Below are 144,179 nucleotides of genomic sequence, written 5' to 3'. Positions count from 1 at the left end.
GCCCGTCCTGTTCACACAGGCCGACCAACGCCCCTCCTCGTGCACGGCGGGTCTTCTCTCATTTGGAGCTTCGGACAAGGAAGAGGAAGACGACAAAGACAGCCTGTCTATTGCCGCGTCGGATTCTGAATGGGCTGCTTCCGCCCCGTCTACTCATTATAGCACGAGGTCTGGAGTCGACGGCGAGCTTATCTGCGTGCTCACGATGGCCGTGCAAGACCTCGGGCTCGATTGGTCCTCGCCCGACCAACCGATGCGCAGCAGGCTGCACGAGTGGTTTCTCAAAGGGCGTCGACAGGCCCCTGCACAGCGGCCCGCGCCCTTTTTCCCGGAGGTGCACGACGAGATGACTAAATCCAGGAAAGCACCTCACTCCGCCCGGATCTGTATTTCTTTTTCTTCAGCGCTCTCCAGTGTTGACGGCGCGAATGAAAAAGGCTACGTAGCCCCCCCTCCCCTCGAGGAGGCTGTGGCCGCCCATCTGTGTCCTCCCACTTCATCGAGCTGGAGAACTAAGGTGACACACCCGCTGAAGCCCTGTCGAGCTACATCGGCGCTCACCGGCCGCGCTTATGCCGCCACGGGCCAGGTCGCTTCGTCGCTGCACTCCATGGCGGTCTTATAAGTTTTCCAAGCAAAACTTCTCCGCCCACTGGACGAGACTGGTCCCGAACCCGAGGCGCTTAGGGACCTGCGCAGCGCTACCGATTTAGCACTCATGGCTACCAAATCGACGGCCGAGCGATGGCTAACCTCACGGTACTTGAGCGACACCAATGGCTTGTACTGACTGAGATGAAGGACTCGGATAAGGCGGCCTTCCTCGACGCCCCCATCACTTCTTGGCCCTGTGGTGAAAAATTTCACGGAGCACTATTCGCAAGCTCAGCAGGCGTCTCAGGCTATGCGCCATTTTCTCCCGAAACGCTCCAGCTCAACCTCGGGCGGCGGGAGAACTCACTGTAAGCAGCCTGCCATCCCACGCTGCAAGCATGAAAAATGTAGATATAGTGCCCACCGTAGAGTCTGCACATCTACACACAAGCGCTCCACCCACTCTCATAAACTTTCCAGCTCTCGCTGCGAGTGTTGTAAATGTAGTTCCAGTGCCCACTACAAAGTCTGCATAGCTACACATGAGTACTTGTCCCAAATCACTAGCCCGTGCTGTGCATACAGCAGAGGTTCATGTGCCAGTTACAAGCCCCGCACATACCCACATAATCGCTGCCAACGAGGCAAGCTATCAGCTTTTACAGCGACGGGCTCTGAGTGTTGCATGAGTGAGGCGCGCGCCTACGGCTACGCGCTCTCACTGATAAGTGCTGTCAATACGCTGTCACAGCGTTGCCCGTCAGGTTTGATAGAGAACATGAATGTGGATTCGGTGCCATCGTCGCCACACGCACCTCTGCATATGATATCAGCCCGGGGCCAGATTTCTCACACACATGCCACAAAGGGAGCGCGCTCCGCAACAGACAGGGTCCCCTAAGCAGTGGGCAGAGCGAGCTTCCCCTTCATGCGAACTCCCACCCAACGCTCATGCAACCCCTGTTTCTGCATGGCGGGCTATCCCAGGCATATCACAGTGGGTACTGAGGACAGTAGAACAAGGCTATTCGCTCCAGTTCGCCTGCAGACCGCCGCGCTTTCGAACCAAGGTCGAGACAACAGTGAGAGAGGGCGTGGCCCACATTCTCCGCACAGAAGTGTTGAAACTGTTAGAAAAGGGAGCGATCCAGCCGGTTCACAGCTCGCAGAGCGAGTCAGGCTTTTACAGCCGTTACTTTCTCGTCCCCAAGAAGGGCGGCGATCTCAGACCAATTCTGGATCTCAGAAAACTGAATGAGTCACTCATGAGACGGCCATTCAGAATGCTGACGACCAGGCAGATTCTTGTGCAAATTCGCCCGGGAGACTGGTTTTTCTCAGTGGATCTGAAAGATGCTTATTTTCACATCCAGATAGCGCCCCGTCACAGGCCATTCCTGAGATTTGCCTTCGAGGGGCAGGCTTACCAGTACACAGTACTTCCATTCGGCCTGTCTCTGGCTCCTCGTACATTTACGAAGTGTATGGACGCGACGCTTACCCCTTTGAGACAACGGGGCGTGCGCATGTTGAACTACCTAGACGATTGGCTAGTCATAGCGCAATCGGAGGGGTTATTATTAACTCACAGATCCTGGCTTCTCAGTCACCTGGACTCTTTGGGCCTCAGGATCAATGCTGCCAAGAGCGAACTATCGCCCAGACAGAGGATTTCCTTCCTGGGCATAACATTGGATTCTTTGTAGATGAGAGTGCGCCTCTCTCTATACAACGTCTGGCCACCTCTTTCAACGTGGGTGCATTGACACCACTCAAAAGGTTTCAGAGGATGCTGGGCATGATGGCCTCTGCATCCCCGGTCCTGCAGCTGGGCTTGCTGCGCATGCGCCCACTGCAACACTGGCTAAAAGACCGCGTTCCAGCTCATGCATGGTGATCTGGCCATTTACGAATCAGAGCGAGTCTCAGCTGTGTCAGAGCTTTGGCTCTCTGGAAGACGGCCGAATGGTTTCGGTCCGGCGTGAGTCTGGGTGTCGTGTCAGTCAGACAGACCATCTCGACAGATGCCTCCAACCTAGGCTGGGGGGCTCTCCTCGAGGGCAGGCCAGCATCCAGTCTTTGGTCAGACTCGGAAAAGGGCCTTCACATAAATTGTTTGGAGATGAAGGTAGTCGCTCTAGCGCTGGAAGCCTTTCTCCCATACCTACGGAACCATCACGTGCTGGTCCGTACGGACAACAGAGCCGTGGTGTCGTACCTGAATCGCCAGGGCGGGGTCAGGTCCAGAGACCTGAACGCACTGGCGGAGAGCATCATCCTCTGGGCTCAGAGCAACCTGCGCTCGCTCAGGGCAGCTCATGTACCAGGCATCCTGAACCAGGGCGCAGACATAATGTCCAGAGACAAAGTACTCCCAGGGGAGTGGTCTCTCCACCCGCAGATGGTTAAGCAGTTGTGGAGCGTCTTTGGCAGGGCAGAGGTCGACCTATTCGCCTCAGAAGACAACGCTCAGTGCCCAGTGTACTTCATGAAGAGCAAGGATGCGTTCGCCCACGTTTGGCCAAAACGCCCGCTCTATGCTTTTCCGGCGGTGTCAATGATACCGCAGGCCATCGAGCGAATCAGGAAACACCAGAGAATGGTGCTGTTCATAGCCCTGCTCTGGTAAAATCAGTCGTGGTTTCCCGAGCTGATTCAGATGGCGGCCTCAGCCCCCCGGCCGATTCTGCTGAGGAGGGATCTCCTCTCTCAGGCGAACGGCACGATCTGGCACCCTTGTCCCGATTTATGGGCCCTGCACGCATGGCCGCTGAACAGATATCAGGGGACCTTTCCAGCAGGGTGTTGAGGACTTTAAATGAGGCCAGAGCGCCGTCGACCAGGTGGCTATATGCTCAGAAATGGGCTACATTTTCTAGCTGGTGCACAGCACGAGAGCTGGACCCGCAGTTATGCGAGGTACCATTGGTGCTCGCCTTCCTACAAGAGCTGCTGGAAGCGGGACGCACTCCGTCCATGCTCAAAGTGTATACGGCAGCCATATCGGTTTTCATGTTACGGTAGCCGGTAAATCGCTGGGAAGGAATGACATGGTTGTCCGATTTCTAAGGGGCGCTAGGAGGTTGAACCCCCCACGGCCCCCCTCTGTCCCCAGCTGGGACCTGTAATTGGTGCTAGAGGCCCTTAAAGGCCCCCCATTTGAGCCACTTCAGTCTACGGACTTAAAGTCGCTTTCGCTTAAGACTGCTTTGCTTATGGCAATCGCGTCAGTCAAACGTGTGGGGGATCTGCTAGCATTATCTACTAATGCTTCTTGCCTTGAGTTCGGGCCTAATGACTCCAGGGTTGTCCTCAGACCGAGGCATGGCTATGTGCCAAAAGTGCTCTCCACTCCGTTCAGAGCGCAGATTATCTCCTTAACGGCCCTCCCTGCGCCGGACGGAGAAAGCGATGTGAGTCTGCTCTGCCCCGTCAGGGCACTCAGAACTTATCTGGAACGTTCCACTTCGTTCAGAAGATCGGAACAGCTTTTTGTGTGCTTTGGCGGCCACTCTAAAGGGCTAGTCGTTTCTAAGCATAGTTTGTCGCGTTGGATAGTGGACGCTATCACGCTGGCTTATGAATCAAAGGGCGCTCAGTGCCCTTTGGGGATTAGAGCGCACTCCACGAGAGGCATGGCCTCTTCCTGGGCATGTTCTAGTGGAGTCCCCCTGGAAGATATTTGTGCGGCGGCAGGCTGGGCCTCCCCATCCACATTTATGAAATTTTACAATCTGGAAGTTCCTGCTTTGCAAGCTAAGGTCCTTTCCGTTTAAAGTGCAAGCACTAACATATTCATAGATCCAACCCAGTTGATCTGCCATACTGGCCTATATTGCCCCACATAAAGCCCATCAGTGACTGGCTATTAATATATGTACATCTATATATCAGATATATATCATATGTGTACACAAATGGGCTTATTCTCCTATCGTGTCCCGAGCTTACTGTGGACTGTACAGGAGCGAAGAGAGCACGCACAGCGTTTTGCAGGGGTTATCCCATAGCGTATAGCTACGCAATAGGAGAGACCTAATTGAAAGGGAACTACTCGGTTACTCACGTAACCTCAGTTCCCTGAAATGAGGGAACGAGTATTGAGTATTTCGAAGCGCCCTGACTGGGCTCGCGCTCACTGCAGCTATGCAGCTGCACTACGTTTTAAAAGTTAGCTTTCTAATTCTCGAGAAAGGGATTTTTCCCATAGCGTATAGCTACGCAATACTCGTTCCCTCATTTCAGAGAACTGAGGTTACGTGAGTAACCGAGTAGTTTTCTTTAACTGTCTCTCAAAAGCAGATTTAAAATTGTTTTTTAACAGCAGTTTGGCAGCATCACATTGCTCAACATTTGCGTCAACATTTGCAAATATTTTAGCTCAACATAAACCAAGTGAAGTATGTCTCCATGAGAAATAACAGTATGTTGTGGGCAGGCAGGCAGAGAGTGCTGAAAAAGAGAAATTAACCAGCTGACACGATGACTCATCACGTTCAATGTAGCACAACTAGTTGTTTTGATTGACAGCTGTAGATACAGTGGCTAGTGTATCTCCATCTGACCAGATTAAAATTAAAGAATAGTTAAGTAACAAAATACCATATATAAGCTGCATTGCAATGAATTGGAATGACTTTGGCTGTGTGCCTATTTCTCATCACTTATTTTTACATGCAGAAGGTCGTGAATGATGAGTCTTTTGTTTGGAGAGCGTGACACGTCACTGGCTTTGCTAGAGCTGTGTGGACAGTGAAGATACACTCAATTCATGCTTAGGGCCTATTGTTTTCCTCATAACAGAAGGATTGTCTGATATTTGTGTTTTGTTTTAGCTGGATGGGGGAATTATGAGGGAATAACATGGAAAATCCTTGTGTGGGTGCATGTGTGCATGAGAGAGATATTATTGCTAATCTTTCCTTCCTACATACAGAGGAAAATATTATTGCTCTTTTATAGTTTTGGAGACTTTTTCCATAATAAAATCATAAAAACTATTACAATTATAAAATTATATATATATATATATATATATATATATATATAGTAAACACTTGTAATTATGGATATAACATAGGCTATAAGTTTACACTGTTAGAATTTGATGAGAAATATTTGAGAGATGAGAAAACTTTGATTGCAGATTATGGCATCTGAGCAGACATTATTGTGATTACAGGGGTCATTTACTCAGGAGAAACATCTGAGAAGCAGGAGACTTAAAAGTCTCATTTCCATTTGATCTCATTTCTCACTAGGAGGAATTGAAGATATATTTCCGTAGGATTTTTTCTTATGAGAAAAACTTTTGTTTTTGCACTTATTTTCTCCTAATTGGCTCAAACAAGTAAGTATAGAAAATTTCACATAAGCACACATACCATATGGTTATTCTAATGCAAGTAAAATGATCATGACGTGTAGGCTATAAACACATCCACACACACTTGAGAAAATGTGTGTACTCGGTAAACACAGCAGCAGAGAGCCGTTTATGCATGACGGAAAGTCTCTTCTCATGCTTGCTAATCAAACAGTCCAGATGTGTTGAAATATTTGCGGTCCTTTCAGGACCATAATTAAATAACAATTACAACTGCCTAACAGCTTTTTCCACCCTGTCTGCGCGTTCGTGCGCGAGCCTGAAGGGACAGAGCTCGAGTCATGGAGCAGTGTGTGTTTTCACATGCAATAATGAAGAACACATCAAACTGGAGCGCGAGAGAGAGAGAGAGAGTAGCTACCAACTGCAAATGATCCGTGTGAATTATTTGTTCTCTTCAAAGATGTTCCATCAGTCATGCGTGCTCGTCCGGATCTTACTGACGGAAAGGTGAACCCCAGCTAACACATTTATGTTCTAAAAAAGTAGTGGGAACAGTGATTTTTAATGTTTAACGTTAAAATGTCCGGTTATCTTGTCGTGGTAAGAAAAGATAATGTTAATATTTTCCTAACGTTATTTTTTCACAATATAGGCTATAACATTCTCTGAACGTTTATTTGTATTCCAAGAAGTTAAACATTAACAACCGTCAAGTAGCCTACAATTAATAACATCATAAGGATGTTCTGGAAATGTTGTTCTAAGAGCATTTCTCGCAACATCATAATTGCATAGCTATCAAATATTACTAAGAACACACTATAGAGAAAATGTTATTTAAAGAACATTTTATCTTAACATTTACATAACCTTTACAAAACATTAGTGGAAGTTGTGGGAACATCCCCTGTTAGCCGGTGTCCACAAGCATTCAGAAGAGAATGTTTCTCGTTGTTTTCACTCCTTTGTCATTCTCAATCATTTTGGTGTGTCGTGCGACTCTTGCCTCTCACCATGATAAACAGAAATGATCGAAATAATCCTTAATGCCTGTTAATTACCACTAATCACCACTGTGACATCACTCTCTCTATCTCTCTCTCTCTCTCTCTCTCTCTCTCTCTCTCTCACACACACACACACATCATTAATGCTAATGTTCCCTACACAAATAGTTCAAAGAAAAGACGGCATATAATGTACACCTCATCATCATATTCACATCATCCACCACAAAAAAAAGCCCTTTTATTTTTATTCTTTATTTTATTCTTTATTAACTTCCAGTCGATTGACTGACAGAACCAATTAACTGGTGATTTGACCACAGCTGTTATTATCAAGAGATTTGAGAAGTTAATTGGCAACTTCAAGTGAGGGCCTCAGCAGGAAGTGAAGCCCTTCCAGTAGAAGTTTTTGCATCCCGCTTTACGCTCCCGAGCGGGAATGTGGTTCGAGCTCTCTGCCGAACGTTCTAGCTCCACACGTAGGCCCTCGTTTTCGTCCACCGTTGAAATATCATTCTCACGCATCTCCATTTCAGGCATGGAGAGCAGGGAAAGGAGTTCTTCGATGTCTTTCTTGGTCCAGTCCTGGGAAAACATATGATGGGATCAACATTTAAGTTCATTCAACATTTAAGCCCCCCCCCCCCTCCCCCTCCCCCTCCTCCCCTCACTTTCCCTTTTGTTTGGATAATAAACACTGTCTAGTAAAGCTAATGGTGTGCATTCATTTAGATTAACGTATGAGAAAATGCAGAAAAGCCATTTTGTATTTATAGGGGAATGTGCTTTTTGATTAGAGCTAATTGTATTCCATTAACTCAAAGTTCCTGTATAGTAAAAGATAATGCATTTACTTGGCAAGATGTAAATGAGAAAAACAGAGGGTCATTTAGAAATGTGTGTGTGAGTGAAGGAAAAGGAGAGAGAGACTGGAAGTAATGATGTCTTCCTATAGAATTAGAAGGGGTAAAAGTAATTTCCAATTTAAACATCTATTAAAAGTAGAATGAACTAGAACATTAAACAAACTAAACATTTCAACAATCTGAAACTGAAAAATTGAACTATGCAACTGTCATTATTTAGCCTACTGTTTTAAATATATACATATATATATATATCATGTATTTCTTCTGCAGAACAAAGCATATTTTGAAAAAGACCTTAGTGTTTTTTTTGTTTTTTTTTGTCCATAAAAAGTCAGTGGGGTCCAATGTTGTTTTGATCTCCATTGACTTGCATTGTATGGACAAAAACAGCTTAAATATTCTTCTTCTTTAGTGTTCCGCAGAAGAAAGCCAGTCGGTACAGGTTTGGAATGACATGAGAGTGAGTAAACAACAATTTTGGGGGGTAAACTATCCATTTATGTGTATTTAGAAAAAAGAGAGTCTAAATTGATATTGGAATGTAACGCAAGTTAAATATTTGAGTGTGGGATGGCAGCATTGAACATGCAGATAATGTAAAAATATAACTAATTTGAACAGATGGTAAAAATATGCGTTCCCAGCTAACAAAAAGATGTCCTAGGAACATTTTGCTAATGTTCCCAGTAAGTTCTCAGAACGTAAAAAACATCACTTTTTTATTTATTTATTTTTTTGGTTATTTGAACAAGATTATTTGATCATTTTGCAAGTATTATGGAACGTAACATTTGAAAGTTCTCTGCACCATCTGAAAAAAGTAACAAGTAGTATAATTTAAAAAAAAAAAAAAAACAGACTAATGTCCAAATGAAATGTCTCAGAAAAACATTCCATGAATAATGTATAAATAATATTTTTGTTCTGTTTTGATAATGTTACTAAAGACCAGATAACTTAGAATGAACATTCCGGAAGATTTGGAGAGAAATTTGGCAGAAAGTTCTGATAACATTCCCTGTTAGCTGGGCCACTCGATGTCAATGCGCTTTCGAGACTCACCTGTGTAGCCTGTCCAATCGCTTTTGCTCTCTGCAGAAGTCTGCGATGGCGGAAGTCCAGGTCCTGTTCTAGATGGGAGTTCGCACTGCGACCACACAGCACAAGAGACAGACCCAACAGGGCCAAATAACACTGCAACTCACACAGTCTCATCTCAAACCTCTGTTTTCCGCTCACGGAGTGTCTCTTCAGAGCTGTGGTTCTGGTTCTGGACCCTCGGAAATCCCAAGCGCTCTTTTTAAACTCTCCCTCCGCTCGTATTATTGACTGACAGCTGCCCAGGTTGCTGGGTGATGGCGGATTGTGAAGTCATAAAGCATTAAAATTCTTCTGGTCCCACACTAATGGGAGACACTCTCATTAAGATAAGGCAAATGAACGAATTGCGACTTGACAATGGGAGCTACAATAAAAGCATTAGAGACTTGATTTGGGTTTGTTCAGCTAATCTAAAACAAATACAACAGAGAAATGCCTGGGTTTGCGTCTCCCTCGCTCTGAAGCGCACGCCACGGCAGAAGTGAAGGATAAAAGGTTTATTAACTTAATTGATTCTGAGTGAATAGTTTAATGTGACTTTTCTTGAAGTGTTAACACAAGACGTAAGTGCGTTTGTGCTGTTGACGACATATTCCATTCCCTTTGAAAAGATGAATGAATTGAATCGTTTGTGAATTCTGAATTTGAGATTCAAAGCATTGATGAAAGATAAAGTGACAGGTGTGATATATAAATCAAAGCCCAAACGTAATACGTATTTACAGTAGAAGACACAAAGACAACCGTTGCTTTTGCTTATATGAAGCCATTTTGTGTTATATGAAGCCAATGTTCTTTTCTCTTTCAGATTGCCTTCAGAAATGTGAATTTATTTGGATTTCTGACCATTTTACGTTCAACATTACGTGCTTTTGAGTGTGAGGTGGCGTTCCAGTATTGCTTTACTGTAAGTGATTTCCTTAAGAGATCACCACCTACAACAAAAACGAGTGCATTTTGATAACAAACGTTTATAGAGACTTTTCAAAGCCACATTCAAAATCATATAGTGAAATGTAACAAAAACATTTGCATTAGGCATTCAAAAAGAGATTCTGCCCTGACATCTTGTGGTCAGCCTTAAGTAGTCATGACTTACTTAAAAGACAAACAAATCTCAAAACCAGGTTACGAACGATAGATAGATAGATAGATAGATAGATAGATAGATAGATAGATAGATAGATAGATAGATAGATAGATAGATAGATAGATAGACAGATAGACAGATAGACAGACAGATAGACAGACAGACAGACAGACAGACAGACAGACAGACAGACAGACAGACAGACAGACATCTTCATCCAAAAGATTATTTATTCAATTAGTGCAATGTTACTACACATCCAAACACAATAATCATTATTTATGGATTGAATAAAGGGGACAAAAAAGTGTCATAGGCCAATTAAAACTTGGAACTGAGATTGTTATCCTATACATTTTCTACAGAAATATTCAATATATACACATTGTTTTGGACCAAAAACCATTACAGCATTTTTAATTATACAGTTCGCAAGCTATTAAACACTGCAGTCAAAAAAAAAAAAGAGACCATTAACTTCAAAACTAAATGTGTGCAATCATGTTTTTAGTTGCAATTATGAAACTGCAAAACACAGTGTTTGTGATTTATATGGACACACAAATCACACGTTCGGCCAATTCAACTTTCTATCATTCAGTACAGAAAAATACAAGAAATATACACCGACTGAGTGCGACAGACCTGCAACAAAGCAGATTATACAATGAAAGCAGTTTTCATATTTTCTGTATATTAAGACACTCATAGTTATTCAAAGGATTTGGGGTTACACTTTATTTTAAGGTGTCATTGTTACAGTGTAATTATATTTTTAAGTACTGAGTAATATTAATTAACTACATGTACTTACTATAGGGATAGGGTAGGATTAGGATTTGGTTGAGGGTTAGTTGCATGTAATTATGCATAATTTGTTACTATGGTAAGTACATGTAACATATGTAACAAGGACACTGTAAAATAAAGTGTTACCGGATTTGGCATTGATAAGCTTTTACATGTAATAATTCATTACAATTTCTGTTTAAATTGAATATGAGTCATCAGGAAATCGCCTTAATGCAATGCTATGATGAGCGTCCCGTGAATTCACATACTGAAATGACTAGTACACACTTTTTCTCTCAACGTTTCTCAACGTTTCTTTTCCTAATAGCACCATTAACTCTGAGTCATTCAGAGTTAAATATGAACAAGCTTAAATATGTTTTGCAAAACTTCAGTACAAAAAAGTTATTTCAAATAAGCTTTGCACAAACAATTAAGAGAAATTCAAAGAAACAGACTTTGGGTTTTTTTCTTGAATAAAGTTCCAAAAGCAAAGTATATATAGCAACGTATTTATATACTAAAGCATTCAGAAAATCATAGTCAAATTATAAGCATGCCTTGCTTACACTGAAAATTGCACACAATGCTTCAGATACTTCAGACCAAATTTTAATTCAGGATATTTAGGCAATTCCTTAAAGGATGTATATTATAAAATAAATTGGAAGCTTGGAAGACTGACAATTATTTACTACGCATTATTGTTTATTAAATTAGTAACACATTAAGATATGTGTTTATAGTGTTAGTCAGGAAGACATTAATGTGTAATAGTTAACTATTAAAATGTAGGTATTTAAACTTTAATTACTAAACTATTTCTCAGTAGCATTGCTAAAGTGTAGATTACCTATTCTGTTTCTATTCATTTTAAATACTGAATTAAATTTACAGTTTATGCTCAATATGAGCAACCTGAGCTCAAACTATTTTGAGGGGGGGGGGGGGGGGGGTTCATGACAAAAGTCATTCATAATTAACTACAATTGAAAAATAGTTACACTTTAGAGCATGAAAGCTGTAATGAGAAGTAGCTGAACTGAAGTCACCCAAAATCCTGATTTGCCCTCTCAGTTATAAGTACATTTGAGAGAAAACCACATTTATAAGTGCTGGACAGGACACAGAGGACAGAACGCTGAAGAATCCTTAGCTGGTACCCACTGGGCTGGTACCTTGGATTTAGGAAAGAGCAAATCCAATACAATGAACTTCCATTGTTTTGTTTGTTTTTTGTTCCTAAAAAAGTTAGAATCACCTAAAGATTGGAATACACTACACAACTTTCTGAACAGATTTTAAAACATTAGGCATGATGATACACTTGACGACTCTGTAAATGGTTACAGAGAAAAACTGGACTTCATTCTCTAAACGGCTGAGGATCATGCACTACCAGACTTCCAAGTCATTCGAACAGAACAAACTCGCACAGAAACACACGCCTCGTTGCTAGAAGACGCATGACAGTTTAAACAACTGTTGTAGCAAGAAAAAACTTTGGATGCAGCCTTGGGTGGGTAGACACGAGTTAGAAGCGATTCTTGTTTTATGTGTGCTGATGAGTCACATATTGAGGCTAATTTGTTACGCATGTTCTGTTAATTCACTTATTGTATTTGTATTGCAACACTGGTAGATAGAGGACAGCTTTGGTTTCAGCAGCGACGACCCGTCATACAATAAGATATGCGTTCTAAAATCGGCTCGTGTTTTGATAGCCTCCGTCTAAATGGAATCATATTCTGAAACTAAAAAGTCTGTGCCTATCATACACTATGCAAATTTGTCAACTCCAATCTGCAGACTGGCGCAGACTTTCGGCAACTATTGTCGACTCATCTAAACTGCAAATCGGGGAACAAATCTGAGCAAAAGTCGTGCAGTGTATTCCAGCCTTAAAAGTTTAGATTGGGTGAAATGTGTTTAAAAATGACCAGTTGCTCCACCCGTAACTGTATCATTCCACTCGTTGACTGGTTCACAAGGAACATAATGACAAGTCACTCATAACCAGTTGTTTCCAGCTGAGTAGTGATATGATACACCACCTGTCAAAAATGATTGATGTGTTTTTAATTAATGATGATTGATGGGTTGACATTTTGACCTTATCTTGCTAATTTAACTAAAGTTGAAAAACATTCTGTTCTTTAAAAGTATATAAATGAAATGGTTGTAAAATAAAATATATAATATAAATATCTTACTGAACAAATGAATAAATAAAATCATCTTACATTTTTAGAGAGTTGAAGTAGCTCCTAACATACAACGTATGAATGGGATCACAAAAATGCAATGAGTTAAATATAAAATTTCAGAGTGTTTCCAGAAGTGTTTCCCACACCAGGTCGACTGGTGAAACATTGTGTAAGTTTGTTAGTGCTTAATTTATTTCAAAGTATTAAAATGTTGTTTAAATTAAAGTTCCTAACATATAGATGTCTGTATCCAGCCGTGAATATGTCTTTGTATAAAATAACACGTGGTCTTCAGATACAAAGCATCTCGCGCTAGGATCAATCGCAACACACTGCAATAAAATTACTATTGCACTAATAGGTGTATCCTGAAAAACACTTTGTTTAAAATACTCAATGGTGACCTATGAACGACAATGGGCTGTATTGTGTTCTTATAGCCTGCGGACGAGATGAGCCTCTGTGCATCATGTCACAGCATATGTAATGTTAGTCTGCTGACGCCTTTCAATTTTTATGATGGGGGCTTTCCATAGCCATAATGATTTTTGTACTGTAACTGCATATTCTATCCCGTACACCTAAACACGACCATCACAGAAAACTACATTTGTACATTTTCAAAACTTAAATAAATAAATAAATAATTTAATATAATTTCTAAGCTGTTTTGCGCGCGCACACACACCCCTTACCTACTGAATATGGTGTTAACACCATAAACACCATATTCAGTAGGTAAGGGGGGTGTAGGTGCGAAACATCCAAGTACGTGACGCCTTCAATAGTCATAAAGCACCCACACTTGGTGAGATTATTCAGAAAAAGGATTCTTCTTCTTGCAAACCATGCAATGTATTTTGCTGGTAAATCGGTGCAGGTTTGACACACTTTACTTTGTTTTATACCGTATATTGCGAGGATCACTGATAGAAAGATGTCTTCATTCTTTGTTTTGCGGTATTTTTAAAAACATAGCTACTGTAGATCTACATAGATGTTTTACACAATAAAATATTTCAGAGAACCTTGTGCGGCATTCTATATCCACATAAAGGGTTAAAATATAAAATATACATTTAAGCGCTATTTAAAAAATAGGATGGTATCAATATAATGTAAATGTCTCACGTGAAGATGATGGTTTAAACCATAATTTGATCAAATCAAGCCAATTCATGTGAATACTGTCGTATATGAACAAAGAGAAGACGAGAAGACCTAGAGTTCACTAACATTACAGCTAACTGTAGGAAACAGATATCCAGGGGAAAGTGTAAAGAAAACACCATACAAAACATTACAATCACACCCGGCAATACGATAAGTGTTACGCTAGTGATGTTAAAAATGAAACCATGGTAAACAGTTTCAAAATAGTGTGTTTTAGAAGAAATGCAAAAAAAATCAAAGATGCATAAAAAGCAAAGGTGTCCAAAATGTTACGTGCTAATATTTGGTCTTGTTTCAGAGTCGGTATGCTCCGGTGAAAACTTTGTGACTTGTGTGAACTTTGATGAGGCCGAGAACAATAGCACTGTTAAACATTCGGTTCAATAACAATGTTCAATATAAACAAGAATCCTGGTCTAATGCGACTGAGCTTGTTTCACATATAACTGTTGATTGTTAGATATAATAGTTAGATCATTTATCTAACAATTGAAATTTACGATATGTTAAAACATTTCGGCATTATGCTGATGAGGCCAAAAACTGCTTACCACATGTTTTCATAAAAAGAAGAACAATTATTAAGACATAAAACACAACGTCTGTTTTCTGGATCGGGCCTAAAACTCGGGTGTCAAAGTATTGGTGGGGCCAGAATAAAAAATGAATCACCCGTTTGCCCACGCTCTGAGACTATATAGTTTTTGCAAACTGTACAAAAACAAAAAGAAACAATATGTAAATGGTGTAATCGACTAGTATATAAAATGTCAATTACAAACATTCAAAACTGATCACTATAGTTGTTGTAGTTTTGATTTCTGTTTTAGTGTTTTCAGTGTTTCTGTTATCGTTTTCCCCTGTCTTCTGTTGATTTTGGTTTAGTCCTGTTTTTCCCGGTCTGTTTAGTTCATCATCAGTAGTTCAGTTCTGTCACCTGTGTTTAGTTAATTAGTCTTTGTTCATCATCACCGTCACCTGTCATCACTCGTTATCATCTGTGTATTTAAGTTCCTGTCTTTCACCTTTCAGTTGTCGGTCAATGCTTACGTTAGGTTTGTTTAAATGTGAAGGTAATCTTTGTCTGAGCACACGCTCCCTTTTTGTTTGTATCTGCTTTAATTGTGAATTAAAACCTTGGATTCATCTCCTTCGTGTTCATCTCCTTCTTCATCAATCCTGAAACCTAACAGATTGACCGACCCAAAAAGAAGAAAGAGGATGGGGAGAATGATTGCGGGGTTCTTCTGCCCCAGAGCTCGTAAGTTGGTGTCGAACAGTGCGGATCTGGCTTTGAAGATGTTCGATCCAACCTTCATATCGGTCAGAAAAGCCTTTGAACACGCCAGTCCAGCCGAGTCTGCACTTCACGCCATGTCACCGCCTGCACTTCACGCCAGTCCAACCGAGCCTGCACTTCACGCCAGTCCAGCCGAGCCCGCACTTCACGTCAAATCTGCTGAGACCAAAGCAGTATGCGCCGTGCCCGCCGCCGAGGTCCGCCTGGCTTGGATCTCCCTTCTCCGCTGCTTCCGTCCAGCTCAAAGCCCTCTTCACAGCTGGTCCCATCCAGCTCAGAGCCCTCCTCGCCGCTGGTCCCATCCAGCTCAGAGCCCTCCTCGCCGCTGGTCCCATCCAGCTCAGAGCCCTCCTCGCCGCTGGTCCCATCCAGCTCAGAGCCCTCTTCGCCGCTGGTTCCGCCCAGCTCAGAGCTCTCTTCGCCGCTGGTTCCACCCAGCTCACAGCCCTCTTCGCCGCTGGTCCCGTCCAGCTCAGAACCTTCTTCACCGCTGGTCCCGTCCAGCACAGAGCCTTCACCGCTGGTCCCGTCCAGCACAGAGCCTTCACCGCTGGTCCCGTCCAGCACAGAGCCCTCTTCATCGCTGGATCTGCCCAGCACCGAGCCCTCATCGCTGGATCTGCCCAGCACCGAGCCCTCATCGCTGGATCTGCCCAGCACCGAGCCCTCATCGCTGGATCTGCCCAGCACCGAGCCCTCATCGCTGGATCTGCCCAGCACAGAGCCCTCATCGCTGCCCAGCCCAGTATTCTCCAAGTGGCTGTTCCCACCCAACCTCCCTCTCCCACCTCCTCTGTTTGAGTCATCCTGTTCTCCTGCCCTACCTCTGCTGAGCCCTGTCGACCCTGCTGCCCATCCACAGCTACCCGCCAGTGTTGCTGTTGAGCCGCCTCCGGGACTCCAGGCCTCAGCATCGCCCTGGTCAGTGGATCCCCTGTCCTTGCCTCAGTCCCCTGAACCTCTGACTCCACCTGGGTCCTCCGACCCTGCAGCTTCTCTTTGGCTCATTGTGCCCTCACCTCCGCCGGGTCTTGTCAACCCTATAGCTCCACCAGGCTCACTCCTCCTTCCTTCCTTGCATTGGTCAGCCGTCACCCTGGTTCCACCTCGGGATTCCGTGCTGTCGTCTGCGCCTCTGCCCTGCATCCCTTCTGCTCCACCGGGCTCCGTCTTCCCTCCTGCTCCTCAGTCGTCCTCCCTCGCACTGGTTACGCCACGGGCTTCCAGAGCCCCTTCTCCGCCTCGGTCCCGTGAGCCTGCAGATCCGCCTTGGCCCTCCAGACCTGTGGTGTCGCCTCGGCTCTGGGTCCCTCTGGCTCAGTTGGGGATACCTGGAACTCCGGCTATGGCTTCTCCGCCGTGGTCACCTGAGGGGTCTTCTCCACCATGGCCGCCTGAAGGGTCCACACCGCCATGGCCGCCCGAGGGGTCCGCACCGCCATGGTCGCCCGAGGGGTCGTCTCCGCCGTGGCCACACCCACAGTCTGCTCCGCCCTGGAGGCTTCCTGCCTTGTCTCCCCGTCAGCCTCCAGGGCGCCCACCCTCCCACCCCTTTTGTCTTTCTACGGCGCGAGGACGCGCCTACCGGGAGGGGGGAGTAATGTTGTAGTTTTGATTTCTGTTTTAGTGTTTTCAGTGTTTCTGTTATCGTTTTCCCCTGTCTTCTGTTGATTTTGGTTTAGTCCTGTTTTTCCCGGTCTGTTTAGTTCATCAGTAGTTCAGTTCTGTCACCTGTGTTTAGTTAATTAGTCTTTGTTCATCATCACAGTCACCTGTCATCACTCGTTATCATCTGTGTATTTAAGTTCCTGTCTTTCACCTTTCAGTTGTCGGTCAATGCTTACGTTAGGTTTGTTTAAATGTGAAGGTAATCTTTGTCTGAGCACACGCTCCCTTTTTGTTTGTATCTGCTTTAATTGTAAGGACACGTGTGATTCCTTTATAAAGATTATGTTTTAAAGTTAGTCCATAGGCTTTACAAGAGTGTGGAACTTTGCATCACTATGGTGTGGCAAAATATGTTGGCATGTAAAAATACACCCAAAGATTTAAGCACAACTATTTACACGCATACTAAGTAGGAGAATATCTAACTGTATATTGTAGATTGTGAACATTCCATTATATGTTTATTTGGGGTTAGAGAACATCCTTATCTCATACATCTCTTTACTTTTGTGCTGGATGTTGAAGTGTTAGTTAACCCTTGTGCACTGTTTGATTTCTGTGTACACTCTTTATGGAGCGGGTCAAATTGACCCTAATTGGATTCAATACAATTCCTCAAAAATCACACTATGAAAAACAACAAAGATTCAGGTACAAACTGTAAACTTTTAATATCAACATTTGTCAAATATTCCAAAAAAATATATATCTGAAGATATGATTTAATGAAAATGTTTTTTAACAATTTTTTAAAACTGTTTTGTTTTGACAAAATTTGAAAATAAACAGTATACTGACTTGTTTTGCATATACTTTTTTTTTTTTTTTTTTTTTTTTTTTTTGCTTAGAACATCATAACTGAACAATTAAATGTAGCTGTATAATGAAAATATTTACTTTTCATAAGTTGGCAGTTTTGTAAACTCATTTCATAAAGTCAAGAAGTTACTTCTGACATGATGAGCACACAGCAAGTGTGTGCTTTCTGCATATGAATTTCTTGCACTTCACACACATGGTGCTGGTTTTTTTTTGGCTCTGTGAAGCTGCCTTTGAAAATCCTACATAAAAGGTTTGGTTAAAAGCTAGGTATTTCAGATATCTTGAATATATAAATGAGAGCTTATTTTACTATCTGTGTCTGTCAAATATTTTCATTTGTAATTTGCAATTAATTCTGAACACCATGATTTAGCTTTTTCCAAGTGTGTTTGGTTAGGGTTAGAGCACTTTTAGATACACTTACACTTTAGTTGTTGATGCCCTGACATACATAAAATAAATGTTTTTATTTTGTGTCTGTACAGTTGCTTTTGAATAGCTGCCTATGATGGTCAAATTGACCTGCGAACATCACAAACGTAAAAGTAATTTTGTTTGTATATGTAAAAAAAAAAACACCAGCATGTTGAAACTTTGCATGCATGTTCATGATGATAAATGAGAAAAAGTCACAAAATATCAAGAAAAAAAACAAAGGTTAACCAGTGTTTTCGCCAATTGACCTAAGCCGTTGACCCCTGAAGTTATGACTTCTGAAGGCCTCTCATGTGTAGATTCGGTTTAAAAATGGTATTTTGTCATTTAAACATCTGAAATTAAAGGTACAGTAGTTTTTTTTTATGTATTTTATTAGCTAAAATCATTGTCTTTATTCATAAAATATGTCCTCATTGGTGTAAAATGACCTCTGCCAATGATCTGACTTATCCTCGTAAGCAAAGAATTTCTTATCTTTATTTACATAAAACGGGTAAGAACGGGTAAGTCCATGGAGGCTTCCATGTCGTTCCGCCATCTTGAAAAACTATAATGGCAGAGAGGGACAAAAAGCACTAGCTACCTCAACGCGTTTCATCAACGCGTGTTCGTTCAGAGCCGGCTGACTGAAACCAGCTGAGGTGGACAATGAGATCAGTGAGGCGCTTGTCACTGCCCCAGCAAATTTGAAAGGCTGCACTGCATGGTACAATATAATGCAGGATCATAGTTATGCAGAGCCACAGGAGAAGGAATCCTCGTAGCCAAAAAGCAAAAATTTAATTTAAAAGGAACCGTGACCAGCGAATTCAAAACGAGGGTAAATATCGGGATAGCTTTTCCAAGGTGGAAAGAGCTAATGAATGAGAAAGACTTTGAAAAAGACGCCGAAGTTGCCTGCTTTCTTCTCGACAGGTAAATCAAAGTTACGGTCTAAATTACAAGCTTTTTTTTTTTTTTCATTGCTTGGTTGTGTAAATCATTAAATAGGCAGCATGACAGTAGAACATGCAGGGGCGTAATTTGTGGGGGGGGTTGGGGGGGAGATAACCCCCCCAATATTTATACCATGATCACATGAAAAATATGCAGACCCAAACTTCAACCCGACCAATGTTAAAACCAAATCTACGCCCTTGAGAACATGTATAGTTAAACTTGATGAAGTGCTATTGGAAGACATGTTGTCATAGCTTCTTGGCACATAACGGCTACCGTAGTTGCAACGCGCATTTGAAAAAGCAAGGCGCTAGAGAGCACTATTCATTTAAATGCAAAATACAATTTCACCGCTAGATGGGAGAAATTCCTACACAGCGTACCTTTAAAGACTAACTTGTAGGGTCTTTAACAAAAAAGCCTCCAAAATCGAGGAGGTCAAAGGGCATGCTTCCTGCTATAGTATCATCAGCTCTCCCCAAAGTCTATTCATGTGGTCACCAGACAGACAGCCTGTCGCATCAACAAATGCTAACATTTTAACCTTCTACATATATTTTGAGTAGATAACCAGTAATATATTCTCAGTAAAGGGTTTCACCCTGTGTGTTTCCACACTGATTAAGGATAGTTCGGGAGATACAAGAAAAGTAAAAATGATCTTATACGTCTTATAAGTGCAATAGATCATAGCTACCGTAGAAAAAGTAAGATCATGCTTTGAATTAAGACGAGTAAAATTAAATATTCGCTCAAGACAAACTTTACTTGTGCCGCGCCATGGACCACCAGCATCTCTGAAAAATGTGTGGTGATTTTCTAAAAGATACAACTTAATCTAAATAAGAGCAATGTAGAGTCCTCTGATTTCTTAAAACAACAACAACAACAACAAAACATTGTGACTGTCATGATTCCTGTCTTGTGTTCCACTTGTTTTGTGTGTACTTTTGTCATTTCCTGTCTTGTGCTAAGTCTTGTAGTCCTATGTAGTTTTTCATGTTGATTAGTTTCCCCAGGTGTATCTTGTTTCCTCATTTCCTAGTTAAGCTTGTTTGCCCCTGTGTATTTATAGCCCTTGTGTTTCACTTGTTACTTTGTCAGTTGTTGTACATGTATGGTTGCTTCTAGTTCGGTCATTCTCGTGGTTTTGTTTCTTTATCCCTGGAGTTCTTTATAATTTGTTCTATGTGTTCATTAAAACCCTGCAGATAGATCCTCGCCTTCGCCTGCTTTCTCCAGCACGTTACAGTGACAAACTTTGACAACATGTTTCATGTTGTATGGACAAAAATACTGTTTGAAATATTTTTGTATAAATAAGATCTAAGATGCCTAAGCATACTTTTTGCTTTAATTTTTTTTTTTTTTTTTTTTTTTTTTTTAATCTAAAGTTTTTGAACAGACACTGTTTAATAAAAATGATACCTTAGGTTAAATTTAAGCAAAATCATTTACATCATAAGTCTTCTAAGAAGACAAATAGAAGATATGATTTTAATAAAACTTTAAAGATTTGATTTAAACAGTCTTTTAATTTTAAAATATCTCATTTAAACTTTTAAGGTTCTGCTTTTAAATTAATTTGGTATAAACTCTGGATGGATAATAATTTAAAAATAGAGATTAAATCATTTTTTAGAACCGTGTGTGTGTGCGCGCGCAAAATAGCTTAGAAATTATATTAAATTATTTATTTATTTATTTAATTTTTGAAAATGTACAAATGTAGTTTTCTGCGATGGTCGTGTTTAGGTGTACGGGATAGAATATGCAGTTACAGTACAAAAATCATTATGGCTATGGAAAGCCCCCATCATAAAAATTGAAACCCCGCATGGACAAAAAAATGCTGATTGAATCTTTTCATATAAATGAGATTTAAGACGACTAAGTGCAGTTTTTCAACAATCTAAAGCTTTTGAACAGACATTGTTTATACTTTAGGTCACCGTTAAACAAAATGATTACAGTAATCTTCTAAAAGATAAATAGAAGATGCGTATGTATTCAAATTTTAAAGATTTAATTTAAACAAACTTTCATTTTAAAAGATCATATTTAAACTTTTTTTACGATTATGCTTTGAAATAAATTTAGTACGAACAAAACTTTGGCTCTGGAAAGGCGTTAGCAGACTAACATTACATATGCTGTGACATGATGCACAGAGGCTCATCTGGTCCACAGGCTATAAGAACACAATACAGCCCATTGTACAAGGTCGTTCATAGGTCACCATTGAGTATTTTAAACATAGGGTGTTTTTCAGGATACACACATTAGTGCAATAGTAATTTTATTGCAGTGTGTTGCGATTGATCCTAGTGCGAGATGCTTTGTATCTGAGGACCACGTGTTATTTTATACAAAGACATATTCACGGCTGGATACAGACATCTATATGTTAGGAACTTTAATTTAAACAACATTTTAATACTTTGAAATAAATTAAGCACTAACAAACTTACACAATGTTTCACCAGTCGACCTGGTGTGGGAAACACTTCTGGAAACACTCTGAAATTTTATATTTAACTCATTGCATTTTTGTGATCCCATTCATACGTTGTATGTTAGGAGCTACTTCAACTCTCTAAAAATGTAAGATGATTTTATTTATTCATTTGTTCAGTAAGATATTTATATTATATATTTTATTTTACAAGCATTTCATTTATATACTTTTAAAGAACAGAATGTTTTTCAACTTTAGTTAAAGGTGGTATCAGTGATTTCAGGCCCAAAAATATTTTATCACATTCATCTAATCTTTCCTAACGATCCGCTAGCTGCCCGCCACCAATCACCGACAGGGGGAGGGTGTTGTGAGGTTTTGAGCCAGCTTTTTCTTCAGCTCTGACTTCGCGTGCAGCCGTGCACGAGCACAAAACCTCACAACACCCTCCCCCTGTCGGTGATTGGTTGGAACACTATTTGTTTTGGTTTTGAGTGTTTGGCTAAACAATTTGTTTTTGTGTGCAGATCTCAGAGCCTAGGCTGCCTACAGAGACGCGTTTTTTTGACGGCATGCTTATGGGGCGGGCAGCTAGCGGATTGTTAGGAAAGATTAGATGAATGTGATAAAAATATTTTTGGGCCTGAAATCACTGATACCACCTTTAAATTAGCAAGATATTTATTTTATATTATATTTTATACATTTATTTTATAAAAAATTCATTTATACACTTTTAAAGAACAGAATGTATTTCAACTTTAGTTAAATTAGCAAGATATTTATTTTATTTTATATTATATATTATAACCATTTCATTTATATTATTTTAAAGAACAGAATGTTTTTCAACTTTAGTTAGTGTGATTTATCAAAGGCTGATATATCAAGGTCAAAATGTCAACCCATCAATCATCATTAATTAAAAACACATCAATCATTTTGACAGGTGGTGTATCATATCACTACTCAGCTGAAACACTTGAGGGCTGACTTCACGGATCCTACCTACGTTACACAAGTCATGGAAAACTGACATGTGGAAGTTTATAGTTCAAGTCTCATACCAAGGTCACCTCTGACCTTAAGGCTACTGCTTCATACAGACCCGACAGCGGCTGATGATATCTCTCTCTCTTGCTATCTGTTGGACAGGCGTACTGAAGAACAAGAAACAGGGTAAAGGTTCATTGATTAAAACTATGCTTTAAATTTCAGAATCGCCCATTTAATCTAAAGCGGATTCAATAAAAATCCTTAACCTTCTAAATTTGTGTACCTGAACATTCTGCTAGGGTCAAGTGATGCAAGCCAGTAGCTGTATGAATCAGGATAGAAGTTACAGGTGCCACGGCCATGACACTCTATGAATGGAATCTTCCGGAATTCTTCCAGACAGGATCCAGGTGAGACCAGGGGTTGTCCGGTACCTTCAGCACCTGCCCCCGTTTGCTAGGATGGATGGATGGATGGATGGATAGATAGATGGATAGATAATAAACATGAACTAAATCTTTGATTTTGATCTCATGATGTCCTTACTGCCATACTTGGTAAAAATTGTCAGCCTCTTACCATTGCAAAGGAGTAACCTTGCCATATTGGAAGCCATCCTGTTGGACAATTTGGGATATTAATGGTCTGGCTGTGAATTGCTATTACATTAGCTGGTGCCTCACACACAGCACACCTTTAAGGAGGAGAGAGAGAGAGAGACAGTTTAACTCCTCTGTTTTTATTAATATTATTATCGTATTATCTATCCACGAATGTCTTATAGTTTAACACAAACTGACTCAGCCGTTAAGAACAACAGGTATAATAATGCAAGTACTACTGAGGAAACACAGGCTGTGTGTTTACCTGCTGATATACTGTGTCAATAGATTTCCAAAAATCAACTCCTCATTTGCAGGCGTGTCTGTAGACAGCCAATAGGAATAATCATTTCGAGAGGCGTAGAGACAAGTGTCGTTATGATTACAGACCAGGAAAGGCATGGTGGAGAACCTTGGCAAACAGCTTCCCAGAGTTCCTACAAACACACAAGCAACCAGATTGTGAAAATCTGATTTTCTGTGCTCAGATTTGTTGTGTGTGTAAATGTGTCCATTTGCATTATGTGTATTCGTTTGAGAGTTGTCGTATGAATGTTCTGTCTGTGTTTCATGCCTAAGTCTTGTCCATGGCCGACGTTATTGCCGTTGATGAAGAGAAGTGAATATCCAGAGTACAGAAGTTTTGACCCAAAAGGACAGACTGGTACTTCTATTGTCTGGCTATGCCTGGTAAAAAGAAATCCGTCTTTTTTCCCATTTCTTAGTTTTCGCCCAGGTGGACCCCGTGAGCCCTTGGCACCCACTTCGCCTGGCAAACCATAAGGACCTTGGAAGGCAAACAAGGTTGTTGTTGTTTTTTTACATGATGGCATTTGGCTTTTTTACTGGGAATTTTGGACAGATGTCACCTAAAACAAGTTTTTAATGAATACTTTCATTCAGCAAGAATGCATTAAACTGATCGAAAGTAACAGTAAAGACATTTATAATGTAACAAAAAAAATTCTATCACATATAAATGCTGTTCTTTTAAACCTTCTTTTCATCAAAGAATCCTGATCATAAAATGATGCATGACAATATTACCCTAGTGAAAAATAAATATACCAAAATACATTTGAAATACATTTATTTTATGCGAAGTATACTACAAATACATTTGCATATTTATGTACTTATAAATACCCTGCAATTGTACTGTTACAATTATTTAAACTGACATACTAAACTGATATACTTAAGTCTGTTAAATTGGAACAACTAATTTTGTACTTAATGCACTTTAGTTATCCAGGAATAGTTCTGAGGTTTCAACTAAAGATGTCTATTAGATTGTGCTAAAATTGAACTATTGCAAGTACACTTGAGGTACACTTTAAATATCTTGCATTTAAAGACTTATATTATACAATGATCATACTATCCTTAGTAATAGTGATATTAAAACACATTTTAGGCTTAATATTAAGAAATGTGCATTGTGCAATAAAGAAGTACTCCAAATAAAGTTTTATTATAATATTTATATCAATAATTGTCAAGCGATATGTCAGTAAATACAATGTATGTTAATGGATTTGTAGTATACTTAGTGTGAAATAAATGTATTTAAATACATTTTGATATAGATTTTCCACAAAAATATTAAGCAGCACATCCGTTTTCAACTTTTGTAATAATAAGAAATGTATCTTGAGCATCAAATCAGCAAATCAGAATGATTTCTGAAGGATCAAGTGACACTGAAGTAACTGGAGTAATGATGCTGAAAATTCAGCTTTGATCACATTAATTAATTGTATTTGAAAATGTACTTAAACAGAAAACAGTTATTTGTAATAGCAATAATATTTAATCATAATACTAAATAAATAAATTCAGCCTTGATGAGCATGAGAGACTTCTTTCAAAAACATTAAAAACCTTTCCAACCAAAATTTTTTTTTTATGGTAGTGTACAATTAGCTTTAGTTCAAATAGTAAAGTCCAAACTTCTAGGCGTACTATCTCTAAGACTTACCTTGTTGTCCTGGTGGGCCAGTGTCTCCCTTCGGTCCAGGGCTCCCCTGTGGTCCAACACCTCCGTCTGCACCTGTATATCCCTTCTGACCTTGCGCTCCTAAAATGTGGGGAATTATGCAAATACAAGATGTATCCATTAAACATCAGAGAAAAATAGATAATGATTTGAGTTTGTGGTGTTGTACCTTCTGGACCTCGTGATCCTTTAGGTCCAAGTTCTCCTGGTTCTCCTTTCTCCCCGACTTTTCCAGGCAAACCAGGGTCACCGCAGCTACAGATGGCTTCACCCACAGCATCATAACCTTTTGGCCCTAAATAATCATTACACAAAAAGAGGGGAAACATTTTCAGATTTGCTCGTAAAATAATAAATATATATATATGACACAACAAACTGCAATGGCTTCTTTTTTAATATGTTAGTATACCAGTATATAAAATATACCTTTAATTCCAGGAGGTCCTTTACAACCTTTTAATCCAGGACGCCCAATTGGACCACAATGTCCTTTTAGGCCTATAATGCAAGTATAGAAAAACTTTAAATAAAATGAATATTTATCTACCAGTCATTCTATTTAACTAATTGAAGATTTATTTTCATTTCATTAAATTCCAATTTAATTAAGATTTCTTACCAACCGCTCCAACACAACCCAATGGCCCCATATTTCCTTTCAGACCCTTGAAACCAGGATATCCATCTCTCCCCTGAAAACATTACAGTTTATCTCAGGTCTGGATCTAACAAACAAACTCCACAATTTATTCAACAACACATTCTATGTGAATCAGATTCACATCAGTGCTTTAAAGGCCCACTGCCTTGGAACACGCAGCTTTGTACAGTATGTTGCGCTGACGTAATTTCCACTGAAACAGGAAGCTAAGGCAGGACATATTGAATGACTCCTCCCCCTTTTCAAAAAGCCAATAGCGTTTACCTCACAGACTACAAGTCATTCTTGACAGCACCATGGAAGCGAATCTGAGCGCTGATGATTCGTTAGATTCTAGAGAGCATTTGATTAGATAGAAGATGTGATGAGAAGCTTAAGTCTGCGGTGGTGTCATAAAAATCTGTGATTCATTTAAGCGGAAGTGAGAGACTGTAAGTTTTGAATGCTTATATCTCCTAAATGAGAATTTTGTCATTGTTTTGGAACAAACCAGCTCATTCATAACCTTAAGGCTAACATATTCATACTAAGAGCTAAAAAACGTTGAGAAAAAATTCTCAACGAGAAAACAAAGAAAAAAACATTTTGGTTTTAGGGGGCCTTTAAATAAATCTCAAACTAAAAGTCAAACTATTAAAAATCATTATTAGTGGTAATTGAAATAAATCTGAAATAAAATAAAATATAAATATTAGATGAAGAACTTGAACTTAAAATTGCCTTGGCAACTAACTGAAACAAATAATGAAAATATAAAAATAAAATCCAATTCAAAATATTAGCAAAATAGTAATATAGTAATAGTATAGTAATAGTAATTTACAGATTCACATTTTCAAATCTAAATAATAACTATAAATGCTTTTGAAAATGGCGGTTCTTCAGCTAACAGTAATTATTATGGAATATTTCTTCCTGGTTCTGCAGACTTAAATCTAAAAATCTAAATATAAACAACTTCATAAAAGCCAACAGTATATCTGTAACGATAACCAGCTGGAGTGCCCTCGAGAGCCACCAGAGGGCACTCCACACCTGACTCTCATGTTCACTCACAGACTACATCTCCCATCATTCTCTGCCTGGACTCATCAGCACTCATTATCACATTCACCTGTATCTCATCTTCTTGTTTAGTTCACCCCATATAAGCCTGGTTCACCCCATCACTCACTGCGAAGTTTTGTATGTTGTTGCACTGCATTCCTGAGCGTTTTCCCTGGTTTCTTGTCTCTTGGTTTTTGGATTTCTTGCCTGTTCTGTGGATTACTCTTTTGCCTCTGACCCCTGCCTGTTTTGTTTGTTTGTTTGTTTTGTTTTGTTTGTTTGGATGGCCTACCTGTGTTTTGACCTTTTGCCTGTTTATTGGATTACGTGTCTGGATTGCCCCTTCATTAAAGCTGCATTTGGATCTCTACCTTCGTGTCTCCGAGCAGTCCGTAACAGAAAACTTCGCCGCACCAAGATCCAGCAGCGATCGTCATCATGAATCCAGCAGTCAAGATTATGCGTCTCCGTCAAGGAGAGCAACCCGTTGAGAATTACATTGTTGACTTTTTGGAGCTTGCCCACCTGACTTCTATGGATGAGATATGCCTGATGATATTTTTTCGTGGAGGGCTATCCGAGCCGCTCAGTTCCTTTATGCCACTGCATCACCCTAGCTGGACTCTGAAACATTATACTGACTTGGCCCTGCAACTGAGCGGCTCACATTTTTCAGTGAGTTTGGCGTCTGCCGAGTCTGAGCCAGAGCTTCACGTCACGTCAGCCGAGCCTGCACTTCACGCCAGTCCAGCCGAGCCTGCACTTCACGCCAGTCCAGCCGAGCCCGCACTTCACGCCAGATCTGCCGAAGCCAAGGCAGTATGCGTCATGCCCGCCGCCCCTGAGACTGAGAGCGACATGCCCACCAAGCTAGAGCCTTCACCGCTGGTCCCGTCCAGTTCAGAGCCCTCTTCATTGCTGGTCCTGTCCAGCTCAGAGCCCTCTTCGCCGCTGGTCCTGTCCAGCTCAGAGCCCTCTTCATCGCTGGTCCCGTTCACGTCACTTCTGCCGATCCAGAGACTGAGCTTCACGTCACTTCTGCCGATCCAGAGACTGAGCTTCACGTCACGTCCACCCGTCAAGAGTCTCGTCCCGCCGAGACTGAATCTGTTCCTGAGCCTGAATCTGATCCTGATACTGAGCCTGAATCTGTTCCTCTTCCTCTTCCTCTTTCTGCGCCTGTGTCTTCGGACAAGATGGCCGACTCCACGCCTGTGTCTTCGGACAAGATGGCCGACTCCACGCCTGTGTCTTCGGACAAGATGGCCGACTCCACGCCTGTGTCTTCGGACAAGATGGCCGACTCCACGCCTGAGTCTTCGGACAAGATGGCCGACTCCACGCCTGTGTCTTCGGACAAGATGGCCGAAACCATGCCTGTGTCTTCGGACAAGATGGCCACCGCCGAGCCAGTGTCTCAGGACAAGATGGTCTCCGCCGAGCCAGTGTCTCAGGACAAGATGGTCGCCGCCGAGCCAGTGTCTCAGGACAAGATGGTCTCCGCCAAGCCAGTGTCTTCGGACAAGATGGTCGCCGCTGAGCCGGTGTCTGTTCCTGTCCCTGAGCCGGTGTCTGTTCCTGTCCCTGAGCCGGTGTCTGTTCCTGTCCCTGAGCCGGTGTCTGTTCCTGTCCCTGAGCTGGTGTCTGTTCCTGTCCTTGAGCCGGTGTCTGTGTCTGTTCCTGTCCCTGTGTCTGTTCCTGTTCCTGAGCCGGTGTTTGTTCCTGTGCCATGGTCGCCTCCCTGGCCGCCTGAAGGGTCGTCGCCTCCCTGGCCGCCTGAAGGGTCGTCTCCGCCCTGGTCGCCTGCACAGCCTGCTCCGCCCTGGTCGCCTGCACAGCCTGCTCCGCCCTGGTCGCCTGCACAGCCTGCTCCGCCCTGGTCGCCTGCACAGCCTGCTCCGCCCTGGTCGCCTGCACTGCCTGCTCCGTCCTGGCCTCCCGTATTACCGCAGTCTCAAGGTCCTCTTCCGCTCCACGGACCTGGCCCTCCATCCCGCCCCCGGATCCGCCTCCGGGCCACCTCCCACCTGGACAGTTTTGGAGCGTCTGGAAGCCGCTCTTTGGGGAGGGGCTATGTAACGATAACCAGCTGGAGTGCCCTTGAGAGCCACCAGAGGGCACTCCACACCTGACTCTCATGTTCACTCACAGACTACATCTCCCATCATTCTCTGCCTGGACTCATCAGCACTCATTATCACATTCACCTGTATCTCATCTTCTTGTTTAGTTCACCCCATATAAGCCTGGTTCACCCCATCACTCACTGCGAAGTTTTGTATGTTGTTGCACTGCATTCCTGAGCGTTTTCCCTGGTTTCTTGTCTCTTGGTTTTTGGATTTCTTGCCTGTTCTGTGGATTACTCTTGCCTCTGACCCCTGCCTGTTTTGTTTGTTTGTTTGTTTGTTTGTTTTGTTTTGTTTGTTTGGACGGCCTACCTGTGTTTTGACCTTTTGCCTGTTTATTGGATTACGTGTCTGGATTGCCCCTTCATTAAAGCTGCATTTGGATCTCTACCTTCGTGTCTCCGAGCAGTCCGTAACAATATCAATAAATTGATAGAGATCTAGTTGACCACTTACTGGTTCACCAAGAACACCTCGATCACCAGCACAACCGGGTGGCCCCACAAGTCCCTGGGGCCCGTCGCAGCCTTTATCTCCCTTTAGGCCTGGACCGGGGTCACCAGGAGGACCACATGGTCCTCTGAGACCTGTATTTAAAAATACACAAAAACAACAGAAGACATGTGATCAGTAATTAATAGCAGGTTAAGAGTAAACAATAGCAGGCTGCTAAGCACTATAGATGTTGCGAGAACCATAAATATGACATTTTTCATGAAGAATCTACATTTAGTCTATTTATTTACATGCATTGTCAGGACACATTTCCAATTAGATTAATATCAAACCTAAAGAGTGCACACACAAAAACTCACTACAACGATACCAGGGTTTTGCTGGTGGTAGCCAGTGTCTTGAGTGGTTTTTAGTGTGTTATTGTGGTATCTAGGGCCTTTAGGTGGTTGCTATGTCATTGCTTTGGACCTACAAAATAACCCACCCCAAGTCTCTATGTTTTTCTCTATGTTTCTTTATCATCCACAAAGTAAAAATCAGGGTAAGTCTCCACCAGGGAAGTCTGACCACTTAGCAATAGCTAAGCAATAGCACACCTCTCTCTGACACACTTGATAATTTGAGGTATCTTTCATGTCCGTAAGCAAAGCAAGTATAATGGGGTAAAGGATTTAAAAGAGATGTTAACCCTTGGTACTATCAATAGTAAGAAAGCACATTACTCATTATAAAGAACAACTAATCACCTGGTGGGCCAGGTAATCCATTAGGTCCTCGCTCCCCTTTTGGACCACTAATACAGACACCAGGTGGACCTAGGCACCCTTGTCGCCCCATATCTCCTGGTTTTCCCGGAGGACCAGTAACTCCAGTTGGACCGCAGGGACCTGGTGGCCCAGATGGCCCTGAGGGTCCAGAACAGCCTTTAGTACCTGAAATTAAACATACACATAAAGTGTTAGCATGGATAAGTGATTAATATCTGCATGTTAGAAGGGTAGGCTTTCTAATCGTGGACTTACCTTTCTCACCCTTGAAGCCAGGTGGGCCAGGATCCCCATTCTTAGTACCTAAAAGAACAAAATCAAGAATAATTAATTAGAATATTCCTTCATTTGAACGTGTGTGTTTGTATGTGACATCTTACTCCCTCTATCTCCTTTATCTCCAGCAGATCCTGGAATGCCATCTCTGCCTATATCTCCTCGCAATCCTGAAGACCCAGGATCTCCAGCTGAACCAGGAACACCTTAATAAACATAGAGATATATGACTGGAAAAAAACAACAAACCAGTAGTGTGATTTCATCATGTTTTACAGAATATGTATTCTTGGTGTTATATGTACTGTAAGTTACAATGCAATTAACAGAAGGGGATAATATAATGCTAGAATTGGATCGTACCCGGTGGACCCGAGGGCCCTTCACATCCAGGTGGACCTGGAAGCCCATCTAAACCCTCATCACCAGTAGCTCCTGGAGGTCCTAACAATGTGACATTGGATAACAGGATAATACTTCATGTGTCTTTGAGAAAGTTATGGGATGAATATATATAAATATATTGGAAATTATGTAATCAAAAATATTTCAATGAGTATTGAATTAAAAGGATTCAATTGTACTGTATAAATGAATACCTGGATCTCCTGGTACTCCAGTTTCGCCTCTTTCCCCAGGAACCCCTGAGGAACCTGGGAGACCATTTGTCCCACATATACCCTTGTCACCCTTTTCCCCTCTATCCCCTGGAGAGCCTGGCTCACCCTTACAGAATAAGAAAAAGAAAGCAAGGGAGTGGGTACTGGGTTAGGGTCCTGCCTTAAAAGGCAAATGCCACTTTTTTCAACAATGAGAAATGAACTATGGAAATTGATACCTTCTCACCAGGTAGTCCTGGAAGCCCTGGCCCAGAGGGGCTGGGTTCACCTTTGATCCCCTTTGGTCCATTTGGCCCTCGGACACCAGGAGTCCCAGTCCCCCCACGAACACCAGGTAAACCTTTGAGGCCTTTCACTCCTGTGGGACAAACACACACACATTTGCATATGTGAAATGGCTTATGGAAAATACATCTGAAGCATCATGGTGTTGAAACAAGGGTTAGATTAATGAACTTCATGAACTTGCCTGGAAACCCCCTAACTCCTGGATCCCCAAAGTTTCCATCAAGACCCCGATTTCCTGGAAGCCCATTCTGGCCAGGGTCACCAGGAGGGCCTGGCAAAAAAGAAGGTTTGTACATATGGACTATGTTCTAATGTGGACAGCAAGGTTTTGGATTTAAGCATCTATACCTGGTGGACCAGGAAATCCTGGAACTCCATTCTTCCCACATTGTCCATAGTTGCCTGGGAATCCTAATTCCCCTTTGGAGCCAGGTAGACCAAGAAGACCTAAAACACATGGAGGATGTTTAATATAATGTCTGAGAAGTGTTGCAGTTCCATCAACAGGGTTGAGCTTACAGAAAACGAATCGAGGAACAGACAAACTGAATGTATATACATAAAGGCTTGCATATTTAACAGAAGTGGAAACCAGATGTTGAAAGGGTCACCTGGTAGGCCAGGGTCACCGGGATTCCCTGGACACATAATATTTGATGGCAGTCCCTTTGGACCACAGGTCCCAGGGTCTCCTGGTTCCCCGGGTTTTCCTGTGTCACCAGGCACTCCATTCCTACCCATTAAACCTGATGACAGACCATAACCATCATTATAATATGACTAATGTTACCATTATAAAAGAAAAAAAGCACCTTGAACAAAAAATCTTTGCTAGATTTGTATGTGTGTATGTTTGAACCTTTAGGTCCTGGGAGCCCTGGTGGTCCAGGATTTCCATCTACTCCAGGTGGACCAAACATTCCAGGAATCCCCTGACCTCCCTGTGTACCTGAAACAAAACAAAGCACTTAGAAAAAGCTTAAATTGGTTGATGTGTTTTGGAAAATAGTATCTGGTCATTAATTGTTTGACCAGTCTCCATGTTCCAAAAACTTGGAGGTTGAGTACCTGGGAAGCCTGAAGAACCATCCCGACCGTGGAAACCTTTTGGTCCCCGGATACCAACCAAACCAGCCTGTCCAATTTCCCCAGGTATCCCAAACACACCTTGTATACCAGGTAAACCCATTCCAGGTAATCCAATTTCACCTTTTGGCCCCTTCAGCCCTTGCCGCCCTAAAGACAATATATGTCACAGTGGACACCATTGTGGGGATTTGTACAAACTGGTATCTTGATAGTGACCTTTGTCATCAATTCATTCACTTTAATATCTAGTTATACATTTTAATATCTACAAATATTGGATTTTCTTACCAGTGGGTCCATCTAGTCCTCTGATGCCTGAGGGCCCTTCGTCACCTTTAGCTCCTGGCATACAACATCCTGGAACACCAGCTTCTCCTGGCAAACCATCCAGACCCAGTGCACCTGTGTGAACAGTGAGCAGGTGAGAGATGGACTGATATACTGAATACTGTAGATGGACAGAGATTTTGTGTGCATGTATAGCTGTGTATATTGCATATTCCTTAGGGAAGAATTGTGCTTGTGTAATTAAATGCATTGGCATGGAATCCACCAACCACGATCTCCTGGTGGTCCATCCCTTCCTCTTTGACCTTGACTTCCTGATAATCCAGGAGGGCCAGAGATTCCTGGTAGCCCAAGACACCCTTCATCTCCTGGCAGGCCTTGCCGACCCTTGGGCCCTGGGGAGCCGAATGTTATTTCACCCTGTGGATGAAATTTAAATTTGGATGGAATTTAAATTTATTCTGATTTAAAGAAAAAAACACAACTGTACTCATGTCGTCTCAATTAAATTAGTTTTTGCTAATTTTACTTCAGAATGATGAAAACTTCATGACAAACACTTTGATGTAAAGTTCTGTCCTCATTTTATCACCCTCATGTTCTAAACGTGTCATTTTGAGGACTGTTTTTTACTTTTCAGTACAACAAAAACATACAGTGACCACTGTCAAGCTTTAAAATGACAAAAACACACTATAAAACATGATTAAACTGGTCCATACAAATGGACACTATATAACAAGTCTCTGACCTTCGTGCCTGGCATTCCTGGTGGTCCTGGAGGGCCAGGACGGCCTACACTTCCATAACCAGGTTGACCTGGCTTCCCTTTCACACCCTTATCACCTGCAACAATGAGAAGAAATTGAGATGAGTGAGAGAGAGGAGTGGCACCATTAGAAGTCACCCATCCACAACATTAAACAGCCAAGGGAAAATTGGATGCAAAACCATAATTTTTGGTCTAATTTGAAACTAATGAATGCTGTTTATAGATTTATCAGAAACAAACTTTGTTGGTTATGTTGACTTATTTTATTTCTTTAAGTTTCTTCCCACCTTTGGGACCAGTAAGTCCAGGAACTCCTGGTATTGACAGTCCTTTCTCCCCTTTTAAACCACACAATCCCGGAGATCCCTGAACCCCAGCACAACCATCATTACCTAAAACATACATTAATTCATGGTTATCCATTCTACATCCTGTTCTCAGTCTACTTGTCCATCTGCCAAGTCTTTTATCCCCTCTGCTTACCTGGAGGTCCTGGTAGACCAGGTGGACCAGGCAGTCCAGGCTCACCTGGGTCTCCAGGTGTTGTTTGTACTGGTCCTGGAGATCCTTTCTCACCTGTGGGATGCAATGCAACTGTAATATTTCTCCTTCATGAGTTTTACTACTGTTTGAAGGCCTGTGTCTGCTCTGCATTTGTATTCCAACAAAGGAATGTGCTTTAAAGACCCCCTGTGGTGAAAATCAAGTTTTTAAATGTTTTTTTATATGCAGTGTGTTTAATATGCTTTAAGACAAACCATGTGCAAATTCATCATTGCTGACTATTTTCTCCTTAAAACTACAGTTTACCAAAAACAATTTCAAAAACGCAGAACCTCTGAAGCTTGGTGTGAGTGTGAGCTTTTCTACTCAACACCCTCTACATAGTTCATGGGGTTAAACTATTCAGTAACATCCCATATTTTATCATACATTGCATCAGTTCATACCTGGTTCTCCAGGATTTCCTTGCCGGCCCACTACTCCCAAACATCCTTTCTCTCCAGGTGCCCCTGGTTGCCCGACACCCATTGACCCTTGGCTGCCCATTGGACCTGTGCAGCCACGGTTCCCACAAATCCCTGGATCTCCTTGGTTGCCCTTAGGCCCTGGAGGACTCTGGAAAAAGTCAGTTTCAAGTTCTGTCAACATCCAAACTTGTGGCTTTAAAATTGGTTACACAAATTTAGACCAACATTATAGCAGTTATCTCAAAGTTTATGATTACAACAAGTTCCAAGTACTAACTGGGTTTCCTTTTGCTCCTGGTGGTCCTTTGAAGCCTGGGGTGCCCGGCATACCATCTTGCCCCTTTATCCCCAATGGTCCAACTTCACCACAGTTTCCTTTCTCTCCTTTCACCCCAATCTCAGATATCACCCCTAGATCTCCTTTGGGTCCTGGAGGTCCTGGAAATCCTGGAGGACCTAAGAAACCCTGTGAAAACATTTTAATTCACATCATAGACAATTGTTCTTGAGAATATGAAACCTTTGTTTGCAATACCAACTGCATAATGGGAGTGGACAAATGATAGTTTTTGCTGTGTAATGAGGATGATGATTGGGTTTAGTGGCAGTATGCAGCTAAACTGACCGGAGAACCCGGTGCACCCTCTGGACCTTTGATGCCTTGGCATCCTTTAATGCCTTGAACTCCTCCAAGACCTGCACAAAGAAATTGAATTTGAGGTCTGTTACTGAAACCAAATCAAATCAATTAAATATAAAAGTGCTTTAAAGCAGAGATGCACCAATATGGATGCACCATAGGAGGTTTCCTCATAGGCTGTTATAGATGTTGTAAAGATGTTACATAATGACTTCACCTGGATTTCCAGGTTCGCCTGAAACTCCACATGGTCCTGGAGGTCCAGGGTCAGCAGCAGAAGCAGCACACAGTCTGCAAAGTTCTCCTTGCTCTCCTGTATTAAAATAATGGAAAACAGCATTAGGTGATTAGCATGTTTACTGGTTGTACTTTATGCATTCATGTAACATACACTTTATTTAAAGGAATGTTTTAGGTCCAACTATATGGGCAACATTTGTGGCATGCTGCCGTTTACCTTAGAAAATAATTATTATGGGGAAAGTGATTAATCTAAGTTGTTTTCAGTAGTAATGAGATAAATTTAACCATTGAACCTGACATATTTATTTTAACATACACCATGAAAAGAGTGAATCTCACCTGGTTTTCCAGGATCTCCATGCAGACCCTCAGGGCCTGTTAGGCCTTTGACACCCTTGAGCCCTTTTGGTCCCAAGCGACCTTTGACTTCTGGGGATGCAGGAGAGGAGCACACAAACAGTGTCATGTCAAACAGTCATGCACAACAGTCAAGCTTGGTAAATCAAATAAACTGAAGATGGCAGTCTTTGACAAAAGACAGTTACGTGGAGTTCCTGGAGGTCCAGGGTCACCGGGGGGTCCTTGTTCCCCTGGTTGGCCATCACGTCCTTTGGGTCCTCTGATGTCAGGTGCAGGTTCTCCTTTTCCCCCTTTCACACCTCTAAACCCTTGGGGACCTGGTTTTCCATTAGGTCCTGGTATGCCAGTCCCTGACATATTTGAGCAAAGAGAAAGTTAGCGTTTGTATATGTGTATATTTGTGTGCGTGTAAAAAAGAGACTACTACTATCAATTACCTGGAGGACCAGGAGGTCCAGGAAAACCATTGAAACCTTTAAAAAAGATACCAGAGATAACAACATTTGGTTATATACTTTGGCTTAATAAAATAAGAATAATTATTGCTAATTATTACATACAATGTCATTCGAAAGTTCAGAGTTGATTTCGGTTTATTTTTGTTTTAAAACATGAATCATTTTATGCTCAAGGCTGCATTCATTTCTTAAAAAATACAATAAAACAGCAATATTGTACCAGTTTTCTATTTTAATATAATTTAAAATGTATTTTATTCCTGTGATGTCAAAGCTGAGTTTTCAGCATCATTACTCCAGTCTTCGGTGTCACATGATCCTTCAGAAATCATTCTAATATGCTGATTTGCTGCTCAAGCTAAATTTATTATTATTATCAATGTTGGAAACCACTTTTGACCAATGAAAGAAAACCAGTTCATGGCATATTTAACTGGTTTTGTTGGTTATCTTTGAATGAAAGTAGTTTTAATTAATTTGATTACTAACCTTCACTACCTTGTAGACCAGGAGGTCCTGGTGGCCCAGGAATACCTTTTTGACCTTTGATCTGCATATCAATTCTAACAAGCTAAAATACAAATTTAAATAACACTTCATCAATAAGTTACAAAAATATTAATTCCTTTTTAAATGTAAAGAGACAGATATTATTATTACTTCATCATCAGCTAATGAAGTAGAATAAAGAGTTTCACTGCCACAGGCAATATGACGTGATTAAAGTGAGATCTGGAGATTGCCATAAGTGAAAGTTTCACTACCTCTCCAGGGTCACCAGGGGCACCGGGGTCACCCTTCAGACCCTGAAGACACACACACACACAAAAAACAGATTAATGAATTAAAGTATAAAGAATTTAAAGAAAGATTGAGATTCCATTTAAAAAGTCCACTCATTAGAGGGCACTGTTCAACTGCACTTTTTTTGTAATTTTGGCATGCCAACCAAAGTAAGACCGAACCCTACATGGTATGTAGCACATGACTGCACAACAGACAGACAGATAGATACCATTTCCCCTGCTATCCCAGTAGCTCCTTGATATCCCACATCTCCAGGCACTCCCTAGGAAGAAAAAACAAAACTCTTGGTCATAATAAATATCTATTAATCGACATAAGGTACTGTAACAATGCAACAATAATAAAACAATGCATTGACATTTACTTTTGATACTCAAGTATTTTTAAAATCAAGTACTTCTGTACTTTTACTTAAGTAAAAATCGGTCTTTACAACTTTTACTTGTAATGGAGTATTGACCAGTAGTATCTGTACTTTCACTCAAGTAAGGAAGTTGTATACTTTATCCACCTCTGGCAACTAGCAACATGCAGTGACAAAGTCGCTGGTAGTGTGAACATATATCCGTATCTATATTCTCTATCCTGGCTTCTCGAACAAGAAAAAATGAGGGCGGGACTTGATTTTGTCCATCTGGAATTGAATTGTGCTTTGCTATTGCTGTGATCTCATGTGAGAGACAGGTTGTCGCTGGAAGAAGGAGGGGATGTTATTTTGATTAAAGAATATGATTATTAATTTAAAAAAGAAATTATGTGCATGGATAAAACATTTATAATAAAAGCTGCAATACTCCATAAAAAAATTAAAGAATAAAAAAAAGAATAAGAAGAATTGTCATGGTGACTTTAACGGATAACATCTGTCTATACAAAAGCAAATAGAACCCGTTATAATCACTGTCACTGTTTACACTGGATACAGTATACAGATACCCATTCAATTTCTGACATATTCCAAGCACTTCACACGACAACAGGACAAAGAGTAAAAAGAATGTTAGCTTCGACACGTCCATTTACTGACAAACCTTTAAAGGAGCTTGTCCTTTAAAAACTGATCATTTGAGACAGAGGGTCAGAATGAAGGTTGAAAATTATAATTTTCCTGCATATTAGTTTTTCTAGTATGCAAAAAAACCTCAAATTCCTAAACCTCAAAACCTAAAATTGAACCTCAAGGAACATATTAAGATAACAAAAAATCCATGTCATGGCCCCTTTAAAAACCAAAAACTGCCTGAATTTTTTCTGATGGGCCACTGAAAAATATGTTATGCTTACCTTAGAGCCTAACTCTCCTTGCAGCCCCTCCTTTCCAGGTTTCCCCTAAAAAAATCAATACATAATTACAAATTGTTATATATATATATATATATATATATATATAAGGATTATTGCTGTGTGACATTTTAAATATATCTATTTTAAATCTTGTTTGATGCCAAACATTTGAACTTGATGAGAACAAGTTTAAGGACAAATTGGGAGAGAATGAGTCTCCATTGTCTCTCTCTCTCTCTCTCTCTCTCTCTCTCTCTCTCTCTCTCTCTCTCTCTCTCTCTCTCTCTCTCTCTCTCTCTCTCTCTTTATTTAGTTATTTACCGGACCCCCAGGCTCTCCCCTTTCCCCTTTCTGCCCCTTAGGACCAGGACGACCACGACGACCCTGCAGAATACAGAAGTTGGGCTTTATGAAGTAACTTAAAGCAGTCCCAATGAAATAAACGATTTAAACAGCAGAAGAAAAAACACAATTGATTACTCACAATTGACCCAGGGCATCCAGTGTCTCCAAAATCCCCACTGTCACCCTGAAACCAAAAAGAGAGTGATTTTTCACAAAACTCAAATCACTCATTTGTATTAGAGTGTAAAACTGGATTTTGAAATACATAAATAAATAAAACTCCAATGAATTACTTTTATGGGAAATGTTACCTTAGGCTCCTTTGGTCCTCTCACAAATAACTTTACACCTTTTTGTCCTGGTACACCAGGTGGTCCTCTCTCCCCCTACAAAAGAGCCCCGCAATGAATTTTAGAGTTTATATAATCAGTTTATAGAGAGCATTATTCAATTTAAATCAGATTATTCATCTGGCTTACCCTACACATTCATATACTGTAAGTGTCAGACATGTTTTGTAAGAATAAGCAAAAGCTCAAAAGTAAAGATGAAAATACTGACCTTTTGACCCATGGGTCCAGGTATTCCCATGGTTCGACCCTCTTGACCCTATATTTATCACAAAAATGTTACACATACAAACATACATACTAAAGGCCGAAGTATGCTTCGATCATCCACGTTGCCGACGACATTCATCATCAGGAGGGTTCGTGGACGTTCGCACACACGGTCTGTGCGGACTGTGCGCATACAACAGAGCATGTGCAAGTAAATTGAGTGCTTGAAAACAAAGTCCACTAGACATTGTGCACGCGCTCACGGCCAAAGAAGTATACTTCGAAAGGCTTGCACCGATGTCTATGGCTTGCACACTCAACTGTGTGCAAGCAGAGCAGAATGAGGAAAATTAAGTATACCAGGTTCTTGACATTGCCCTGACATTTTATCATGAGCTAAACAGAACTAACCTTCTCTCCTTGTAATCCAGGAATGCCTTCTATTCCCTAAAAATAATTACAGAGTTAAATCAATACAGGAATAATGTAATCATGATATTAATCATAATGAGAGGATATAAAAGCACTGAACAACTTACTGGTGGACCTCTAGGCCCCTCTGGTCCCACTGGTCCTGGTAATCCTGGCAATCCTAGTGGACCCTGTAGATCAACAACCAATCAGAATCTCAGTCAAAACACTGACACAACAATATGGAATTACATTAAAGATACATAAAGTAATAAACAAAGTGCTTGCCCAAATGTTCAATCTGAATTTTTCACTAATAATGAATTTTCTTACTTTATCTCCATCTCTGCCTCGATTACCACACCTGCCTCTCACTTGTTCGGAGGGTGGGAAGAAATAGCTATCTCCCTAAAAATAATTTAAGGTCATCATAATATTATAATATACGTGTGAGCATTTTATATTAAATGAGCAATTAAGCTAGCAAACAATTCTTAAAGGACTGAAGTTAATCGAATGCAACACACCTTAGGTCCTTGGATTCCTGGTCTTCCCTAAATACAACAACAAATTTGTGCTTTAAATTAGCAGCCTTAATCAGAGTAAGGCTCAAATGAGACTTACACATTGCAAAAAGTACCAAAGAAAAACAAGAGCATTTACTTTTTTCATTTCCCACAGCACCCACATTTTAATCTTTAAGGAATGAAAATATAAACATAGAAAACGTCTATATAGCATGTAAGTAATCATTCCATGGCATTTTATGAGAGGTTCATACCGACATCTGTCTTTCTGTGTGCCACTTAGGTGGAGGTTTCAGAATTTTCTAATACATTGTGAATTATATGTTGTGCATTGAATGTTATGATTAAAACATAAATAGAACACGAAAATGTACACATATATTGATTACATCTTCTTGTTTTCATGTTGATTACACTTTGTAGTTCTGTTCGGTGTAGCTTAGCATTTTCTGTTAAGGTACTTTTATTATGAAATTACCATTTTTCCTGTTCCTGTTTCCTGCATATTCAAATGTATTTCATATAAAATAAATATATACAAATAAATATATTATTTGGTTTACTTTTCCTGCTATAATAATAATAATAATATAAAAATTATTATTTTATTTTGGTAAAAATAGTAATAGAGCCTTTTTGACACCTGCTGCTCTTTTAGTTTTAGCCACATTGTATAGTTATTTATTAGGTCTTACGCTGCCTCCGAAATCATTTACTTTCCTAATATACTGTAACATCTGTCAGCTGCGGTACCCTTAAGTACCACCAGATGGCAGCCTCACTTTCACCATGAACTCTGTTATTCCCGAATTTCATTTCCCAGAACTCTCTGCTCATTATTAGTTTAATCTGTTTCAGATGTCTTGTTTTCTTAGTTCATTACCCTGTCTATTTAAATGCCTTTTCCCCTGCATTCATTATAAAGTCTTGTTTGTTTGTTTTGGTTCATGTGCTCTGTCAGCATTGTCTTTATGTTTATTGCATCCTGAGTCTTGGATTCCTCGTTCCTGTTTGCCCTTCATGGATTGTATGTGTGTTCGGACTGATTACATGTGCTGTGTTTGAGCCTCTGCCTGGTATGGACTATGACCTTCAATTATGATTGTCAATGAACTTCTTTTTGATTCTCACTCTCTTTGCTGAATGCTGTCACTCCACCAACACCAAATCATAACAATATGAACAGTACGCCAAAAGATTAGTATGTCAGAATCATAGACTGTAAAAAAAGATGGACGACGCCCCTTCGCTCTCTTCCATTGATGAGAACTGAAGCCGCCAGAGTCCCGATATGGCGCTGACATATTGGAACTTGAGTCTGCGCAGCGATCTCGGGACCAGACCTGCGCAGTAGTGAGCAGGAAGTAAAGCCGCGAAATCAACGCTCCGCCCTCACTTTCGCAGAGAGAGTGGATTCTGCACACTTTTTAAAAAATTGATTGCAGTACGACAAGAGGCTTGTTAAAATAAAGTAAATACAATCTCCTCAGTCCTCCTAAGATCCCGAAAAAAATGTCCGTTGGTGCTTCAGTGACTACTTCGCTCAGAGAACCTGTCAATCACAGCTGTCAATCATGACGTTACACCACCGCATCACGTAACTAACTAAAAACCAACTTATTTTTGAAACAGACACTTGAACTTACATCAGCGTGATAAAAATAACAGCAAATGAAAGAAACCACCTTTGGAAAAAAGATATTTTAAGTGTAATTTAATTGTTTAGTTGGTCTCACGTCCCGTTGAATAACACGGGGAGGCGGGGCTTATGACCTATACTAGGACCAGTCACCAGGGGGCGATCGAGACGTTTTGGCTTCACTTTTCAGGGCTTGTGCGGCACGCTTGGTCAGAATCATCAATGGAAGCGAGCGAAGGGGTGTCGTCCATCTTTTTTTTCAGAATCAAGGGGCAACATTCTAATCTGAAAAATGAAGCCTACCCGGAAGTGCGAAAAACTGCAATACATTGAAAATCCGCTAGAGGGAGGTCCCAAAAGGGAGCAAATCTCCATAGACCCCATGTTAAAATGTCAGTTTTCACAGCATAAGTTCATGTTTTTACAGGTTGGTACAATGGACTTTTATTGTATTTTTCGATAGGTTCCGAGTGCCTGACAACTGTGAGGGGGGTGAATTTTTTTCTAACTCGTTAGTTTAGATCATATTTAGATATAAAGGGTGTTTCTCAAAACCAAGAATGCAAAGAACGGACTTGTGTTCTTGGGGAGAACGCTCTTGCTAGTTGTTCTTGGAAGAATGAACTCACAAGGTGACGAGCACACAGAACGCTGCTGACAGTTAGAGACGATGTGTTCTTGCTGGTATTGCGCAATAATACCCCCGCACAGACGCCGTCTGCAGTACCCAAACATAACGAGAATTATTGACGTTATTATTGGCCGTTATTCTTATGGAGATTCTCACTTCCGAAAACGTTTGAGCACATTTTCGATTCGCCATAAATTTTCGTAAAAATGCCAATATTTATATCTACACAGTTGATTTCTCGCATCAAATGTTCTCAGAAGTGAATTTAGTGATGAAATAGCGTACGAAATTGTAGAAAAACGACTTGTATTGACCTGCCTCTCCTTCCTCGAATGCCGAAATGAATGCTGGGATATTTCTGCCGTCAAGTTCACACAAGTAAAATGGGCGTGTCAAGAACACTTCCGGGATTTTTAACCGTTCTTGCCAAAATGCAAACTTGTGTATTGGGACAGTACTTGGGTAGCGACTGATGACGTTTCACAAGTCCACAAGAACACAAGTACAGACAAGAACGCATATTGAGAAACGGCCAAAATGTATGACAAATAAGGGCGTGGTTAACTTTGATTGACAGCTTGATTGACAGCTGATAATGAGCATAGGCTGCGCCAAGGAGAATGACAACATAAGAAGCGCCATTTTTTAATTTACAGTTGAAATATAATACTACTGTTTCTGTATCATGAAATGTAGTTTTAATAGTTTTTCAGGCGAGAATGTAGTTTAAAACTCAAATCTGTGGTTTATTTATAAAGATTTATGAAAATTTGATCCAGGTTGTGAGATCCAGGCAATCACCGGGCGCTCGGCGCTCATGTACCCCGCCTGTAACAGCCTGTCCTCGGCTAGTCGTTCTGACGTTTGCCGCTGACTCTGGCGTCTCTGTAGTGGTTAAACATGAGATATAATTCGTCTTGTGTATATCTAACGGGCGATCTTTGGTCTCGTGAATCTATAATTTGTTCCCTGGCCAATCGTTTTGGCTGAGGGCTAAGTGAAGTTTCATAACTTTATAAGCTATTTAACTTTACCGTTGTGTGGTTAGACTAGAGCGCTGACTTTGTATGTTTGACTGAATTGTTTGCTTTATTTGTATAGCTTCTTGTACCTTTTACTTATTATACTTTTATAATGGCTAATATTGATAAAACTGAAATTTAACAAAAAGAGACTGGGTTGAGTTTTGTCATTTTAAATTTTAATACAACGAAGATGGTCTGTAATGGTGTTTACTGCAACATCTGTTGTTTAGTACAAATGCACATATTGCCTGGACCATATTAAAATGTTTAATATTTTTATATTATATAAATCGAAAAGAGGCAGGGTTGTGTTTTATATTTCGTTTTGTTATAAATAGGCTAATGTTATATGCAGTGAATATAATCAATACGCGTTGCCTGAACCACATTTGTGTGGCTATAATGTTTAAGATTTCTTTAAATTAAAACGAAAAGAGGCAGTGTGGTGTTTTATAACATATTTCGTTTTATTGTTGCCTAAAATATACACACAGAGATAACCGGAGTAGCAGAGCGAGCTGAGTGACGCGCGCTGTTCCATTTGCAGAATAACCGGACTCGCGTCCTCGGGAGTCATTCTCCTGAGTCGGACTTGGCAATTAAGTCCGAACTTTGCGTACTTGCTATCGAGAAACGCCTAATGTCGGCGCTTGGCTTCTTGTGACAAACACGCCGAGAAGCAAGAACAAGATCTGCTGTATGTCATCCATTGTTGTTTATGTTGCTTTCTTCACGCGAAAATGACATCTTCCAGTCTCACACAAAGCCCGCCCTTTTACCCATATATGGATTGGCCAGAAGGTGGGCGGGGTTAGGATTTCCCGAGATTTTCCAAGATGGCGCCGCCCATACCCCCCATAAATGGCTTCAAACCAAGCGGCACCCTCCCCATCTCTCTCTTGAAACCAACACGGAAGTGAGTTAAACTGTAATTCATTGACTGGCCGCTTGAGGCTGGCTGCACAAGTGAGTCAAATCTGTATCTCCCCCATGTTAAAATTACCAACTTTACAGCAGAAAAAAACATGTTTACAGCCTGGTTCTCTATGTGGCTTTGGTCTATACAGCTAATTTTGCCCTTCATAACAACTGTGAGGGGGGTGAATTTTTTTATAACTCATCCGTTTAGTTGATTAATATTTAAAGTTCTGCATAATTAAGGGTGTGTCCACTTTTGAGTGACAGGTGGATTCCCGCTGATGTCAATGCTAGCCGTTTGTCTGCTGTTAGCCGCGTCACTACTACTCACTTCACCTCAGCAAATTTTAGCTGCTGAACTTGTCATCTCTGCAGTGTTTGTGCTTTTTTCGGGATTATTTCATACAATTTAATACACCCATTACTTCGCCCACGGCTTTGGATTCCGTCGTTGTCAACAACCAGCGCTGTATTTCAGTTGTTTTCCTCTGTGAACATGCACTAATGGATGTCTGACAATTTCGTTGGTTTTTGGAGTTTTCAGATTTAAAAACGTCTATAAAGGCTCGTTCGTTCTGCTCTCACGGAACAGACTGATTATAATATGCTTATGTACAGTCAGATGAAATCCTGCAGGCGTCGGCGCTTTCTCCGTCCATGCAATAAATGTACATCCTTGAATGAGCGCGGATTTCTAGCGCATTTACTTGAACTTCATAGGTAATGTATCTATGGTTTAACCCATTTGAGAGGCGGCCAAAATCAGAATTTAAAATGGACTGAATAAGCTCTCTACGAACTTGACGAGCGATGCCGCGCTGACGGACCATAGACTATAAAAAAAAGAGTGACTGACATGTAACTGTTATGCACATAAATCACTGTCACACACACTCTCTCAGAGTAATAGTTACTGCATAATACATTTTCAACTAGCAGAATAGTACAGAATCACGATACACAGTCTCACTTGTAGCCATGTCTTTTAATAATATTTCGAAGGGCAAAAACAGGAACTTTTAATTGGCTTTACATCATCAACTGTCACTTTAGCGCGAGGCCCTGTGCAGTCGCAGACTTGGTACTTTCAGTAGCATATAGCATTACCTCCCAAGCCTGAGCTAACTCGATCACGCCGAGCGGTGAGCCGCGAGCGTGCCAGGCTCCTCCAGCTCCACCAACGCCCCGCCCATTTTCTGTTATCCGAGAGTGACGCAAGGTGACGCGAGGCCAAGATGGCGACGGCCGACTCCGCCCACTTTAGGCTTCAAAAATGCTCTTCAGAAACCTACGGGTGACGTCACGGACACTACGTCCATATTTTTTTACAGTCTATGCTTCAAACCCGTTCTTCAGAAAGTCTATGGGTGACGTCACAGACGCTTTATCCATATTTTTTACAGTCTATGGTCAGAATACATAGTATTTGAAAAACAGTAAAAAGTCCCCAGATGATCTGCCATTTCTGCTTAGATTCTGAAGTGTGCATTCAAAGAAGTATCATAGCGAAGTAAGTTCAATTCCAATTCAAATGTACCTACTCAGACAGTATGCGATTTGGGATGTGATTTTAACTTTTATGTGTTTTGTATCCTCATTCCCACCTCAAAGAAATTGTGTTTTTTATTTCCCAAAATAAAGCACTGCAACTGGGTTCACTTTGCTATCTCAGCCAACCGTTACATTAATATTATCTGATATTATACTCATTTTCAGAACTCACCTGCCATCCAGGACGTCTCATCTGGCCTATTGAGCCTGGGAAACCAGGCTCACCCTGGAAGAAAATTTTTTTTTTGACAGTGACCTTTAGTACGGTGTCAGTTGGTGGGCTTTAGTGTAGTTAAAGGAATAACAATTTATTCACAAATACTGATCCATTCTTCTGGATTACCTTTGTTCCATTGCATCCTGGGAGACCAGGAGGCCCCCTCGGCCCCTCTTTCCCAGGGAGCCCCTAAAAGAGGATAACATGATATTCTCTGTAAATGTTAGCAAAGCAGCAATGATGGCGTCATAAAAAAGTAACTTTTATGACATAGCATCTGGTTTCCTCTTTTAAGCATTTTGGCCAGAAATGGATATATACACTCTAATGCAAGTTATTAAGCAATGAGCGCTCAAAACTATTCTCAAAACTTACCGGTAGTCCCGGTGGGCCAAAGAATCCTGGCGTCCCTGAAGTTCCCTTATTGAGAGAATGAGAACGAGAGAGATTGGCTAGTGTTCAATTATACTGCAAGTGTCACCGGAAATATATTTACACACTCACACACTCCGTACCCTAGAACCTTTATGTCCGCGCATGCCCGTACTTCCCATGTTTCCCTGTGTGATAAAAAAAAATATATATACATTTTATCAACATTAATCAGTGCTCTAATACAGAATCTATACAACAATCAATGTGTTTGTGTTGTTGAATGTCAAAAAGATACTCTCAATCTCAGTATAAGAATATGGCAACATGTTATAATGAAAAGTAAAGCATATTTTAGTTATATAGCAAATTTCACAATGGACTTACACAAAAATATTGCAGTAATAATGTCTCAAATTCTATAAGGTCATCATTTAACAGTTATGCCTTAATATGTTTGTCTGTAGGTGAATGGCAAAGAACGAAAAACTCTATAAGCAGCGGAGAGGAAATAGAGGGGAAATTCTATATTGTTCCTCTAAAAGCTTGTGTAAGATTTAGAACATTATATTTTATACATTTGATATATTTTGAAACTGTGTGCTTGTAAAGCAGCCGTATGTTACATACAATTGGACCAGGAAGTCCAGGAGGGCCTTCCTTTCCTTGATGCCCCTGAACTCCCATTACACCATCCGAACCAGGATCCCCCATCTGACCCTGAGAGGAAGACAGATAAAGCAGCGGTAGCTCATTGAGAGATTGAGATTTTGACAAATTATTTTATATGTATAAAAACATGTGATTTAAAAAAAAAAAAAAAGTAAGTAACTGTCAGTGAGGGGTAAGCAGATCATACAAAAATGTACAAATGAGATCATATGAATTTATAAGAATTAGCCACTAATTCTGCAAAACAAAATATAGTAGATACAAATTGGCCTGAGAGTGTGTTGGTTTATCAGCTACTTTAAACTAAAGTATTTGTAACTTTGATGCTTGTGTTGCATGATTGAGTAACATGTTTGTTTAAAACACAGTAAAGGCAGGAATACACTACACATTGTTTGCTGAGATTTTTGCCCCGTTTTGGTCAAGAGTCGACAACACTATAGCTGCCAAAAGTCAAAGCCGCTCTGCAGATTCTGGGCAGTCAGAGTTGACAGAAATATGATGTGCAGGGACTTTATTTTTTAAATGTTTTAGCTTCAGCCTATGATTCTATCAAGTCTGAGGATATCAAGCATGCTTGATACTTTTATCCGATTTTCAGAACACATATTGTTTTCATTTGTCATGCGTAATGGGGCACGTTTCTATGTGAGTTTGTCGTTTTCAGAACATCTCAGACCCATCTCAGTGTGTGATCTTCAGTCGTTCACTCTATGATGCCCAGTTTTCTCTGTAACTACAAAAAACAGCAAGTGTATGATGCCTATATAAAGAGTTCCTGACATGAGAAATCAAATTTGCCTTGATATTTTGAAATATAAGAGGTACCATTATTAAAACACCCTGGGACTGCAAGTTTTATAGCTTAAAAGTAATTTTAAGCTCATTTGGATGTCACAGACACAGGCAAAGTTATTTGCATATGCCTGCCTCCAGAGCAAGACATCGATGAACATCATCCCGAACATCATCCCATACATCATCGCACCACAGGCCCCGCCCACTGGCTTTCAGTCGCTTAACAGCTGACATTTGCCTACACTGGATGTGAGCATCGCGTAAAAAGCAAGTAACCCATTATAATCACTGATGTAAACTGGATACAGCATACAGATGCGTGTCCAATTTCTGACGTACTCCACACGCTTGATTCTGTCGACAAGAGGACAAGTGAAAGAGTGTTCGCTTTGATGCGTCCAGTTTAAACAGCTCATTTGCGTCTCTGTACAGACTTCAGAAGGATCGCAGCATCAGGAACAAGTGGATGGTTTATTGTAATGGTGTACCGCATCGCATCGGAAGATTATATGTTTGTTCGGAGCCTTTTGTTTTGTTATCGAGGCAAAGTGCAATGGAGAGTTCTCATAACTTTTGTTGAAGGATAAAGCAGTCAGCTGTATTGGATCTTACAGCAGCTGCATCATAAACCGCAACTAAATGTGTCATATAAATCCGTAATTTACTGTAAATGACGCATTTATATGACAAATGCTTTCAAAACATTTACTCATATGCAATAGCTAATGGGCGTTGATACTGTTTCCTATGCAGTGACTTTAGCCAGTCATAACAGTGGCCGTTTACTGACAGGCCTTAAAGGAGCTGCCCCTTAAAAACTGACCATTTCAGACAGATGGTCAGAATGAAAGTCGAAAATAATCGCTTTTTTCGCATATATATTTGTTTGTTTTTTTGTGGGAAAAAAAATGAATCCCTGTCATGACCCCTTTCAAATCTGTTGAATTTTCTGTGGAAGACACAAGGGTTTATTATCAAATTGTCAAACATGCCAGTAAACATGTCATCAGAGAAGAGATATCGAGGGGAGGGGAAATTAATTTGATAAAATTTTACTAGGGCATGTGATTTAAAAAAAAAAAAAAATTATAATAATTAATGAAATATTATATTACAAAAATATTAGAATTGTCGATTTTGATTTAAAGGTGAGTGTTTCACATATTCAGATATATTTGTTCTTAGTTTTGTTTTCATGGACTTCTAGTTTGTATTCGGTAGTTCCTATGTTCCTTTGTTTCAGTTTCCCACTTTTTATCATGGACATTACTTTATCATCACATGTGTTAATCATTAAAGGCACACTATGCAGTTTCCGTTTTTCTCAAACAGCGACCTCTAGAGTCGCTGAGGAGTAATTTAACGTTACTGTCGTAAATACCACTCACGCAGAGCCGTCTCTGCACTCTTCCGACCGCGCTTTCTTCATTTTCTTCGTCGACTCTGCCATGATTCACGTCTGAAATGCGTGCTAGTGTCCTTCATAGAGTCTGCTTCATATGTTGTTGATGTATGTGACGTCGTGCCGTAATGCAAGTCGTGATTCTCGCGAGATTTGATGGGGCATCCCCCCCGTTTTGCTATCGGGATGATTCGCCCTACTACGAGTTTGTTTACCATCGAAATGATTTCGAAGCTGTTATATTAAGGTACAAATCTTGCATAGTGTGCCTTTAATTCCCTAATTTGCCCTGTATTTAAGTTGCTCGGTCTAACTCTTCAGTTGTCGGTTGTTGTTTGTGTTTGTGATGCTTGTGTTACTGCCTTCCTGTTTAATAAACCTCGTTGTTATTTTTATATCCAGTCGTCAGTCTTCTTCAGCCTACATGACAGTGACTTAAAAATAGGTGCATGATGCCCTTCGCCTACACAAATGGGACGGAACAGCGAGAACTTCATCAAAGCTCAACTGGGTGAATTTGCAGGATGAACTTTTTGAAGCAGATTTTCAAGATTATTTGCAAATATTCATCAACAATGCAGAGATCAGAAAAAAAGAGGAACTTCTGCAAAGAAGCTCAATGGCCATAGCTTTTATAGAAATGAACATACCATGACAGGTATGCCAAACTCATGTGAATAGAGAGAAGTGGAACACAGACTCTTACACAGAGGTGGACACATACAGAGGAGCAGATGCGTGACTTATAATGCTGATAAGTGTTCTGTAGCTTTGGGCATCAATAGTGTAGCACAGCTGATCTGATACGGACACCTGGGTGGCAAGTCACCTCGAAATAGTCATGAGGCCACCCACCACCACCAGACATATTTTTCTTCTTTCTCTTTTGAACCTGGGGACCCAATCTTCAGAATTCCCAATGTCATGACAAACAATGATTGATCTTTGTGTTATGCAACAAGGAAATAGACAAAAGTGTAGATGCTACAGTCAAGATACAGAAATGGTGGAAGTTGTTTAATTTAAATCTAAACTGAAGTCCTGGATCAGGAAATGTTGCATGCTAGATTCAATCTCAATTTTCCTGAATGTGCACCATGTCTCAATGTGCCATGTAAAGTGTAGGGATCAAACAAAAGTTGCGACAGTCTTTTCTTCCTACTGTGACATATCTGAGCAAAACAGCTTCTTGTAGGATGGAACGCATTGGATGGTTGTGGTTTGATATTGCTGTGATCTCATGTGAGAGACAGATTGTCCTGTCCTGGCGCCAAAAACACGTCGTCAGAGAAGAGATGTCCTTACAGGAGGGCACATGAATTAAAAAAAAAAAAATTTGATGTGCACGGAAAGGTCATTTATAATATATGAAATATTCCATAAAAACAGGGGTCCTCCACTTTATAGTAGGTGTCTTTAACTACTATGTTCTAACATTTAAATTAATAATTTGATACAATGCACTTATTGTATACATACTTGATTTTACATTGTACTTATGTACTTTAAAAATATACCTGCATGTAATTACAAATGTAATTAAATCTATAATTACAATTTTGAGCCTTCCATTACACCTTAACCCAACCCTAAACCTAACCATACCACCAAACCTGTGCCTAACCTTACCCGGACTGTATCCCAAATGTTTTGCAATACAATATGAAAACAATGAGTACGTTGTACTTGTTTTTTATATAAGCACATGGTAGTTAAAGGCACCTAATCTAAAGTGTATAAAGTGTGACAAAAACGAGAATAGTCAATTTTGATTTCATGGTAACTTTAACTGTGTTTAGGACATCCTAGGACATTACTATATTAACGTAGCCTGGGTTTCCCCATGCTGCCTTGAGCGCAGCGCGATTTTATTCACGCTGCTAGGCAGTCTGGATACCATGGACCAGATTTTTCCCTCAGCTAGGGAACCAATCACAGAACGGGGAGGGAGCAGCAAGACGATGACGACATCTATGCGACACACTGAAGCAGTTTGTTTATATCTATGGATCCAACATGACAGACGTAAAAATATATGCATATTTTTAGGAACACATCTACAAAAATATGCCTGTATTTCAAGTTGATAAAATAATTTAAAATCCACATCAGTTTATTATTTACCACGCCCTCCCAGGATCTATAGAGCTGGTAAGTCCCGCCCCTTCCGTAAAACCCCACTGGACCTCTAGGTTGAAAAATCGTCAATGCAAGTGAATGGGAGAAAATAATTATTTTCTGGTCCCGTTTTAATTGTGCCATGAATGTGAACATATGTTGTCTGCGAATTTTTTATATAATCTTTCATGTTACGAGTTTGACAGTATATGGTATGATTCTTCGGCTAGCAGTTGTGGAAAAGACATAACGAGAAAGACTACATGTCGCCTATGTGACGTCACCCCATAAAGTTGACTTACCCGTGGTTTTCGCCAACCTCAACGATTTTGTCCTCTCCCTGAAAGAAGGCAGTGAAGTGCACCAAAGACACAGCCATGTTTAGCGGGATCCGTGAGCTAGTGTCCGTGTGCGAATGGTGGTGACGTTTCAAACGCGTCGAAAGCAGTGAAGAGTTGTAGTCCACAAAGTGCTCTCACACAAAGTCTATCCGTATCAAACTTCTACCCGCTAAATTGTAGCATTCTTCACACGAAAGATTATATAAAAAATTCACAGACAACATATGTTCACATTCATGGCAAAATTCAAACGGGACCAGAAAATAATTATTTTCTCCCATTCACTTGCATTGGCGATTTTTCAACCTAGAGGTCCAGCGGGGTTAGCGGAGGGTGCGGGACTTACCAGCTCTATAAACGGCTCTGGGCATTCGTAAACCACGCCTCAAATACGAGAAAATGAACATGCAGTTCCCAGAACACGTCTCAAAGAGAAAGTGGTCTGACGTTAGCCAGGCTAATATTAACGCCCAGCTCTAATCTGCTAAATGCAACTATAAGGCATGAAGATATTAAGATATAATAAACATTAATATGATTATCTGTAAAAATAAATAAATAAATAAAATAAAATAAAATCATGTGTATTGTAAAAAGTGCTTTACAAATAAATTTGACATGATTCCACTATTAAAGGGATAGTTCACCCAAAAATGAAAATTCCATCATCATTTACTCATCCTCAAGTTGTTCCAAACCTGTATGAGTTTCTTTCTTGAACACAAAATAAGATATTTTGAAGAATGTTGGTAAAAGACAGTTGATTGTAGCCATTGACTTCCATAGTATTTTTTCCTAATTTGAAAGTCAGTGTGCCGTCAACTGTCTAGCTATAAACAATCTTCAAAATGTTTTATTTTGTGTTCAACAGAAGAAAGAAACTCCTTCAGGTTTGGAACAACTTAAGGGTGATAAATGACAAAATTTTCATTTTTGGGTGAACTATCCCTTTAAGTGGCAAATATGGAAGCTTCAGCACCAGTAAGGAGAGGAGTACATAAGAAACCAGAAGGGGGCAGCATTTACATTCAGTATAAATATGAACATCCTTGGATGTTAAACTTGATGAACTCCAGATAATTTCTCACTAGCTCTGCTGATGTTTTGAACACTATAAGAATAATGGTGATCACTAAGCAGTGTTTTGTGACATAATATTATCATTTTCATCTGTTGTGTGGATATGACTGTATGTGGTTCTGTTACCTTTTGTCCTTTAATTCCTTGACAGTCACATCCTGATTTCCCATTGCAAACACACCCCTGAGAGGAAAACACAAGCAAAACAACACTATGACTGCATGAAAACATTTACAATAACAATAAGGTGGGACTCTCATTCTTGCTCACTGAAAAGAATAGAAGGCCACCAAAAGGTATTGGAAAAAAACAACAACAGAATTTAGTCTAAATCTAGTGGTTTTGTAGCATCTTAATATTAGGATTTCTGAGTTAATTGACTGAAGGCACGGATGTACCCAAAAAGACATCCATCATTTAAATGGAATCACATAATCAAGAAATGCATAAAATCCATGCCTTAAAGGAATGCCGGGAGTTTAACCAGCTCTCTGCATGAACTTGCATTGTTACAGATGAACTCCAAAATCAAAGGCATGACAGCAACAAGCATGGGTTCATTGCCTCACATCTTACCATTTAAGATCATAGACTCATACATTATCTCTTTGAAAGGAAGGTGAATGAAAGCATAATAGCTTCATTTGACAACAACAGAAGTTGATAAATGGGTGTTTCTTAATTGAGCAATATCATATCCCATGAAATGATTTTTATTTGTTTATTTTTTCTTTCAGCAAAATTTCCTTGGAAAAGTTTTACTGTGCCATCATCATTTAATTTTTAAAAACTTTGTTTAGACTTTCAATCTAAAATGATGATAATCCTTTGTAAAAATTTGAATTAGAACATTTTATGATAATTTACATACTGTACATATGTACATACTTATTGCTTGAAAATAATTTTACGACATGGACTAGTTATGGCATAATTTCCCAAACAACCAACAATTTTGCCCCTTGCAAAAAGCTCTATGTAACGAGGTTCAGATATTGTATTGTAAGGAAGGAAGAAGACAGGGGCCGGCGTGACTGAAACACTCACTTTATTACAAACTCAAAATAAACAAAATAAACAAAAGAGGCGCACGTAGCGCATTCACCGTGCCGCGCACAGCAATAACAACGAGAAACAAATAACAATCACAACTTCATTCAAACACAGCGTACAGGTGAGGTTCCAGTCCAACTCTCTCTCCCATCTCCTCCCGCATGCTGGCTTATATCCGGTCTCTCCACGCCAATCACTGCAATCAGACACAGGTGTTCATCATTTTGCACTTGACCTACTTACTCACCGATCGGCCCCGTCCTTTCTCTCCTGCTACAGACTTCGCAAAACCACGCCCCCCTCGCCACATACCCCCACCGCCCGACTCAGGCCGGGGAGCCATCCGGCCTGCAGCCTCCCCCCCCCCTCCTGGAGAGGAAGTCAGCCACAGCCATCTGTACACCCGGCCTGTGGATCACCTGGAACTTAAACGGCTGTAAAGCGAGATACCAACGAGTGATCCGCGCGTTGGTATCCTTCATGCGGTGGAGCCACTGCAGGGGAGCGTGGTCCGAACAGAGGGTGAACTCCCGTCCCAGGAGGTAATAGCGGAGGGTGAGAACGGCCCATCTGATGGCCAAACACTCCTTCTCAATGGTGCTGTACACCGTCTCTCTCTTAGAGAGCTTTCGACTGATGTACAGCACCGGCCGCTCCTCACCCTCCACCTCCTGGGACAGGACCGCGCCCATCCCCCTGTCCGACGCGTCGGTCTGTAGGATGAAAGGGAGAAAAAAGTCAGGGGCATGTAAGAGCGGTCCACCACATAAAGCAGCCTTTATTTGGGTAAAAGCCCGCTGACACTGCTCCGTCCATTGAACCGTATCTGGTACCTCCTTTTTAGTTAGATCAGTCAGCGGGCTGGCGAGGTCCGAATAATTAGGCACAAACCTTCTGTAATAACCCGCCAGCCCCAGGAACTGTCTAACCTCCTTTTTGGTCTTGGGTCTTGGACAAGTCGCAACCGCTGCCGTCTTATCAATTTGGGGACACACTTGTCCATGACCCAAGTGGAAGCCCAGATACCTTCCTTCCACCCGCCCAATTGCACACTTCTTCGGGTTGGCCGTGAGCCCCGCCCGTCTCAACGTTTTCAGGACAGCCCGCACCTGCTGCATATGACGCTGCCAGTCACCACTATAGATGATGATATCATCCAAGTAGGCAGCGGCATATGCAGCGTGCGGTCGGAGAATCCTGTCCATCAAACGCTGAAACGTTGCCGGAGCCCCGAACAACCCGAAAGGAAGAGTGACAAATTGGTGTAATCCGAACGGCGTGGTGAAAGCTGTTTTTTCTTTGGATAAGGGAGATAAGGGGATCTGCCAATATCCCTTGGTTAAGTCCAATGTCGAATAAAAACGAGCAGTACCCAGCCGATCAAGCAATTCGTCAACCCTTGGCATTGGATAAGCGTCGAATTTCGACACAGCATTCACCTTCCTGTAATCTACACAGAACCGGATCGAGCCGTCCGTTTTAGGAACTAAAACTATCGGGCTCGCCCAGTCACTGTTAGATTCTTCTATTACTCCCAACTCTAGCATCGCCTCTAATTCGTTTTGCACAACTTTCTTTTTGTGCTCTGGCAGTCGATACGGCCGGCTGCGAACCACCACGCCCGGCTCTGTCTCAACGTGGTGTTGAATGAGGTCCGTCCGACCAGGCAGGGGCGAGAACACATCAGCAAAATCTGCTTGTAAATTATGCACATCAGTGAGTTGGGATGGTGAGAGGTGGTCTCCCCCAGCGGCCAGGGCGAGAGATTTCGTTTTGACATTCGCCTCTGGACCGAGATCCTCCTCTCCACTCACTACCATCGCCAGCATCACTGATTCCACCTCAGACCATTTTTTAAGCAGGTTGAGGTGGTAAATTTGATGTGCCCCGCCCCTATCTGTTCGTATTACCTCATAGTCAAGATCTCCAATTCGCCGTGTAACCTCAAAAGGTCCTTGCCACTTTGCGAGTAATTTTGAGCTAGAGGTAGGAAGTAATACAAGCACTTTCTCTCCCGGTGTAAATTGACGCAGTCTAGCCCCCCTGTTGTACAGCCGACTTTGCTTGTCCTGAGCCTGTAACAAATTCTCCCTTGACAGCCGCCCCAAAGTGTGGAGTTTTGTTCTCAGGTCCAGGACATACTGAATTTCATTTTTACTAGCTGAAGGTCCGTCCTCCCAAGTTTCCCTAAGGACGTCTAACACCCCGCGGGGCTGACGCCCATAGAGAAGCTCGAAGGGGGAAAACCCCGTGGAGGCTTGAGGGACCTCCCGTACAGCGAACAAGAGGGGTTCTAACCACCGATCCCAATTTTTGGCGTCTTCTTGTACAAACTTTCGAATCATGGATTTCAAAGTGCGGTTAAATCGTTCGACCAGCCCGTCTGTTTGTGGGTGATAGACACTGGTCCGGATCGATTTAATGCCCAATAATTCGTAAAGTTCGCGTATCGTTCGTGACATAAACGCCGTGCCTTGATCGGTGAGAATCTCTTTCGGGATTCCCACCCGGGAGATTAGTTGAAACAGAGCGCTCGCCACGCTATTTGCGGAAATATTGCGAAGCGGGACTGCTTCAGGATATCACGTTGCGTAGTCCACCAGGACTAAAGCAAAGCGATGTCCCCGTGCTGACCGTTCTAATGGCCCGATGAGGTCCATACCAATTCGTTCGAAGGGGACCTGCATCAACGGAATAGGGCACAATGGTGCTTTTGGGTTGGCCGGTGGATTCACCAGCTGACATTCACGACAAGACGCACACCACTGGCGTACATTCTCGTGAATGCCCGGCCAAAAGAATCGGGCCATGAGACGGTTAGTGTCGTTGTTCGTCCTAAATGCCCGGCCATTGGATTAGAATGAGCCGCCTGGAAAAGCATTTCCCGACGGCTTTTGGGTACCAACAACTGAGTTGTATCCTGCTTTGATTGGGCATCCTGGGTTACCCGATACAACTTATCTTTTATAATTGTAAAATACGGATAGGTGAGCGGTTGGTCGGGGTGGAGAAGCTGGCCGTCGATAGAGCGAACCTGATCAAAGGCATGTTTCAGCGTGTCATCCTGGGACTGTTCCAGGGGAAAATCATCGCGCTCTGTGAGAATGGTTCTCTCCAGTGCGCTCTGTTCCCCTGAACCAGTACCCAGAGGTTCCGGATCAGCTTCTCCCAACTGAGCAGTCGCCACCTTCCTTTTATCTTTTTCTACCCAAGAAGTATCCGCACATAAATGACCCAATAATTCATTAAACGCTGGCCAATCCGTCCCCAAAATCAGCGGATGCCGGAGGTGCGGGTTAATCGCCACCTCCACACTATGCTTTTGTCCCCTAAATTGAATATCCACAGGCATTAACGGATAATTCACCACTTCCCCGTGCACACACCGTACCTTAACCATGCGGCCATTATCTAATGCCTTAGGTTGAATCAGGCTTTGGTGTATAGAGGTTTGGTTACAGCCTGAATCCACCAGAGCCTGAAAAGTACCCCCCTTTATACTCACGGGTATTTGGTACAGGCCAGCTTGATCGGGGGCAGCTTGCGGCGCATCTGGGACCCGGATCAGCGTCCCCACCTCCATCACCGGACACCGATCGATAAAATGACTCGGGTCCCCGCAGCGCCAACAAGCCGGCCCGGGCCTCCCCGCCGCTCCAGTGGCAGGAAGCGGGTCAAGGGATTGGCGTGGAGAGAGAGGTAGCGCAGCCTGGGGAGAGAATCCCCCCCTCGATGGGCCCCCTCCCCGGGGAAGAGGCCTGGGGGCAGATACCGGCTCCGCCGCACCCCCTGTCCTCCACCTTGGAGCCGGCCTCGGCAGCAGATTCGCCCGGTACCTGGGAAGGGGAGAGGGCTTAGGGGGGGGGGGGGGGTTAGAGAGAGAGAGAGAAGCAGATGGCAGGGGTTCGCCGACCCCCGGGCATGCCACCATTTGGTCCTCCGCCAGCTGGATGGCCTGGTTCAGCGACGTCGGGCGGTGGCACTGGACCCACTGCGCGGTCTTTGTTGGTAACCGCGCCACGAACTGCTCCAGCACCACACGATCGATGACTTCCTCGACGTCGCTTCCGTCGGCCATCAGCCACTTGCGGCACGAGTCCCGGAGCTGTTGGGCCATGATGAAGGGTCGGCCAGACTCCTCGAGGTTCAACGTCCTGAACCTCTGGCGGTGTTGTTCCGGAGTCCGGCCAACCCGCTGGATAATGGCCCGCTTTAAATCCTGATAGACCAGGAGATTCTGGACTGGCAGTTGGTGTGCGGCCACCTGCGCCTCTCCGGACAGCAGGGGTATCAGCCGCATTGGCCAGTCCGTCGAGGGCCATCCCCGGTCCTCAGCCGACCTCTCAAACAATTCCAGAAATGCCTCCGGATCATCCTCGGGGCCCATCTTGTTGAGAGGTATCGGCGAGGACGAGTCTTTGTACGATGGGGGGACGGCCCTAACCTCCCGGTCTATCCAGCTCCGGAACAGCTCGCGGTCTGCATGCTGGCCTCGGAGGAGCGCCTCGAACCGTTTGTCCTGCTCCTCCTTTATGGCCAGCAGATGTTGATGATGTTCCTGGTGAAGACCCGCGAGCGATTGAATGATGTCCGCAAATGGCGTACCTGGCGGAGTCTGCATGGCGGCGGCGAAATTCTTCCTTCCCGGGTTTTCGGCACCAGTGTAACGAGGTTCAGATATTGTATTGTAAGGAAGGAAGAAGACAGGGGCCGGCGTGACTGAAACACTCACTTTATTACAAACTCAAAATAAACAAAATAAACAAAAGAGGTGCACGTAGCGCATTCACCGTGCCGCGCACAGCAATAACAACGAGAAACAAATAACAATCACAACTTCATTCAAACACAGCGTACAGGTGAGGTTCCAGTCCAACTCTCTCTCCCATCTCCTCCCGCATGCTGGCTTATATCCGGTCTCTCCACGCCAATCACTGCAATCAGACACAGGTGTTCATCATTTTGCACTTGACCTACTTACTCACCGATCGGCCCCCTCCTTTCTCTCCTGCTACAGACTTCGCAAAACCACGCCCCCCTCGCCACACTCTACAATAGCTTTATATGGAGCAAATGAGCTGTTCCGCTGGGTCCTAAAGTCAATTCTTGAGTTTTTCTCTTTAGTATGCAGATATACGTGTACACATTATAAAATAATTATTTGGTAAAGTTTTAGAATTTTATTTTTAATTTTGAGCATTTTTAGGTTTTTCTATGTATACTCAAGCATTCCTCGCATTGCATTCATTCCTAAGGGGGTTCATTTGATACTCAAGGGAAGGATTTGTTACTTTCTGTATTACAACCACATAAACTCCTCGAAAGTCAACTGTTTGTGTTTGTGTGTATATTTGTGGTTCAAGTGCGACAAAAGTCCTTAGGTCTTAAACCACTCCGATGAACAATTTTTTTTTAAATGACTTTCGTGTGGAGGGAATGAAAGTGTGTATTTTGAATACATCCAGTGCATGAAGTCTTAACAAGACAAAAGAGTTGTATTTTATTTCAATGTTAAAAATGTACTTTCCACCACATAATGCTATTAAGCACAATACATCTTTTGAAAGATGTTAATGACTCTCAGAATGACAAGAAGTGCCCATGCATAGTTTATAAAAATGCCAAAACATCTGATTGTAGATTTGATCTCAAAGTTCAGACACACATGTGGACCTGTCTGTCTCACGTACCCTTGAACTCACTAAGACACAACATGTCTCCTGATGATCTCAGATCAGCAAAACCATTGTTCCTGGGACAGCCTGTTCTCACTGTAACCGAATCTGTCTGGCATTGTGTGCATTGTCTATGTGTGGTTCTGGAGAATGGGAAAGTCTGTATACGGACACACCACGATCAGAAGGGTTGTGATAGACAATCTGTACACACGGGTTGTTTGGGTTTTACCGTGCATGTAACACTATCAGAAAATAGAGAGACATACACCCACGCACACATTAATGCTCTCACGTGCCTGAAGGAGAAAACGCTGTAAACTGGGATGTGAGGCTTCTATGGATCAGTCCAGGAATGTTTAACAATTTGGAATCCATTTAAGTTCATTTGTACACGTGATGTGCAGTTATATGTGATTTATATGTATTTGGTGTGTATGGGTTCAAGCATAGGCCCGTATGAACCCCTGGGAACGGTTGTGCACGTGTGCATCTTATCAGTCGAGAATGGATCTAGTCACTGGGCTGTGGAACACCTGAACCAGATGCCATAGCACAGATACCATCAGAACAGACTAGAATCAGATACAGACCTGCATTTTCCTGCAGAAAGAGAGCGAGATGAAGACTGGAAGAAGAGGAAGACTCTTCCCCCCGGTTCCACAGACAAGGCTTAAGCTAGTCTATGTCCATACTAAAATGCATGTTTGAGCTGTTTTAACTGAAAGCCACTTGCACTGACGTATCTTCAAACATGTCAGTGCCATTGCTATACACCGGTGATGTGTCTCTCTAAGGCACAACTGAACTAAGGCCTAATCCTGGCTTAACCTAAGCCCTGTCTGTGAAACCGGGCCTTTATCTCTTTGTGTTTCTCATCTTAGGAAAAGTGCCATTACTAACAATGACATTTTCAAAGCAGTTTCTGTAATTTGGGTTGCTATCAGTCATTATTCATTTTTTCTGTGAGAGAAAGTGTGTAATAATAGGCAACTAACAAAGGCCCTGTTTACACCTGCTGGTATTAGGATGAGTTTTGGTCGTTCGGATAACAAGTGGACAAGGGAGACACTTTCCCGTTTACACCTGGTATTTTAATCCATTTCTTTTGTCCACTTTCAACCACTACTGTATTGATTTCTTTCATGGGATGGTGTAAATATGGGCCTTTCTATCTAATGGACAAAATAACCTCAAGATATTTATATGAAGGTGACCAGAGACGTCTGACAAAGTTTAAATCCCATCTGACTAGAGCGCTTCCCATAATGTTTATGTAGTATGCAGAGAGTAGACGGCCTTTTGTGGCTGTTCCAACGCTTTCGACCACACGAGTCTATATTAGAGTGATTTCTGAAGGATCATGTGACACTGAAGACTGGAGTAATGATGCTGAAAATACAGCTTGTCATCACAGGAATTAATTACATTTTTATATATATTACAACAGAAAACCGTTCTTTTAAATGACAATAATATTTCACAATGTAACTGTTTTTATTGTATTTTTAATCAAACAAACGCAGCCTTGGTGAGCATAAGAGATTTCTACATGGTACGTCAAAGATTACCATGGTACCATGTCTGAAAAACATTGTACTTTTTTGTAAGTGAAATCTAAACGTAAACTAAACCTAAATTATGAACTACTATCAATTTTAACAAAGTTTGTTGCATCTCTGGATCGAAAAAATCTAAAGCTCTGCTGACAGTGCAAATAAGATATGACACAACACAGACTTCAACACACACAGAGGAACGTGCAAAGAAATATGCGGCCTACTGAGACATCTAAAGATGATTGAGACGACCCTGAGTCCTGATGCACTAGTGCTAGGGGCTTCAAGATGCTTCAAAAGGCTCTGCAGAATGAGTTAATTTGTGTGTGCTCACATATGCACTGCCTCTATGCAGGTGTGCCCAGGTTCAGTCACGTTCTGACAGGTAAACACAGAGCACACACACACCACCATTGTACAAAACACGTCTTGCATTAAAAAGACATCCATCAGTCATTTGTAAAAACATTTTATGCGGCGAAAAGGAAGGCCAAAATGATTTCATATAAATGAGAATCGAGACTGGACAAGACTAAGAGGGAAAAAAGAGAACAATGGCAAAGTGATGAGATGAGATGACGTGAAAGGATGAGATGAAAAGTGATGAGACAAGAATAGACTAAATGAGAAAGGAGGAGAAAACAAGAACATAAATGATGAAAATATGAATTTGTTGGATGAGAACAGATAAAAAGTGTTTTGAAAAAGGAAGGATGGAATGAACATTAGACTGAAAAAAGTGTGCAATGTGAGCACAGCAAAGCATTGGTGTTGGTTTTAAATAATTGAACCATTCCCAGACTTAAGAGCATTGAAGCGAAGAATAAGGTCCTAGTCTCTGTGAGACGGAGAGTTGTGTGTTAGTATGGTTAGTATGCATTAGCCTGGTAATACCAAACTCTGCTACTTCGCTTTGCTTCGTAGACAGAGTCTGGCATGGCATAATTGAAAAGCGTTTTCTTTACCGCCTGGGGGCGCTAGTCTGAAGTTTAAAATCATTGGTTACCCGTAAGCCAATCACATAACGTTTGGGGCCGGTTTCACAAAGATAGACTTTGACTATGGCTTAGATATAGTAGATAGTCAGACTTCAGATAGACATCTAAATCAGACCGTTGCACAAAGCACTTAAGACTCTGACTATCTTAAGTAGGACTACACTGCAATGCATTCTGGGTAAAATAAGACACTTTTCAAAACAAAAAACATGGCGGATCGAGTAAGCGCATTCAACCGCTCAGAGCAGTTTACCCCAGCGGAAAATATGTGTTTGTTGGAGGAGTATAAATGACGCAGTATGTTTTTATGTTTCCACTGTTAGATCGCGCCCGTGCCTCTCTCTCTCTGACACACACACACACACACACACACACACACACATTCCAGAATTGCAATCTTGACATCGCAGCCTGTTATTATGCAGCGTTCACACTTCTTCTTCTTTCGTGTGTCGTCATCAAATGTCCAGCTCAGTAGAACTCAGCCACGTTCTCATCTCAGGTCCCACGTCGAAGAGGCCGGCCTCCGAGGGTGGTTTATACAGTGGACAGGTGGTGATTGTGTGCTCAGCGGTCTGCTCTGGCTCCCCACACTCACACACTGCTCTGTCCTCCAGGCCCCACTTCCTCATCGATGCTTTGTAACGTCCAACCCCAGTTCGCAGGTGGTTTAGCAGAGTCCATTGCCGGCGTGGCAGATCCTCTCCTTCAAGACCGCCTCCAGGGTCATAGATGTAACGGTGGATTCGTGAGGGCCCTGCTGACTCCCACTCCTGCTTCCAGGCTGCCGCGAGCCATGCCTCTGTAGACAGGTCCTCAGGGATGGACCTGAGCAGGTCTTGTGCCGCCTTGTTGTACGGGTGGCGGGACTTCAGTCTATGAGGAGGCAGTGCTGTTGTGGTGGTATTGTGCAGGATATGCCAGTTGTATCTTTGGGCTTTCCTTGCAAGAGCGAGGGTAGCAGCCTCTCGTCGGAGGCCGGCCGGGGCAATTCCCGCTAGTGTTGGCAGATGGTAGACAGGGGTAGATTTCAGGCAGCCAGTTATAGTCCGAAGGGCGGTGTTTATGGCAGTGTCGACTTTCCTGGCGTGTGGGCTTCTGCACCAGGCTGGGGTACAGTATTCAGCTGTGGAGAAGACGAGAGCTACTGTTGATATTCGAAGCACCTTGGCAGTTGCACCCCAGCTAGTACCAGCGAGACGTCGAATTATTGCGACCCTTGATGACACTTTGGCCGTCACTTCTTCAAGGTGTTGTTTGAATGTTAGAGATCTATCCAGGCGTACGCCAAGGTACCGTGGGGCTTGCTGGAACTCAAGGCGCTTGTTATTAACGAATATGTCCAGTTCCCGTCTGGCCTCACTGTTGTTCAGGTGATAAGCTGCTGCAACTGTCTTGCCGATGCTGAGCTGTAAACGCCACTCACGCAGGTAGGCTGCCAAGGTGTCCATGTCCTGGTTTAGGCTGGCCTGTATCTGCTCCCATGTTTGTCGTCTCATCATAATGGCCAGGTCGTCAGCGTAACCATATTTCCGGGATGTTGTTTCCGGTAAGTCGTGGATGTAGATATTGAATAACATCAGTGCGAGGACAGAACCCTGCGGGACACCATTCCTCAGCCTTCTAAGCCTGCTGCATTGACCGTCACTGGTCTTTAAGGTGAAGCTGCGGTTCATCACCATCTCAATGATGAAGTTGCGTTCACACCAAACGCGTCTATCGCGTCTAATTAGACGCTTGAACATTTTAAATCCATTCGCGCGTCCAAGGCAAATAGGACGCGCGTATAAAGCGAGCGTTTGAAGCGAAATAGACGGGCATTCAGAGCTATGACTCTACTATGACTCTACTACCCCCTGTTTGAGCAGTCACGGTGTATTGCATTTCACGCATCGCCCGTGACGCTTGCGTATGAAAGGGAGCGCGTCGATCGTTGCTCGCGTTGACTATGTAACGGCCCTAACAGTAACAAGGACATTTTACTTGGGAATGTAGTAACAAGAAGAAATGTTTAAATTATGAGCCATTTTCCCTTTTCTTTTGGCAGTTTGTAATGTAACTGATTGTTACTGCTGGTTGCCAAGGTAACATAGAGTCTTAGACCTAAGTTAGCCTGGGGGTAAGGTGTCTAATTTTTTTGGTCTAAATTAAGTCAGTCTTTATTTTTGTGAAACAGTCTAACTTGCATTAGACTAGTCTATGAGCAAATTTTAGACTTGTCTAACACTATAGACCGGTCTAAAATAGCTTTGTGAAACCGGCCCCTGGTTATGGCGTGTGCTATGTGCATGCTCAGCCGCATCTAACTTCCACTGTAAACACATGTATGATGCGAAAACAAAACCATCGAGCGAAATACCGGAGTGAACATGGCTGTGAACGACTTTTGCAGATTATGTGAAGTAAATCTACGCATCCACGGTACAATCAGTGTCTACGTCACGGCTCTCAGCCCGCCCTCTGTTCGTTGATTGGCCGGCTGTTTTCAGGCCGGAGGAAAACGGAGAGCTATTACGCTGTCTCAGACTGAGTACAGAAGCGAAATGAAATTGAGCGGAAGTAAGAAGTCTGACGTAGTCAGGCTAAATATGCATATGATCTGGCACCAATATGATACATGTCAGAAAAAATTAAGCTAATGTTTGTCTGCTCGTGAAGAGCCTGTAGTCATCATTCAAATGTCTTCTCGTATCAACAGAAAATTTGTTAAATTCACAGGCAGACTGTCAGTAAACACTAATGTGTATTAACATGCCCTTGGAAGCTGACTGGCAGTCATTCAAAAACAGTAACACTCAACACACCACAATGGAAACCCATCAGGAAATGCTGTCAGAATACATAACAGATGTAAAGAGAAGTACAAATCATTGAATATCTCTTAGCACACACTCATTCTACAGGATTTCCCTGATAAATTCATTAAATATACCAACGTTTTTTATTTTATTTTTAAGAAATTGCTCATTTTATTCTGCAAGGATGTGTTCAACTGACCAGAAGTAGGACATTTATAATGTTACAAAATATTACTATTTTAAATAAATGCTGTTCTTCTAAACTTTCTATTCATCAAATAATCCTGAAAAACAAAAGCATCATGGTTTCCACAAAAAAATATTAAGCAGCAAGGCATGATAAGTCATTTTTCTTGATCATCCTATTAAGGTGCGATCACATTTACAGCAGCTCTGCAGAATTTCACAAACAAAATCTACTCTGCATGATCGGGAAAAGTTCCCCATGAAGATTTATTCGCTGTTCTGAAAGACCTTGAAAAGAAACAGAAGCTTGGTTGGAAATTGACTTCTGTGTGAGCGGTGCCTCATCTCTAGCAATGGACAATGGACTTTTTTTGGATGCAAAATTTTGCTGATGTGAAAATTCAGCTTTGCCATCAGCATAAGAGCATAAGAGAATCCTTTCAAAAACATTAAAAAATCACACCGAAACCAAACTTTTGAATGGTTGTGTAGGCCTATATCTGGTTGACATGTATCAATATGATTGCTAGGTGGTTGTTAGGTGATTTCTTCCTCTCTAAAACGGTCTTCTGTGTTATTCAGGTATGGCTAAATACAGCTAAATCCTGCTTCAAGTCTATAGAATGTCATCCATTTTATTCTCCATCTCCACCAGCTAAAATTGTTTGTAAAAGTGAAAGACTCAAATTCCTGATCAACAGCATCTTCCCAACATCCATCGAACATACACATCACTAGTTTTCTGACTTCCTGCAGCTTGGAATGGCTGAGCTCAGTCAGGCCTTCTGATTGGTCAAACACGCAGAAAAATAAACGTGGCGGGGTCCGTCCTGCATCTGTAAATCCCCCGGTGGGCCACGATGGGTCCTACAGGCTTTATGTGAATAGAGGGACTCTGAATCAACAGGCAGGCTGGACAATGAGCTGAATCCAGGGACTAAAAACACACAGGTCACAGTCGGGATATGGGATTAAGTTCTAGCAGTGGAGAGGAGAGAAGAGAGAAGCTTCTTATATTTCCCTCTGCTCTTCTTTCTCTCCTCCATGATATCTTCTTCACCCTCAGGGCTGATGCTGAGGTTATTGACTTCATAACATTCCTGGCATTTCCAGGTTTATTCCCGCATTTCCACCCAGCCACAAAAAAAACATCTCGGACTTTCTCCGTATTACTTTGAACACAAACATGTTGCTCTCTGTAGCTCGCTGGAATCATGTTTTGACAAACTCTCTCCTGCGAGACAACGTAATTGACACAACATGGAAATCCCGAAGCATGTGGCCTAAATCTCTAGCAGCACAAACAGTACAAATAACAGACTTAATCAAAACCACAGACTTTTTTTTAATAAATGAATATAATGGAATGCAAAGTTTACTCTTCAAATGTTCCGTTCAGTAGTGTTGATAAGTGTTTGCGTGTACGTCAGAGAGACAGGCGTGAGAGAGACAGAGAGAGAGAGAGAGAGAGAGAGAGAGAGAGAGAGAGAGAGAGAGAGAGAGAGAGAGAGAGAGAGAGAGAGAGACAAGACAGAGCCTGCATAAACAGATGTCTGTCTCTGATACGACAGAGAGATGGGTTACAGAGAATCATACTGACCCCACACTCTCAATACACAAAAACACCGAAAAATCTGCATATCTAACTGCATATGACACATGCTCTAGGACAGGGGTTTTGTAAACTGGGGTCCGGGGGCTGCAAGGGGGTGCTAGGGGGTCTGTGGAAAAGTCTAAAGAAAAACAGTGTAAAAATGAATAAAATAAATAAATAAAAAGAATCAAATAAAACATTGATTAAATAAAATAAATGGATTAAAATAAATTAAATAAATAATACATCAACAGTTAAGCACAGTAATAGACTGTAGTGAGATGTGAACACAATTTTATGCATATTTATAATATAATTTTTTTTTTAAGTCTTAATTTAGTCTTTATACATGAAAATATATAGGCTAGCTGCCTTTTAAATTTTAGTACTGGGGGCCCTCGCACTAAGATGATCATATTTGGGGGTCCATGGCATCTAAAAGATTTAAACCCACTGCACTAGGACCAGAAGAGAAATGTTCAAACTGAAAGAAAGAAAGAAAGAAAGAAAGAAAGAAAGAAAGAAAGAAAGAAAGAAAGAAAGAAAGAAAGAAAGAAAGAAAGAAAGAAAGAAAGAATAACAGAGTAGGAGATTAATCAATGTCATAAATTCTTCTAGTGGTCAAAGTCTGTCAAACAAAAAAGCTGAAGGAAACTAGGAAATGCATTTAGACTAGCCTAAATAAAAAAAAGTTACAAAAATGTTTTTGACCAACTAAAATATCTAAATGCATATAGCTAAAATAATATGATGCTGGAAAAAATAAATACTGTGAAAATTTGACTCTTACAAATAGCTACCCTTACAAAAAAACAGTAGGCTAGTGCCAGTACCACGGTACAATAATGGTATCAAATTGCAACTTTGACACACACACAGGGCTAAGCTTTGAGCCGCGTTTTCCCCAAAGAAAGATGAGGTAACTAGAGAAAACATGAACAGAAGTGAAGCCCATACTGTCACATAATACAGTACAGCTCAAGATCTATGAAGTTTGATTGATTGGAGCTTTGACGTCACAATTGAGCGCCCCTACTGGAGTCAAAAGGTAGTAGCCTAACATGATTTCAAGTAACGTTCGGCTAGTCAAGTCTAATTCAATTCAGTTGAAGGAAATTTCTGTCCAAGGCACAATCTTCGTCTCGCGTACCCGAATGGTTGTACTCCAGCTCATCTAAAAAGGCATACCTAAACAAAGCGTTGTCATATACATGCAATAAATGTGTAATAAAACGATAAACAATTTTGTACCGTCCGATATGAGCAAGCAACGGAAAGCGCTCGAGCAGCCCACTGTTGCTATGGTTACCACCCCAAGTGAACGCTTTGCGCGAGTGTCTATTTAGTGAGTAAACGCTAGCCTGTGTAAATACTCCCACATTATTCACACCATTGATAAAAGAACATATGTTTTCGATATCATGTGTTTGACATTAGTTCCTTTCAGTGCTCTGAACTATTTGCTACCATCAATAACATCCGCAGAGTTAGTAGACATAGCCTATGAATTAAATAATTCAGCACCCTCTCCACATACTTCGTTAAAATGATTCGTACTTCAAAAATATATGTTTAAAACGTTGAAAAAATAAATGAATAAAGTAATAAATTACTCACCCCTTTAGTTCGTGCCGGTGTAAGAAGTCCCAGCAACATCATTCCGAAAAGCGTCGCTCGCAATATTAAGCAAGAATCCATTTTCTTACAGACAACGAACGAACCCGCACACAATTCCCACCGGTCCAGCCCGCAACAATCTCGGAATCACACGTTATTCAGGAGTCCAGAGTGGAACAGAAGGAGGATCTCCAAATCTACCTGCCAAACCACCTGCAGCACTGCGACCATCTCAGAAATAAAGCCTAAACTTGGACTTAAGAAACTTTTAAGTGTGGAGAAATGACTATTTTTTGGAGTGTCAGTGAATCCTCAAGAATATCAAATCAGCGGGAGTTCAACAGGGAAGTGCGTTTGCCGTATTATCCCGTAGTTGTAGTTGGGATAGGGAAACCGACCCCATGACGTCACAGCAAACTCTGAGCCGCCGCAGCGCGCACCCATGTTCACTTTACCGACTCTTTTGCGCGTTTCTGATAAAGTTTTCGGCGTGCACCTCTCTGTATGGTATTGTATTTTACGCCTTAATGTAAAGCCGCGGTGCTACAGGACACTATACGGGAGCAGGTGAGGATGTTTACTTGATGTCGCCTAGTTGGTTGTTTTGTGAAGGTCTTGCACTTGTGAATGTCGTGTATATTTGTTTCCAAATACTGGAGACTGGTTTTGTTTAATGCGAGTCTTTAGAAAAGGAGACCAATAGCTTATTCTCAATAGCTTATGGTCAAATGTAAATTTTATGCAATGAATGTTATCAATTAGCCTAGAAATGAATAACGGGTTCAAATCACTGTATACATAGTCTACATGACCACCACTTTCCTGAGGTGACAGAAGCTTTACGTCTCTGGGTGAAAATATGTTGGATTTACTGGGCAACACAGTTTTAAAGTAATAAAGCATCACATGATGCCTGCTTTTATTTGATTTGTGATGTTAATGAATGTTAAATGGCAGAACTGATCTGCAGATTGATATTGTTCCCACAAAATTGTCCAAAATGGGTCATTGTGCATAGGCCATATTTGCTACAATTGTGACAAACACAAACATTATGGTTTTAGAATCGTTTTAGCCTTTTCTATGCACTATATTTGAGTGTATCTCCTATAATGCATTAAGTTCCATTTCGTATACGTTTACCATTTTGACTTGAAATGTTTCAAATGAAATGTGTGTCTGAGTGACCTAATTATTATGAACAAGTAAATTTAAGGACCACAGTAAATCTAGTCACAAAAATGTAAAATATTCCCCATTCATGATTCGGTATGACTCTTTGTACTTGACATTGACTTATACAATTTTGTGACCAGCTGCAGTTTTCAAAACAAATTAAATTAGTAGCCAACAAAAATGAAAGTATTACATCGGCCATTACTATACTGTAACTGTTTGTTAGCAATACTAATGTCTGGTAAACTCAGCCAAAGCCCTCTTAATATGCTTCTGTCTGCAATGCTGTCTAGTTTGATGTGTCCATTGTCAGTGTCAGTGAGTTCGCTTTATAATCTTTGTCAGTCTTGACTTGTGTGTCATGGAAAAGAAGCCATCCGGAAAGATCAACTTTGTCCAAGTTCCATCTATTGTATTGATTCAGCCTGTCTCTTTCTTCCTCACCCCACCTCTCACATCACCACCTCTGCCATATTGTCAGCCATTGGGAATGTTATTGAAGGAGAGAGAATCTGCCTTTACTCAACTGTCAATTCCAGCACTTATTTATTGTTTATCCGTATATTCCTACAGTGATTTACCCATTCATCCATCTCTTCATTTTTCCCTCAGGTGGGTGAGTTGTCCGACGGGACGTCAGGAGTCATAGCTACATCACTGACCACATCATTCTGAGGCAGTGGAGAAAGGTCAACAGGTAGCACATGCCCTGAGTGGCGGCTGAGATGACACACCCCCGCCGGACCGCCTCGACCAGCCTCCTTTTCTGGTAAGAGTCCCCATTGTCCTAGTATTCCCATCATCATTGTTTGCATGTCTTATGACATTTGTTATGATTAATTCTAGATCAAACAGATCCTAATTAGACGATTAGATCCCTAGATTTATTGATGATAATAATAAGAAATGTTTCTTGAGCAGCAAATCAGCATAATTAGATTATTTCTGATTTGATTTCTGAAAGATCATGTGACAATGCTGAAATTAAGCTTTGACTTCGCAGGAATACATTACATTTTAAAAAAATATTACAATAAAAAAGCAGTTATTTTAATTGTAATAATATTTAACAATATTACTATTTTACTGTATTTTGATTAAATAAACGCAGTCTCGGTGAGCATAAGAGACTTCTTAAAACACACACACACACAAACACAAGAATCTTACTGACCCCAAACTGTTGAATGGTAGTGTATGTGCCTTAAAGAGCCATCTAACTTCTTTACCTATGTCTTATTCATAATTGTCTTGTTTGTTTGTTTGTTTATCCAGCACAAGGCTTTTATTGGCACTTATGACGATACACACAGCTTTGGGGGTGAGTTGTTTTTGTATTCTCTTCATGAAGTTGCTTTAATGGTTTCACAATGGTCAGATGATGCTGGCTGAGTCAAATGGCTATAAATGTTTCTTTGCCTGTGAAATTCAGGTAAAAGCTGTGTTTGTATACATTTGCAGCTTATTTTTTGCATATTAGAGTATTGCACCATTAGCTTAGCAATATGTTTAAGGGATAGTTCATACAAAAAATAAAATTATGTTGTCATTAACACCCTCATGTCATTACAAACCAGTATGACTTTCTTCTGCAGAATATTAAAACAAGGTATTTTGAGATTATTATTATTATTTGTTTTTTTAAATGATCAGTAGTTAGGGTTAGTAGTAGTTTTTGTATGAATTTTTGTATGAACCTGTATGAATTTCCTTCTACTGAACACAACAGTTTTTTTTTTTTGAAGATGAAGAATGTCAGTTACCAAAGAGTTGATGGACCCCATTGACTTCCATAGTCATTTTTTTTCTCCATAAATCAGCAGCATGAGGATCAGTAAATGATGATGAAATTCCTTTTTGGGATAACTATCCCTTTAATGTTAATCTCTATTGAAATCAAAAGTGCATTTGATTTGCTGATGTATAGAGCATATGATGTTCTTTGATGGGTAGGATGCTGACTTAAGGGTACGTCACATTAGCGATATTTCAACAAAATTTCTAAGAAAAAAAAAGGTCCATTGTCAACAGTGTAGCGCAGTGGTTCCATAACATTTTCTGCCGAGCCCCCCTTTTTTAGATTTTACATTTTCAAGTCCCCCTTGCTTACAAAATCCTTGCAAGGAGCCGAGTAATAAGCGGGACAATTCCGCAGTGGGGACTTGTATCGCCCTGAAGAAGTTTCTTTTGCTTACTGCATCTGCTGACTGTACCCTATCTCTTAGCCGTGCTGCACCCCCCTTTTTATAACTCCAGGCCCCCCAGTTTTGGAACCACTGGTGCAGCGACGAATGAAGAACAGAAGTCAATTTTAAACCAAGCAGCTTTATAATAATCAATATAATGAGTTTCATGTAAAGCGCGAATCGGTGGGCGGGGCTAAACAGGACGTCATAGATCCCCACTTTGAAAAACCTGTCCTTCGCTGTGCCTGGTGTCAATAAAATCTTTTATTGGACTAACAAGGACGTTTTCAGTTCTGAAACTTACAGGATATTCTTATAGTATGATGATCTCTTATATGTCAAAAGCTCAAGGAAAATTTGATTCCTCAGTTCATCACCCCTTTAAGAAAGCATCTGCCTGTGTATAGGTGGTGAAGCAGTTCACTAGGTTTGACGTCCTCACCTCTTTAGCTTGATGATAAGATTGATTTATTGATGAAGTGGTCCTGTATGGGTGTTTCATTGAGCTATGTTGAAACAGAGATCTTAACTAGAGAACCAATATTTTGTTTTACATGCACTCATCTTTTGATTTCAATGGCATGAAGCAGCCTTTGAAGTAAAGTGTCACACGATCCAAAGGGGCTATGATGGCATAAGGGATCCAGAAATCTCTGGAAAAGGGTTACGATGTCTTTAATCACCAACCGCCCATGAGAAAAAGAGTGTTGCGGGTGAACAGGAATGGATTCTGATATTGTATGTATGTATGTATGTGCATTCCGACCAGGTAATTGACAAGTGTGAACTGTAGTCTGCCTCGTCTGCCCATAAGGCTGCCTTTCAGGCATCATCTATGTGGCTAGAATCCAAAGGCACAGATGGATACAGAACATTACTTATGAGGGCAGATGGATGGAGATTGCCATCATACCTTCACTAGCACTGAACAGAGAAGAATAAGAGGGATGGAGAGCCAAAAGAGAGATAGTGCGGAACAGTCGCTGAGAAGATAAGAAAACATCGTCTGCATTGATGCCCATCCCTGCTTTTACGTAAGAAGAGAGGAATGCAGACATATTTCCAGGGTTCGTACAAGGTGCTTAAAGTGCTTGAAGTACTTGAATTTGACTTTTTGAAATTTAAGTCCTGGAAAACCCTTGAAAACAGCCAGTGAAAATTCAGGTATCGGTAATTGGTATCGGCGAGTACCAAAAATGAAAGTATGGGTATCGGACTCATTCTGCAAAAAGTGGTATCGTTGCATCCCTAATTAAAAAAAAAAATTGTTGTTGAAAAAATACAATCGTTTCACGTTAAATTAACGCTGCAGCCTGTCTGAGATATAGAGCTATTTCGCATGGCTATGAGCATGATATTATGTACAAGTGTATAATACAACTGTCATTCTTCAGGTCAATCATATATTCATGGGAAAAAATCTGTTTCAATATCCTTTCAATGGTTAAGGTGATTTCACATGCCTGACAGCACTGGTCAATGGATTGATCTCTATGACGTGAAACATTAGTTATCATATATATATATATATGTAATTTGAGTAAAAAAATAAAATAAATATATTGTTTGATAAGTGCTGATTGAAAAGGCTTGAAAAGTCCTTTAAAGTCCTGGAATTTCATTTTACAGAATCTGTACGAACCCTGTATTTCTAATGTAAACAATCCAACTAAATGGGGTTGTTCACTCAGAAAATTCTATCATTTATTCACCTTTATTTTGTTCCAAACATATGTGATTGTCTTTCCTCCATGAAAGACATAGGATATGTTTTAAATAGTTGCTTTTTGCATGCAATTGCAATGGATACTGAAGTGTTGCTTCAAAACGGATGTGAAAGCACCATAAAAACATCACGAAAGTGACCTTCACTAAAGTCATACGATAGCTTTTTTTTTGTGATGAACTTTCCAGATTGAAGTCACTAAATCTTTTCCTCTAGACCTGAACATTGAGTAGAGACTATCTTTTGGTGGTGCTTTTGGGAAACACAGCCCTCATCAGTATAAACAGTATAAAAGATTCACTGAAAAGATCTGACCCAAAAGTACCATTGATTCTTGAATCAGACGTCACTACCTCTCCAATGAACTCTCATAAACTTGTCAAGGAGAGCTATGGCAAATGTTAGGTTTTCTCAACGAATAATGACCTAAATTAAGTCTTTTCCTCACAGAAAGCTAACAAATGTATTTGTTATTTGCATGGTCCTCTTTAATTTTACTGAAAATGGCCCCCAGACTATTCACCTTTTGTGTTCCGTTGAAAAGAGAAAGCCAAACAGATTTGGAACAACACAAGGGATTAGATTTCGATTAGATTTGATTAGATTTTTTAGGAAGGGACAGAATTTGATTTTTAAGTTCAAAGAATAGGGGAAAGTGAGAGTGTTGTATTGATGGTACGTTGTGGTTCCTGCACATATATAAGTCATTTTGCCTAAGGCGTTCTGTCTGATTCTGTGTGAAGGGGGTCAGGGGTAAGGTTGTAAACCTGACAAAAATGACCAGGTGTCACAAAGCAGGTGCTGCCTCACACGCACACACACACTAGGGAAAATGTATCAGAAATGCTTACCCGCACATACGCATGACATGTACACATCCTGTCGCTCATTACGATGAATGACGTCTACATGTTCTGTCTCACTCCGTGAAGGAGCGACTTCCAACCTGACGATTTACAGTATCAGCTAGACAAACTTGATTTGATTGTTTCACATGATCTTTCAAACCTAAAGGCTTAAAATGCTTGAAAATTGGTTGACAGATTTTGATGTTTGATTTCATGTTTGATTTTTTGGCCTCTAAATCAAGGGTTCTCATTCTCTGGCCTTCGAGGTCCATTTACAATCCTAACAGTTTAACAATCCTAACAGTTTAGCTCCAACCTTGATCAAACTCACCTGCCAGTAACTTTATAATAATGTTGAAGACCTTTCAGGTGTGTTTGATTAGTGTTGGAGCTAAACTCTGCAGGAAACATGGACCCCGGGGCCAGAGTTGAGAACCTCTGCTGGAAAGAGAGTAAGTGTAGAGGAAGATCTGGATAGAGTGTAAGTAAGAGAGATTTATCTGTTGCACTTTCTATGATTGGCTGTCTGGTCAACATCCTGTCGGAGGTGCAGAGTGAAGCGGGCCTACAGGTATGGAGACGATAGATGGGGGAAAGATACAGAAAGAGCAAGATTTTAACACATCCAGATGTCCCAATACATAAGTTATTACCTTAGTGACATACTGTCACAGAACTCATGTTCAAATAAAGCAAGAAAGAAAGAATTTGGAAGGAGTCCAAGAACTTTGGGGATTTGGGATATCCAGACCTTGAAAAGTCATGCACTTGGGAAATGAAAATGAAAAAGGAAATTAATATTTTTGCAGTGTGTATTTTCATTTTTGTAGCTTTGCTTTGCTCTAAAATACTGTTCAGAATGTTTTTGAAAGAAACTCACCGAAGCCTCATGTATTTGATAAGAACACAGTAAAAACAGTAACAGTACATTATTTCTAAGTATTAATTATTAGATATTATTACAATTTGTATATATAAAAAACTGTTTTTTATTGTAATATATTTTAAAATGTAACTTATTCCTGTGAAGTCAAATCTGTATTTTCAACATCATTACTCCAGTCTTCAGTGTCACATGATCCTTCAGAAATCATTCTAATATCTACTGTATGATGCTCAAAAAACATTTATGATTATTATCAATGGTGAAAGCAGTTGTGCTGCTTAGCATTTTTGTTTAAACCAAGTTCAAACGAAAGTGTTTAATTTATTTGAAAAACTAATTTGAATTTGTTTGAAAAATCTTACCGACTCACCTGCCGAACTGTATTTTTATTTTATTTATTTTTTTGCTGATAATGCTTTTTGCAAGTGCTTGTGTAGTCCCTAAGTGGTTTTGGAATGTGGCTTTTACTTAATTTTAATACTGTTGATTTGCTGGCTTTAAAAAAACTAGCATTGTTACATTGTTAACTTACTGTTACATTGAGGAGCAAATATGACGAAGAGTTATCTTAAACATCAATTAATCATCTGAAACTGGTTTTATCGTGCAGGCTAATCCAAGTGTTTTCAGTTGGTTACAAATTATAGATATTTTAATAATCTGTCCTGTGTAATGCCATGCCACCAAACATCCCTTAAGACAAAACCAAACTCAAACTCAATATCATCAAGTAGAAATAAACCAGGATCGGGTGTAATCTCAGATAATTTAAGATTGCGATGGGATAATGCGCAGTACTATGAAGGACTAAAAATGACAGAACGAAAAATAAATAAATAAATAAATAAATAAAAGTAGAAATAAATAAATAAATGCAGAAATAATAGTAAAAATAAATATATTTTGGTAATATAAATGGCTATTTCTGTATTTTTACATGTATTTATTTATTTATTTATGCATTTCTATATGTATTTATTTATGTATTTATACATTTATTTATATATTTATGTATTTATATATTTATTTATTTATATATCTATATATGTATTTATTTATACATTTATTTATTCCTACATTTATTTATTTCTGTATTTCCACATTTCTACATTTATTTATTTCTGTATTTCCACATTTCTACATTTATTTATTTATGTATTTCCACATTTCTACATTTATTTTTCCCTGCGCATGTATGCTAATTGACCAATGGCTAAGCCACGCCCCCAAACGCGATGAGCCAATCACAGTACGCATAGCTAACCCAATACACTTGGACATTCTCTGCTTCCTCGTCCATTGCAATGCATTGCGGTTATCAGTTTTCATTCGTTTTTATGTTTTTTCTTGTCATTTTGGCTTTTAAACAGCGTGTGTGTGTGATTTTGGTTGGGTGACAGTTGACATCGCAGCCTGTTCATTATTCTGCGCTCCCACCAAACGCGAATAGAGCGTCAAATTCGCGCGTATCCGCGTCTAGTTCGACGCTTGAACATTTTGAATCCAAAGCGAATAGGACGCGCGTATAAAGCGAGCGTTTGAAGCGAAATAGCACCAAACTATAACGTTTACACTGTGAACTGTAAATCTTTGTTCTGGAGCTGAAGCTTATCGACCTTCTCAACAATAAAATTATTAATATAACCCTCCAATGCATATTTAAGGCCCTTTTGGTGACATCGAGATGATATATAATCTTTCTGTCTCCAAAAAATCATCAATTGCCTCCTGTGAAATGTCTCCTACTGTGACATCTGCCAAAGCGCCTGTTACCGAATGTTGACTGAGTGAGTGGAGGGGGCGTGGTTAGCCATTGGTCAATTAGCATACATGCGCAGGGAAAAATAAATGTAGAAATGTGGAAATACAGAAATAAATAAATGTAGAAATGTGGAAATACAGAAATAAATAAATGTAGAAATGTGGAAATACAGAAATAAATAAATATAGGAATAAATAAATGTATAAATAAATACATATATAAATATATAAATAAATAAATATATAAATACATAAATATATAAATAAATGTATAAATACATAAATAAATACATATAGAAATGCATAAATAAATAAATAAATACATGTAAAAATACAGAAATAGCCATTTATATTACCAAAATGTATTTATTTTTACTATTATTTCTGCATTTATTTATTTATTTCTACTTTTATTTATTTATTTATTTATTTTTCGTTCTGTCATTTTTAGTCCTTCATACAGTACAGGTAACATGAGGGAAAGAGGAATGGAAAAAGAGGGAGCAAGACAGAAGAAGTGTGGTAATAAGGGAAGCGTGTCTCTCTGTCATGCAGCAACCATCGTACCCTAACTCTCTAATCTCACACATCTGACTTGGAGTGAAGCGTGCGGTTATGCTCATCATCCAGTCAGCACGGACCATCTCAAACCCTGAGTTGATGTCATCACCATCACTTAGAACCATTAACTTTTGTGTAATTCACAGCCCCTGTTATGTGTGCAGACACACACACATACATGATACACATAGTTGAGATCAGAAAAATATGAGCAAAGAAGGCTGTGAAAATAAATCTGCATTGTTATTAGCACCCTTAGAAAATCTTTTGAGGAAAATAACTCCCAGTATATTCCCAGTATATTCACAGTGTCCCACAATTACCTGTTTCACAGGAGTATAAATGAGGTAACACAATCACTGTCTCTCCTCTCCTTTATGCTCAGTGTGCTGATTTCTGCACAGAGTAAAAAATTAATTACTTTGTAAAATATTGTACGCGCTTGCAGGAGTTTGTGGTCTGTTGCATGCATAATCATTGTGTACCCTTCAGACTTCCACTTGTTTAGGTTGTGATAGATTGGCCTTTTGCACTTTTGGTAATTTTTAACACACGCCAAAATGTGGAAAAGTGTTTTTGTTGTTGTTAAGCCTGGTTAAAGTGTGCTGGGGAAAAAAAGTTTTCTGTGTACTTAAAATGGACAGACTTCTAGAGGCAAAAGTGATTCAAAATGTATTCTATATTTACTCATTTTTCAAATACTTTCTTCCAAAGCAGCTTACAAATTAGAAATCTGGCAAAGGCATTCATCTTAAGAAGGCAATAACTTTAGTAGTGCTAATCATTCAGTGTGCTAAAGACGGTATAGAACAGAGTCAACATCAGCAGCAAACAGTTCAGTGCTTATGGATTAGATGTGTTTTTAGCCGTTTTTTAATATTGCTATCAAGGGATTCAGCTGTTTGAAGGGTTGGGAAGATCATTCCACCAGAGGAACGTAAATGTCAATGTTCGGAAAAGTGATTTTGCTCCTCTCTGTGGACCGTGTGCTCATTTTAGATGTGTCTATGTTTGCAGAGTCAGACATTGTGCACGATAAGTGTGCATTTGTGAAAGAATGGTTTTTGATTGCAAGTACAGTTTATCACTCTACCTTTTCCTTTTTTTATTACGTGGCTCACTACCTCCGAAAAGACATAACATGCCTGAACTGAACATCCTCTCCCTCTTGTATGTAATGTACTCAGATTTTTCAGTCTAACCCTCCTATCTCTTTTTCATGTTTTTGTCTCTCTCTCTCTCTCTCTCTCTCTCTCTCTCTCTCTCTCTGTTTTGTTCTTTCGTTATCTGTTTACATTCCTGCAATTGTGCTGGTTAGCTCATATGTATGTCTGTGGGTCTCTCGTGACCTCAATATCAAACATCTAGTCTGGTTTAGCATTTTAGGAAACTGTTGGTTATTCATTATATCACCTCAGGTTAAATAAAATAATTGTTATTGGTGCATGCAAAGTAGATCATACTTAGCTAGTTGGTCATAAGCACTTTAATTTGTAAGCAAAGTATGTGTAAAGTTGTGTATGAAATATGGATGGCCCGAGCTGTTCTTAAGGATTGGTATCGGGGCCAATTAAGTATTTTTTTTAAATGATCTCGGTCCTTTATTTTACGTCTGCTGTCACTCAGGTGTCGTGCAGTAGGTGGCGATATGCACCTTCAAGTGGGTTTGCCAACCGCCATTAAAAGGAAAAGAAGCTCAAAATGTGCGTGCCTAACGCATGAGAACCAATAGCTGCGTTCCAATTCAGAGGCTGCATCCTTTGAAGGAGGTTATATTAAACTGTCTGAAAACAAAACAGGGTTCCCAGGACTAAATGTTTTTTTTTTTGGTCCAGACCAAACAAACCAAACGAACGAAACTACAAGTGTGAACACACACCCTAAATATGTTGAAAAAAACCACCATGGTCCATTTCTGTATGTAATAGAGTATTATCTGTAATTGCATTTTAGTAAAATATGTCAACATTTGAACCGCTTTAAAAAATGATTTTTTTTTTTTTTTTTACATTTGTATCATTAGATATTTGAATGTTGAAACCCAATACTTATGGTTAAAATTGTAATTCAGCAATTTCTCAAAAAACCCTGTTGTCACTGGTGCACAATGAATTCTGGGGTAGACAAGGCCACGAAGGATCAATCTGTTGTATCCTTCATTGCACAGAAAATTTGAAGGAGCATTCGAATTGGGACAGCCTCTTCCGCGCCGCTGTGACCCGAATGTGCCCTTAAAAGGATGCAGCCTCTGAATTTGGGACGCAGCTGATGAGGTCTGTTCTAGCGCGTCACACAGGTTCCATGCTTCCGTGTTTAGCATAGCCTATTTAATGCAAGACAAGTTTATTTATAAAGCACATTTCATACACTGTGGCAATTCAAAGTGCTTTACATAGAGAGGAATAAAAATAATCACAAAATAAAAGCAAGGAAAATTCAAACAGCTATTCAAAAGCTTTACATAGAAAGGAATTATAATAATCACACTGTAGCAATTCATAGAGCTTTGCATAGAAAATACACACAAAATAAAAGCATGGGAAATTAAAACAGATATAAAAAGAATTAAAATAGATAAATTATACAGTTATAAAATTAATTAGAGTGAAATGAATTAAAATAGTAAAAAGATGATACATAGAATACATTTCTCATCTTGCAAAACACCGGTGTATCTTATTTTGACTCTGAGATTTCCCCATGACGGTCAGTATATCTGTGGATTTCCATATTGTTACGTCAGAAACGAGGATACAATATGCAAGTGCAAAAACTCTTTATTGATAGTCAATAATGATGATGATGATGAAATCCGGGTGATGCAGGCTGTGGCGCAGGGACTTTGATGGTCAGACACGGAGTGATGAATGAAGTGCAGCGTGCTCTGATGAGTGAAGACGTGATCCAGACATGTAACGGAATCCAACTAGACGTGAAACAGGAACACAGGAACTCCAGACGGGACACGAGGCACAGGAACAGGATCAGACAACAACAGAGACTTCATGCAACGATCTGACAAGGAGATGAGAAAGCAGTGAGCATATATAGGGGATGAGATGAGTGGCAGCTGGTGATGGTGAGTGATTGCAGCTGGCTACTGATCAACCGTAACGATCTGGACACACCCACTCACACACTCACACACATGTAAACAACAAGGCACGAGACTAGAGAGAGACATTGGATCTATGAACCGTGACAGTACCCCTCCCCCTAAGAACGCCTCCTGGCGTTCCCAGGTCCCCTTACCTGCCGATTGTAATCATCGATAAGGGAGTGATCCAGAATGTCTCTAGCAGGTACCCAACTTCTCTCCTCTGGACCTTAACCTTCCCAGTCCACAAAGTACTGGAATCCGCGTCCCCTCCGCCTTGAGTCCAGCACACGATTGACCGAATAAGTGGGTTCCCCATCTACGAGTCGCGGCGGGGGAGGAACCGGGATTGGCGGATTAATACGAGAATGAAATACAGGTTTAATTTTGGATACATGAAAGACGGGGTGAACCCTCCTGTACGCTGGAGGTAGGTTGAGGCGGACTGCCACCGGACTAATGATCTTGGTGACAGTAAACGGGCCAATGAATTTGGGAGCAAGTTTATTAGACACGGAACGGAGAGGAATGTTCTTGGTAGAAAGCCACACTTTTTGACCAGCGACGTATACGGGAGGCCTAGACCGGTGGCGATCGGCTTTGGCCTTGGTGCGCAACCCCACCTGGAGTAGAGTCTCACGGGCTCTAGTCCACGTGCGGTGACACCTCTGGACGAAGGCGTGAGCGGAGGGGACCGCGACTTCGGATTCCAGACTAGGAAAAATTGGTGGCTGGTAACCTACGCTACACTCAAACGGAGATAGGCCCGTAGATGACACTGGCAACGTGTTGTGGGCGTACTCCACCATAGAAAGTTGTTGACTCCACGAGGAAGGATTCTTGGAAACTAAACATCGTAACGTTCTTTCCAAATCCTGGTTGGCTCTCTCAGTTTGGCCATTGCTCTGGGGGTGGAACCCTGAGGACAAACTGACAGTCGCCCCCAGAAGCTTACAAAATTCTCGCCAAAATTTGGACACAAACTGGGGTCCCCTGTCAGAAACCACGTCTATCGGGAGGCCATGTAACCGAAAGACGTGGTCAACGACAATCACCGCTGTCTCCTTGGCTGAGGGTAATTTGGGCAAGGGAATGAAATGGGCCGCCTTCGAGAACCGGTCCACCACGGTCAAAACTACCGTGTGACCCTGAGAGGGTGGGAGGGCGGTAACAAAATCTAGAGCGATATGGGACCAGGGTCTCGAAGGGACCGGCAGCGGTTGGAGTAACCCATCTGGGGGTCGATTGGAAGTCTTACCAGTGGCACAAACTGAGCAAGCCAAAACAAAATTGTGAATGTCACAAGCCATGAGAGGCCACCAGAATCGTTGCTTGACTAAAAATCTAGTGCGACTGACTCCTGGATGACAAGCCACATTGGAAGAATGCCCCCACTGAATGACGCTGGACCTCAGACCCTCAGGCACAAATAAACGATTCGGTGGACAACCGACCGGGGGCGTTACCCCTTCTAAGGCCTTCTTGACCTTCGATTCGACCTCCCATACGAGTGAGGAGATGAATAGAGTCTCCGGTAAAATGCACTCGGGAGTAGACAGGCGTTCGGAACGATCAAAAATGCGCGATAAAGAATCGGGTTTGATGTTTTTAGAACCCGGGCGGTACGAGAGAGTAAAATCAAAACGACCGAAAAAAAGTGCCCACCGAGCCTGCCTGGAGTTCAATCTTTTAGCAGTCCGAATGTTCTTGTGATCAGTCCAAACGATAAAAGGTACCCCCGACCCTTCTAACCAGTGCCGCCACTCTTCCAATGCTAACTTGACTGCCAACAACTCTCTGTTCCCAATGTCATAATTGCGTTCGGCAGGAGATAGACGATGAGACAAAAACGCGCAAGGATGCATCTTGTCGTCTGAAAGAGAGCGCTGGGATAACACTGCTCCTACCCCCACCTCTGACGCATCGACCTCCACCACGAACTGACGTGATGGATCAGGGGTTGTCAGAATAGGGGCTGAAACGAAGCAACCCTTCAGTTTGGCAAACGCAGCCTCGGCTGCGTCTGACCACCTGAACGTCGTTCTGGGGGAGGTCAAGGCGGTCAGAGGTGCGGCTAGTTGGCTGAAGTTGCGAATAAAACGCCGGTAGAAATTGGCGAACCCCAGAAATCTCAGTAGGGCCTTACGAGACTCTGGACTTGGCCACTCTACCACAGCCTTGATCTTCTCAGGATCCATGTGCATTCCCTCAACCGACACGATGTACCCTAGGAATGGAACAGACTGTGCATGAAAATCGCATTTCTCTGCCTTGACAAAAAGCCCATTCTCTAGCAACCTCTGAAGCACTCGTCGGACGTGCTGCACGTGTTCCTGGAGAGAAGAAGAAAAAATCAGTATGTCGTCCAGGTAGACATATATGAACTGATCTATCATATCTCGCAGCACGTCATTGACAAGTGCCTGGAAGACCGCTGGACTGTTGGAAAGCCCGAAAGGCATAACCAAGTATTCAAAGTGTCCCCTGGGGGTGTTAAACGCGGTCTTCCACTCATCCCCCTCCCTGATGCGGACCAAATGATAAGCATTACGTAAATCCAATTTTGTGAAGATGGACGCTCCCTGCAACCTCTCGAAGGCTGAAGACATCAACGGCAAAGGATAAGTATTCTTTACCGTGATGTTGTTCAACCCCCGGTAGTCAATACAAAGTCGCAGAGACCCGTCCTTCTTCCCCACAAAAAAGAACCCTCCCCCGCTGGAGAAGAGGAAGGGCGGATGAACCCCGTTGCTAGAGAATCAGAAATATATTTCTCCATAGCCTCCCTCTCTGGTGTCGAGAGTGAATATAACTTGCCCTTGGGCGGAGCTGTACCTGGTAATAACTCTATGGCACAGTCATAGGGATGATGCGGAGGGAGAGAAGCAGCCCGAGACTTACTGAACACCTCCTTCAGGTCCAGGTACTCCGCGGGCACGTTAGACAGATCCACTGCCTCCTCCTGCAACACAGGGACAGAAACAGACGGACAGGCAGACACTAGACAAGACTTATGACACTGATTACTCCACGAAGACACAGACTTGAGCTGCCAGTCCACTTTAGGGTTGTGACGGGTGAGCCAAGGGTGACCAAGGACAATGGGTGCAAGGGGAGTGTCCAGGATATAGAAAGAGATGATCTCGGTGTGGTTGCCTGATGTGATGAGGGTGATGTCTTCTGTGGCAAAAGTGATGGTGGGAAGTTCTTGTCCATTAAGTGCGTGTACAGCAATCTGATGTGTGAGGGGTTTGAGGGAAATCTTGAATTGACGTGCGAATGAGTGATCCATGAAATTACCTTCTGCCCCGGAATCCAAGAGTGCTTGACAATCGTGAGTGAGTGTTGACCATCTCAGTCTTACCGGAAGGAGGGTAGATGTTGATGAGGTCTTCTCGGCGGAGATCCCACCCGATAGTAGCCTCATACTTATTATCGGGCTTTGCCTTTTACCGGACAGTTGTAAGCATAGTGTCCGGTTCCTCCGCAGTATAGGCAAAGGCCCTGGGACCTCCGCCTTTCCCTCTCCTCCCGGGAAAGCCGAGCTCGACCCACCTGCATGGGCTCGTGATCGTCGACGGGGCTGACCGCATCCCCGCCTCCAAATCGTGGACCCTCGGCACCTGCCAGAGGGCGTCTACTCGTGGCGTGACCTCCAACTCGGGATAGTCGAGCATCAACTCTGAGGGCTAAAGCGATGAGATCATTAAGAGACTGAGGCAGGTCCAAAGCGTAGATCTCTCTCTGGACGCGGTCAGCCAGCCCATGCAGGAACATGTCCCACTGCGCCTCCTCGTTCCATTTGCTCTCCGCTGCCAGGGTCCGGAACTCGATTGAAAAGTCTGACACTGATCTCTCTCCTTGACGTAAATCAGCCAGCATTCTTGCAGCTTCTCTTCCACCGACCGCCCGGTCGAAAACTCTTTTCATCTCAGCGGAGAGCTCCTGGAACGAGGCGCAGCACGGATCTTCATTCTCCCACACCGCCGTTCCCCATAAAGCCGCTTTCCCAGTCAGGAGGGTGAGTACAAAGGCGACCTTGGATCGCTCGGTCTGGAAAGTCTTGGGTTGGAGAGAAAAATGCATGGAACACCGGGTTAGAAAAGCTCTGCAAAATTTTGGATCACCTGAATAGGGCTCTGAGGCTGGTAGGCGTGGCTCCGACTGGGATGGGCTGTCCGATGGTGTGGGATGAATGGCCGGTGTGGGCGGCGCAGTGGGAGCTCGTAGCTGTTGGATCTGCCCGGTGAGCTCGGACACCTGCGCCACTAACGCCTGAACAGCGCGACCAGTATCGTTTAAATTCTTCTCTTGAATGTCCAGACGAGCCATACTGTTACTCAAACAGTCCTCCATGGTCGGCGCTGATGTACTTGCTGTATCCATTCTTGGTCAGATCGTTCTGTTACGTCAGAAACGAGGATACAATATGCAAGTGCAAAAACTCTTTATTGATAGTCAATAATGATGATGATGATGAAATCCGGGTGATGCAGGCTGTGGCGCAGGGACTTTGATGGTCAGACACGGAGTGATGAATGAAGTGCAGCGTGCTCTGATGAGTGAAGACGTGATCCAGACATGTAACGTAATCCAACTAGACGTGAAACAGGAACACAGGAACTCCAGACGGGACACGAGGCACAGGAACAGGATCAGACAACAACAGAGACTTCATGCAACGATCTGACAAGGAGATGAGAAAGCAGTGAGCATATATAGGGGATGAGATGAGTGGCAGCTGGTGATGGTGAGTGATTGCAGCTGGCTACTGATCAACCGTAACGATCCGGACACACCCACTCACACACTCACACACATGTAAACAACAAGGCACGAGACTAGAGAGAGACATTGGATCTATGAACCGTGACACATATACCATGGATTATCTGAGCCCACCAGATTAGTAATCTGTACCTATCCAGACCAGTAATCTGTACTTGTTACCACAGTGTTCCCTTGACCGTCATGAGTCAATCCCTCTCAAACACTTGCTCACAAATTTGGTCATTAGGACCATCGGGGTTTCCCCCACTACTACAATACCCTTCACAAAACACTGGTTATCAATCAGTGCCAGTTGAGTTCAGTTTAGAATCAAAAGGAAGAATACAAATCAAAAGGAAGAATACAGTAGTTTAGAATCAAAAGGAGAATGCAGAGATAAAATATAGTGTAATCAGTCGGACGCACAGTGCCACAGTGCTCATTCATTTAAATGCACAGCTAAACAGATGTGCTTTGAATCTGGATTTGAATGTGACTACTGTAGGAGCACATCTGATCTCCTCTGGAAGCTGGTTCCAGCTGCGGCTGGCATAGTAGCTAAAAGCAGACTCGCCATGCTTAGGGTGAACCCTTGGTATTTTTAGTTGATGTGATCCTAATGATCTGAGTGATCTGTTGGGTTTATATTCAGTGAGCATATCTGCAATATATCGAGGTCCTAGGCCATTGAATGATTTATATACCTTATTATATATAATACTTTAAAATCAATCCTAAATCTAACTGGGAGCCAGTGTAAAGACCTGAGGACTGGTGTGATATGTTTTCTAGTTCTGCTCAGAATCCTGGCAGCAGCGTTCTGGATGAGCTGCAACTGTCTTATGGTCTTTTTGGGAAGGCCAGTGAGGAGTCCATTACAATAATCCACCCTGCTGGTGATAAAAGCATGAACAAGTCTTGACTGGAAACAAAGCATCTAATTCTTGCTATATTTTTCAGATGATAGTATGCTGATTTAGTTATTGCTTTGACATGACTACTGAAGCTAAGGTCTGACTCCAGAATCACACTGAGATTCCTGACTTGATTTTTAGTTGTTAGACCCCTAGAGTGAAGGTATGCGTTCACCTTGAGAACTTTATCTTTGTTTCCAAATGCAATGACTTTAGTTTTGTCTTTATTTAACTGAAGAAAGTTTTGGTACATCCATTGACTTCATCAATGCATCGGCACAGGGAGTCAATGGGGCTGTAATCTTTAGGCGATAGGGCTAAGTAGAGCTGTGTGTCGTCTGCATAGCTGTGGTAAACAATTTGGTTCCTTTTCATTATTTGGCTCATTGGGAGCATGTACAGTATAGGTTGAACAGGAGTGGCGCAAGAATTGAGCTTTGAGGGACTCCGCATGTCATGAATGTCCACTCAGACTTATGATCGCCTATACTCACATAATAACCTCTCCCTTCTAAGTACAGTATGCTTACTTGCGTACTTTTGTAACAAATCACTCAAAAGTAATTTATTTACAGTTTATTTTTATCTTTTATTTTGCTATAGCGGTTTGCAGTGGCTTGCGTTTTGCTTTGGAGTAACTGACAGTATATACACACACACACACACATATATATATATATACAGACCCTTTCCAAAAAATTTGAATATCATGGAAAAGTTGATTTATTTCCATAATTCCATTCAAAATGTTAAACTTCCATAGATTATAGATTCAGGGCCTACAACTTAAACGATTTCAAGTATTTAGTTGTTTATTTGTACATAATTTGGGCTTCCAGCTCATAAAACCCACGAAAACAGGATTTCAAAAAATTTGAATATTACATGAAATCACACAGTAATTACACAGTGATACCATGGTCATTGAACCAGATTTTGGTTATTTTGGCAGTGTGGGCCGGTGCAAATCCTGCTGGAGAATGAAGTCAGCATCTCCATAAAGCTTGTCTGCTGAAGGAAGCATGAAGTGCTCTGAAAATGTCCTGGTAGACGGCTGCGTTGAGTGGACAGCACAGTGGACCAACACCAGCCGATGACATGGCTCCCCAAACCAACACAGACTGTGGAAACTTCACACTGGACTTCAAGCATCTTGGATTGTGTGCCTCTCCATTCTTCCTCCGGACTCTGGGACCTTGGTTTCCAAATGAGATGCAAAATTTGCTCTCATCAGAAAAGATGAGAAAAGACCAGAGTCAACGCAGCCGTCTACCAGGACATTTTCAGAGCACTTCATGCTTCCTTCATTCTCCAGCAGGATTTGCACCTGCCCACACTGCCAAAATAACCAAAACCTGGTTCAATGACCATGGTATCACTGTGTAATTACTGTGTGATTTCATGTAATATTCTAATTTTTTTAAATCCTGTTTTCGTGGGTTTTATGAGCTGGAAGCCCAAATTATGTACAAATAAATGACTAAATACTTGAAATTGTTTAAGTTGTGGGCCCTTAATTCTATAATCTATGGAAGTTTAACCTTTTGAATGGAATTATGGAAATAAAAAAACTTTTCCATGATATTCAAATTTTTTGGAAAGGGTCTGTGTATATATCATTGATTCTTGAGATAAGGGACAAAAGTACTTTTGAAAATGACAAACAAAAAATCGATACTACATTATTGAATTGGATATCTTCATAAACATGGGTCTCATCTATCATACCATGAAAAGGAATAGGTTTTTTATAAACCACTTTTTATAAAAATGGACATTTACTCACTTAGTAACTTGACATTTGTCAACTCCGTCTGACACATGAAAATGTGTTTTTTTGTGTTTGATCAATTCAATAACACTGTAAAGTCTTTAAGTGTGTAGAAATGGTGTGCTTTAGCAAGGTTAAGTGATACATTGCATTGTTTTACATTGTTTTGGAATAAGCCATTTTAAATTTCCTTTTATTTAGTTTACTAATTTTTTTATTTTTAATATATACAATCAGTGGTTTTGTGCAGACAAGACACTGATGTATGTAGATAAGTTGGTGTTTTAATGTATGAACACACTCAATTGAACAAAAGAAACAATTTTTTATAAAAATGAAAAACCTCCATCTTACGGTGTTGACACACAATTGACAGTGTTGAGAAACTAATCGAGAATCAAACTGATTAAAGATATTTACCTAGTTTTGACATGGCAAAGGGAGTGTCACTGTGACACCAGTCTTGGACTTTGTTTTGCCTTCTGTGTTTGTGCACCATGTGTTTCCTTGTTAATCGGTTTCACCATGTGCACCTGTTGTCACTTATTCTCCTCATTTGTCTGTGTATATAGTCTCCTTAGTTTCAGTTCTCCCTTGTCGGTTCTCGTCTATACTGCTTGCTAAGTTTGGTACGTGTCTTGTTCGTCAATAAATTGAGTTTAAGCCTGATCTGTCTTCCTGGTCTTTCTGAACGTGCCTCATGCAGCCAAAGCGTGACAGAAGAACTGACCATACCCAAAAAGTTGGTAATTATATACACGCTCTGAACCATTGATTCGGAACAAAAGATTCGTAAAGGCTTCGAAGCTTCATGAAGCAGTGTTTTGAAATTGCCATCACTACTTGTAACCTTTTTCCAGGAAGGCCAACTGCTCGAGAAATATGTTGAGAGGTTCCTCAAAATTGCTCACCATGTGGACTGGGCAGATGGCGTCCTAAAGACTGTCTTCTGGTATGGACTGGACGATCATCTGCACCAGCAAGCTCCAGCAGCAGCGATCCCGGGTACGTTCGAACAATACCTGGATCATGTGCTGCGGTTGAGCGGTTCAGCCTTCACCGTGGGTGAGGCTGATTATGACATCACCGCTCAACCACCGTCACCTGCCATCTTCATCGCCACACCTCCTATCTTCGTCCAGAGTCTCGTCCCATCGAGACCACCCTTCCAGAGTCTCTTCCCGTCGAGACCTCCCTTCCAGAGTCTCTTCCCGTCGAGACCTCCCTTCCAGAGTCTCTTCCCGCCGAGACCACCCTTCCAGAGTCTTGTCCCGTCGAGACCACTCTTCCTGAGTTTCTTCAAGTCATGCCTGCCCAGCCTGAGCTTCACGCAACGCCTGAGCCTTCGTCTCTGGCCAAGATGGCCGCCGCCACGCCTGAGCCCTCGTCTCCTGCCAAGATGGCCGCCGCCACGCATGAGAATCCGTTTCCGGCCAAGATGGCCACCGCCACTCCTGAGGCCTCGTCTCGGGCCACACCTGAGAATCCGTCTCTGGCAAAGATGGCCACCGCCTCGCCACCAAAGCCCTCAGCGGAGATGGTCGCCACTACATCTGAGTCGTTCCTGAGCCTGAATTCCCACCCAACCTTCCTCTCCCACATCCTCTCATCATCCAGCAGCCATCCTCATCTCCTCTGCCTCCTGTCAGCCCCATCACTCGCCCTCTACACACCAGTGGAATGGTGGGCTCACTGAGGAGCTTCCAGTCCTCAGCACCATCTTGAACAGTGGATGCCTGGGATCCGACTTCAGCCACCGTGTCCAGGATTCCACATCTGCCCATCAGTCCACTAGCTCACCCTTGGCTCCTACCTCCATCATCTCCGCCGTGGCCCATCAGTTCACCAGCTTCACCAGGCTCCCTCGCCCCCCCGGATCTGCCTTGGTCACTTGTCGACCTTCAATCACCTCTGGACTGCACTTCTCTGGCTTCGCCTCGTCCCTTCGTCCCCCCGGCTCCATTAGACTCCTCACTCCCTTCTACTCCTTGGTCCTCAGTCTCTCTGTCTCCACCGCACCCTTCTGTGTCCCCGTCTACACCTCAGTTACCCGAGCCAGCGGTTTCCCAGTGTCCTTCTGAACCCTCTGCTCCACCATGGCCCGGCGAATTTCCGTCTCCTCCCTGTCATCCTCCCCCATCGGTTCTACCTCAGTCCGTCATCACCCTAAAATCTTCTGCCCTTCAACCTCCACGAGTCTTCTTCCCGCCGAATACACTTCCCTTCTGCCTAGACCCTTTTCTTCTCCCTGTAATCTGCCTGCCTTCTCCAGCCCTTCACCCTCAACAGTCTGGTCCAGAGGACTTTCTGGTGGGGTGTCTATTTCATTTAGCCATCTTTTCTGCATAGCTCTGGACCTTTTCTTTGCTTTCCTCCAATACTTTCTGCGGTGCCTCTTTGCTCTTGGTCCTAATTCTCCTACTTGTTTTATTTTTTTGTTTTGGACCCTGTCCTTCCATCTCTGTCTCTCCTTTTCTAACTGGTCTCTTCTGCTTTCTGGGTCAGTAGCCGCGTTTCCATTACCCTTCAAATTGCGCAAATTGAAAATACACCCAATGAAAACACGTCAATTTCAAAAAGTTTTTTACGCTCGCATGGGGTGGTTTTTTAGGCAATTCGAAAAAGAAATATTTCGCAAAACTGCAATGGAAACAGTTTTTGCGCATTTACAGTCATCTGACTTAGAAGGAGCGGTGTGTTTGGACAGAATACGAGACAGATTTCTTTATTAAATTCATAAAAGACAAAAGAATTACAGGAATACTGGATTCTAAGCCTCAAAGAAATGCCACAATCAAGATCTTGAAGCAGAAATGAGGGAGAAACAACCAGAAACATCTCGTATGTGCCGCTCACAAGTATAAGGGTCTTTCCTTGCCATTAATGATTGGATACCACACATACGTCTCCTTACATTAATAATAATAATAATGGCCAGTGTAGTGGCTGGGATATACATAAACCTACCAATGTCCATTGCCATGATTTTTGTAATGACTTATCGCGAGAGAAAAAAAGTTTTAGTCGCATAACATCGGTTAATGGAAACGCTGTCATTTCGCAATAGTTTTTTGTTGACATTTAGAAAAAATGGCAAAAGTTTTGTGCAAATCTCTAATGGAAACGCACCTACTGTTAATTCTTTCTCTCCTTTTTATCTGGAACTCCATTGACAGTTTTTGTCTAGCCATGTCTTCCTACAGTACAGATATAACAATACAATACTAAAACAATACTTTTTATTGAAGTTATTACATGGCATTTGGGTATATTAAGATATTTTAAGTCAATCAACATGTATACTTAGATCATATTATCATGTTATGTAGTTGTTATAAATTACTTAATGAGTATTTGGAATCACTTTTTCACTCCGTCAGCTTACGTCAACACCATCAGACAAAATATCTGACAGAGTTGACGTCTGACGGAGTTCACAAAACAACATTTTTCAACTTAAAGCTAGGGTAGGTAATCCTGTTCAGAAACACTTTTTTATATACTGGGTGAAATGGTCCTTCCATCATGAGAGTAGTCAATACATTATGTGTTCAGAAAAAGGAATGAAAACAATCAGACCTCTGTAGCAGCTGCAGGACAGTAAAAACTCTGACCAATCACTGCCACTCGGTCCGAGTGTAAAGAACCAATCAGATGCCTTCATGTCTCGTGCCCGCGCCCCACTGCGTGCGCTGCCCTGCGTGCACTCATCACATGTCACCGTTCCCGGAAATATTCAGCTCACTACACTGAGTAAGCAGGAGTTTGCGGCACAATGGCTGAGAAAATGCAGCAAAAAGTACCAATGCCAGCTTTGCTACTTTGCTAAACTACTTCCTCGGACCCTGCCCGCACTCTTGAACGACCTCCTCTGCTTCGCCCTCGACCCCGGAGTGGACCTGTCCTCGAACCGACGATGCGGTACTTGTCTCCGGAGTGTAACGTTAGTCCTCATCAGAGTCAACAATGTTTTCATCATGGAAACTCTTACATGCAAAACACCGTATATGTTATGACTCTTACACGAAATTCACCTTCATCACAGTTTAACTGATGGTAATGGAAAAACGTGTATCAATGCAACCTAGCTTTGCCTTATAAATATAGCTCGTTACCTATAGCCTAAATATAGCTCGTTACCGAATCAAACAAAATATATTTTAAACTTTACCAGTATCGACTAGCTTGATAGTGAGTACTAAAAGAAATCATATTTGTTTATATTCATAGTGATAAAGTTAGGTATTTTATTACATGTGATTCTGACATGATGTCACTGCATGCACTGCGCTCCTTCATGCGCTCCTTCGCGCGTTCATGTGTTTTGGGGGCGTGGCTTTGGAAGGAGCCCAGAAGGGAGGGGGTGGAGTGAATGGAAATAATGAGCTGTGTTTATTGCAGATTAAAAGGTCTACAGTCACTCAATTTTTATACTCTCTTTTTCAGAGTACTTACATTTTAATTATGTATTGGTATATAAAGACAGTTTAAACAAATTTGGAATGTTTTTTTTTTTAGAAAAATCTTACCTACCCTAGCTTTAATCATGTCTAATAAATGGTAGCCATTTTGATTTTCCTCAGTTGCTAGCTGCCACTAAACTAAACCAAAATACCAAATTTTATTTGTACCAACTTGATTAAAATCATCCCTACTTTGAAGACAGTGTTGACACATAAAATCTGTGACCACAGGGATTTCAACTTGTTGCATAAGTTGAATATTTTTTTAAAAATTAAAACTTACGAGACCATGTGTTGGACTGCTGCATCCATCAACAGAAAGAAGTAAAATGAGGTCCTCAAGGTTAAAGCTGACCAAAATATGCCTGATTTATTTCAAATTTTTAAAATATCTGATGGAGTTGACATGTATTGATGACAGGTTTTGAAAGGCTGTTGTTAATGTATAAAATAATGCAATGTTCACTTTAAGTATTTTGTGATATTTTATTAAGCCAACCAATTAACCTCATATTCATATTTGTGCATATTTGTCCTCTACGGAGGACAAGTTCATTTCATAGTATAGTGCTGGTATTTTATAAAATTACTATGAAATAATATAAATATATACAAAACTAAGGGTCTAAACATATACAAGTCTTTCATATCCAACTTTTAAAGCCTTTTTACATGAAATAATTTATTGTTTTTTAAGGCAAATTGCAACATTTATATGGAGGACATGTTTTGTCCCTTATTTCAAGAATCAGTGATATATATATAATAAAATAGGCCTATACATATAATTACAGTAGTAATTGATGTATTGGAATTAGAAGCTATTATGCAACACAGGAAATGTAGCCTACATCTATTTCTTGCTAGAAAGCCAATAAAATGTCACTTATTCATATAATTAATTAATCAATTATATATGATGATGTCTGTCATTTAGAGGTTTAGTTTATTTGTAGGGCTATTACATTTAAATGAAATAGTGCAACATTCCTTTAGGTATCAGAGAGTTGAGGGAGGCCTCTTTTTATTTGGTCTTGTAAGGAACCTCTTAGCAACCACCCAGAACACCATAGCAATCATATAACAACATGCTAAAAACTATTCAGAACACTTATGCAAATATATAGCAACTCTGTGGAAACCAGCAGACAGTAGCATTGGGATAGCACTTCCCACAGGCAAACACCTCTCAACAATATAAGTGTGTAATCTAAGGAAAACACTAAACACAAGCAATGCATATTGTCTTCTGAACCTTCAAAATATAGAGTTTGTATACAATAGTTAAAGGTAATTATTGAGTTTCCATTTTGAATTGCTAGTGTATGAGTCTTTGTGTGTATGAATGTTTTACTCCATTCTTGACACTATATTTCTGTGTTTTAGGGGGACAAGACAGAAGAGTGCGGAGGTCGAGACTGCAGCGTCTGCCAGTGTTTCCCTCCAAAAGGAGAGAGGGTAGGTCTCCATTACAGACCTTTTGAGTTTGTGGACATTATGACATCATCATAGACACTGTAATATTTTGTCTTCATTTTGACACCATGCAGCACCTTGCAACATTGTGACATCACAAAAAGTTTTTCGCACAACATTTAGCACATGTTCACTGCACTCACACATGCACTGGCACACTGACCTAATTTCTTGCCAGTGGTAAATGCCTTTTCATGTCTGTACCTGAGCAGCTCCATCCAGGTGTTGGCATAATGCAGTTCTTGGCATTCTTAGAAAAGGCATGAAGGCTTCGCTTCGATTAAGTGCAGTTTTAAAATGGAATGTTACAGTGTGTGTGTGCGTGCGTGTGCGCGTGTTTCAGGTGTGCTCTTGGTTTTCAGTAATGTTTCAGCAATGTCATTATGCTGTCAGTTCATATATTGTCAGCCAACCAGCTATCCTCATCCTCTACAAAAATAACTCTGAAGAATTGATGACTAACAATAAACAACAGCTTTTGATTGGCTGAGGTGTTTATATTTATTATTTTTTAAATTAAATTAGAATATTCACATTTAATTATTTTTTATAATTAATAAAAAGTCTCTTATATTCACCAAGGCTCCATTTATTTGATAAAAAAAAATCAGTAAAAATGGTAATATTGTGAAATATTATTTTATATTTATATTTTATATATATTATTGGTTTAAAAGAACTGTTTTCAATTTTTTCATTTGAAAATGTAATTTATTTCTGTGATGTCAAAGCTGAATTTTCAGCATCATTACTCCAGTCTTCAGTGTCACATTATCCTTCAGAAATCATTCTAATGGGATGATTTGATGATTTAGAAACATTGTCGAAAAAAGCTGTGCTGCTTAATATTTTTGTGGAAACTGATAGAATATTATAGAATAATATTTCACAGCTTCAGTGAGAGGGAATATTATTAGTGTCAACATTACAGCAAAATCCAGTGTTTTGGTGCTAAACAGATGTAAATGGTGGGAAAAAAATATCAGGCTGCACAATTCAAAACGCAAAGTTAGTTCAAGTTAGCTAAGCCATCAGCATGTTTATATTTAGCTGCCTGAATAACAACCAATTAATTATTACTTAATTTTTAGGTTCATACTTCATTCATTTAAAAACTGCAGTGGCAACTTCAGACTCTTATTTCTCACCACTTTGGCTGAAAAAAATCACAAATGCACTGCATGCACACTTTCACAAATGCACTGCATGCACGGATGTACAATTTAAAAACACGCAGAGAAAGTAGGTATCTTTGGCATAATATTTATAGTGTACAGAGATTTGGGACAGCCCCTTCAATTTTTTACTTACAAGTCGGACAAATATTAAGGGTTATGAAGAGTTAATGTGGGTGTGAGTGAACGAATAAACCAAAATGGATATATGGAATGTATTTGAATGACAGGCAGAGAAGGAAAACAATTAGGGAAGTATGTAAGTATGTAAGGATGTATAGATTTGTGTGTCTGTGTGGCAGAGAGAGAGAGTGAATGTGTCCTTGCAGAAGGTTCTTAAGTCAAAATAATAATAGTCTTTAGGACAAGAGCAACAAATTTATGGCAGCCTCGTAAAGCCCAGCAGCCCAATTACAGTTCAGAGCGCAGTTACAAGAGTGTGCACAGCTGCTTACAGACCCTTCTAGAGCACACACACTAACAGATAAATTCTGTCACTTATCTGTATTGAAAATATTTGTCATAACTGTCATTTTTTGTCTTTTTTGAACCAATCATCAGACTCTAACAGTCTGTGCTAAAGCAAATTTGCATACAAACAACCAAATACACCAAAATAACCAAATAAGTCCATAATTCATGAATTAATGCACACCAGAGCACCCATTAAAAAAAAAATTACAGAAAAAATCTTTACAAAATTCAAAATGTATAGTAAGTGTACAGTGCAACAGCAAAGAGTCAAGTTGCGATACTGAACAGGCCCACATGGAGATGAGGCCAAAAAACGTACATAACCTCTGTTCCCTGAGAGCAGGGAATGAGAAATTCCGTAGTTAACGCTATAGGGTTATCCCCCTTCTTCCACAAAAACTGAAGCCTGATTGCATCACAACGGTAAAATTTACCAGCCAATGATGCACGAGCTGGGGCGGAGCCACCCACTATATAGCTCGGCGCTCACCGTCATTGATTCAGAATCTTTCGACTATTCGAACGGGTATAAAAGACTCCGGGTTACAACACAGCAGTGTGCGCAATGTCTCATTCCCTTCTCTCAGGGAACTGAGGTTACGCAATTAACTACGTTCCCTTTGAAGCCAGTCTTTCAACATGGGTTGCTCACACTATGGGGATCGTGTACAATCCCGCTGGGTTGTAATCTAAGCATAGTGAGCATATAAACATATTAGTCATAACTGAAGAGAATAAGCGAAGGAAAATCCATCACTATAACATGATATTCAACAACCAACTTACCGCGATAAAGAACAGCCCGAGCGCATCCATTGAAACTAATTGTATATAATGTTCTGACGCTTACTGAATCAGTGTATTCAGTATCCAAAAGCACTCCGGACCTCACCACCTCGCTCACAAGGGGGCATGGGCAAGTGCGGGCAAACAATTAATACCAGAACGCCCGCCATCTCACTGCACAGATAGAACAAGCAGTGCAAAATATGTAATCTCAAGGTTGTAAAATCTAGCAAAGGAGTCCTGCGAATACCAACCTGCTGCCAGACAAATATCCTGAATTGATATTCCTCTAGCCCAAGCCACACTACTCGTTGAGTGAGCGCAAACTCCAAAAGGACAGGTCTCATGCATAGAAGCATATGCTAGTGCAATTGCTTCCACAATCCAATGGGACAGCCTCTGTTTCGAAATCGGCAGTCCCTTAGTGCGGCCTATGAAACAGACAAACAGCTGCTCAGACAGACTACAGTGAATAGACCTGTCCAGAGCGCGTACTGGGCGTCGGGTATGTGATGTTGACGCAGAGTCTTGAGAAGCAAATCCTTGCAGCGTCATTATCTGTGCTCTAAATGAAGTAGGAAGCACTTTAGGCACATACCCCCGTCTGGGCTGTAGTCTGACCATACAATCATCCGTACCAAACTCCATACAAGCAGCGTCTGTAGACAGTGCATGCAAATCACCCACCCTCTTACCACACGCTGAAGCGAGCAATAGCACCTTCTTGAATGAGACCACTTTCAACTCTGTTGCATGCAGCGGTTCAAAGGGTCAAAATGTGCCATTTTAAATGAACTTCGCTTCGCCAGGGCGTGATTCAGCGGCATCAGATCCAAAATAGGGCCGTGAGTCACTAAGACGCGCATCTGGCCGCTTTCAGCAATAGTTGAAGCAGTCTCATATGCAGAATCCCGAGCTGTCACAGCACTGCCGCTACTGCCATCATCTCCAGCAACCTCTGAAAAACACTTCAGAATCACAACTCTCCTCGGTTTCACAACTCAGCGCCTAGCAAAGACTTTGTGCACTCCTGAGAAAGACGAAGCATGCTCTTCCGCACATTGATTGCCAGCCTGAAACTCTTCAGATGGTCTAGAAACTGACGCTTGTGGCTTTCTAGCATGTCCTGAGACTGGGCTATAATAAGCCAATTGTCAAGATAATTCAGAATGCATATTCCACTCTACCTGAGAGGGGAAAGAGCCGCATTTACACATTTCGTAAAGGTTCTTGGAGCCAACGCCAGCCCGAATGGGAGAACCTTTAATTGATAAACTCTGGCTTTGAAACGTAAATCTCAGAAAGCGCCTGTGACGAGGGGCTATCTGGATATGAAAATAGGCGTGTTTTAGTTCCACCGAGATAAACCAGTCTCCGGGTTGAATGCGAGAGGATCTGTTTAACAGTTATCATTTTGAATGAGTGCTTTGCCATCGCGATTCAGCGGCCTCAGATCCGAAATCATTTTGGGGACTAGGAAATAGCGACTGTACAGGCCACTTTCCATATGATCCGGTGGTATTGTTTTTATCGCCTGCTTTGCCAGGAGAGAATTAATCTCTGCTCGCAAAACTGGTGCATCTCAGTCCAGTACGACTGACATCACAGCACTGAAGTAGGGTGGTCTGCATGCAAACTGAAGCATATAACTGCTTGTGACTATGTTCATCACACATTCTGACACTTCTGGAAACGTGCTGTTGTGGCAAAAACAATAATTAAACAATCATCATCACTGCATAAGAGACACCAAGAATCAAATTGTATTTTAAAAGAATTGTATACTCCAAAAGCCCTCAGTCTCACCACGTATCCTGCTTTTCAGGCCTGTTGTTTGGTCTCGCAACTCAGTCATCTACAAACACTTTTCAATGTCAAAGTCATCAATTGTTTCTATCAGGTCTTTTGGTGCTTACTCTAAACATATTCAAATTTTAAATAAGATTTTAAACTTCACATTTTCCTGTAGCTTTTATCTAATTTTACATGGTCTCTTAACCAGTTTCAAAGTGACTATACTCAGTGAATTTAGTTATCACAACCGTCTATTCAGTGTACTGTTACATCTGTAGCCAGAGCCATCGGCCCTGTATCGTGGTGGAGACTAAGATTATACAGAGAAGTTACTGGCCCTGAATTAAACTAGTTAAAAACGTCACTTCTATCGTTTAAGACCTGTATTATTATTATAAAGACTTCAAGAGGTCATTGAATTTTACTTTTAAAACATTTACAAACTTCCCTTTAAATGTATGAAATCTGAACTGCCTGTAGCATGATTTCTTTTAACATCTCCATGTCTATGATTTTCAACTGAAACACTGTGTCATTTAAATACTGTTCTACTTTCACATTATCACTTTCTTTTACACCTTCTGAGTAGGCATTTACAGTTATGGGCTAAATGCCCTGCTGACCATAATTAAAACCCTCTCTGTCACCTTGCCTATAGTTTGATCATTGAGCTTGCAAATGGCTCCAACTTACTGCACACCCTTGAAGCAGTGTGTCCCAATCAGGAATTTAAACAGAGCCACTGATAAGCAGTTCTCTGTATTCTTTTGGCAGTCCACCAGTGGCAGATTCAATCACAATAGCCGAATCATAATCTTCATCATTATTATTGGCAGCACATTAGTTTTCATAAGCTGCACAGAAAATCACTCAACATTCAGAAAACAAGGTGTTTTCACAATGTTTCTGTTTAACTTGAATCACATTTGTCCAAGGAAATGATCCCCAACCCATAATCATTGGCAGCAATACAAGGCTAAAAATTAAAAATGTTCAGTTTCTTTCTTTGTTTAGCCAGTCAAGTTGTTGTTTAAATTTCAAAACAGAATCAAAACCCTGACTATACATTTTCTTTTTAATTTCACATTTCTTTGAAGTCAGAGCTTCAGAGCTTCAGAGCACAGCTGCTTACAGCGTTTGCTCTCTTCTGTCTCACTGTTTGTTTCAGGACTCTTCATAAAGTATCAAATTTGTACTATGTCATCAATTTCATTAAAACTGGTTTGTTTGTTTGTTCTGGTCTGCAGATTCAACTTAATGTTATCATTATTTTCTCAGTCCCACTTATCTCTACTGTTCCACAAAAACCAAAATATTATATTACTCTTATCTCAATCCCTATTTCCCTACATGCCAGTTCCTTCTGCATCCTTTTCCTTTCTTTTCGCTCTGCCTCATCTAACCAGTACATTATTGTTTTCTTACAATCCCCACACACACGTCTCATACAACAACCTTTTTGTTTTTGTTTTCACTCCCCTCTTCCACCGAGTCTCTTACCGCTGTCAGCCTAGTGACACTTAAAGTTCCCTCTTTAGGGAAAATCATGATATTTGATCAACTTTTGCATACATTTATGCCCGTAATTCTTTTCTTTTTTTTCATTTGACAGAAAACTGGTGTATAAAAATATCGATCTTACTGTGAGATGACCCCATACTGGTTGATTCTACTTTCCCTGGATTTTTCTTCGACACGCGTCTTACTAATCTTTCAGACGTCTCAGACAGATCCGATTTTTTAACCCAAAATCGGCCAGGTCTGCACTTTCCAGTGCCCTGTAAGACTAAAGCCTCAATCGTCAATCCGCTTTACTCAGGGCCAGAAGAAACTGCTATGGAATCCCAACTTCTGACACCAATTGTTGTGGCAAAAACAATAATTAAACAATCATCATCACTGCATAAGAGACACCAAGAATCAAATTGTATTTTAAAAGATATTTATTCTCCTGCAAGAGGCTTAGTCACAAAATCACAGCAGCTACCCGTGACGTGAGCAAGACCTGACACCCAGCCCAGGAAATTTCCTTCTTATACTCCTTCTTCAAGGTCTTTCCTCTGTAGTTTTCCACTCACCCAGCATGGCCACATCCACATCACATTTAGAATAGAATGACCCCTCTAACCCCCCCTTGGCTAAATTATCTTCCATACCTAAAGAGTTAAAGGTTCTTAACCATTTGTCTTACTGTGTGTGTCTTGTTTACGTCAGGTGTACAAACATACATAAATTACAGAAGAGAAACAATGCTTAGAACAATGTCTAAGAAAGTTCAAATATCAATTTTTCTACAACAGTGCACTAGGCATCCGTGTAGCAACCCTTACGAAAAAAAAGTATACTTCAAGTTAATTTTATGAAGTATACTTGAGTAATGTTCAAGTATATTTTTAAGTATACTTTATGTAGTAAGTATACTAATGTCAATATGTACTAGTAGTAAACTTGTAAGTGTACTATTTTAATACCGCTTGGGACTAAATTGGCCCACTTGAAGTATATAAAAGTATATGTTTAAGTGTACTATAAGTGTAACAGTAGTTAACTTTAAGTGCACAACTAGTTCATAATTATGTTTCTCATTTGTACTGCAAGTGAACTTATGAGTATACTAGTAGTTTACTATTTTAATACTTGTAGCAACTTTGAAGTATACTCTCAGTAAACTGCTAGTTTAGTAGTTTTATACTACAAGTTTTCTTTAAGTGAACTTAACATCATGCTTATAGTTTACCATTTATGTATTATTTTTACTCTTTTAGTGTACTCTCAGTAAACTACTAGTTTTCTTTAAGTGAACTTAACACTTATAGTTTACCATTTATATATTATTTTTACTCTTTTAGTGTACTCTCAGTAAACTACTAGTTTAGTAGTTTTATTCTACAAGTTTTCTTTAAGTGAACTTAACATTATACTTATAGTTTACTATTTATATACATTTTTTGCAGTTGCAGTAGGCCTACAGTACACTACTATGTTCAAATGTTATTTTTTATACTTGAAAAATACCTTTAACTCTACTTTAATTTTAAAAACATTTTATTAGCTTCATGCATCCTTTTTTATCAACACTCGAATGTCAGTAAGTTTCATAAAGAAAGGCAACATTTTGTTAAAATGTTGAGAAAATAGTTGAGAAAATCACATTTTTGTCAAAGACTACACGCCTTGATCAGATCCAGAACGGTGATCAAAACACAGGTGGAGTAGATCGAGTCCAACACCCCCAAAGCTTCACAGTCGTTTTCTCTTCATGGGTTAGGCCTACGCTTCATTTCATTTGGAAACATTAAGTAGTTTTGATTTACAAGCTGTTTAATGTTTGATGATCACATTATTTTACATTTGAGTGAGCAATCTTCTATCACATGTTTCAGCTTCTTCTTCTCCTGTGTTTTGATCCAGAGATTCTGTACTAGAAGATGTGTCATAGCGCCCCCTACCATATACCTGTGAAAACATGGATAGCTGGAAAATTCAGGCAATGGTGGGGAAAAGTTGAATTAAAGTAAATATGTACACTACCAGTGAACTAGCCTACACAAAAATTCAGATACGCAGAATTAGAAACATATCTGTTTTATATCAACATTTTAATCAATATTTTCAAACAAAGTTTCATAAGACTGTATATGAAAAACAATGTAAAAAAAGTATATTTAATAGGCTACTCGATCAAAAGAGTTAACACAACTACAAGCGAAGTATACTTTGAATAATTAAAATTTTAAGTATATCTCGATCAAAAGATTGAGTACAAGTATAGGCCAAATATACTTGGACTTTTCTCTCAGTATAAGTCAAGTACACTTAAGTGTAATTAAGTATATTTTTGAGAAGTATATAAAATGTAGACTGAAAGTATGCTTTCTTCTTTTTAGTTGAAAAGAAGTATACTAATAGAACACTTGAATAAACTTATTTTCCATGCTTATTTTATTTACTCTATAAGCTCTTCCACCCCGAAAGTTTGTTACTATATAAAGCTGAACATGTTAGTTTATAAGACGGTATGTAATATTATGTTTTTAAAAAAGTATTTAATAAGCTACTCAATCAAAATAGTAAACACAAGTACAAGCCAAGAATACTTAGAATACTTAATTATACTTTTAAGTATATCTCGATCAACAAGTATAGGCCAAATGTACTTAGACGTTTCTGTCAGTATAAGTCAAGTATACTTAAGTGCAATTTGAAGTATATTTTTGAGAAGTACATAAATTATATTTCTGAGAAGTATATAAAAAGTAGACTGAAAGTATACTTTCTTATTTTTAATTTAAAAGAAGTATACTAATAGAACACTTGAATAAACTTCTTTTTCGTAAGGGAAGATATGGTTTGAAGATCTTTGTGACACATCTGGTGCTGCTCGCTGTCTCATGACAGGGTGCCGCCTTTTGGGGCAATGTTGACATCGTCGAAAGCGGGACTCTGCTTATAATGCACGAGCAAGAGTTAAGAGGAAAAGAGCTCTGGTGTTGAGACATGTTTGGTTTAAATTTTATTGCAAAATTTATTCGCAATATACAGCCCAAACATTCCCCTCTGTCGCCTGCAATATGCGAAGGAACAGACATGTGCAACAAACTTCAGCATATTCAGTTGTCAGACACGACTGGAACTTCAAACGGGACCGGGTTCAATGATCAGATGGGTTTGGTGCAAACCGAGAATAAAATATACCCCAACCATGCCCACGGTTAAATATACTGCTGGATCTTTAATGTTTTCTGCTGGAGGTCCTGGACTTCTTGTTCAGATACATGGCAAAATTTTCTTTCAAATACTAACAGATAAAAAGTCAAAACCTGACCGCCTCTGCTAGACATATTATAATGGGCCATGGTTGGATCTTCCACCAGGACAATGATCCAAAACAAACAAAAATGTGTAACTGAGCACAAAATGAAGCTTCTGCAATGACTATCCCAATCCCCTGACCTGAACCCTATAGAAAATGAGTGGGGTGAACTGAACAGAAGCGCCAACATGGATCTGGGAATCTGAAGGATCTGGAGAGATTCTGTATGGAGGAATGGTCTCTGATCTTTTGTCAGATGTTCTCTAAACTCATCAGGCATTATAGAAGAAGACTCAGAGTTGTTATCTTGACAAAAGGAGGTTGCAAAAAGTTTTGAATAAAGGGTGCCATTAATTGTGGCTAAATTGTATTAGAGAAAAACATTTCATAATGAGATTCTCCCTCCATTTTCAATTCTTTTGCTTCAATAAAAGGTTGGATTTTTGTCAAGTTTTTTTAATATATGATCAAAAGGATTAACAATGCAGATTTATTTTCACAGGCTTCTTTGTTCATATTTACCAGGGGTGCCATTAATTCTAACACATACATACATTAAAAAGTTTAGGCTCTCTAAGATTTTTATTTCATTATTTTTTAAAGAAATTAATACTTTTATTTAGCAAGCATTAAATTGATCAAAAGTCACTAGTAGTAAACTAGTGTTCCATTTTGACCATATCCTCATACTGAGTCCTAGTGAAGTAATAACCAGTAATCTGCATAGAGGAATAAGCCTTCTAACCTATAACAATGGACCCAGTTGTATTACTTTGTCCCTCATGTCTTAGCTCTGTTGTTTCAAAATGAGGCCTATTGCCACAAGTTCACATGCCTCAGGCCACATGCCTGCTAGTCTAGTCTCTGACCTCTGAACTATTAAGGCACAGCTCAGCGTCTGTGCATTTGTGTGATCACAGATGTCTGTTGACTTGGAGATGCTAATAGCTTGTACTTTCTTTAATGAAAGGTGTGTGTGTGTGTGTGTGTGTGTGTGTGTGTGTGTGTGTGTGTGTGTGTGTGTGTGTGTGTGTGTGTGTGTGTGTGTGTGTGTGTGTGTGTGTGTGTGTGTGTGTGTGTGTGTGTGCTTGCATGTACCTATGTTTCAGCGTGTTTTTACTGTAAATAATAATACTATCCATCATGTCGCCTATCTTTCTCTGAGAGTTCACTGCTGGGACACAGCAGGGATAGCTGCTAAGTATTCAAGTATATCTAATTGAATTAAATGGTCTACCTCAGCTTTGATGAAAGTGTCTGCTGCTGTGTGTGTGTGTGTGTGAATTCTAACTTTGTACTTTGGTCGGTGTGTCACGCGTGTTGGTCTAGCGGAAGTCTTAAGTAGGAGATTATGGGAGGGTTTTGAGGACATTTGCGTGGCTGTCATTAGAACAGTGGAATGTTTGCATGAAGGGGATTATGGGGTCTTGTAAAAGCAGGCATTCGTTCACTGGAAATATCCCCTTTTTTCTATCCAAAGTGACTTGCATTAAATGCAAGGCATACATTTTATCAGTTCATGCACTCCCTGGGAATCAAACCCATGACCTTTGCATGACCATCACCATTGTAGTCCATATATATACTTTTTTTAAAAGAAATGGATACTTTCATCCTGCGAGGTTGGGTTAAATTGATCAAAAGTGACAGTAAAGACATTTCTAATGTTACAAAATATTTCTATTTCAATTAAATGTTGTTCTTTTGATCTTTCTATTCGTCAAAGAACCCTAAAAACATTATAATGATTTCGACAAAACTATTAAACCGCACAACTGTTTTCAACATTGATAATAATAAGAAAGGTTTCACTTCCGGTTTTTAGTATTATAACCTGAACAGCTCTATTGATCTTTAAATGAGTTTAACATGTGAATACATGTCTGTATGGTTCAGGAGTCGTGTGTGATGGTGTGGACAGCTGTATTTTGCTGTGCAAGCCCTAATCGTAAAGCAGAGGTGTGCGGGTGTACGTGTGTGTGTGTGTGTGTGTGTGTGTGTGTGTGTGTGTGTGTGTGTGTGTGTGTGTGTGTGTGTGTGTGTGTGTGTGTGTGTGTGTGTGTGTGTGTGTGTTGCTAGGGGAATCCATTGAGTCTTTAGTAATTATCACAGTCAGTGCTTTAACTGAAAGACTGTGAACACCCTCATCACACACTGATCTAGTTCTGTCACAACCACTGAATGCATGCTGCTTAACACACACACATATTCTCATACTTGTTTCACATCACAAAGTCAAGCAGAATATGATCCAATGTATCTCTTTCTCTCCTTTTTTTTATTTGTTAAGTTGTATTTAAAACGTTTGTCTTGTTGGAAGATAAATATTGCACCTACATACTGCATACTACTGTTCAAAAGTTCAAAAGAAGTCTCTTATGTTCACAAAGCATTTATTTGATTCTGTTATAAGTTGTTAGGGGTAATGCATTACAAGTAACGTGAGTTACGTAATCAGATTACTTTTTTCAAGTAACTAATAAAGTAACTCATTACTTTTGCCTTTAAAATATCTTAGTTACTTTTTCAAATAAGTAATGCAGGTTTCTTTGTTTTTACATTTATTGACTGACTTTGCATTTTCTTCAGCCTGAGGCTTATTCATTTGACTTATTCAAGTAACTTGGTAAAACGCATTCGTTTTAACAGTAACTTTTCCCTACACTGTACTTCAGCTTCACATGATCCTTCAGAAATCATTCTAATATGTAGATTTACTGCTTCTTGTTATTATCAGTGTTGAAAACAGTTGTGCTGCTTCATATATATTTGTTGGAAACCATGACACATTTTTTTTTTTATTTCTGTAATGAATGGAAGTTCAAAAGAACAGCATTTATTTGCAAGTGAAATCTTTGTTAACATTATGAAAGTCTTTACTGTCGCTTTTAATCAGTTTAAAGCATCCTTGCTGAATAAAACTATTAATATCTTCTCAAAAAAAAAATCTTACTGACCTCAAACCTTTGGACGGTAGTGTACATAATTACATAAGATTTACACTTTCCTTTATACATTGTATACAGTGTTTTAGCAGCATTAAATATATGCAAAGCAGATAATGATAATGTGCTACAATGCTTTGAGCAACAAGTACACTCAAACATGGTTTAGTTTAGTCTGTAGTGTTTTACTTATTGACTTTTTTACTTTTTTACTCACTGCCAGTGCTGTGCTATTGTCTCTGATCAAAGTAAAATCCAGTGCCTTTCAGGCCAAAACAGGTCATCAAAAAAAAAGCATGCTTGTTTTTGTGTGTGTGTTTACATTAATAGAGGATGAAACTGTCTGGCTTTGTCAGCTCAAGATATTGACCGGAGGAAGAGAAAGAGAGCAACGTTCCTGGTATTTTAATTTAAAGTGCTCTGAAACTGAAACTGTCACAAACCAGCTGTGGGAAGAACCTGCAATTAGCATCCTTTCCTCCCATTCAGGGAGGCTGTGTGTGCGGGTTACATGTCTGTTTGTTTTTGGAATCATTCAATATTCATTGTGTTCAGTTTCTCACAACTCCTTGTTCCAATGATCACCACCCTCATTAGTTCAGATTGTTCGGCCGTGTCTCGTTAATTATCCCATCAGTTCCTCCCTGTCTCCTGTGTATATATTCCCTGTGTTCTCCCTATGTCTTGGTCGGTTCTCGTTTGGATTTGGTTTGAATTGTGTTGTTCTTTGTTATTTCTCCAAGTAATCTCTCTGTTGTGCGCTCTCCTTACACTCCCCGTGCTTTTAGTCAAATATTTGACATATTTGCCACTACATTTTGTAATATTTGTATTGTTTGTATATTAGGGGTGGGAATCTTTAGGCACCTAAAGATCCAATCCGATTCCGAGAGTCAGAATCCGATTCCAAAAATGATTATTGATCTACTTCTTTCCCCACATTAATTCAATTGTTTACCAACTTGAAATTCTCAATCTTTTTATTTAATTGCATATGTAATTATAAGTAGCCTACTTTTTAAAATAATTACAAATTAAATTAAAACAATTTATGTTAAGAATTTTAAATATATAAACTAATAAAGCTTCAAAACAAAAGCAAATAGTAAATAACTAAGAGGAATAAAAAACATTACATGCAATAAACAAAATGCTTTCAGTAGGCCTATTTAAGAGTATCTGAACGTGATTTTTGTGAGTGATTTTTCTGATTATTACTGTTGACGTCATAGACTGTGGGAGATCTGATAAGCTGCATTCACACAAATGAACTGATCTCTTTTAAAATTTAAGATGTGGTTTGTCCTGTCTGTTTTAATTACGTATGGTCGCCACATCGGAGTGATCCGATTGTATAGGAATCTCGCTAGAGAGACAATCTACCTCAAGTGAAACTAAACGAGCCAATGCACATTGGCATGCAATAATTTGCAGCAGCTGCTCTGCCATGCAGTGCGGGTATAGGTTGTTTGCATATGACATCACGTTACTGCGTTGCCATGCCGCAAAATGCAGATGGAGGGCAGGAAGTGATTTGCTACATTTAGGAAGCAGTATAACAAACTCAAAATGCCTATGTTTTGCGTCGTTTATGGTTGCTGGTTGTTTATGATGCAAGAAATTGACCGGAAAAAAAAACGCCAGAAAAATGGCTTGCAAACCTATGTCTGCGGTCGGGAGGAGCTGAATCGGAAAATGCCCGTGTATGCAGTGATCACTTTGTCAAAGGTGAGTTAATACAACTTGTGGCTATTTTTGTGTAACGTACCAGTTTCCGAACTTTGTAAAGTCAAAGTAATTGTTTCTTCTTTTCTTTGAGTTTGTAAGTTACCCCCTGTAACTGAAGACAAACGCGTAACGTTAGCAAAGCTACCTACAAAGTGTTTTGAGGGTGCTGCCTTCAGTGCTTTAGTGGTGTTTCGGCAGACCTTTGAGAGTGGTTAACCTAATAACGTAAAGTAAACAGCCGTAAAAGTAACGTCGAGAAGCGCCGCAGCGTTGAATGGTTGTTAGGGTTAACGTTACGGATTAATCCACAGGACAAAAAAGAAAGAATGACAGCCTCAATGACAGGCAAATCTTTCAATTCAGTTGAAAAATCACTCCTCTTCATAGCGCAAGGATCACATCCAACATATGTTTACATTTTTTGTTTATTTCTTTCTCTTGTAATAGCATCTAAAGTAGTACAGTACAGACTTTCACTTCACTTCCTGCCCTCCATTTGAATGTCACGCGTCATCACAATCACGTGACTGCAAACCACCTATACAGTATAATGAGAAGCAGGTGCGATTGCACTTCAGTTTTTCGCTGAGGAGCCGAGCATTTGGCCCGGCCGCGCAGCGGGGTACAGGAGCTCTGGCGACGTAACGTGGCGTCTCCGTTCCCTCCTTCAAGGAACGAGGGTTACCATACGTAACCTAGACGTTCCCTTTCAGTCAGTCACGTTCAACGCCATGTCGGAGTGATCCGACTGTATAGGAATACCTACCAAAACGCCACAGCATCTGCCCTCTTTCAGTGCCCTGAGCAAGCCTCATGCCCCTTCTTGCCTGGAGGGATGATAGAAGAGGGCTTACACAGAGAGTGTCTGACACTGGTGTTCCATGATAACCCACACAGCGAGACTATTGGATAACACTGGGAAAGCGTGCCCTTACCGTTTAGGAAGGGGAATGCTGCGGTAGCCACATTTTTCCCTGGAGGAGTTATGTGGAGATATACATCTAACCCGAAGGCTGTACTGCATATGAAATACTGGGGTGACTTAGCCCAAGGGAAAGACACGGGCTTCTGTTTAGGAGCAGCCGTGGAAGAATACACATATGGGATCCCCGCAGGGTCGTACATATGGAACCCAGCCTAGACCTGGTTCTCAATGATTCATCAGATAAAGGCCTGGCGCCGGACACCCCGCCATGTCTGGCTCCGAGGGTGGTGGAGGACTCAACAGGTTTTTCACTCTGGAGCAATATAAGCGCCCAGTAGGGCGCAGTAAGCCGACAGAACACGGGAGGAGACCGGCTCTACATGTAGGCTATAAAATCTAGCGAACGTGTTAGGTGTCGCACAGCCCGCAGCTCTACAGATATCTGTTAGCGAGGCACCACGTGCCAGCGCCCAGGAGGATGCAACGTCTCTCGTAGAGTGAGCATGCAACCTGAGCTGGCAGGGCATGCCTTGTGCTTGGTAAGCCAAGGCGATGGCATCCACTATCCAGTGGGCCATCCTCTGCTTGGAGACAGCCTTTCCCTTCTGCTGGCCTCCGTAACAGACAAAGAGCTGGTCTGAGGTCCTTAGGCTTCGAGTTCTGTCCACATACAGTCGCAGAGCGCGGACAGGGAAGGAGCAAAGCCAGGTTGGGTCTGCCTCCTCCAGGGGCAGTGCTTGCAGGTTCACTACCTGGTCCCTGAAGGGAGTGGTAGGAACCTTGGGCACATAGCCAGGCCGGGGTCTCAGTACCACATGGTCGTCCAAACTCTAGACACGATTCGTTGATCAAAAATGGCTGCAGGTTCCCTATCCTATTAAAAGAGGCCAGTGCAACCAGCAGCAAAGTCTTCATGGAGAGAAGCTTTAAGTCTGCTGACTGCAGAGGCTCAAAGGGAGCATCCTGAATGGCGGGCGAGTTGCGACATGCGACAGGAGCGTAGACCACCTTGCCGGTTGATGTACGCAATGGTCACAGCGTTGTCCGTATGGACCAGTACGCCCTCTTCGGACCCAGAGATGGAAAAAACTGCTCTTTTTTGAAAATTTGGGTACCGCTGGTTTTGACGCCAGCAGCGGAGCACAAATAAAAGGAAATACAAGATTTTCCACCCGGCCCTTTTCTTGTGGAGGGAGTAGTGTGGTCACCATCTCCTGAAGAGCATTGCCCTCCATCTCTGGGTCACCCATCCTAGGGCCTCTTGCCTTTGGCTTTGCCGCCCCTCTTGGAGCCTGTCGTGTGCTGAGTCTCTCTCTCTTTGTAGGCGGTCTCTTACCAGCCATTATAACAACTTTTCAGCCCTCTCAGCACACCATACCAGCTGTGAGAACAGCATTTGTTTGCTCAGTCTTGCACACAAACAACACAAAGAGAAAGAGAGAGAGAGAGAAAAGAGAGATCGACCCCACTGCCATGCTGTATCGCCAACACCACACACGAAAGGTTCTCCTGAAAAGCTGCTCATTGAATGTCAACAGTCTTAGTATGATCAGCATCCGAAATACTCGGCTCCGAAGCGAAAAGCTGAAGTGCAATCGCACCTTCTGCTCATTATATACCCACGCTGCGTGGCAAAGCAGCTGCTGCAAATGATCACACGTCAATGTGCATTGGCTCATTTACAGTAGTTTCACTCGATGTAGATTGGCTCTCTAGCGAGATTCCTATACAGTCGGATCACTCCAACGTGGCGTTGAACGTGACCGACTGAAAGGGAACTGACTATTTTACATTGATTTCGAGTCTTAAGAACATTTTGAGATGCTAGTGCATTTAACCACTTACACAGAGCCGCGGACAGCCGCATGCGCGAGCGCTCTTCACAAAGCGCACACATTTGAAATTGAAAGCAGCCTTCTGATAGTGAGTTTCATATTTTTAATAAGCCCACTGCATTCCAATCGACATAAATGATGCCTTCGTAGAGCATTTGTAAGGAAAATACTGGCGGACGATGAAGCCAGTGAATGCCCTTGTAATTCGCTTAAACATTCCCAAACTTTATGAAAGATTATTGTATGGCAGGTTCGAGTGGTGTGTGTGTTTGTGTTGAAGGGGGTGGATTGGAATCCACTGCTGCTTCAATGTATCTGTAATGAGTGATTATAATCAAGGTATTAATCAATATTTTTCCTTCTAAATATCAAATGAGTTGAATGACTTCTCTGGAGATTTTACTTTGTTATAGAAGTTACCAGTGTGATTACTGAAATGTTCTTTTCATGTATTCTTTAATGTCTGTATTTGATATTTGAATGCAGTAACATTGCTTGCCTATTTATCCCAGCTTCCAGAAATTAAATAGGGACTGGTTTTGTGTTTGAGAAAGGTCTTCAACATGTTAAAACACATAGGGGTCATTGAAGCCAATAGTTTAAGGGACCATTTCTTTGTTAAAGCCTTACTTAGACTAAAATGTAGCCTTCCTTGAGAAATAACGCATTATCTTGATGTTTTGAGACGAGACTCCTGTTTATAGTTAGAGCCTGGCCAAATCCAACCTTGGAAAAGATGTGTGTCGGTGTGTGTGTTAGTCTTCTTGCTTACAGGTTAAGGAACCACTGGCATTGTTGGAGATTGACTGAGTTGTTGTTCGGGACATGCTGGCACCCAGCAACCCAAATTTGAGAACTGGAAGGTTACGACGTGCCTAACTTCAGGGTCCGAGTGTCAGCGGCATAATCTATGGAGATATGCTTCTGTCTATCTGTATATGTGTGGAAAATTACTATGTTTATCAATTTCTTAGCCAATCAGAATCATTCTGCCTGTAAGCAATGGTATAACTGCTGTGATCTTTGTAACTGTAAGCGGGGCGGCCTACGAACTCCTGTGTGAGTCTTGAAGCTGACTTCTGCTGATGAAACTGCAAACTATCTTCAGTAAAACTTTTCTTCAATTTTTTATAATTCTGACTCCGGGTCTTCTTTCAAACATCTGGTCCTTGGGTCCTAAACTGTTAACCCCTTACAGTGTGTGTGTGTGTGAGAGAGAGAGAAAGAGAGAGAGAGAGAGAGAGGAATTGGAAGCAAGCAGAATACGGGTGTTTCTAAAGCACGCGCAGCATCATCTCGCATATCTGTGGTTAAAAACTAAGCTCAGAATTTTCTCAGAATCGATCAGAATCGTTGGAGAGCTGTTGTATATACCACCCTTGTTGTATATACAGTGCTCCACTGCTGTCCCCGTATGTGTGTGTGCGGTCTCAGTTCCCGTCAGTGTGTATTTTGTTTCAGTCAGAGCTCTTTTAGATAGTCAGTCATTCATGAAATTCACTAATTCATTCTCACGCAACAGTCATCACTATTTATTAACAGTCATCACAATGCACTTAACATCACCGACCAATCAAACTCCATCCTAAAACAGGTAGGAATTGGTGACACACAGCAGTGTTGTGCATGTACCGTAGTTTGTTCTTTATGTTTTGTCACACCCTTGTGGTGATTTTGTAAAAACACACTGCCATTCAAAAGTTTGGGTTTGAAAGAATTATCTTATGCTCAACAAAGCTTAATTGATACATTAATTTCATAGACATATGTTGTTATATTATGAAATATGATTCCAATTTAAAATAATGGTTTTATATTTGAATATAGTTTAAAATGTTCTTTATTCCTGTGATTAAAGACAAATTTTCAACATCTTTTGAATGGTAATGTACATTTCAAAATAGCAAATTTAGAATGGATTAATTTACACTATACTGTCACAAATGACAAAAACGATTAACTATAATATATTTTCTTAAACAAGAATTTTGACTTTCCATGGTAGAGTTGCAGTAGATATTACTATAATAGCATTGTATTATATTTATTTTCCCTCTCTTGTTTTCCAGGGAAATCCTGGTATCTTAGGTCGGCAGGGCCCCCAAGGCCCCGCAGGTTTCCCTGGCACCCCAGGACTTTCTGGCGAGAAGGGTGTACGTGGGATCATAGGATTCCCTGGAGAGTCTGGCTCGCCAGGAGACCAGGTACACAGAAACACACACATACCCATACACAATTCTCATACAAATCAATACAAGGACCTTCATTCTGTTGCACTCTTTTGTAATAGGGTGTTCAAGGAGTTAGCGGTCATGCTGGGTTAGATGGAGTGCCTGTAAGTGACAGTCTGCAGTATTCATCAATAGAAATACAAATTATATTCTATGCAACAATTGATCAATTTGTAGTTAACAAGACATACAAATGCTACTAGACATCATGAGTGCAATTGGTTAAATCTAATTAAGTTTTTTTTTTATAATTAAAAAAACATTATATTATGTTATATTATATTCTATTACATTATACTATATCATATCATATTATATTGTACTGTACTGTATTAATACAATAGTTTTTACTAGTAATTTGCCTGCATGTTTTTACCCTCTATGGACATATACCACCTTATGTTGGTCATCTTCCAGGGTCATCCGGGGCCTGGTGGTCTTCCTGGGCTTCCAGGGAAGGATGGATGTAATGGAACCAGAGGGGAACGTGGACTGGATGGTGAGAAAGGACGACCCGCCCTGCCAGGACCAATGGTACGACATAGGTTTAGCAAGCATCCCCACGTGAAACAGTTCTTAGAGTCAACATGAACCCATTTTACTTTCATAGTCTGATTTATTTCTGAGTGAAACAGGATATTCAACAAGAAAAATTGTAGGGTGAGATTGATTTTATTGATTTTTATTTTTATTTGGGAATCGATTGGATAGTGAAAAGTGGTCTGGAAAAGAGAGGGGTTAAAAATAAATATTAGAAAAAATAAAAATAACACAGTAAATCGCTTACAATTAGACCAGGAGCATGTAATTAGAAAGAAAATTGCATACAATAATGTAACAGTATGTCATTTTGATTTCCTGTTGACTGGGTTTATTCGGTTTAACCATTTCCTCTGGTTCTCAAAACAGCAATAACATAGCTGTCTCCAGGTTTGTTTGTTTTTTTGTTTTTTTTTGATAGTTTTTTACGATTGTTTTAACATTTGAATTCCAGACCAAGGCTCTATCTTCACAGCTGAGGCTCTAGCATTTTTTCTGGTTCTGGAAAATATTGAGAAGGGTCAAGAACAGGACTATTTAATTGCCTCTGACTCAAGGTCTTGTCTTCAAGCACATGAATCCGTAAAGACTGACCACCCCATAATTGTCAAAATATGAACTAAATTAGATCTTTTGAAGAAGGCAAATTTTAGTCTTAAAATTTAGTCCAAGTCGTCTTCACGAGGTGCTGACTGGGTCACTGAAGACTTACACATGACATGGGTTTCTATTGATAGACACGATTCTCTCGTGTCAAGTTACTTTGACTGTTAAACATAGTCTGTTGGACTGTAATTTTTATGATACTGCCAGAAAACGCTTTTATTCAGAAACATGGAATATTTCAGAATGTATCACCTGACTGTATTTTAGATTTTCTATCTTATGGTAAGTTAAAATGTTTTATATAATAATTTAAATTTGATGGATTGTGATTGCCATGTAAACAGCCCTGATGCTAACATGGTGTTAAAAACATAATAAACAAACAAACGATTGTTTTAACTAAATTATTTCCATGACTCCCTTCTTTTTTACTTGCATATGTGTTTTAGGGACTACCTGGGTTAAAAGGGATCAAAGGGGACACCTCTTATAGGATAACTTACGTTCCTGGAGGACCTGTACGTATAATGCCATACATTCATGTCTTCATATTTTAGTACTGCTGAATGTATTGAAAGTAAGCAGTGCCAAAAATGTATCTTTTTATACCTAACAAATCTGTAAACGTGTGACCCTCATTCACAGGGTGTTGATGGTTCACAAGGAATACGTGGACCACAAGTATGTACTAAGAGCAAAAAAGCAGATCTTATATGAACATATAATAGATTACATTGGTGTAGTGTAGTTATATGTTATTGCAGTTTTATTTATTAGTTAGGTTTGCTTTGTTTGTCTGTGTCTGTGTTTGCATGTGCACAAAGGGAGCTAGAGGGTTTTTTGGCCCACAAGGTCCACCAGGACGAGGAGGACCCGATGGATTTATGGTGAGAGAAGCATTCTCTACATTTTTTACAAGCACTACATCTGCAAAATGGTGTAGTATGTTTTTTTTGTTGTTTTTTTTTTCAGTTTTTTTGTTGTTGTTGAGTATCACAGTTTTTGTGTGTGTTAAATATATACAGTTGTAATCAGAATTATTCAACCCCCATTGCAAATCAGGTTTATTGACAATATTTACAGACTTTCAGCTGTTTGCAATGAACAAATCAAACAAAAGTAATTGAAATAGCTCAACACAAGGACTGTTTCAAGTGGTTTCCCCAAATTCAACTGAAAATGCAACTTTTAATGACTTCTGCAGTCTCAAAATTATTCAACTGATTACAACTGTAAATATACTGTATGTATATATATATATATATATATATATATATATATATATATATACAAACTTAAGCTCAGCTGCTTGATCTCTTTTATCTAAATGTTTCTAAATTCTTTCATTTGATTTCTTGTATTTGTTTTTTCCTTTTTCTTTGCTTATCCTAGGGCTTACAGGGTTTACCAGGTCCGAAAGGCCAACCGGTGAGTTTTGCATGTACATGCCTATGAGAATGAACATTCTCTGAGATGACTGAAGTTAAAGGCACACTATACAGTATGTAACTTTTGGCCTTCTAGCAGTTAAAAACAAAACTGCATGTATTTTGTAGAAGAACATTGTTTTGGTTGTGCTTCGGCTCTGCGTGACTTTGCGGATGAATATGGTTATCCTACAGCTCATAAAACATTCACTATAGGCTTAAAGAGAAATAATCCGTTTAGATGGAGAGGACCTCAAGCTGACTAGCTGAAGATGTCACTGTAACTTTACCCATTAATAGACACGATACTTCCTTGAAAATAAATTCAAGCACAGCGCTACAACAACCATAATGAACTGACCCTTCTGACCCTGTTCTAAAATATAAACACTTATTATAGGCTTTCCATAGTGAATCAGGGTAAGACAAAAACACGTTTTGGAAGACGGACTGATGATGTATTGACTAATTAAAATTTTGTTCATTTTGAACAAAAAAAGTTACATAGTGTACCTTTAATTTGAAGTAACAAACTTCTGCTTGTTCTCTGACTGCCATCTGTGAGTAATATGGAACCATTTAGATTATTTTACCTTTTTTTAATACAATTTTGCTCTATTTCCTGTAGGGAGACTCAGGAAGATCACTGCCTGGACCAAAAGGAGATGAGGTAAATAACACATATGGTAGTATGAATTTACAGAATATAAGTGAAGTTGTGTTTATGTCATCTTGATTCTCTTACAGGGGGAGCAAGGTCCCAAGGGGGATCCAGGTCGATTTGAATTTGTGGAGCCCAACCCAGAAGACTATGTAAAAGGCGATAAGGTAAAACTTCCACATGTGAAATGAGTTTTCAGTTGCTAAGGTTTTATAAGGATGCCAGGTAGTAAATGATGGAGGTTTTGTTTCAGATTTAAAAAAAAAAAAACTTTGTTTTTAGGGGGAAAAGGGACAAAAAGGAATTTGTGGAGATCCTGGCCCTGACGTGAGTATTGTACATTTAAATCATTAGACCTAATAAGTTCTGAAATAGCGTAGCATGCAGTAGTATGAGATCTACATTAGTTCAAGCAATAGTGTGGTTTTACATTAATTTATGTGTTTCTCAGGGTCTTGAAGGGCCTCAAGCAGAAAAAGGAGAGAAAGGCATAATTGGGTTCTCTGGACCCAGAGTAAGACTATTCACCCGTTTCCATATCATTTATTCCACAACAAACCAACACTGCAATAATTCCTGCATAACCCCTCAAACCAACCATTCTAACACTCTAACCAACCAATAACACCACAAACCATCTAATAACAAAAATGAATAAAAATTCAACCATTCCAAACCAACCAGTCAAAACATTGAAAATTAACCAATCCAACACATTTTACACATTCAGATCTAATTTAAGTCATTTTACTCAACTCCATCCTTTGTGTACTTTTTCAGTCGTAGATGTTGTTGTACTAGATCTTACTATAGTTTATTTTTTAAATAATCATAGGGCCCTCCTGGATTTCCGGGCCGAAGAGGTTTTCAAGGACCCAAGGTACATGTGTTAATAATTCTTCATTATTATTAATAATTATTCATTTATATTAACATAATAGCTTTGTTGAATTATACTGTTTGTCTCTTCTGTTGTTATGTTTTTTACATATACAGGGGAAACTTGGGGAAAACGGTCTCCCTGGTCTATTTGGCAACCCAGGACCAAAGGTCAGACACACATTCTGAATAGACTTTTCATCTGCATTTTAAATTGTGCTCAGTTGCATTGTATGAACTTTGAAAGATAGAGATTTAGTAAGAGATATTTAAACCTGTGGTGTATTTTCATTTGTTCACTGACGCTGCTGCTGTGAATGTGTGACAGGGCTTCCCAGGTGACCCCGGACCTAAAGGAAACCCAGAGTACCATTATAATGATATGATAGGTAATAGTGTTTACATTAGTACACAACCACATTGTAAACATGTGAAAATTGTACAATTAGTGTTTCACTTGATGGCTTGCTTAAATTTATTGTGCAAACTGTAATGAATGCGTCAGTGAAGTTAAAGTACACTATCCAACTTTTTTTGTTCAAAATTTAAATTTAAAAGAGTCAATACATCATTAATCCTTCTTCCAAAATGTGATTTTGTCTTACCCTGATTCACTATGGTAAGCAAGCATATTTTAAGAGTTTATATTTTAGACCTGACGGGATGTTTTTTTTGCGGGAAAATACATACATACGACACTCGTCCGTGCATGTCTCATCATATCTGTAAATAGAGAAAAATCAGTGTGTTTCTCAATCAACAGTCGGTCACTGTTTGCGGATTCCATAGAAATGAATGAGAAGTGCTGTAAACTGAATCCTAACTGCCGCAAAATTGTCCCTGACTTCTCCTATAAAACTGAAAAAAAGAAACAATCTTTGATTAAAAATCCCCAAATATTATCCTTAATCCCGTCGTTTTATTGACTTATTAGTTGCAAGTCTGAATTATTAGAGCCCTTTATTGGTTGTCCCTTATTAATCCAAGGGAGCCAACAAACCCGACGTCACAGGTTGTAGTACTGCAAGATGTCGGCGGCCTGTAATATCATTTTTGATTAGAGTGGAAATCCATTTAATAGATAATATTAACTTGACTGACTGCTTCATTTCCGCTTTAAGGGCAAATATGTTGAAGTTTATCCGATAGACTGTCGATTTCCTTAAAGGGATAGTTCACCCAAAAATGATTTCATAATTTATTCACCCTTAAGTTGTTCCAAAACATATGAGTTTCTTTCTTCTGTTGAACACAACTGAAGATATTTTGAAGAATGTTAGTAACCAAACAAATGATGGACCCCATTGACTTCCATTCTTCAGAATATCTTCCTTTGCGTTTAACAGAACAAAGAAATTTGAGAAACTTGAGGGTGAGTAAATTATGACAGAGTTTGTATTTTTGGGTGAACTATCCATTTAAGTGATAAGCTGTTTTCCCACAAAAGCTGTTTATTCAATGCATTAAAGCCTCTCCTCCATTGGCAAAAAGGCCTCTGGTCTCCTTCCCTGTGTACCGCAGCGTTATACTATTTTTTGCTAACCTTGGAGGCTTACCTTAAAATGGCTTTGGAAAAGTTGCTCTCTGGCTACTTTGAAGTGTCTATAGTGTGGGAGTGACATAGGTTAGTTGTGCGAGAAAGTCTCGAAATCTCAAACCTCTGGGGAACCATCCATTTTAAAGATATGCTGAATAGAGGAGAGTCTGCTGGCAAAAAGAGAGCGTGACAGAGCTCGTAATAAAACGAAAATCAACATTGGCTTGGCTTTTCAGAGATGGCGAGAACTGAGATTTTTTAGATGCGATCTCATAGTACAGCATTATCTATTTTGAAGGGTATATATACAGTATATATATAATTATAAATGTATGATATGATTTAAAAATGATGTTGTATTAATGTGTGTTGTAGGACCACCTGGAGATCCTGGGCTCCCTGGTGCCGCCGGGCCACCTGGGGATAGAGGGATGATGGGTATACCTGGTCCCCTTGGTGATTCAGGAGCATCTGTAATAGGTGTGAATAATCATAAATATCATCTTTTTATGGCATTTGTATATTGTAAATCATAGTTTTGGTCTTAGGCTCAAACCTTCTGTCTGTTTCTCTTTCATTTCTCGATTCTCGTTCTAACTCTGCTTTGCTTTGGGTGCAATCTCTTAGGTGCAATGGGTGAATCTGGTCTCCAGGGTCTCAATGGAATCAAAGGAGAAAAGGGTGACCCAGGACAAACATATGGGTCACTCTTAAACTACGGTAATATTTCAGATTTTTTTCCCATATTATGGCTGACCATAATAATATTCAGTAAGCATTTTATTAGACATTGTAATATTTGAAAGAATATTATGTGTGTGACTGACATGTTAAGGCCAATTCACACCACACAGACAAACGCCAACAAACACCAACAAACAAGTCTGTCGGAGTTTGTTGGATCAGTGTGAATTTTTTTCATAAAATTCTAAATCCAACGGCCAACTTGTTTGTTGCCGTTTGTCTGTGCAGTGTGAATTGGCCTTTAGGGGCAAACATAAAAAGTTGGACTGTACTGAAGGCACATTTTCATTATATATGTATTAAAAACTGTCTGTCAAGGGGGGGGGGGGGATAATTTATATGGGGAGCAGAAGAAATACCCATACTATGACAATCCTGGTGAGTGGATGCTACATAAGACATACAATATACTTACACTACTACTAACAAAAGTTTGCCGTTGGTGAGATTTATGGCATCATTACTCCAGTCTTCACATGATCCTTCAGAAATCATACTAATATGATGATTTGCTGCTCAAGAAACTTGAAAACAGTAGATTTGATGTCTAACGTCACATGAATAAACAGGAAAACTGGTCTCAATGCATCCACTTGTCGGAAAAACTGTTAATGGCAATACGAACTGACAGCGATATCTATGGACTTTTAAGGTCATCAGCTCGTTCTTTTATATTGTTGTTTTATTCAATTAAAAAATCTAAATGTTAGTGAGAAGAAGAAAAATAAAACAACTTTTAGATATCACTCTGCATATGTGATGGGCATCAGTTCTGCTCATCTATGCTCATCATCCTTTGAAGGCATCTTGACTAAAATAGCTCTATATTTAAAGAAGCACAGACAAAAGACCTGAACCGGAAGTGATGCGACCTGTTATACAGAATACAGAAGTTAGTTGCTCATGTCCTGTTTTGTGCTGCTTAAAAAATTTTTCTCAAGGATTCTTTTTATGAATAAAAAAGTTCAATAGAACAGCATTTATTTGAAATAGAAATCTTTTGTAACATTATAGATATCTTTACTATCACTTTTGATCAATTTAGTGTGTCAAATGCAATTATTGCATATTCATTTATTTCAATGAGAAACCTTAGTGACCCCAAACTTTACTGACCTCAAAAATGGTAGTGTATTGTCATCGTGCTCTTTCCATTTAAGACAGAGAAGAAGAGAGATTTTTTTATACTTTTGTAATGTGAGTTAGTAACATCATGACTTTTCATCCAGGGGAACCTGGAAAACGAGGCCCTCCTGGACGTAAAGGATCACAAGGAAATCCTGGCAATCCCGGTGAGTGGATATAGATTTTTTTCCTTGCATTCTTCCATTTTCCATTGTCTGCCTTAACCAGCCCCGATGAGATTGTGATTCAGTCACATTAAGCTATCTGCACATACCTGTATAAAATGCATGTTAGAGGGAGTTTACAATTAAACTTTTGAGAGCATGTAAGCATTTACCTAGTTCCCTTAGTGTCTGTAGTGCCCTAGTTCCCTTTTGTGATTGTCTTTTTCATTGCAATGTCTTTTTTATTCTTTGACATATTTTCATTTGATTTGTAATTAATTCAAGTAAACATTTAGCATGTTTAATGTAGACACACTAACACGTCTCATTTTGTAGGTATTATTGATAATGTACATGTGTGTGCATCATCAATGAAGTTATTGTATGTCCTTGTAAAGCATTGTCGTAATTGTTTGTTTGCCTGCCCGCATGTTGTTTTTGTGTGCATGTCCATCCTATCATGATGTCAACATTTGTCTCGTCATGTGTTTCGAGTGAACAGTTTGCGGTGAGCACAACATTTTAACTGTCACATGCTACATTCATTTATCCAACACATTTATGCAAGTATCATCATACCTAAATACATAAGACGTTACACTACAGTTCAAAAGAAGTACAGTTAATACACAGTGATGAGATTATCTGTCTGTGACGTAGGTTACTACTGCCTTCCTGGAGAACATGGAGAATGTGGACAGGTTGGAGAGAGAGGGCCTTTAGGATTACCAGGTGTCCAGGGGAGAAAGGGTGAGTTTTAAGACATTGACATATGATCTTAAATTGATGATAATATAAAAATGAATGTTTCTTAAGCAGCAAATCACCCTATTAGAATGATTTCTGAAGGATCATCACAGGAATAAATCACATTTTAAAATATATTTAAATAGAAAATAGTTATAATAATATTTCACAATAATTGACTGAAGCTTTGATCAAATAAAGCAGCCTTGTTGAGCATAAGAGACTTCTTTTGAAAAAAAAAAGTTTAATTACCCAAAACTTAACCCAGAAAATTACTTTGAAAAGTAGTGTAAAGTCAGTTAAATCAGAAAGAGCAGTTACATTTTTGAGCAGTATATGTTTTTACCAAAATGTTAAAACCAAAAAAAATTGTCATTTTTATACATTTTTAGTCATACATTTTAATCATGACTTAAGTGTCCAAAAACTTTTTAATGACACTATTTTAGTGACTAAGCTATACTATATACTATAATCTATGATTTATCTCATGAATAGGTCTATATGTGCACTTTTTCATATTTTTCAAACACAGTAAAATATTTTAAAGTGAGCAGCTTGTTTTTTACTGAAGCATTATCAAATGATCCAAAATATGTAATAATTGAACATACAGGAGGAGGTATCTGTGTGAATGATTGATATGAATGTGCAGAACCTGCTTATAAGTATAAGAGCATCTTATCTAGTGCTGTCCATGGTGCTGCTTAATTCTGGATCTTTTGTCCTAGCTGTAAAGTTGTGTGTAGTGTGTATCAGTGCCCATTAGGGGGCGGAAAAGCATATTTTCTAACCACAGCATGAGCACCTGTGCTTATTATATTTTTTGTGTTCCCTTTCAGGTCCTAATGGGGGATGTGCATGTACCCCACCTGGTGATCTACCTGGCGATCGTGGTCCCCAAGGCCCTCTGGGTTACCCTGGTGATCCTGGGCGAAAAGGGAACCGGGGTCCCACTGGTGATGTCGGACTCATCGGAGAGAGGGGCGTGGGAGGTGTTACTGTATGTAAACCTGGTTGAGATTCAAAATAAGTTTGTATTCTGCTTGTATATGTTTGTGTATCTAAGGATTTCTTTTTGTTTGTGTCTGTTGTTGTTTCTCAGGGTCCCAGAGGCTTCAAAGGTGTCCGAGGGATTAAAGGAGAGAAAGGAGGTGTTATGGTGTCATGCACAAAGGGTGAAGCATTTTTGCAATTTATAGATTATTGTTAGATATGTTAAACATTTTAAGACTAACCCAAAATGGTGTAACAACTAAGGTTATTTTCAATGGAATAATAAAGCATGAATTGGTTTGATGTTAAATGTTTGATAGTAGAATTGCAGGGCAGTTTCTTGATCCCTGAGCATTATGCCAAACTTTTGACAGAGTTTTTTTTATTTCTTCTGATTTTTCTGATCAAGTTATCCATCAAATCCCTCATTTTAATTTTACATGTGAAGCGACGTGCAATTATCAGAAATTGTAATGGAATTTTTGCATCATGTTAAAGGGGAGAAAGGTGACCCGGGATCTACTGGACCATATGGAAATCCAGGGTGTAATGGGAAGAAAGGGGCTGATGGGAAGATTGGTGCTCCTGGAGATCCTGGACTTCTGGTACGTCATAAACATTCATGAAAAAGTTGTGCTGTACTATATACACAAACATATATATATATATATATATATATATATATATATATAAAAGAGTCCTTAACTAGTTACAATGTGTTTTGAGCAATTAATATCATGTCGTGTAATTGGACAGGTCATTACTGAACCTTTTCTTCATATGAATTTTGGATGATTTTAATGTACACGTACAGTAATGTACATTAATTTCTTTTTAAAAACCCTTTTTCTCTTCCCAGGGAGATAATCTTGTTGGACTGACAGGTGACAGGGGATGTCAAGGAGCTGTTGGTGTGAAAGGCTTCAGAGGTCCAACTGGTCCTCCTGGACCATGTATGATGGGGTCAAATGGGCGACGAGGGCAACCAGGGGACCCTGGACCTCAAGGCCAAACAGGGCCACCGGGTCCTAAAGGGATTCAAGGTAAGAGTCACAGTGCTGAGTAAGGTTTATATTATATGTGACAAATTGGTATCAAGCCACTATTCCAGCTGTATATAGTAAAAACTAATTTGTTGTTAACTATTGTTAACTTCTTGTATGGAGGAAGTAAAAAATAAAACAAAAAAAGATTTGTACACTACCATTAAAAATGTTGGCATCAATACAGTTTTTTTATTTTTTATTCAGCAAAGTTGCATTAAATTAATCAAGCATGACACTCAAGACTTTTACATTATTACAAAACATTTCTATGGCAAATAAATGCTGTTCTTTTTAACTTTCTATTGCTCATCCTGAAAGTGTCACCATTTCTATAAAATATTAAGTTGAATATATTAATATAAATATTGGAGTAATGATGCTGAAAATTCAGCTTTGCCATTATGGGAATACATGATATTTATACAGTTATTTTAAATTGTATTTTTGATCAAATATATACATCCTTGGTGTACCTTAAGACAGTTATTTCAGAAGCGTGAAAATTCATACTGACCCCAAATGAACAATAGTTTAAGTAAGGTAGAGTTTGATTGTTGATTTTCTTGGTAGGTGATACACTGCCCTGTGGGCCTGGCATTCGTGGAGACACTGGTGAGAAAGGAATGCCTGGATGTAAAGGTAACATATTAAAAGATTTTCTGACGAAAGAGTGTGAAAGAAGGATGGTTGGGAAAAAAAGAAACGATGCAACTGAAGGAATAACAATAATGTACCTTAAAGTGTAGAGTTTCCTCAAAGGTTCCCTGTATGTTATATTTGACATACTCGCTTTTGTTTATTACTTAGTGACATAGTTATTGATGTTTTGTCGTAAAATGTTTTGGACTAATGAAGTTATTTTGTTGTGTGACAGTGTTGAATGTCTTCAAATTGCAGTATGAATTTTGCAGCTCAGATGGCTGATTAATGATCAAATACAGTTTATGGCCAAAACCTTAATTTTTCCTTCCAGGTGAGAAAGGTACACTTGGAAATCCAGGATACAAAGGAAATACTGGACCAGATGGTCCCAAAGGAGAGAACGGAGACCCTGGTGATTTTGTGTGTAACGGACTGAGAGGTAGAGATTATAACTATAATTTGAGAGCTAGTCACATGTTTGAGGTTTTGGTGCATTTTCATTTTTGTTGAACTTTATGCAGTATGGATTACTTGATTATGCATTACTTGAATAAACCCTCTTTGATTCTATTCAACATAGGGGTTGCACAGACTAGTCAACTTTAATGCTCTGCCATGACACTTTAAGCTCGACGTCGGCCAGTCGCTGATCATGGCAATAGATAATAAATAGGAAGAAGATAATAAGAAGATAATAGGCAACAGGATAAGAAATCTTTCAGGATAAGAAAGTCCACTTTTACGTTCTGTTTGCAACAGTTAAAATAACAAATAAATGCATACTCAGAGAGCGCTCCACTAGATATGTTTGATTTTAACCTCTGAATGCTCAACATTTATATATATATCAACCATAGCTGTGGCAACCCGCGCTCGAGTGTCAGCTCGAGGTTCAGGCTTATTTGTTCATTAATGACGTCATCAGCGACTAGTCAATGTCGACTATGTCAACCCCTAATTCAAAATACGTTTATTAATTATTCTATATCTGCATGATATATCCACAGTCTCAGCTTGACTAGAACGCATCCATTAGAAAAGTATTATAAATCTAATATCTCTGCCATATCATCCGCAGGTCCAGATGGATATTCAGGAGATCCAGGTGACACTGGCCCCGACGGCAACAGTATAAGTGGCTCACCTGGCACACCTGGATTTCGTGGACCCCAGGGTCTGAAAGGGCCTTTTGGAGACTGTGTTATTGGGGCTCCAGGACCGATGGGCCCCTTTGGGGTTCAGGGATGTCAGGGCCCTAAAGGTGTACCTGGACCTCCTGGACCAATTGGATTGCAAGGTACTGCATTGACAGTTAAATAATATCTGGCGAACAGCAATATGATTATGATATAAAGAAAGAAATAGTATTTAAAGGTCACTGTTTTGAAGATGTAAGTTGTTTTGCACAGTCTAGTTAGTTGTTAGTCATAAGTTCACAATAGTCAGGTCCATTAACTAAAATAATTAAATAATTAAATAACTTTTTCTGCAGGTACACCAGGTATTCCAGGACGGCCTGGAAGAAAAGGGGAAAAAGGAGAGGATGGTAAACAAGGGGCACCTGGTTTCCCAGGTGGGAGACCAGAAAAATGTGACGAAGGACAAGCTGGTCCACCTGGCAAGACAGGATCACCAGGCTTTAGTGGACAGAGAGGTCAGTAGATACCACTATATCGACAGAAGCTTGTTAGGATTGTTCCAATAACAATAATGTCACTTTTCCGTGTTAGGCACCCCTGGAGAGAAAGGATCACTTGGGGAGCAGGGACCTCCAGGCATTGGAGCTAAAGGAGACCCTGGTAAGTCTGGTTTCCCAGGCATTCAAGGATACACTGGCCTTCAGGGACCTTCAGGACTCAAAGGAGACAATGGAAATCCTGGATTTACTGGACCAAAGGGTAAAGAGTCTTTCCACAGGTCTTGATGTGCTTTAAGGAGTTTATTCAATGAATGTACCCTGTTATGTGACCTTAGTTAAACAAATGCCTAACTGTGGTTTGTAACATTTTGGTTGCCTGAAACAATTTACAGTTAAGATGGATGTTACTATCAATGTTCTATATGTACTGCTTTACAGTAAGATTTTTAAAATGTTTTTGTAAGAAGTATTTTATGCTCAGCAAAGTTGCTGTTGATCAAAAATACAGTAATATTGTGAAATATTATTACAATTTAAAATAACTGTGATTCTATTTTAATATATTTTCAAATGTAATTTATTCCTGTGATGGTAAAGCTGAATTTTCAGCATCATTACTCCAGTCTTCAGTGTCACATGATCCTTCAGAAGTCATTCTGATATGCTGATTTGTTGCTCAAAAAAAAGTCTTATTACTATTGATGAATAGAAATTATACATGAACTGCATTTATTTCAATTTTAAATATTTTGTAACATTATTGTCTTTATTGTCACTTTTGATCAATTTGATGCATCCTTGTCAAATTAAAAGTATATATATATAAAAAATGTAAAGTCTTGCTGACCCCAAACTTTTAAACGTTAGTTTATTACATTTATGTTGACATTAGCTTCAACACTAAAATGTGTTAGGCCAATTTCTCTGTAATTTCCTTTTAAATGTGTGTCCTTTAGATATTTAGAGTAAAAAAACAAAGAAGGTGTCAGTGGGACACATGATTCTCACCTATCATATAACATCTCAGGTTTGCCTGGATTTCCTGGTCAAGATGGCTATGCTGGCAACACAGGGCAGACAGGCCCTTTAGGGGCTCCTGGACAAAAAGGCCTTAGGGGTCTGAATGGATATCCAGGTTTCCCAGGGAGAAATGGAACCAAGGGCCAGAAAGGTACTTCAAAACAGTGTGAAACACCATATTGTCATACTTTAGGTCAGGTCTAATGTGATGATGGCAGTTAAAGGTACCACATTTTTTCTTTACAGGATGCATTGGGCCTCCTGGACTTCCAGGAGACGTGATTTCAGTGCCAGTCAAAGGCCGAGTAGGACCACCTGGACCTAATGGGGAGAATGGTTTCAGTGGAGAAAGGGGTAAATTTGTAACAGATATTCATGCACTGTTTACACCTGGTATTAAGATGCGTTTTGGTCGATCAGATCACCAAACGAGGGACAAGGGAGACACATACCCGTTTACCCCTGGTGTTTTAATCCATATCTTTTGTCCACTTTCAAACACTTCTGTCCTGATTTCTTTGTCTAAGGGCGGGTAAATGTATGGGGGTTTTTTTCAGATCTTTGGATCTAATGGACAAAATAAGCTCATGCAATTTACATATGAACATGACCAGAGACGACGGGAAAACACACGGAGCAGCAGCTTTGGTTTCTGCTCTGACATTAAAACCCTATAACACGTAATGTCATGTAGTTGGACAGTTAGAAATCAGGAATGGTAAGAGAACATTGTGCTTGATACATTTTTGTCTCCAAACTAAACTTGGGTCTTCAGCTGACAAAGTTTAAAACCCATCTGACATAAACTATGTTTATGCATCAAGTCAGTATGCGGAGAGTAAGCGATGTTTTGTGGCTGTTCGAACACATTCAGCCACATAAGCGTTTGCACTACGAAAGCAATCCGGTCGAATACATTTTCGACTACCTCTGAAAGTGGTCGAAAGTGGACAAGCTCAAAACGTTATAGAGCTGTTTACACCTGTATTTAGCGTTGTCTGCTTGTGATCCGATGGACCAAAACACATCTTAATACCAGGTGTAAACGGGGCCTCAGATCCTATGTTGGTTTCTAACTTTGATAGGAAAGACCTTCATCAGATCACGTAGTTTCTACTTCTTAATTCTCAGGCAATAAGGGTGAACCAGGTCCGCCTGGACCACCAGGGTATCCGGGACTTAATGGACCTTATGGCTTTGAAAGTGGCTTTCGTGGACCGCCAGGCGTTCCTGGGTCTCCTGGTGAGCCTGGCACACTTGGGCGACCTGGACCGAAGGGAATTGTGGGATTCCCAGGGGAAAATGGTGATTCAGTGAGTGGATGGTCTTTTATTTATATGAATCTTATTTTTTAATTCTTGCCAAATTATTTGAGTTTTGTTGTTGGTTTGATTGTCTTTGACACAAACACAGATAGTGTACATAAACAGTTGTGTAGATAAACTGACCATATATGTAGGATTTAGTCATTAACACGTTTGTTTGTAGGGTGATCCTGGATTGACTGGTATGTCAGGAACCCCTGGTTTCCCTGGGTTAGATGGTCCTAAAGGTAAAATACAATGCTTGAAACCTTGCATACTCAAACCAACATTACCTTTCAAAAGATTTTTTTAAATGTTTTCGAAAGAAGTGTCTTATGCTCATCTAGGCTGCATATATTTGAATAAATTGAATATATATTAAAATATAATTTATTCCTGTGATGAATGCTGGATTGTCAGCGTCATTACTCCAGGCTTCAGTGTCACATGATCTTTCAGAAATCATAATAAATGTGCTGATTTGCTGGAATGTTGAAAACACATTTCAACATTCAGAAATAGAAATAGATTTCTTTTTTAACAAAGTATCAGCGTTTACTGTCAGTTTTGATCAAATAAATGCATTGTTGGTGGATAAAAGTATAAATTTTTCTTACGATATGATAAAATCGTACTGACACCAAACCTTAGAACAGTAATGTATGTAGTCAAAGCTACAACCCTTACAAACACTACACAATCATTATATATTAAATCTGCACATTTTAAGTCTCATGTGAAATGAGATCTATTGCAAAACCTCCTTGTACTGTGTTGAATAGGTGACAAAGGTGAGTCTATTGGTGAGCCAGGACGAACAGGTGAGAGAGGGCCCTCTGGAGAAAAAGGCGTGTCAGGTATGGTTTTCTTAACGTTTACTTCATATAATTAACCCTTCTTGTAATATATATTTCTATAATGCAGAAATGCATTTAAAAAATGAGTTCTGAGCTATAGAAACATCTCTTTTCTCCCCAATAGCTCCCCCCGGTGACAAAGGAGACCGTGGTGACCCTGGAGCACAAGGGCCTTATGGAAAATGGGGTCCACCTGGACCACCTGGGAACCCTGGCCATTGTGGACCTCCTGGTAAAATACCCATTGTTAAACGGATCAATCTGGCTCTAAAATAGTGGATAAATGTGCACTTGTGACTAGGGATGTCACAATGAGGAAATGTCCCCACCGGTAAATAAACTTGTGACAACAAAGGTATTACCGATAACACAGGGGTTTAGGGGGGGGCAGTGACCAAATCCTCCGCCACTTTTAATTGAAATCTAACTCCTGCTGACTGTGTTGTGAGTTTAAAATTTTAGAGTTCGTTGTCCAACTGGCCGAATACCATGTGACACCGGTCTACAAGCCTACAAGCCTACATCATCTCAATTCCATAGTCATGCACCTTATTAAGTTTTGCTGTGTTCTCAAATAGTGTTCTTTCTCCTTTACAGGTGTGGTTGGGGCCCCAGGTCCGTGTGGAAGACATGGTCCAGAGGGTGCTCGAGGGCCTTCAGGTCCGCCAGGCCCTAAAGGAAACATGGGACACCTTGGCCTTAGAGGTTTGAATACTTATGCTAAGTGATGCTGCCGTTAATTTTAAAAATAGAACAATCATGTATACATTTTAAACTTGAAAACGTGCATTTTAAACATACTTTTTTTGATAATTAATTTATCACTTGCAGGATCTTCAGGGCTCCCAGGGCTTCATGGGCTAGATGGCCTGAAGGGTGTCAAGGGTGAGATTGGATCTCGAGGTGAGATACATGTTCAATCTTTTGTGCTATCAGAAGTTTTGTTGTTGCCTGCTTGCCATCCCTCTCACTCCCTCTCTCCTTCGTTGTGCTTTAGGGTTGGGTTTAAAAGGTGATAGAGGCAATACAGGACTGACTGGAGACAAGGGGGATCCAGGAGACCCAGGGTTGAGTGGGATATCAAAAAATGGTGTTCAAGGTCCAAAAGGACTGCCGGGATGTCAAGGTATATGACTCAAAATCCTATTCAACCTATTAACCGTGACAAGTTTCCATAAAAATATTAAGCAGCAAATTCAACTCTGATAATAATAAGAAATGTTTCTTGAGCAGCAAATCAGCATATTATGATGATTTCTGAAGGATCGTGTGACTGAAGAGTGGAGTAATGATGCTGGAAATTTTGCTTTGCATTACAGGAATAAATTATATTTAAAAATACATTTAAATAGAAAAATGTTATTTTAAATTGTAATAATACTTCTCAAAATGAACGGTGTTATTTTTTATTAAATAAATGGGTAACACTTTACAATGAGGTTCAATTTGTTGAAGGGGTCATGACATCTTTTGACACAAAAGAGGTCTTTGTACCATTAAAACATCCTGTGAGTTTCATAGCTTAAAACATCCTCCTCAATATAAACCAAGCCTTATTTAATCAAGCTCCAAAAATGACTTGTTTGGATATTACGGGATATTTGTGACATCACTAGGGCAAATATATATGCATATGAATGCCTCCAGAGCAAGGCATCGACGAATAGTTATACACAGGGCCTAAAATAAACTTTTTGCCACAACTGCCAATGGCCGGTGACTTAAGAAAATGTACCGGCCATAAGTATTTTTTTATCGGCTATTTTTGTAATTATGACACCAATCATTTTGGATACCAGTGAAAATTTACAATTTTCAGGTGCAGAAATGACTTTAATCTTAGGAAGTACTTTAATCTTCACTGTTGTCTTTCTCCTTTTTTGAATAGGTGATCCTGGTCCAATGGGTCCTCCTGGATTTCGTGGTGAAGAATGTAAGATTCTTAAACCTGGACCTTGTGGAGGACAGGGTTTCCCTGGGCTAGATGGACCTCCAGGTGTGTGTGGTCATTTGGAGAAGATTTTTCATTAAAAAAGTGTATGATGTCAATCCTGGCGTGGCACAATTGATGTATACAAATAATATTTGAGAGCTAAGGTGGATGGCAGTATGTGTTTATGTATAAGATTATGTATTATGTGCATGGTCTGTGTTTTGCTGTTTCAGGGCCCATGGGAGAGATGGGAGAGCCAGGCAATGTCTTCGCAGTGTGTGGTGATTTTGGTGCCCCAGGTTTTCCTGGATCACCAGGATATAAAGGAGAAAAAGGATGCCTTGGGTCCAACGGCCTGCCAGGGTATCAGGGCCCAGAAGGTCCAAAAGGTAAAATAATCAGCCTAAAGTGTCTAAAAGGTGCCACTATACATGCACTTTTTGTGAAACTATATGCTTTCCAGCAGTTTTGTGATTTAGGTTTTTCTATTATTATTATTCCACAGGTGAAAAAGGGGAATGTGGGCTTATGGGCCTTCCGGGACCCTGTGGCCCCATGGGTGATTGTGGACCCCCAGGACCCTGTGGTGCAAAAGGAGAGAAAGGGGACACAGGTCTGTGGAGCCTTCAGATCATCAAGTTGGCCATCTTATAAATCAATAAAGTTATAATGTATACCCCAATCTCTCTCCCTTTGTATTTGTAGGTCTAAAAGGAGAGCCTGGCGATGTCATAAGTCCTAATCCTTGTAATCCTTCTCCGGGCCTTCCTGGTGCACTTGGTCCATCTGGCCCAGATGGTGAAGTTGGAGAAGACGGACCTAATGGCAGTGAGGGACCGAAAGGTACAACAGCAGGGTGTATATTTGTAACCAGGATTCATTTGATCATGAAGTATCTCCTATTCTTGGCAGTGTTGTTGTTAAGTTTAAACTAAGTTAATTCATTAAATCAGCTGCAGTCTGTAACTTTTGGCGCTCTAGCGGTTTATAAACAGAACTGCATGCGTCTTGCAGAAGAACATTGTAGTCAGAGTTACTTCTCTCTGTTTATGTCTATGACGAGTCACGCAGGTACTGGGCTACTCCGCAGTGGTGCCGACCTGAACCAGTCTGAGTATAAACACTTATTATAGGTGTAACGTAGTGATTCAGACAAAAACACGGTTTAGAAAACGGATTCATGATGTACTCGCTTATTATATAAATTGTGTATATTTTGAACACAAGAAAAAAGTTAAGGACTGCAGCTTTAAGTTAAAATATAAAATGATTTAGATGTTTTAATTAAAATGTTTCCTTGGCAACTAACTGAAATAAATAAGCTTAAGTACGGAAATTAATAAAACTGAAATAAATGAAAAACTAATTAAAGCTATATTTGAAAAATATATATACAAAAGCACATTACGAAAATAAAGCACTGAAAATATACAAATAAAGTCCAATTCAACTTAGTATATAAATAATACTAACGCTACACTAATTCTTGAATGCCAAGACTATATTGCTAAATTATATTTGCAAAAAAGCACCATAGATTCTTTATTGAAGTAGTCCCACAAAATCACAGGTGGTCACCCTAGTAGAGTTTACAGTGTAGTTTCTGCTTAGGTGTGAAGGGACCGAAGGGAGCTGATGGGTTCCCTGGACCTCCTGGGCCAGTAGGACCAGACGGACCTTCTGGAAACCCTGGATATGAAGGCACAAAAGGACCAACAGGCTCTCAGGGTATGTATTCGTGTACCGTTAACAACTTGATGGGCCCTATCTTACACCCGGGGCAATGCAGCGCCAAACGCGATGCAAGTGTTTTTTGCTAGTTTCAGTCCGACGCAGTTATCATTTTCACGTCCTGCACCACGTTGTTTAAATAGCAAATGCATTTGCGCCCATTTGTGCGCCCATGGGCGTGCTGGTCTGAAACGAGGTGTGTTCAGGCGCATTGTTGGCGCGTTGCTATTTTGAGGCAACAGAAATAGACTGTGCCATTGACCAACTGAAACCTGGTCTAAAGTCAATGGCGCAATATTTTTTTTTTTTTGTTATTTAAAGAGGCGTTAGTAATGTGCACCTATAGGCGGGTCCACAATGCGCACACTCTGCTTATTAAAGGGTACATAACATGCACAGTTTCACCTAATCTCATGTTAATCTTGAGTACCTATAGAGTAGTAGTGCATCCTTAATATCTCAAAAAAGTGTTTAGTTTTATTATATTTAGAAAAGAAAAATACAGCTTTCCGATTCTCTCCGGAAAAAGCCGAGGTCCTGGAGGCGGAGCTATAGAGTCAAGCGGTAGTTCTTGATTTCCAGCAAAAGACAGAAATCTGATCCAGTTGTACTTACATGAATGGGGTCTTTTATCACTGGGACCGCTCCACGTTTTAATAGCAAACGATTTGCAAATCCAGCGTCGACCTGAGCCTTGTTAATAAAACATTCGTCACTGAAACGACCAGAACACACAACCGCACTTCCTACACTCCGTTGCTGCCCCGGAAAAACAAACGGCATCCACTGTTCCTGTAACACTGGGTTCTTTGGAAAACTGAACACGGTAAGCTTTCCCTCACATCCAAATACACACTTTTTTGGAGACATTCTTGAACAAATCCTATGTAGCGCTGCCGATGATTTCCTGTTGAAGCGCGTTGATGTGCGCGGTCTCGCTCTCCTCTAGTCGACGTGCTCGTGGGCGAGCTTTTCCGAGAGAAATGCTCATATAAGGAGTTCCACTCTTATCTACGTCATTAGATCCACGATCTAAAAAAAACCAGCCGAAACTTGTACCAACCCGGAAGTAAGATTTTCAGCATAGAAATTCTCCGTTATTCGTCCAAAATATTTTTTTTAAACTTTGCCCATGTTTAGCATGAGAATCTATCTCTTTAACACTGTAAACAACTCTGAATACATGAAACACCATTGTACCCCCCCTTTAAACACACAGGGACGCACAGCAGCACACAAACATGCCAAATATTTCAAATAAAAGGATTACAATGTAAAAGAGTATTATTGTGTACATAAAGATATGGTTTACCCGTAGATGGTCTGCTTGCGCACTTTTACCTCGCGGACGAGTAGTTCTGTTTGCGCTCTGGAGACGCGTTCGGTCTTTCCACTATCAAATTCCGTCATGTAAATAGTGAATCTGCCATGGCGCGAGCGCAACTGGCATTTAAAGGGAATGGGAGATGAGACTCTGATTGGATTAACGCACGTAAATCCCAAAACACACCCATTACTCATTAAGAGAACAGGGACAACCCTAGACCATACGCCTGGCGCGCCAACCATTTTTCCCATCGTTAAACTAGCAAAAGTGGATTCGGACACGCCCTAAGTGAACTTGCGCCCTGCGCTTTAGACCATGCGCTTAGATCGTTAAAATAGGGCCCAAAGAGTGTTTACTGACTCAACTAGGCCTGACACTATTGTATCTTCTTTCCTCCTTCTATTCAATCATTCATCAACTGCATTTACATTCATTCATTTAAGCAGATGTTTTTATCCAGAATGACTCACATCGAGTCATTCATCAACCCAACCATTTGTCCATCACTTTTTCTATCTCAGGACCCCCAGGACCAGATGGTGATCAGGGTCCTCCTGGAAACAATGGGGGCTCCTCTGGCTTCCTTGTGGTGATGCACAGCCAGTCTGAGAGTGTGCCAACTTGTCCCCTGGGCCTAACCGCGTTATGGACCGGGTACAGCCTGCTATATATGCAGGGTCAGAAGAGAGGACACATACAAGACCTGGGTATGTGGCTAATACACACGGTCACACTCAAAAGTGCCTGTGATTCCATTAAATGTTGACTAGGTTCTGGAACAGAGAATTTTAGTTGTTTTAATCACTGAGATACTATTATAGTTTTTAGCGCAATTTTCCACCGGACAAAATTGCGATTGTTAACTCATGATTTCTGTTCTGTCTGTGCGCACCAATCTTGTAATTCTATCTACTCCTCAACCAGACCACCTAGAGACTTCGGGTTTTCGGCATTATGTTAAGGAAGGTCTAATCTCGGGAACGCACAAAAAAAAAAAAAAAACAATACAGGAAAAGATTTACTATCTCTTAGTGTTGTGATCCCATGAGGTCAGAAAATTGCGCTAAAACACTCACCGAGTTTTTATTACTTGTTTTTTTAATATTTTGAATTAGTTTTTATTTTTGTATTTTCTGTTTTCATTTAAGTTTTAGTCCGTTTTAGTAATTTTGTTGTGTTTTTGTCATTTGTATTTGTTATTGTTTTAAATGTCTATATAGTTGTATTTAGTTATTTTAGTTCAGTTCATCAAAAAATATAGCTGAAATAAAATAAGGTTTCTTTTTTTTGTTTATTTGAGTTAAAACTTTTATTTTTAATTTAATCAACAAATATTTTTTACGTTATTTTTTTTTTTTTTTCGATAAAAACCCTGATATCAACACATCATATTGACATGTTACATATTCAAACTTATTTTTGTGTGTGTTTTCACCAGGCCAGGCAGGTTCATGTGTACCGGTGTTCAGCACCATCCCGTTCTCCTATTGTGATATGGACTCCTGTAATTACTCCAGCCGCAACGAAAAATCCTATTGGCTGTCTACAACCGCCCCGATTTCTATAACGCCTTTAAAAGGAATGGAAATTCAGGCACACATCAGCAGGTGTGTGGTGTGTGAAGCTTCATCACCAGCCATTGCAATACACAGTCAAGACGTGTCTACACCACTTTGTCCACCAAACTGGAGAAGCCTCTGGATCGGATATTCGTTCATTATGGTAAGAGATGAGAAGTACAGCTCTATTCCAAACCCTAGTAAGCTTTTCCCACTGCGAAGGCTGCTGCCTTAGGGGTCTTTCACATGTCTAAAAACGCAACCTGTCGATCATATTACGTATAATTGATCATATCACAAGGCTCGAGGTATTTTTATAACAGTAAAGGATGTTTACATGGGAAATGCTAAGAAGGAGTAGCATTCAGTCTATTATAAAACACTACAAATAATGCATGTCTGTCCATTTATATAATCAAAATCCACTTTAGATTACAATCGGCAGTTATTACAAGTACTCGATGATGGGTTTCGAGCAAAAACTGTAATAATCTTATAAATTGTGACATGTAATTTGATGCTAATTGTAGCTAATGTACCTGTTACCTAGCTGCGATTATGGCCGTTTCTCAATATGCGTTCTTGTCTGTACTTGTGTTCTTGTGGACTTGTGAAACGTCATCAGTCGCTGCCCAAGTACTGTCCCAATACACAACCGTATTTTGGCAAGAACGGTTAAAAATCCCGGAAGTGTTCTTGACACGCCCATTTTACCGAGGATGCAACGGTTGGTAACTTAAGTGAACTTGACGGCAGAAATATCCCAGCATTCATTTCGGCATTCGAGGAAGGAGCGGCAGGTCAATACAAGTCGATTTTCTACAATTTCGTACGCTATTTCATCACTAAATTCACTTCTAAGAACATTTGATGCGAGAAATCAACTGTGTAGATTTCAAATATTGGCATTTTTACGAAAATTTATGGCGAATCGAAAATGTGCTCAAACGTTTTCGGAAGTGAGAATCTCCATAAGAATAACGGACAATAATAACGTCAATAATTCTCGTTATGTTTGGGTACTGCAGACGGCGTCTGTGCGGGGGTATTATTGCGCAATACCAGCAAGAACACATCGTCTCAAACTGTCAGCAGCGTTCTGTGTGCTCGTCACCTTGTGAGTTCATTCTTCCAAGAACAACTAGCAAGAGCGTTCTCCCCAAGAACACAAGTCCGTTCTTTGCATTCTTGGTTTTGAGAAACACCCTATATTTAAGATGAATTTGGTCAAAAGAATTCTCGTAAGGTCTCATGTATAGTTATATATACTCTTATAGTTTGTGTAGTGTAGTGCCTCACTTTATCTCAATTTACTGTTGTTTTTGTGCAGTGGACGAGGTTAAAGCTACACTGTGTAATATTTTAAGTTGATTTTTAGCAAAAAACACTTTGTTCTTTCAAAATTATACGTTTTCATTAATGTGTAATCACTTCAACCAACTAATTAAGTATTCTCGTAAGTGTATAATCTGCCATTTAGAATACATACGAGCGAGTCGCTCGAATGGCGGAAGCCATGTTGCGCATCCATCTTGAAAATATATTAGCCAAAGAGGGACATACCTGGAAATTCAAGCTTCGCCTTTCGCGTTTTAGCACTCAGTGGCACCGAGACAAATGTGAGAGGGAGATTACTCGCGACTTCCGGCAGATTTGAAATAATACGGCCACCGTAGGAGTTAAAACGCCCTCGGAATGGGAGGGGCTAGAAAGTAATATTCAGTTGGTAGTCATATACAATTTCACCGCTAGACGGGAGAAAATCCTACACAGTGTAGCTTTAAAGCCAAATGGAAAAAACTACAAGATACATACACGAGGAAAAATGCATTCTGTGCAGGTGTGAATCAGCCGTAGGCGATCGATCGCTTCATGTTCGGTGTGAAAGCACTGTTCGTCGCCGCTTCGCTTAAAGGCATCGGGCACAGAGTAAAGGGGTTTTAAGGCTATGCCAGAATGCACTGCAACCATCTCAGACAATATTTTCATCCAAGATGAATAATGAATAAATATAAATCTTTTCAATTAAGAATATATTTTATTCAGTACTAAAAAATGTAAATCATTTAGTTTAACATGAACCATTAAGATGAACCATTAACATGGACCAGAATCTTTGTAATGTAATTTTTCTTGTGTCGTTGCTAGCATCATGCTAACATCATGCTAACATCATACTCAAAAGTTTGGGGTCAGTAGGATTTTTTTTTTTTTTAAATTATGAAATTTATAATTTTATTCAGCAAAAATGTTTTAAATTGTTCAAAAGTATGACATTTAAAATGTCACAAAAGATTTATATTTCAAATAAATGCTGTTCTTTTGAACTTTTATCTATTCATTAAAGAATCCTGAAAGAAATGTATCACAGTTTCCGCGAAAAATGTTAAGCAGCACAACTGTTTTCAACATTGATAATAATAAAAATGTTTCTAGGGCAGCAAATCATCAAATCATCATTCACTGAAGACTGGAGTAATGATGCTGAAAATTCAACTTTGGTCACAGGAATAAATTACATTTACAAATAAAAATCAGTTATTCAAAAAAAAATTTAAATATATTTCACAATATTACTTTATTTTTAATCAAATAAATGCAGCCTTTGTGAGCATACTCAACCTCAAACTTTTGAGTAGTAGTGTGTATCTCTTTACATTATAAAGCAATCACATGATGCAACTTAATTTCGGTGTTCCAGTATGCAGGAGCAGAGAAAGAGGGAGGTGAACAGTCTCTGGCGTCAACAGGAAGCTGCTTGCAGAACTACCGCAGTCAGCCGTTCGTGGAGTGCAGAGGTCCGGTTGGCACATGCCAGTATTTCGCCACCAGCTACAGTTTCTGGCTGATAAAAGTGGACGCGCAGCACATTAACTCCAATACTCAAAGTCCTGTGCAGAAGAACCACGACAGCGTCAGCAAATGCAGCGTCTGCATGATGAATGATCCCAACAATTGATACAAGTCATGCATGATTTAAAAAAAAAAAAAAAAAACTAAAAAACAACAACTGCACTGAGAATGCACATCAATAGGTCACTGGATTGGAAGTGATTGAGATGCTTTTGGTCACTTTTTTTTTTTTTTTTTTTAAAGGATAAAATGGACATAATTTGTGACCATTTTTTTGATGAACTACAGGCTGTGAACTTTTTACTTCACTGGATTTGTTCCAACATAGCTCTGTCTAACATGGTCTTCTTTTACATCTTTACCCAGTGCACATTTTGTTTCTAGTTTTTATTACATTTAAAAAAATTAGTACAAACCGAGACCATTTGCACAAATTCCTATACACCAATATTCATGTTCTCCCTGGTTTCTTGTATCAGCAACTATTATGTTTGTGTGCACATTATCAAACATTATCCGCACAATATTGTATTGCTAGTTTAGGTCTATGGTGCTTATAGGTCTTTAACCTAAAAGATTAATACTAAACCTTGATAATGAAACACTCGTGATCCAGTGAAATCAAATAGGAACGCCTGCTAACAGCTATTGCCTTTGCTAGCTAAATTGATATTGCGGTCAGTGTAAAGGCACCTTTTGTCATGTAGGTGCAGTTTTCTCTATAGAAATTAACAAATGACTGTTTAAAAAAAAAGAAAAATTGGTTTTCTAGACTTGAATTTCTCATTTTCTTGAATTCAAACCAAGCATTTTGTGCAGCATCAAAGTGTGGTCAATTTTCACCTTGTTCAGCACATCCAGTGGGCAAAATCCAGTCATTTTGATAGGAATCCAAGCGATCTGGAATTTCACTTGAGGACAAAAGATTTCCCCACACAGATTTCACAAAAGGTTCAGGTTGGTCCAACAGAAATCTACTTGGACACCTGTGTGAACTGTGCGTCATATGTAGCTACCAAATGTTGAAACCACACGTTTTCCGTTTATTTTTCTTTAACTGAAATAAGGAACTAAAGGAAATCAAGACAACATTTGTTAGCTGTTGGCTTGTAGAATGTTCAAGAAGATTTCAAAGATTTAGTCATTTTGGGAGACAATTTAATCTCAAGGCAATCAAGGTGTACATTATTATCTGCTATGTTTCCACGCAAACACCAAGATGTGCATAAATTCAAAAAAATGCGCGGGTGAAACCGTATGTGTACAATTGAGTCGTATATTTTTTTTATCCATTAAGAAGACAGGTTTTGAGGTGCAAGTAATTTATGACGTATGAAAAAATACCCTATGGAGTGAAACGGGTTCCAGAAGTAAAAAACCCATAGGTAAATTGATTTTGAATGATAACTTATAAATCTTTAAAGACAACCCTACTGTGAGCTATGAGGTTGTTAATCCATGATGTTTGCTTCTGCTGATGCCTTCAGCCTGCATTATTTCAAGCTTATTTTTTACATTAAAGGGATGGTTCGGAGTAAAATCAACCTAGGGTCCTTTGCACCATGACATGCCCCATTTTTAGCTCCGGCCACTCCCATGAAGCACTTCGAAAGACTTAATCTAGTCGATCTCAAAATACTTACATGTTTGTATATACACACAGTATATATGCATATTTTGCAATAAACTTAATGTTGTTTTTATATAATCAACATTTGTAAATGAGTAGTTTTATATTACTAATTCGATTATGCTGTTCGCAATGCTTCATGGGATTGTAGTTATTTCCCTCTGTAAATCCATTAAGTAGGCTACACAGTCGTGTTGTACCTTTGTACTTTGGTCTAATTTTTAAAAGCTTTCCGTTCAAAACAAAGTTTTCCCTTTTGTAAACGCGCTAGACGTCTTGCGTCTTTAGAAGCGTCTCGTGCATCACACGGCGTTCTGAAGTCTCAAGTTCAACTTTTAAAGAAACGTGTCTCGAAAACTTGTGTTTTTCCCCCGTTCCACTGCCCGCGTCTTGCGTTTTTCAAAGCAAAAACGCATGCTGTGTGAATGGCTGTTTTAACCTACATTACCTACTTTAAAGATTGACAAAACATGAGGTCGTATTTATTTTTTAACGTGCGGAAATTTCAGATGCGAATTTCGGACTCAGTGTGCAAGGGCCTTAAGACTTGTCATCCTGTTGCAAAGCATTATCATCTCAGTATATGGATGTGAATGTGAATGCTTGGAGGATATTCAAGACTTCTGTCCGTGTTAAAACACTCCTTATTTCACTGTATACTCCATACATGCACCATTTCTAAAACACCCTTCGGGTCACAAGGTACATCAGAAAGTTCTGTTTAATGTAGTTAGCCTAAAAAAATAGTCCTTTACTTTTCATTTCTGTCTCCTTCTGTTCTGCTGTTTTGTGTGAGGACCATTGCAATTGAACTTCCCACTCATTATTGGACACTTGAAAGCGGGGGAAAAAAAAACTTTAATATTTCCCTCCTCTCACTGTCTAAACTAACTTGAGCCATTAAATGAAACTAACACCTTCAGTATTTTACTGTCCACGTAAGCAGCTTTTGTTCTGAGCATGATCTATTCTTGTACATATGATTGCACTGTTGACAGAACAGCTTTGCTTTATATTTTTACTAAATGTCAAGGGTATTTATTTAGCTAGAGATTACGTTGGTGCTATTTTGGATAACAGTGAATTAAACACTTGTTCCCATATTTTAAAAAGAAGTGATTATTATTATTGTCTGATTTTGATATTGCTGCAAGCTGGTTAGAAATGCAATTCACTGTGTGTGGGGACATTTTAATGTCTTGAGTACTGTACTGTTACACCTGACCTGAGCATGGCATACACATAAGGACAACACAAAATGTTAAAGACTCTTTCCCAAGAAGTTTGATTTTCATTGTCAAATGCATTTTTACATTTAACAATCAGGTTCAACTCCTACTGTGTATTAAATGTCTAATAAATTGTGATATTTGTAATAACATGCAATTATGACTTGGAAAAAAGAATATATAAACTCACCCAACTGAGACACCTAACAAATCTGCTTGGGGTTTCACATCATATACGTTTTTTATTTATTTTTTATATATATATATATATATATATATATATATATATACATACACACTCACCTAAAGGATTATTAGGAACACCTGTTCAATTTCTCATTAATGCAATTATCTAATCAACCAATCACATGGCAGTTGCTTCAATGCATTTAGGGGTGTGGTCCTGGTCAAGACAATCTCCTGAACTCCAAACTGAATGTCAGAATGGGAAAGAAATGTGATTTAAGCAATTTTGAGCGTGGCATGGTTGTTGGTGCCAGACGGGCCGGTCTGAGTATTTCACAATCTGCTCAGTTACTGGGATTTTCACGCACAACCATTTCTAGGGTTTACAAAGAATGGTGTGAAAAGGGAAAAACATCCAGTATGCGGCAGTCCTGTGGGCGAAAATGCCTTGTTGATGCTAGAGGTCAGAGGAGAATGGGCCGACTGATTCAAGCTGATAGAAGAGCAACTTTGACTGAAATAACCACTCGTTACAACCGAGGTATGCAGCAAAGCATTTGTGAAGCCACAACACGCACAACCTTGAGGCGGATGGGCTACAACAGCAGAAGACCCCACCGGGTACCACTCATCTCCACTACAAATAGGAAAAATAGGCTACAATTTACACAAGCTCACCAAAATTGGACAGTTGAAGACTGGAAAAATGTTGCCTGGTCTGATGAGTCTCGATTTCTGTTGAGACATTCAGATGGTAGAGTCAGAATTTGGCGTAAACAGAATGAGAACATGGATCCATCATGCCTTGTTACCACTGTGCAGGCTGGTGGTGGTGGTGTAATGGTGTGGGGGATGTTTTCTTGGCACACTTTAGGCCCCTTAGTGCCAATTGGGCATCGTTTAAATGCCACGGCCTACCTGAGCATTGTTTCTGAACATGTCCATCCCTTTATGACCACCATGTACCCATCCTCTGATGGCTACTTCCAGCAGGATAATGCACCATGTCACAAAGCTCGAATCATTTCAAATTGGTTTCTTGAACATGACAATGAGTTCACTGTACTAAAATGGCCCCCACAGTCACCAGATCTCAACCCAATAGAGCATCTTTGGGATGTGGTGGAATGGGAGCTTTGTGCCCTGGATGTGCATCCCACAAATCTCCATCATCTGCAAGATGCTATCCTATCAATATGGGCCAACATTTCTAAAGAATGCTTTCAGCACCTTGTTGAATCAATGGCACGTAGAATTAAGGCAGTTCTGAAGGTGAAAGGGGGTCAAACACAGTATTAGTATGGTGTTCCTAATAATCCTTTAGGTGAGTGTGTATATACTGTATATATATATATATATATATATATATATATATATATATATATATATATATAGAGAGAGAGAGAGAGAGAGAGAGAGAGAGAGAGAGAGAGAGAGAGAGAGAGAGAGAGAGAGAGAGAGTTAGATAGATAGAGAGAGAGAGAGAGAGAGAGAGAGAGAGAGAGAGATATTCTTAATACACATGTAATATTAAGCATACACTGCAGATGGAAGAAACTTATCACTTCTTCTGGGGTTTGAACATTCAGTCTTTTGTTGTAAACACACTACTTGAATACCCCTTCAGCACCTTCCATTACATCTTACAGAAATGACCTCTGTGGACCACTTGCACTGAGCTTCGTGACGCACTTCCGTTTGGAAATAGTACGTCTCACTTATTTCCGATTATGTTTACTTTCAATACTGTGGTCAATGAGTTGTACAAACGCCACTTAAAATGAGTGTCCGCAATAATATTTAAAAATGTGGCAATTTTTATTGACAGGAGAAGGGATATTCTTTTTTTTTATTATTATTCTTTTTTATTAATTTTCACTAAGTGTTATACAAATATTGGCAAAACCACACATATGATACAAAACCCAAACAAAGTGTAAAAGACATAAAACGTACAGCATACAATGATTATTTGATAATAATAAAAAATATATATAGATATATATAGAGAGAGAGCCTGTATCACACATTCAACATGAAACAAATAAGAACAGTAATTGACAAGACAATAAAAAAAAAAATAAAAAAAAATAATATATATATATATATTGGGATAGATTACCATGAGGGTGGAGAAGGAAGGCTATGTGTGTGTGTGTGTGCGCTAGAATAAACATTATCGTGCGTTTAAGTTTGTGTATGATTGAGTGTTTTGTGTTTGAATGTTGAAATCAGCAGGATTGGTATAGTATGAATTGTTGTAATTAAAGTACTGTGCCCTAGTTATAAGAGGGGATGGGTTGGGTTGGGTCGGGCTCAAAGGATCTTTCCTCTGACTGCTCCAGCCCTCACCGGGGCTGAGGAGCATATTAATCCTAGGAGGTGGGGGGGGGTTGGGGGGGTTGGGGGGGTTGGGGGGTTGGGGGGGGGGAATTAATCCAGAGGCACTCAGTGCCAGAACCCCTCTCCACTTCTGCCCTCCCCTGCCCCTACCGTCAGTTATTGTCCTACTGACGGGCCAGCTCATCTACACACCCCACTATCCCTGTGTTATGTCTTCTAGGGTCTAAATGAAGTGTAAGTGCATTAAAAGAGGTGCGGCGCAGGGGGTAGAACTTATTCAGAACCACCTCAAGCACCACCCATTTCCCTACCTATTGATTGATTGTGTGATTGAATGTGTGATGTGAGATGCATTAAAAAAGGTGGGGGGCAACAGTGCAGGACCTCTTCAGGCCCTCCACACAGCACACCTTAATTCTTAAGTAGGAATGTGAATGTTGGCCATCTAGCATGAGGAGCATTAAAAAGTGAGGTGTACAGAGTAGA

At 40.3% G+C, this 144,179-nt stretch overlaps 3 protein-coding genes across 3 annotated transcripts; 1 reads left to right on the top strand and 2 right to left on the bottom strand.

Annotated features, from left to right (window-relative positions):
* Positions 1 to 7,201: 7,201 nt before the first annotated feature.
* Positions 7,202 to 9,979, bottom strand: sst1.2 (somatostatin 1, tandem duplicate 2). The gene is made up of 2 exons (XM_079887002.1): positions 8,862 to 9,979; positions 7,202 to 7,515 (listed from the first exon to the last, which is right to left on the bottom strand). The coding sequence occupies exons 1-2, from the start codon at positions 9,012 to 9,014 to the stop codon at positions 7,306 to 7,308; spliced, it is 363 nt and encodes a 120-aa protein (XP_079743128.1). The 5' UTR covers positions 9,015 to 9,979; the 3' UTR covers positions 7,202 to 7,305.
* A 12,639-nt stretch (positions 9,980 to 22,618) lies between these two features.
* Positions 22,619 to 68,731, bottom strand: col4a3 (collagen, type IV, alpha 3). The gene is made up of 52 exons (XM_079887146.1): positions 68,628 to 68,731; positions 53,274 to 53,330; positions 47,367 to 47,456; positions 46,880 to 46,924; positions 46,740 to 46,784; positions 46,491 to 46,553; positions 46,320 to 46,373; positions 40,384 to 40,410; positions 40,190 to 40,264; positions 39,985 to 40,047; positions 39,857 to 39,892; positions 39,447 to 39,494; positions 39,197 to 39,271; positions 39,025 to 39,069; positions 38,862 to 38,924; positions 38,541 to 38,585; positions 37,465 to 37,518; positions 37,214 to 37,255; positions 36,939 to 37,020; positions 36,429 to 36,464; positions 36,177 to 36,341; positions 35,971 to 36,060; positions 35,606 to 35,701; positions 35,374 to 35,444; positions 35,026 to 35,214; positions 34,728 to 34,896; positions 34,261 to 34,353; positions 34,065 to 34,169; positions 33,757 to 33,851; positions 33,278 to 33,425; positions 33,006 to 33,119; positions 32,697 to 32,864; positions 32,488 to 32,577; positions 32,240 to 32,374; positions 31,977 to 32,075; positions 31,810 to 31,899; positions 31,559 to 31,698; positions 31,320 to 31,446; positions 31,084 to 31,164; positions 30,825 to 30,926; positions 30,700 to 30,747; positions 30,424 to 30,609; positions 29,678 to 29,808; positions 26,007 to 26,079; positions 25,814 to 25,885; positions 25,554 to 25,679; positions 25,367 to 25,465; positions 23,960 to 24,172; positions 23,651 to 23,822; positions 23,363 to 23,477; positions 23,067 to 23,239; positions 22,619 to 22,947 (listed from the first exon to the last, which is right to left on the bottom strand). The coding sequence occupies exons 1-52, from the start codon at positions 68,706 to 68,708 to the stop codon at positions 22,878 to 22,880; spliced, it is 4,971 nt and encodes a 1,656-aa protein (XP_079743272.1). The 5' UTR covers positions 68,709 to 68,731; the 3' UTR covers positions 22,619 to 22,877.
* Positions 68,732 to 70,432: 1,701 nt separating this feature from the next.
* Positions 70,433 to 141,362, top strand: col4a4 (collagen, type IV, alpha 4). The gene is made up of 47 exons (XM_079885051.1): positions 70,433 to 70,572; positions 71,079 to 71,124; positions 94,173 to 94,244; positions 112,807 to 112,941; positions 113,028 to 113,072; positions 113,386 to 113,502; positions 114,564 to 114,632; positions 114,760 to 114,795; positions 114,939 to 115,001; positions 115,507 to 115,542; positions 116,170 to 116,211; positions 116,289 to 116,369; positions 116,485 to 116,529; positions 116,654 to 116,716; positions 117,038 to 117,082; positions 117,199 to 117,252; positions 117,410 to 117,470; positions 118,994 to 119,098; positions 119,246 to 119,338; positions 120,592 to 120,654; positions 121,312 to 121,401; positions 122,241 to 122,401; positions 122,504 to 122,576; positions 122,893 to 122,999; positions 123,254 to 123,437; positions 124,011 to 124,079; positions 124,414 to 124,521; positions 125,161 to 125,379; positions 125,575 to 125,736; positions 125,813 to 125,980; positions 126,749 to 126,892; positions 126,988 to 127,095; positions 127,873 to 128,054; positions 128,230 to 128,293; positions 128,828 to 128,902; positions 129,027 to 129,134; positions 129,500 to 129,607; positions 129,734 to 129,805; positions 129,900 to 130,028; positions 130,791 to 130,898; positions 131,069 to 131,224; positions 131,341 to 131,448; positions 131,541 to 131,678; positions 132,447 to 132,563; positions 134,415 to 134,600; positions 135,332 to 135,615; positions 138,154 to 141,362. Exons 1-47 carry the CDS (start codon positions 70,529 to 70,531, stop codon positions 138,409 to 138,411), a joined length of 5,001 nt encoding a protein of 1,666 aa, XP_079741177.1. The 5' UTR covers positions 70,433 to 70,528; the 3' UTR covers positions 138,412 to 141,362.
* Positions 141,363 to 144,179: the final 2,817 nt, after the last annotated feature.

This window comes from Squalius cephalus (genome assembly GCF_949319135.1).
Source record: "Squalius cephalus genome assembly, chromosome: 11".
Taxonomy (NCBI): Eukaryota; Metazoa; Chordata; class Actinopteri; order Cypriniformes; family Leuciscidae; genus Squalius; species Squalius cephalus.
This window is presented reverse-complemented; position numbering and strand designations above follow the sequence as displayed.

Bases quoted from the DNA above. Each gene is read 5' to 3' on its own strand.
- col4a3 (XM_079887146.1), bottom strand. From the start codon at position 68,708: ATGGATTCTTGCTTAATATTGCGAGCGACGCTTTTCGGAATGATGTTG. The intron at 33,852-34,064 runs GTGGGAAGAAAC...TCATTGTTGCAG, and splicing joins TGGACTTACTGGTCCCAAAG to GTGATAAGGGTGTGAAAGGG. The intron at 22,948-23,066 runs GTACACAAATTT...CTTGTTCTTCAG, and splicing joins GACCCTAGCAGAATGTTCAG to TACGCCTGTCCAACAGATAG.
- col4a4 (XM_079885051.1), top strand. From the start codon at position 70,529: ATGACACACCCCCGCCGGACCGCCTCGACCAGCCTCCTTTTCTG. The intron at 129,608-129,733 runs GTTTGAATACTT...TATCACTTGCAG, and splicing joins GGGACACCTTGGCCTTAGAG to GATCTTCAGGGCTCCCAGGG. The intron at 130,029-130,790 runs GTATATGACTCA...TTTTTTGAATAG, and splicing joins AGGACTGCCGGGATGTCAAG to GTGATCCTGGTCCAATGGGT.
- sst1.2 (XM_079887002.1), bottom strand. From the start codon at position 9,014: ATGAGACTGTGTGAGTTGCAGTGTTATTTGGCCCTGTTGGGTCTGTCT. The intron at 7,516-8,861 runs GTGAGTCTCGAA...ATGTTTTCCCAG, and splicing joins CGATTGGACAGGCTACACAG to GACTGGACCAAGAAAGACAT.